Raw genomic sequence first — 144,179 nt, forward strand, 5'->3', positions numbered from 1 at the left:
ATTTAATATACTCATAAGAAATCACATCCCATAATATGATTTTTGGTTTACAAAATTGAAATTTAATATGCAAATCTTTATCATATGCTTAAATAGATGCATTTTGAACGGGGAAGAGAAAACGCGTAAAATATTTGAAACCTTTTGACCATGTGCATATAACATTATGACCTAGAAAATCATGAGGTTGAAAATGGTGACATGTTTGTTGCTGGCATGTTGCCACCTAATCAAGGTTGGTATGCAGTCCACGAACATGCATGTGGAAGGATGCTGAAATTTAAGAATAAATATGCAATTTTGCTGCTCCTGATAGGTTTTGGTCAAAATTTGAAGTTCTTAAATCGATATGCACCGTGAAAATTTTGTATACAAAATTTTAAATAACAAAATATTTCGACTTGTCATCTGTTATGTCCACACGTGTCCTTAATTTTTTGTAGTAAAAATAATATTCTGATTTATCTTAATTTTTTATTTTCAAAAAAAAAAATTGATTTTAAATTTATACATCGGTTAGAAATTAACATAGATATTTTCTAAATATTTGTTAATAATTTTCTATACTATGATGAGATGATTGTAATGTGAATTTTTAAAAAATAGACAAGACTTTAGTAGAAAATTTAAAAAGTTATAAGGGATTATTAGAGTGATTTACTCAATTTTGTTATAAATAATAATTTTTTTGGTGAATTTTTATAAATAATTTATTTAAGAGCCATTTGTTTGAATTGATTAAAAGGATGAAAACTGAAAAGCAAAGAAATGAAATGGAACGAAATTAATAGAAATAAATGAAATATGATAGAATTTATTCTAATTCATTTTTTCTAATATCTCTTATTTTTAATTTAGTAATAGGAGATGAAATTAATTTATTGATGTTCAATCTTCTTTCTTAAATAAATAAATATATTTTTATTCCATAATTTTATTATAATAGTTGGGTTAAAAGATGACCATCCAATAGTTATTGGTCTACTGACGTCCTAATTAAACTTCAAAATTTAATTTGTTTAATAAATTGTAGGCTCGAATCGTGAGAATCACAATTTTTAAAGAGGACAAAGAGATTCAAATTCAAAATCGAATTAGTGAGACTTTTCACATCCAAATTGGTATTTGAAAAAAAAAAAAAAAAAACCCTAGAAAATACACACAACCCATTAGAATTCGAGATTTTGATATTCTCCCAGTTCCATAAACTGTAATTAAAAATGTACAAAAAATAAAAATCTAAGCCACCAAAATGTGTGGCTGCTAATGCTTCCATGTTGTGAATCACACCACACAGTTCAATTGTGAACCACTGGCTCTCCAATTTACACCCAAATATCCCCTCTTTCACAAGCAAATATAAACCATTAGAACCATCTATCTCAAGTTCTAAGAAACTAAAACAAAGAACTTCTAGTTTTATGTTCACATATCAAGCCACGTATAGATAGATAGATAGATAGAGAGAGAGAGAGAGAGGAAAGCATAAACAAATGGCTACTTCAATTTCTGTTGGTTCATCCTTCTATGGAAGCTGGGGAACTTCCATGGTTGGTGAAGATTACACCATGTTGGCCAAGTCATCAGTGCCATCACAAGTTCGAATGGGAAGAGGAAAGCCAGTGAGATTGCAACCAATGATGAAGAATGTCAATGAAGGGAAAGGTGTGTTTGCACCTATTGTTGTGGTCACACGTAATATCATTGGCAAGAAGCGTTTCAATCAGCTTAGAGGCAAAGCCATTGCTTTACACTCCCAGGTGAAATTCAATTTTCTTGCCAAGACTTTTTTACTCTTACCCTTTTGCTTAATTTCAAGTCTTTTTCATTGCTCTAAGAATTTTATTTGAGGGGTTGGTGGAAATTTTGAGAATCCTGTTTCATATTGTATCATTCTCATAAACCAGGTTTATATGTGGGTTTATCTGTTTCAATCTTGGTTAGATTGAAGGATTTAAATTCTGTTGAACAGATGTTCAAGTATAATCTATGAAAGCGAGATTTGGATTTGAAATTTTAAAAATAAGTTAAATTTATGGGAGATGGACTACACTTCATAAACCTTAAAAAATGAGAAACCACTAATATGTTAAGGGGTTCTAAGACACACAACGGATTTGAAGTACCAAGAAAATAAATAAATAAATCATTCAAGATTGTAATTTGAAAAATGAAATTGAAAATTCTGCTCAAGCAACTGTTTGAAAATGTTGGTAGCAATTTGATGTGAATAAAATAGTATGTAAGCATGCTATATATTTTTTGTACTAAACTTTCATATTTGGAAATTTTAGGTAATTACAGAATTTTGCAAATCAATAGGAGCAGATGCAAAACAGAGACAAGGGCTGATCAGGTTGGCAAAGAAGAACGGAGAATGGCTTGGGTTTCTTGCATGATAGATTTCACAAAAATGTTCCACATTTTGTAATTACCATGTGAGAAAGTTTCAAGTTTAAACTTGATGGTTTTCAATTGACAGCACAATGTAAACTAGGAACTCATCTCAAGTTGTGATTTTTCATTAAGTAATTGCTGTCTTATTTTGTTCTTTAGATAAATGAAATATTATAAAACATAATGAGGTTGTCTATCAACAGGGTACCACAAATAGAGCAATGTTATTTATACAGGATACTCTTCAAAAAAAATTCATAGTCTTTTCTATGAACCACTTATAATAAATTGATCCCATTTTAAATTTCATCCTAAATTCTACTAAACCCTCACATCATTTCCCCAAAAAATGTGATGAGATGCAACTTGATATATTGTTAGCCAAAATTTATTATCATTTTAGGTATTTGTACCTTTGACTCTCTAAACAAGCAGCCTAAATCAGAATACCAAAACCCTTTAAGCTTAAAATCAAACTTGGCTGGGAAGTGCAGTCAAAATGCTAATTCACATCTCAAGTAGTTACTCTACCTAGAGTAACAGCCTACTACATATGAGATGCAGACAAATGCTTTTGCGATGGGTAGAGCCGTAGAGGTTATTCAGGGACGCACTCACATTTTATGGTCCCTAAGCTCTCTTTTATTTTTAGTTATTGTTAGATAGATATAATATAAAAAATTATTAATAGGCTTTTACTTCTTAGCTTAAACTTTTAGGTGAAATGTTTGCTTTACATAATCGGTGATTACGAAATCACGAGTTCGATTTTCATCACCCATTATTTTATAGTGGAATTAAGTCAGCACATGGTAGAAAAAATGTGCATATGCAATATTCACGTTTCAAACCCAAATGATTATTGCGTGAGGGATGTGTTAAAGAGATATAATATAAAAAATCATTGATGAACCTTCACTTCTCATTTTAAACTTTTGGGTTGAAATGACCATCTAGGTCATGAGAGGAAGACTTCAGGAGAAACATTGAAATCTACATAAAGAGAAATAAAAAAACATAGCAATGATGAGAAGTACATTTTGATCTCTCCTTTTTTTGCCGTTGATCTTGAACTGACGAGAGTTTATAAATGTGTCCCATGAAGGGTGAAGTCTATCAATTTTGGGGTACTATGTGTGGCAATGGTAGAGACAAAGGCTCAATGAGTTTCCCATGGTGCTGCGTAGGTATACTGCAATAGGGGATTGTGTGAGAGTGGCTAAAGTGACTTCACATTTTAGCAGAGTAACAGCTCTTCCGTTGTGTGGAGAAGAAGAAGATCGCCTTCTTACCTGGGTCAAGGGGGTATTAAGAGAGATGAAGTTCCTTTCAAACATAGGAGAGAGACCCCTCATAGCTATAACACCTAGCCAAGCCTAAACACTAAGTCTAGACATGTTGAACCCATTGTCAATGTACATGGACAACAGTATTGGAAGAAGAAGGGGATTTCATGTGTTGAGCCTCCATGACTCCTCAAAGAATGCCATCTAGAAAGTGTCTATATATAAGCTAGTAATATTAGGCCCATCTTACTGGGCTTGAAGGGACCGGTCAGAACAAATCTAATTATTGTTAATAGATATGCTAGCATGATTAGATCGCTCCAATTTTTACTTTATAATTGGTATTATAGTCATTGTGGCTTTGCCTTGCGTATTTATTTATTTATTTTGGGCTATATTGTGTAAAAGGTTTTTGATTTCAGAGATGTGATTTACAACTTTTGAAGAAAAATAAAATTAGAAATAAGAAAGAAATAAGATTTCTAACATGTCTATGACTTAAATAATCAATATTGGTGCAAAATTGGCTGACAAACTGTTGGGTTCCAATTTAGTTGCAACTGGGTTGGGTTGACCTGTGAAGAGGTTGAAGATGATACAAGACATATGTCGTTTTGAGCTTATCGTGAATAACGACGGGTTACTTAAAAGAGTTAAACTACCGATCGCAAGATTTGAGCCTACAGCCTCACAATAAGAGCCCAATGGTTGCAACCGTGTCAAGTGTCCATCAAGAGGTTGAAAATGATACATGTCGTTTTGGGCTTCTTGTGGAAACGTATAAGCTAGGAAATTGATTAAAGTTCAGCAATATGTAATTAATTAAAGTGTAGTCGCAACATCTTTATTTAGTTAAAAGTCATGTATGAAGTTTTAGGACCACATAAGGATATTAATTGCAATTAATCATATATAATAAAATAAATCTTATCCAACAAGAATTTTATTATATTTTGTATGATTAACTAGGATAGAATATTATATTATATTATATTATATTATGGGTTTCATTTTAAATGACATAAGTTATGTCATTTTAGGAGAGAGATAGACACAAAAAAACGGAAATCATGGGAGAGAGAAAGTGAGTGGTTTTTTTTAATTAAAATTCAAATTTTTTGTGTCTGTATCTCTCTTAAAATGACATAACTTTCTGTCATTTAAAATGACAAACACTTTTCCCTTATATTATATTATATTATATTCTAATCTGTAAAAAAATATAGTTTGATAATTCTATTATAAAGTTTTGCATAGATTTGTACATAATTGATTAATTTTATGTATTTTTTATTTACGGTTATATATGATGCATAATTTTTGTTTAATTTTTTATGCACAAAATTCAATTTCTAGTGATTTATTAAAGTAATTATTTATTTATTAATCATGGCATCTTTATAATTTAAGTTAAATACTCTAAAGATGGCTTTTTGACCCTTTTGCCCCTAATTAAATAATTAATAACCAATTTGCCCCTCCCCCAGAACTATCCACCATCCTGCCCCCATTTAGTCGATTAACTTTTAATCGACTAAATGGGCTAAACTCAGAAATTATGAAACGCGAATTTTAGTCGACTACAAACTCACCTTAATCGACTAAATTGTTTGCACTTTTAGTCGACTAAGAACATTATTTAGTCGACTAAATGTCGCAGATCAGGTTTTTTTAAAAAAAAAACCCATTTCGCAAAGGGGGTTATTTTCAAACCCTAATCGACTAAATCGCTCCATTCCGTCCCCTCTCTCCAAAAAATGGGCTTGGAGGAAGAGTCATCACTTTTCGACACTTCATCACAAATCTATGGTCATCACTTTTTGCCACCACAGCAGTACGATGAGACTTCATACAATATAATTTGACTGCATGTTGTATTTCAGATTTAGTTCGAAACTCCTGGTACAAATATAATGGATCTCCTAAATGCCAGCCACCGTGGATGTCATCGTCGCCATACAATATCTTCGTCTCATCATTAGGGTGAGCCCAATTAATGAACGAATAGTGTGTGGGCTGTCGTTCCAAAATGGCTCAATCTCAGACCCTACGTCCAAATTTAAACTTATCCGTCAGTACGAAAGAAAACACAAATATATATATATATGCAAAATTAAAACTTTAATTTACAATCTTACCACTGCTAACAGGGTCAACACGGAGCGGTGGCATAACCTGGGAACTCAAGTTTCCTAAACTAGTATCAGCGTCAAAATTCCCCTCTACGTCCGTATCTGAGGTGTCACCCAGCGGAATAACACTCTCGGGTTCACCATCGTCTTCACTATCCATATCCTTGTCATGCTCATCCTCATCCTCGTCTATTTCCCTCAGTGTTATCTGACTTAAGACAGGTGCAGGTGCAGATAAACCGACCACTCTGTCTTCTTGACTTTGACTTCTTCCATGCACAGGTGCAGATGAAGATTGACCACAGTCTATTTCAACATATATCTCAATAAAGTTTTGAAATTTTCGGTCCACAATTGCATCTATGACACAGTCCACATCTTCATCGTCACATATATAATTACCAATGTAGAATATAGCATCCTTACCAACTGTAGACTCTACCCTGGCGATCATCCGTTGAACGCCATGGCTACCGTGTAGCCCCAATTTTTGGTTAATCCTCCCTTTCAGCTCATTGTACGTAGTGCCCCGTTTGATTTTCAACATTTTCGTTTTTTCTTTAAATTGAACACCGTTGGGGTCTTCATAATGCTTTCCATCATAGTAAATCATGGTAACATACATGTTTGGACTTGAGCTCATCTTTCACACGAATTTTGGGGGTAGGAATCAGATTTTAGGGGTTAGGGTTCGGATTTGGGGGAAACAATTGAGAAATAAAGGAAAATGACAATGATTTCACAATTACTATGCCTTAGAGGTGGTGGGATGAAATGGAAGGGTGATTGGAAGGTTCACAGCTGACAAACCAGAGAAAGAGACCAAGAGAGGAGTTTTGATTTCGAATATAATGAAAATGAGGCCAAGAGAGGTCTGGATATAGGGTTTTTCGCGATCTTTAGTCGACTATGATGGGAAGAATGTTTGTCTTGTCTTAAAAGCTTGGTTAAAGTGTGATAAAAATATCGAAGTTAAAAAGTGAAAAAGTAATAAAAACTAAACCTTTAAACCTTTTAATTTCGAACCACTTTTTATCTTTCTTTTCTTTCTTCAAGACACATAAAATATCTCTTCTTCTTCTTCTCCATGACCGTAGCTTCCATGGTGTAAGAGAGTTTGAGAGAACTTGATTTCTAGCCATAATTTCAAGAAAGTTTCAACATGAAATAGATTTCTTGTGACACCTTCTAGCCTTGTATTGAGTGAGATATTCTATCCCAAAGGTTGGATATGGTTGTTGTCCTTTGGTAGTTTGGATGAGTTTTTACTTGGTTTTTATGTTGGAAAAGCTTAAGGTTACCTAAAGGAAGCTATACAAGGTAATTGATCAAACTTTGTTGATTGGATGATGATTTGTGAACATTTGTGTTCAACATGAATTTCTATGTACGTTAATGATGAATTTTGAAGTGATTTTGTTGTGGAAATTGATTGATTAATCATGTAAATCAAAGATAACATCTTGAATTTTTGAAAAATTGCAAGAAAGTAACCTCACCCTAACTTTCAAATTCGGCCATGAATAGTAAATTAGGGTTTGATATGGTTTGATGATGTTTACATGTTGGTTGATGTGGTGTGATTTTTAATAAATGATTGAATGCTTAATTAATGATTTGTATGTTAAGAAAAATGCATGCAAAGTATAACACCTCGTATATTTGAAATATATATTTGAAATATATACTTATAATTAAAATGAGGTTAAGGGGTATGATTAGTGAAAATCTTAAGTTTTGGGTCAAAATACGTACGAAGGGTAAAACGGTAAATCAACAAGTACGTAACACTAAATTATAAAATGATAGATTAGGCCTCAAATGATAAAAATAACACTGAAAATGGATTTAGGACGAAAAATTTAGTTGTTAGGCAAGTTTCTGAAAAATTTATGAATAATTTTTTTATCGGATGGAATATTGTAGTATAGTTGCATCGAAAAATGTGCTGAGTGATATTAGTGCTCTAGGATTGAATATATGTTGGTAATATTTGATGAATTTTAGAATTTTTGGGGAAACGTGCCAATGGTGTACAAATAAGGTTAAAACATTGATTTCACCGAATTACCAGGAAACTCAGGATTTATCTGTTAAAGTGTAATTAAAGGACTTTGGTGAATGTTAAATTTTGGATTTAACAGATAGCTCATGAATTAATTGGAGATTAGTAGGTTAAGTGGATGATTTGAAATAATTCGAATTGTGTGAGGTGGCATGTGGGATCCACCCCACTTAAACAACTTTTTTTTTTGGAAGTGTTATCATTATTTTTGGAAGTGCCACTTAAACAACTTAAGATACATGGTTTTATACTATTAATCATCTTCATCTCTCCCTCCTTGCACCCAAAAATCTGAGTTCTCACCATTGAAAAAAGCTTGTGCTTTCAATTTCCTGCACCAAAACCACACTTGTCCTACATGAAAATTCAAGTAAAACACCTAGTGAATCCAACTCACACCTCCATTCCTCTTGAAGTCCCTAGATTCTGAGATATCTCCCCATGAAGCAGCGAAAATATGAAGAGATTGGTGTCAATAGAGTTTGTTGCTTGGGAAACATTCATAGGAGTCTTGGATTTTGATTTGTGGTAAGTTACTATACCTATTGTTGGATTTTCATAGAGATCATAAAATTGTGACCTAAGCCTATGTGTGGTTGATTGGAGGTAGTTGGGGACCTTTAATGGTAGTGTCCCTTTGTAATTAAATGTTCACAATGATGATTAATGATGATTGAGCTCAAAAAATTTATTGTGAAAAAATTCAAGGTAGGAATCTTGTTGCGGAGCATTGGAACACTGAGAAACCAAGTCAACATCACACCAATGGAGGCTTGAAGTTCTCTTTTCTTTATTATTGCTTTTGAATTCAGTATGCTAGGCTAGACTTTTGTGTAGATAAGGGTAGATGGAACCCAATTGAATCGTATGTCTTGAATTAAATTGTTCCTGAATTCCTTTCTTTTTATAATTAAATAAATTTATCCATCTTTAATGATTTCTATGAGTTTTCTCCTTATAGATTGTTTTAGGGGAATTGTATGACAATAAGAATGTTGGTGCATGAATCCTGATTTGGTGAATTTATCATAATCCTTGTGATTTAGGGATAAACATAAGGTAATTGTGCAATATTTGAATTCTTGATCTTAATGCATGTTTTCTTGGGGAATAATCAGGGAACTAGAGTTCTTTCAAGATCACATAGATTTAGGGTAACAAGGAATTGAGCCCTAATTAACTTAGAAAGAAATGATTCAAAATATATTAAGAACAGATTCTTGACAGTTTAATTCATTGCATACTGAGGAGATTGGGGGAAGTCGAAACCTTAACTACGCTTGTTTTTAAATTCTTAATCTATAAATCATCTTTTCAATTGTCTTTTTAATTCTGAATTTTAATTTGCATGTTATTGATTGTTTTCTTTTCAAATTCAATTCTCTCAAATCTAATTTTTGATTGTCCAACTAAATAGCGATTAGCGAATTAGTGTTTGAAAATCCGATCCTCATGGGAACGATCTCGTACTCAGTACACTTTATTACTTTTACGACCGGTGCACTTGCCGAATCGTAACAAGTTTTTGGCGCCGTTGCTGGAGATCAGATCCTTCAACATTAAAAATAACTAAAACTGTTTAGATTGGTCGTTTAATTTTTTGCATCAATTTTTTTGCATATTTTGCATTCATTAATTTTCTTCATTCTTTTTCTGTTTTTATTTTTTGTTTTCTGTTTCTGCATTTTTCTTTTTTTTGCACTTCTTTTAATCTTAGTTTATGCGAGGTACTCTTAACCCATGAATCTTGCAGTTTGATCCTAAGATAGAAAAGACAGAAAGGAAACTCAGAAAAAGTGCAAAGGAAAGGAAAGCTAAGGAAGCAAAAGAAGCCTCAAGTTCAACGGAATCGAATGAAGAAACAATGTGTAAGAACCCGCACCGTTGATTAAGGAAGTTAATTAATTAATTATGTGAAATTAGGAAATAATTCCATAATTGACCCTAATAATTATGAGAAGGCTTAAATAATATTGGTAAGTGATTAATAATGCTGAAAGTCGTTTTTCAGACGAAAAGTGTAGATACCGGTTTTGTTACTCGGTATAAATGCGTACCGATGAAGTATCCCGGAAAGTTATAATAAGTGCATGAATATTTCTATAATAATATAAAGGACTGTGATTTCAAATTTCAAGTTAAAATAATGAGAACTGGTGCTAGAACTGATACTGGCTATGGAAAAGCGCGTACCGGAAAGGTACTGCGAAAAATAAAATAAAAATATGAAAATATTAGAAAAATGAGTAGGTTCAGAATCCTAAGTTTGAGATTAATATATTAAGCGTAACTATTATCACTAATACTGTGTGATTAATTTTAAGTGGTCTATAAATAGACCCTTCCACACAACCCTAGGCTGATTCTCCAGCCTTTGTGCGTGAGTTGGCTATTGAGTATGTGTCTCCATGCTGCCACCTTCATTCTTGATCACCTTTGCATGAAAGACTCTTAAAGTTACCTCTTTTCCTTGATTTCTTCATCTTTAAGCTTGTATATACTTGAGAGCTAGCATTGTAAGGAGGGCTGTGGGCGGCTGTGTTAGGTGTGGGGGGCTGTTACCTTTGGTTGTGGGGTTGGGAAACCATTTCCTTTGGCCGTTGAAGCTCCAAGGAGCTACCTTGGGAAGTAAAAAACCTACCTTGAAACTCTTTTTCGTACCCTTGTGGAATCAGAATCTTTGGAACTGATTGGTGAGCTCCAAGAGCATCATTTGCTCTTTTTTGAGCCTTGGGTAAGTTGTACAACCTTTGATCTTGAGTTTTAATGGGTACAAGTTGAGTCTTGGGATGTTTAAAGAGTTAAACAAGTAACTAACCTGTATATGAACCTATATGTGCCTAAAAATGGTGTCTTGAACGTGTGTATTTGGTAAAAGTTGAACCTTTGATGGATATCTTCGCGAAATGCAGAATCTGCATTCTGTCGCGAAATATCCGGATATGGATATCCGGATATGGGGTCTTAGATATCCGCATATGGATATCCGGATATTCTGGGGTTGCGTGAACAGTAACGATACTGTTCATGCAGAACTGAGTTATGGGTTTGTGGACCCTAGATTGATGAAGTTGGACATCTGTAATGACTTGTTAACTCAGAATCTAAGTGATTAAGGGCTTGTGGCTTTGTGAGAAGCCTAAAGACATGAAACGTAAAGGAAAGGCGTTGTCTTTATATCTTATGCTTGTATGTTTGAATATTGATATGATTGCTGGTCCAAAACATATTGTGATTCTGCTGTGTGTGGACCTTGAGCTTGTGTGGACTCTTGGCTTGGATAGCTAGCTTGCAAGGTAAGCTTTCGTGTCCTCGGTTTAGCCATTGTATGGTTCCACCATACCCTATGGGGGAATGGTTTATATGCATGATGTGTTTACATGCTTTGATAATTGAAAATGCTGTTGAGCTTTATGTGCAATTGCTTATAATATGTATGTGTTGTTCCACTTAGACGGTAAGCCTGAGTATGTGGCGTCATATAAGACGGTGACACTGTGGGTGGGTGCAAGTGGCGTCTTGCACTAGTGTGGGTAATAGACGTATTCCTGCATTTCTCTGGCCAGTAGATTAGTTATAACACACATGTCATGATTATCTGCTGCATTGCACTGTTCTGGAACTTATATTGTTTAACTATTTTTGGAACTTATATTGCACATGTAAGTGAGCTTGGGGTGGAAGATCCTTGAGGACCCCTTGTCTTACTGAGATTTCTGTTTAGAGATCTAACCCCACGTTTGGGGCGCTTATTTCAGGTTCAGGTCACCCAGGGGTTGAGACCTCTTGCGGCAAGAGGCCGGAGCTTAGCTGATATTTCTGCTTATGCTATTATGTTTGGGTGCTGGATGATATTTGTTGCTATTATGTTATGAGTTTCATGTTATGGTTCTTTGAGCTGAGACTCTGTTGATTATGTTGCTATTTGGTGAGCATTGGGATTGTCAATGCCACATTGACTTGACTTTATGTTTTTAGTTATGAGTTGTATTAATGTATCAGGATATTGTCCGGACTATGTGTTGTAGATCCGTGACTTAGATACTCACTTATTAATCTATTGAGGTATTTCAGTTAGATGTCTTTTGCAATTTACATACAGGCGAGGTTTTTATGAAATTGATTAAGTAATCAACTTGGCTAAGTTTAATGACGTCATAATTGAAAAGAAAAATATTTTCCGCATATTTAATTAAGCGTGACTTAATACGATGACATGTTAACAAACCGGGTATACACGGGATGTTACATTTTATGGTATCAGAGCACTTTCTAGGGGAAAGCCTGTATGTTTTGCAATAACATAGGATTGTTTGCTGCGAGTCTGTCTTGTGTGTTTCCTCTGTTTGGTTTTGCTATGATAATGCAAGCGTGACAACATTGCGTGGGCCTGATCAACTCATTATTTATGTAACTTGTGCAGAGTCATGGTAAATCCTAGGTGAAACCGCGAGACGAACGAGATTCATGGTAAATCCTATCCTGATTGCATTGGCTGAGATGCAGGTGGCTAGACTAGCCGATCAGGAGGCCACTAGATTGGCCAATGTGGCAATGATGGACGCCGTTGAGAGGCGAACCGGAAGGCCACCGAAGATGTCCTTGAGGCAAGCAGACTGGCGAACATGACCATGATGAGGGTCATGTTGGAAGAGATGCGGGCTGGCCGCAATGAGGGTCAGTTCCCACCACCACCACCTCTACCGCCACCACCGCCGCCTCAACCTAGTCTTCAGGATGACAGCCAGAGTCATGTTGAGGGCACTGGTCAACTCACTGGGGTGATGGAACCCTATGTGGAGCCTACTGAAGATCATGATGTGATTGATCGCCGGCTTAACGCTTTCCACAAGCATAAGCCACCTTCCTTTGATGGGTCTTATGATCTATTGTTGCGGCGAGATGGCTACAGGCGCTGGACAAGATCTTCCGGGTCATGAAGTGTACTGATCCGCAGAAGTTGATGTTCGCCACGTATATGCTAGAGGGCGATGCCCATGAGTGGTGGAGGAACACCTCTCACACTTTTGAGATGCAAGGTCATGTTATGACATGGCCATTCTTCGAGGATTGCTTTCTGGGTCGGTACTTCCCTTATGATGCGCAGTAGAGGAAGCAGGGGGAGTTCGACAGGTTGGTGCAGGGCTCGTTGTCTGCTGACGAGTACCTGGCAAAGTTTAATGAGCTGGTGAAATTTGCACACTTTCGGATGGCTATGCCTACTTCGACCTTTTTGGCTGCTAAGTTCCGTAGGGGACTTAGCGAGGAGGTAGCTGTTCCCCTTGCTGGAGCGGATTCGAGAGATTTTGGACACTAGTGCAGCAGTGTCGGGACATCGAGGATGTCTGTTTTACGAGTAAGGCCAAGAGGGCTAAGATTGCTGAGACGAAGGGAATGAGTAGTTCGACTTCCTGGAAAGACAGGAAGTTTGCTGGAAAGGGCAAAGGGAAGCAGTTTGCGGCTAGACAGGCGCTTGGTCAGTTCAAGAGGACTTCTTCGCAACAGGGAGGTTTTGCTAGGCCTCCTTCCACTCCTAGGTGTTCGGGGTGCGGAAAGGAGCATGCAGGACGTTGTGCTACGGGGCAGCTGATCTATTTTCACTGTGGCAAAGAGGGCCACTACTCTAGAGATTGTCCATCGTCGACGGTGAGAGCTGCAGCAGTTCAGGCAGTTCCACTTCAGATGGTTCCCCTTCCACCTACTTCGGCACCTGCAGTGCCACCTGCTACCGGGCGTGTGTATTCATTGGATCGCCAGCAGTCGTACTGAGCTTCGAACCTTGTCAGAGGTACTGTATCCATTGGTGGATCTTTTGTTGATGTCTTGTTTGACTCTGGGGCTACGCATTCCTTTATTGCGACCCCAATTGTTGTGGGGCTTGAGTTGCCTATGTCTGTGCTTTCTCCACCGTTACGGGTGACCACCGCCACCAGAGAGAAGTGTGATTCTACCACTGTACATCGAGATGTCGCGTTTCAGTGGGATGGCCGTGACTTCTCGGTAGATCTGATTGGATTGCCGATGGCTAATTTGGAGATAATTTTGGGCATGGATTGGTTGTCCAGAAATTGTGTGATGATTGACTGTTGTGCCAAACGTGTGGTGATGTCTCCGTGTGATTCCACAACCAGTTCGTCGCCATATATTTTGTTGCTGCAGGCTAGGAGAGCCTTGAGAGCAGGGGCATTCGGTTATGTCATGTTGGGAGGTTTGGTGAGTGGGACATAGGAGGATATCACTGGCATTCCTGTGGTGGGGAAATTTCTCGAGGTGTTTCCTGAGTTTCCGCCACAGCGGGAGATAGAGTTCTCCATAGACTTGTTGCCTGGTGTAGGGCCTATTTCATTAGCTCCGTATCGGATGTCGCCACCGGAGTTGGCGGAGCTGAAGAAGCACATTAAGGATCTTTCAGCGAAAGACTTCATTCGACCGAGTGTGTCTCTATGGGGAGCACCGGTCATTTTTGTGAAGTAGAAAATCGGGACTATGCGATTGTGCACCGACTACAGGCAGTTGAACAAGGTGACGATCAAGAACAAGTATCCCCTTCCGCGTATTGATGATTTGCTGGATCAGCTCAGGGGTGCTTATGTGTATTCGAAGATTGATCTCCGGTCCGGACACCATCAAATTTGGGTGAAGCCGAAGGATGTCCTTAAGACCGTGTTTCGTTCGAGATACGGTCACTTTGAGTATTTGGTGATTCCCTTTGGACTCACGAATGCACCCGCGGTGTTCATGGATTACATGAACAGGATTTTCCAGCTGTACCTGGATAAGTTTGTGATCGTCTTCATTGACGATATCTTGATTTACTCCAAGACGAAGGAGGAGCATGCTGAGCACTTGAAGATTGTGTTGCAAGTGTTGAAGGAGAAAAAGCTTTACGCTAAGCCTTCAAAATGAGAGTTTTGGCTCAAGTCTGTGAAGTTTCTTGGGCATGTGATTTCTGCGGAGGGAGTTGCAGTGGATCCCAACAAGATTGAAGCGGTGTTGGATTGGGAGATGCCCAAGACGGTTACCGAAGTGAGAAGTTTCTTGGGTTTGGCAGGTTACTACCGGAGGTTCATTAAGAGATTCTCCACGATGGTTCTACCACTTACTCACCTTACCCGGAAGGAGACTCTATTTGTGTGGACTCACGAGTGTGAGGAAAGCTTTCAAGAGTTGAAGGAGAGATTGACTATCGTTCTAGTGTTGATCCTTCCTGATCCTGATGAGCAGTTTGAGCTTTACTGTGATGCTTCTGGAAAGGGGTTGGGCTGTGTTTTGATGCAGACCAGTAGAGTAGTTGCTTATGCTTCGAGGCAGTTGAAGCCTCATGAGGAGAACTACCCGACTCATGATTTGGAGTTGACTGCGATTGTCTTTGCTTTCAAGATTTGGAGGCATTACCTGTTTGGTATGCAGTTTGCTGTGTTCAGTGGCTACAAGAGTTTGAAGTACTTGTTTTATCAGAAGGAGCTGAACATGAGGCAAAGGAGATGGATGGAGTTTCTGAAGGACTACGACTTTGAGTTGAAGTACCATCCTGGCAAGGCTAATGTGGTAGCTGATGCTCTGAGTCAAAAATTCGTAAGTCTATCCAGTTTGTCGATTGGTGACTTTGATGTTATCGAGAAGTTTCAAGATCTGACGGTGACTTCCTTGTTTGGAGGTGCACTTCTCGAGATAGAGACTGTAAGAGTCAGGAATGAGCTTATGAAGAAGATCCAAGATGCGCAAGTGCAGAGAGAGTGCCTGGATTACGTGAAGAACGAAGACGGTGTGTCTTGGAATTAGGATGGACTTTTGTTGTTCTAGAAGAGGATTGTGGTTCCTCGAGGTCCTTTGACCGAAGAGGTTATGGCAGAGGCCCATAAGGGCCAGTTCACAGTTCACCTTGGTGCTACAAAGATGTATCAGGACTTGAAGAGAAATTTCTGGTGGCCGGGTATGAAGAAGGACATCTTTGTGTATGTGTCCAAGTGTTTGATTTGCCAGAAGGTGAAGATAGAACACCAGAAGCCGTCTGGTAAGCTTCAACCTCTAGAGATTCCAGAATGGAAATGGAAGAGCATTTCCATGGACTTCGTGGTGGGTTTGCCGAAGACTCAGGTTGGCTGTGACTCTATCTGGGTCAATGTGGACAGACTGACGAAGTCTGCCCATTTTCTTCCAATAAAGGTGAGCTTCATTACTGAGCAGTTGGCCAAGTTATATGTTCGCGAGATTGTGAGGCTTCACGGGGTGCCCGAGAGTATCATCAGTGATAGGGACCCGAAGTTCACATCTCGGTTCTAGGAGGCGCTGCAGGAAACTTTTGGTACGCAGTTGAGATTGAGTACCGCCTATCACCCTCAGACTGACGGACAGATTGAGCGGACCATCCAGACCTTGGAGGACATGTGAGGGCTTGCACTTTGGAGCAGGGCTCAACATGGGATATGTACCTGCCATTGGTGGAGTTTTCGTATAACAACAGTTTCCATGCTAGCTTGGGCATGGCACCCTACGAGGCGTTGTATGGTAGGAGGTGTCGGACTCCTACCTGTTGGTCTGAGGTTGGAGATAAGGAGTTGTTTGGCTTGGACTTTGTCCAAGATACTATCCAGCAGATCCAAATGATCCTAGAGAAACTGAAGCAAGCGCAGAATCGCCAGAAGAGCTACTACGATGTCAAGCATCGTCCACTGGAGTTCGGTGAGGGTGAGCACGTGTTTGTGAGACTTTCACCTGTCATCGGTGTTGGTCGGGCACTCGGAGTAAGGAAGCTTAGCCCGAGATTCATTGGGCCATACCAGATCCTTGGTAGTCTCAGCTTCGAAAGTACGTAGCAGATCCTTCGCACGTGGTGCAACCGGATGATGTGGAAGTTTGAGAGAACTTGAAAACTCCCGTCGGACCACTCAAGATTCTCGATTGTGGCGAGAAGAAGCTGAGTAGCAACATCATTCTGATGATCAAAGTGCAGTGGACAAGAAGAACTCCTGAGGAGTGCACTTGGGAGCGAGAAGACGAGCTTCTCCGGCAGTATCCCGACTTCCGAGACACGTATGTTTCTGATTATTAGGACAAAATCCGAAAAAGGTGGGGAAAATGTAAGAACCCGCACCATTAATTAAGGAAGTTAATTAATTAATTATGTGAAATTAGGAAATAATTCCATAATTGACCCTAATAATTATGAGAAGACTTAAATAATATTGGTAAATGATTAATAATGCTGAAAGTCACTTTTCTGACGAAAAGTGCAGATATCGGTTCTGCTACTCGGTATAAATGTGTACCGATGAAGTATCTCGGAAAATTATAATAAGTGCATGAATATTCCTAGAATAATATATAGGACTGTAATTTCAAATTTCAAGTTAAAATAATGAGAACTGGTGCCAGAACTGATACTGGCTATGGAAAGTGCGTACTGGAAAGGTGCTGCGAAAAATAAAATAAAAATATAAAAAATCTTAGAAAAATGAGTAGGTTCAGAATCCTAAGTTTGGGATTAATATATTAAGCGTAGCTATTATCGATAATACAATGTGATTAATTTTAAGTGACCTATAAATAGACCCTTCCACACAACCCTAGGCTGATTGTCTAGCCTTTGTGCGTGAGTTGGCTGCTGAGTGTATGTCTCCATGCTTCCACCTTTATTCTTGATCACCTTTGCATGAAAAACTCTTCAAGTTACCTCTTTTCCTTGATTTCTTCATCTTTAAGCTTGTATACACTTGAGAGCTAGCATTGTAATGAGGTGAGGGTGCATATTATGAGTCTTCAGCGACTGTGTAAGGTGTGGGGGGCTGTTACCTTTGGTTGTGGGGTTGGGAAACCATTTCCTTTGGCCCTTGAAGATCCAAGGAGCTACCTTGGGAAGTAAAAGACCTACCTTGAAGCTCTTTTTCGTACCCTTGTGGAATCAGAATATTTGGAACTGATTGGTGAGCTCCAAGAGCATCCTTTGCTCTGTTTTGAGCCTTGAGTAAGTTGTACAACCTTTGATCTTGAGTGTTAATGGGTAAAAGTTGAGTCTTGGCATGTTTAATGAGTTAAACAAGTAACTAACCTGTATATGAACCTATATGTGCCTAAAAATGGAGTTTTGAACGTGTGTATTTGGTAAAAGTTGAACCTTTGATGGATATCTTCACGAAATGCAGAATCTGCATTTTGTCGCGAAATATCCGGATATGATATCCGGATATGGATATCCGGATATGGATATCTGGATATGATACCTGGATATGGATATCCGGATATGGGGTATTTGATATCCGAATATGGATATCCGAATATGCATATCCGGATATGTACCCGACATATATCCAGATATTATGGGTTTGCGTGAACAGTAACGATACTGTTCATACAAAACTGAGTTATGGGTTTGTGAACCCTAGATTGATGAAGTTGGACTTCTGTAATGACTTGATAAGTCAGAATCTAAGTGATTAAGGGCTTGTGGCTTTGTGAGAAGCCTAAAGACATGAAAAGTAAAGGAAAGATGTTGTCTTTATGTCTTATGCTTGTATGTTTGAATATTGATATGATTGCTGGTCCAAAACAGATTTTGATTCTGCTGTGTGTGGACCTTGAGCTTGTGTGGACTCTTGGCTTGGATAGCTAGCTTGCAAGGTAAGCTTTCATGTCCTCGATTTAGCCATTGTGTGGTTCCACCATACCCAATGGGGGAATGGTTTATATGCATGATGTGCTTACATGCTTTGATAATTGAAAATGCTGTTGAGATTTATGTGCAATTGCTTATAATATGTATGTGTTGTTCCACTTAGACGGTAAGCCTGAGTATGTGGCGTCATACAAGACGGTGAAACTGTGGGTGGGTGCAAGTGGCGTCTTGCACTAGTGTAGGTAATAGACGTATTTCTGCATTTCTCTGGCCAGTAGATTAGTTATAACACACATGTCATGATTATCTACTGCATTGCACTGTTCTGGAACTTATACTGTTTAACTGTTTTTGGAACTTATATTGCACATGTAAGTGAGCTTGGGGTGGAAGATCCTTGAGGACCCCTTGTCTTACTGAGATTTCTGTTTAGAGATCTCACCCCACGTTTGGGGCGCTTATTTCAGGTTCAAGTCACCCAGGGGTTGAGACCTCTTGCGGCAAGAGGCCGGAGCTTAGCTGATATTTCTGCTTATGCTGTTATGTTTGGGTGCTGGATGATATTTGTTGCTATTATGTTATGAGTTTCATGTTATGGTTCTTTGAGCTGAGACTCTGTTGATTATGTTGCTATTTGGTGAGCATGGGGATTGTCCATGCCACATTGACTTGACTTTATGTTTTTAGTTATGAGTTATATTAATGTATCAGGATATTGTCCGGACTATGTGTTGTAGATCCGTGACTTAGATACTCACTTATTTATCTATTGAGGTATTTCAGTTAGATGTCTTTTGCAATTTACATACAGGCGAGGTTTTTATGAAATTGATTAAGTAATCAACTTGGCTAAGTTTAATGACGTCATAATTGAAAAGAAAAATATTTTTCGCATATTTATTTAAGCGTGGCTTAATACGATGACATGTTAACAAACCGGGTATACACGAGGTGTTACACAATGGCTGACAACAATGCAATTCAGAACCCTCCGAGGACGTTGGGAGATTACATGACTTCAGCTCGAGTTTCACAGATGGCGAGCATTGTTAGACCAACCGTGGATGCTAACAACTTCGAGCTCAAGCCAACACTGCTGCAACTGATTCAAAAAGTTCAGTTTGCTGGAGGAAGCACGAAAGACCCCTACATTCATCTTGATAACTTCTTGCTCTACTGTGATACATTAAAGATGAATGGAGTCTCACATGATGCCATCTTGCTCAGACTATTTACATGCTCACTGAAGGATGACGCAAGAGCTTGACTGCAGTCACTGCCTGAAGGAAGCATCACCAACTGGGATGACTTAGCAATGGGAAATGTTTAAAGATGGAAAGGCTCAAATCAGAGATCACTGTATTTGAACAAAAAGAAAGTGAATCTTTGTACGAGGCATGGGAAAGGTTTAAAGGACTACTCCGAAAGTGTCTTTAACATGGCATTGAAGCTTGGGAGAAAGGACAAATTTTCTTCCAAGGAATGACGCCGAACACAAGAACCTTGGTGAATGCTGCATCAGGAGGATCCTTGAAAATGAAAACTCCTGAGGAGGCATTGGAGTTGCTGGAATCTCTAGCTTCCCAGTAATTTGATATTTCTTCAGTCACACAAAGGAGAGCAGGAATCATGAAGCTTGACGGCTATGATGCAATCTTGGCTCAGAATGAACAAATACTGCAAATTAACAAGAAACAACAAACACAATTAGATGCTCTTACAAAGCAATTTAATCTTTCTCAAGTTTCTTATGTTAGTAATTCTCAAGTTACTTGTGGTATTTGTGCAGGTGCTCATGCAACTGAAGAGTGCGACTACATGAGGACACCTGAAAAAGCTGAGGTCAACGGTATCTGGTACGATCAAAAGAACGAGAACAACCAGGGAGGAACCAATATGGGAATAACTATAATCAAGGGTGGAAAAATCCTAACCAATACCCTGGGTTTAGTTATAAATCAACCCATCAGTTAAATCCTCCTCTGCCACTGCAACAACAACCCCCACCACAAGGAAACACTTCAGAGTGGGAGAAAGCTTTTGCGCAGCTGTCCAAGACCACCTCAGACTATATTCAAAATGCAAACGCCTTCAGAGATGAAACAAGAGCTTCATTCCGGAATCAAGAAGCTTCTATCCGGAACCTGGAAACTCAAATTGGCCAGCTGTCAAAACATTTCGCTGAAAGAACCCATGGCTCCTTCCCAAGTAACACAGACACAAACCCTAATGGGAATGTTTGATAAAACTTTCGTTTACCATGTTTTTAGGCTAAATTATACAAGAATTATATAATCGACTGCATGGAATTCAAATTTTTATAACATATAAACCATAAGATAGGAATTTGAGCTGACGTTTTGATTTTCTTTGCATTTTGAAGATAAAACCACACTTATTGGTGCCAAGAAGTGAGGAAGAAATCATGACGAAGAGTTGTAGCTCAATATGTTCCAAAAGAAGCCAAGATAATACAAGTCAAGGGCCAGAAGAGCACGCTCAAGCATACAGAATGGACGCTCGAGCGCGTCAAGGCAAGAAAAACAACTAAATTGAGCAATTCAGGACGCTCAAGTGCCCAGTAGCACGCTCAAGCGCCCAAACCTACATGATTTCACCTTCGTGGAGCACGCTCGAGCGCGTGTGGGCAGGCAAAATTCCCAATTTAAGGCACAAGAGGACGCTCAAGCGCCCTGTAGCGCGCTTGAGCGCCCAAATACGAATCCAATCAGTCCAAGATTTGATTTGATTTGTCAGTTGATACCGATTTGTAATATTTAGAATGGAAGTGGAAACAAATTAATCTTGATTTATTAATTCATATAGGCTTTTGAGGAGAATGGATGGAGGATTAAAAAAGACATGGCTTCAATGGTTGTAAATAGGGAGCTGAGGATCAAGGAAACACACTTTGGAACCAATTCACCATTCCAGAGAATTACATAGAGACCCAAGGGAGGAATCCTATTGCGAAGCATTGGAACACTGAGGAACCAAGTCAACATCACACCAATGGAGGCTTGGGGTTATCTTTTCTTTATTATTGCTTTTGAATTCAGTATGCTAGGCTAGACTTTTATGTAGCTAAGGGTAGATGGAACCCAATTGAATTGTATGTCTTGAATTAAATTGTTCTTGAATTCTTTTCTTTTTATAATTGAATAAATTTATCCGTCTTTAATTCTTTCTATGAGTTTGCTCCTTATATTTTGATTTAGGAGAATTGTATGACAATAGAAATGTTGGTGCACGAACCCTGATTTGGTAAATTATCATAATCCTTGTGATCTAGGGATAAACATAAGGTAATTGTGTAATCTTTGAATTCTTGATCTTAATGCATGTTTTCTTGGGGAATAATCGGGGAACTAGAGTTCTTTCAAGATCACATAGATTTAGGGTAACAAGGAATTGTGCCCTAATTAACTTAGAAAGAATTGATTGGCAATATATTAAGAACGGATTCTTGACAGTTTAATTCATTGCATACTGAGGAGATTGGGAGAAGTCAAAATCTTAACTACGCTTGTTTTTAAATTCTTAATTTATCAATCATCTTTTCAACTGTCTTTTTAATTATGAATTTTAATTTGCATGTTATTGATTGTTTTCTTCTCAAATTCAATTCTCTCAAATCCAATTTTTGATTGTCTAATTAAATAGCGATTAGCGAATTAGTGTTTGAAAATCCGATCCTCGTGGGAATGATCTCGTACTCAGTACACTTTATTACTTTTACGACCGGTGCACTTGCCGAGTTGCAACAGTAACACCCTTAATGGCGACGATGAACAACCACACATCGATGTGCGACACACCATAATTGTAGCAATGACTGCTACAATGGCAGAACATGGTAGGCTAATTCAGGAGCTCGAACAACTGTTTTCCCAAACACAGTTGAACGAGTCAGATGAAGGAACAGAATCTGAAAGATCATCTCATGAGGAGGAAAGGAGGGAAAACTCATTCTGGAACTGGAACCAGAGCAACGAGGACGACGTCAACCTCGAAATCAATCCTTTTTTTGCTAATATTGGGGTGAAGATTGAGATCCCACAATTCGAGGGCACCACTCATATAGATGAGTTTATCGAAGGGTCACACACCATTGAAAGGGTCTTTGACATTAGAGACTTGACAGAAGACTAGAAGGTCCTGATCTATGTTGAATTTGATGAAGAGCAAGATGATGAGAATCTTGTGATGGATGCTCCAGTTTATAACGAGTTCCCTATCTATGATAAGTATGATTGGGAGAAAGACGACGAGTATCCAGAGATGGAAGAAATCTCTTATAGTGATTTCGGTGGAAAGGCAGTTATTAGAAATTCTAATATCTCTGACAAAGATGAAGTTCTACCTAAAGATATCATGCGGAATGATCCTTCATTCAAGAAGTCTTTAGTTTGCAAGAAGTATTATGAATTTGGAGACAACGGGCATAACAACCTCATGCTCCCTGGAGATAAAGATTTAACTTTTGGTAAAAGTTTAATTGGAGATCGTTAGGGGCAATGGGAATTGCTGTTACATCAGACGAAATTTTCCTCTGACGGATCACAAATGCGACCATTGATCCAAACTGCAGGCAATAGTCCTTTTGGAATAATTTATGGGTTTTGTCCATTTACTCCCTTAGAACTCGTAATATTTCTAGTTCCCAAGCAGTTTAATACGAATGCAGATGAATATACCAAGCATATCAAAGAATTGCATTCACAAGTCCTAATCTTAACTAGGAAATTTGGTGATATTGTACCAGAAGAGTTGCCACATGGGTTACCACCTGAAGAAGTTCATATCAATGAAGACGAAGCAGATTCGAGGGCGAATCTTTTTCAAGTGGGAGAGAATGATGCACCCTAGCTGACTGACTTGGATTGTGCTTTTTTATAATTTATTCTATAGTTTAGGGCTTTTCAATAATTGTTAATTATTTCCTTTTTTGTTATTTTTAGATTACATTTGAGTGTGCGTTGATTGTGCGTTATCTCCTTTGATTGCGCATGATTATAGTTCTTTACTTTTTTGTTATTTTTATTTTTCCTATTTAAGGCTCGGAGAACCCTATTGTTATCAAGTTGTTTTTGGTTAAATAAAAGTAAGAAAAGAGAAAAGTATTTTCTTGCAATCCTTGTGTTTGTATTTCTTTCTGTTTAGCCAATTAGTTACTGCTTCAGCATTAGATATATTCATAACGTGTTTTGGATATTTATGAATTTGTAGGTGATATGATATTTGGTTTTGTCCAGTTTTTAGAAGTTATGATGTCTGTATTTCTTTGGATAAAGTCCATAGGATTTACAGTAAGTTTTATTAAATTGTCAATTGTGAGCAGTAAAGGAATATAGGAAAAGTTTTAATTATCTCGTAATTTCATGGGAACTATTGAGATATCTACATGGAGTCTTCTGCAGCTTTGCTTGTTTTGATGTGCACTCTGTACCTTAAGGGGGTGTGACGTCTTGTTTGGAAACAAGGTGTTACACTTAATACCATTCTAATGTTAACAAATCGGGTGCACATTGAGTGTTATATATATATATATATATATATATATATATATATATATATATATATATATATATATATATATACTTCATTTTTTTGGTGAATACCTCAAGTACCCAAATTTCAAAAGCTATAATTACTCTCAATTAAAGCAATTTGCATTTTCCACGCCAATATTTATTGCGAAACGGTTTCAACGAGAGCGGTTTTGCGCATTTACAGTAATAAGGAAAATTTGGAAAGTACTCCCATAGTAAGATATTTAATAATTAAAATTAAATTAAAATTTATTAAATTGAGGCAATATTCTTAAAATATTTAAAAAATTCTCCATAATTAATACTGATAACTCTATTATAAATATCCCCTTTAGTGTATATTTGTTGTGCCATATTATAATATCTAGATGACTTTCTCTGCTCTCTTGTTTTACTCTGTCATGGATACTTATGTATTGTTCAACTTCCTTCAAAATAGCCTTGATGCTGCAGTTCCTTTTCCATGGGAACGAGTTCTAGATCTTTCGGTAACTCTTCCACTACCTTTATCATATAATAGTTATGAATTATATTTTTTTATTATAGTTGAAATAGAACAAATTGATGTATTTTTTATTCAATTTCTTGTGATTTTCCTGCTGACAGAGTAGGCTCATTTACTATGTCCACATTGAGACTGGGTTCACAATATTTGACTTTAGGCCATTGGTCAATTTCGGAGGAGGCATTTTCTTGGATAACTCTTATTGGTCTGGATTGAATGATGAGACAGAGCACCACCAAATGGCAAGGGGTTTTCAAAATTTACAGGATCGTCCGACACTTATTCTCTTTCACAGTATCACATACAACATCCTTTTTGGCGTTGTAGCATAACCTATGGTTGATGCCCATTTTGTGGGTTTATGATTAGCTGGCTTCCATGATTTTATTTTAATTTAATAAAGAAGAATTGATGGAAGCTAGTTTTAGTGGGTCATTATCATCTTCCAAACCTAAATAATATGAATTTATTTCACCAAAGTTGATGAATTTTTCAGATTCTAAGAACAAGTATTTATTTATGTGCATGTTTCTTTCATCTTTTACTAGAATTGACTCTAAATGAATGCTTAAGATTTTTCTTTCAAATTATAAAGGTATTTACGAAGTTATAACATTTGCGTTAATTGAATCATTATTTTTAAACAGTCTTAAAGGTGCATCTTCACATCAATCAATTGCATTATTGTGTCTAAGTGATCAAATTGTCTATATCTCCCTAACAAGGAGTGCATTAAAAAAAATTATAACCGTTGATTGAAAAATCAAGAATGTAGATTGCACACACACACATATATATATATATATATATATATATATATATATATATATATATATATATATATATATCATATAGGGTGGTGTAAGAATAATAAGTCTTACACTACATCTTAACCGTTGTTTTTCGTGCAACCAACGATTAAGATTTATTGGGTAATATAAATTAATTAATTATTATGACCTAATAAATCTTAACCGTTAAATGCACGAAAATCAACGGTTAAGATGTAGTGTAAGACTTGTTATGCTTATACCGGTGTAAGTTAATCCTATCCCATGTCATATATATATATATATATATATATATATATATATATATATATATATATGTGTGTGTGTGTGGCGTATATTAGGTTGCAACCAATGGATATATTGTCTCAGGCTTCCATATAGAATCAAGATCTCATTGGCTTTTCAGAGGTTGATGCAATATTTTATTTTGTCGTCAAATCCTTTGTGGAACTAGTAATGCATAGATATGTCTCATTGTCCTTTCTTTTAAATGGGGGTGTCTTGTTCACTCCTAGAAACTCAATATGGCTGACATCATATAGTATTAGAGATCTAGAGACATTCATAGTGGTTTATTTGTCATTTTTTCCTTAAATGACCTTCCTTCCTTGCTTCAATCTTTGTGATAAAAGGAGCCATCTGAAATTTTCTTTTTTGGTTAGGATGAAGACTCCTCGGGCCTATTCTTGGTTCTTTAAAAGTCCTCCAAGATGATGAATTTTCAAAACATCGCACACAACTCATCCATGGTTTGTGCTTTCTTTTTAGCCAAGGACGTATCCTGGTTCACTGTAAACTCACTAGAGAGATACATCTAGATTGAAGAAGAAACATTTGACTATCATCTCATAACACCAATTGGTGCCTGAGAACCACTATACATTAGATTTTTACAATAATCTTGATCACCCTTTTAACATATACACCTATATAGGATCACTCTGTTCAACTAGAAGTTTGTTCTAATCGCTTATCCATCACAAAAGTTGGTCAAACACTTCTTCATGGACCAAATTTAATGAAAGTCATGGAAATAATATAAAAGATCATAGGCGTAGTGAGGATTTCACTCAAAGTATGCAAAAAGGACTCTCAAGGATCAAAATCTAATTTCACTTGAAATTATGTTTTGTTGTATGTTTACATGCACAAGTTAGGTCCTTATATGTGTTTAGATGAAAAACTAATCATTGAAAGTCTTTAATAAGCACTCCTTACCCACAAAGAGCATTTCAAACCCTCTCATCCCTTCCTTCATTTCCTTATAAGTTAACACAGGGACCATCATCCCCTTCTCACACTCTATTCCCCTTCAAACTACAAAGACCAAACCTTTACTACTCACTCCATCTCCCTGACTCAGAGCTTTATACCATGACGTGCCAGAAAACCATTATACCTGTTGCCGCCTCCTCTCGCAAGAGAACTCGAGGAGGGCAAAAGCTCAAAGCTGTCCAAACGGCAAATGACCGTACGATCATGCCGGAAAGGGGCATCATTCTCAACAGCTTCAAGCATGGAGAGATCGAACGATGGCTGGAAGAGGACATAGCAACACTGGACTGGGAACTGTTCGTCGAACCTCCTACAAGAGCTCGCAATGAGTTTGTAAATGCATTTTTAGAGGAGGTGAGGAAGGAAGAGCTTCCCAAGCTCATTATTAGTGGAGTAGAGGTGGACTTCTCCCCTGAGGAGATTAATGGAGCATACAACACAGCTTCAGTCCCCATTGATCAGGACGAGTTTGAAAAATACTGTGTTGGCCGAGGAGATGAAGCCATAACTGGGGAAGTGCTTCAGGAAATAGGCTCAGAAGGAGCAACTTGGGGAGCCAAGGAGTCTGTCCTTAGGAGGTACCTCAAGTTCGAAGCAAATGTATGGATGCATTTTATAAACTCTCGTCTGATGCCTGTGAGCAATGACTCCAGAGTAAACTGGGAAAGAGCAGTGCTGGTTTTCTGCATCTTGACCAGGAAAAGGTTCGATGTTGGAAGAATAGTGTACAGACAATTGGTGGTGAATGCAGCAAAGAACTCTCCATTCTTTTTCCCTATCTCGTTACTGAAATGTGTAAAAGGGCTAGTCTGAAGCCCACTAGTCCGATTGAGGAAGAGATTATCCCAGAAGGATTGGACATTGACCAGTCCACACTGAGAAGAATCAGGGAAAACGAAGGAATGGAGAGTGAGAAAGAGGAAGAAAAAGAAGAGAAGGGAGAAGAGGAAGAAGAAGAAAGAATGGAGGTGTCGGGCAATGTGAAAAGTGAAGAACCCTGGAAAACTCAAAGAAGGGAGAAACTCCCCTTTAAGAGAGCTACTGCGAGCAAGGTAAGAAAACAGTTCTTGGTTGAAACAAATGACACGACTATGTGTCAAACTCTGTTCGGGCTCGGTGCAGACCTTCTAGCAGTTCAGGTGCAGGCCATAGAAGACACACTTGGAAAGGAGCTACAAGCTTTGAAAGAAGCCCACTTGCACACTGAAGCAGAAAAGAGAGGCCTGCAGAAAGAACTGGCCCAGATAAAAACTGTTGCACCGCTGCCACAGAAAAGAAAGCTCGAGGAAGGGGAGGGATCTTCAAGCTTACAAAAGACGATAATGGATTTGGTAAAAGCAGTGGACTCGCTGAAAAAAAAGATGGAAGAAAGAGAACATACCTATAACACCTCACGATTTTAAATCAAGTAATTAAAATATTAAGTGAGCAATCAAGTGATGGATTAGTGAAAATCCTAAAGATTTGGCAAAATACAAAGAAAGGGCAAAACGGTAATTAGCCAACACGCAACCCTAGGAAGATAAAAATTGAGTAGAAGGTCTCAGATGGTAAAAATAACCCTGGAAATGGGTTCAGAACGAAAAATTGAGTGGATGGGCAAGTTTCAGAAAAATCAGTGAATAGTGTTTTTCGCGGGTAAAAATATCGCGTTATGATTGCACCGTAAAACGTGCCAGTTGAATTTTGAGCTCTAGGTTTCAAATATGAGTTAAAAATGGTCTAATGAGTTAGGAAATATGATTTCTTATAATATTCGATGAAATTAAGACAGTTTGGGGAAGCGTGCCAATGGCGCGCGTAATAGCTTAAAACAGTGTTTTCTCCGAACGAATGGAGGACTCTTAATTCATCTGATCAAGCCTAATTAAAGGGGAATAGTTAATGTTAAAAATTTGAGTTTCTAAATAGGTTGTGAATTTACGGACGTTTAGTGGAATCGGAGGAAAATTCGGATTAGTTTTAAATCGCGTGAGGTGGCGGTGGGACCCACCCCACTTAAGTGACTTAAGCCACATGTGCTTGGCACTATTCATGCATCACTTTCCTCCCTTCTTCTTCATGAAACCCGCAGCCCCCTCCCCCAAAAACCCCATTTGCATTCAAATTTTCTTTTCACCATAACTTGATCATTTCTTAACCAAATCAAGTGATTTTTGTGTTGAAATTTGTTGGAAACAACCTTCTAAACACATTGGTACCACTCTTGAGCCTTGAAACCGTGTATTTGGGGAGATATTGGCCATTTACAGCCACGAAATTTTGGAGAAAAAATGGTTGTCCATGGAGCTTTTTGATCTTCCATTGCTTGGAGGAGTCTTGGGTTAGCTTCTAGCCTTTGTTGTGAGTATGTTTCCATCCCATTTACATGGTTTAATTGTGATTGAATTTTTGGAAACCTAAAGCTTGATTTGATGATGTGTTGTGTTAGAGAGCTCAATTTGAAAATGTGTATTAGATGATAATGTGTTAGAATGATGTATTAAAGCTAGAAATGCGATGAAATTTATTGATGAAAAATGTGAATTTTTAACTTAGAAAATTTTGAGGTTGTCATGACTTTGAGTTTTGAAAATGTGTTAGGATTGGATTGATGAGTTGTTGTATGATTGTATGTTGATATAATAGGATTGTATGAGGTGTGGAATGATTAAAGTTGTATGGAAATTCCTTGGAATGCCATAGGGTAAAATTCGATTCTTTTAAGAAAGATTGAAGAATTGATGTTGAAAAATGATTTGGATGATGATTTGAGTAGTTATATGGTGCTTAGATGGGTTGTGTTGTGCTTGGAGAGTGTTTGAATCAATGGAAAAAAATGAATTGTGTTAGAGACCTAAATGAGCCCAGAATGAAATATTTTGCAAAACGATGCGTAAATGTCGGAAAACGGAAAAACGACGATTGAACTAGCCTCTAAACAACCTAAGGGAGTGTTATAAAATGAGAAAGAAAATTTAGAAAAATAAATCTCACATTTACACTACAATGGCCGAACCATCAAGGGAGGATGGGGAGGATTTTTGTGTTTTTGCGTTTTGATACTATTTGACGAGTACTGATGGATGTACGTTATTGTATAGGTTGCCGTACGTCGACCTGAATCCCGAATCTTGAATCAGTGAATTGCCCTTGGTCCGGGACCAAGTGGATTGAGGTAAGAAATTGGTTCATTGCATGTGTAATTATAAATTAACATGTGTGGGTTGAACTGAGAGTGATTGGGAATGTCCTCTGTGTAGGCATTCCGCTGTGTACCGAGTTGAGGGATAAGCTGCGGCGAAGCTTGTGGAAACACGAATTAAGGTAACCTCTTGGTACTGGGGCTTGTTCCCCTTTTCTGTTCCACCTTGCCAGTTGATGGCAACGGTAGGAAGTGTGTATGAATAGTATAGAACACATGAGCATGCATGCATTATTGCTATGGGTACTTATGTACCGAGTCTCTGGCCAGTAGACAGTTTTATTAGCCTTCGGGCATTTTCGGACTTCCGCTGGATAGGTCTCCAGGAGGGAGTTCCAGTTGACTGCGGTCATGGTGTGTGATCCGGGTAGGAGCACACTAGGAATGTCTTTGGCGTTTTGGTTGGTTTGGGCATCATGGTTGTGGTTTCTGTGAACACACCTTGGATGATACCCATAGGCTTATATATGCCGAGGGCGTACGTGGAATTGGGGTTACCATCCCGTATCGTCGTATTTTGTTTTCTTTATATTCCCCCTTCTCTAAATCCCATGCTATATCCCGTTTTCAAAGTGGTTGTTGTATTCTATTGATATGCATCGAAGTGAACCATTGGGTGGAGTTTTCTCCAGAACCTCTTGGTTACTGAGATATATTCGTATATCTCACCCCGTCTCGGGGCATTTATTTCAGGAGGTAGCAGTGGAGCAGGAGCCTCGGGCAAGAGGCCCGCAGAGTGAGCGATGGAGCGTTTCTTATTTTGCATTTTGTTGGCCGTGTGGCCTAGGCTAGACTTAGGGCATGAACATGTCATTTGTATTTATTAGTAGCTTCATTAGCATCTTGTTCATGCCATTTTGCCTAAGTCTAGTAGTGATGTATTTGGTTATGTTGTCTTTTAAATTAAGTTGAAATTTTAGAAGAATGTAATTTGAAGTTTTAGTTTCAAGTTGTAATTTGTAAAGCCATATTGTAATAGTATTGATGCATGTCTAATTATGATGGAAGGGCCTTAGGCCTATTTTAGGTTATGATAATATGTATGATGGAAATATGCATGAAAAAGGTGTTAGTGATTGCAACTACTTAAGAATGATTAATATGGACTCTATGTTTAATAACTATACACTGGATTGGGTTGTAAGTGCCCCAAGGCGTTGTTGGTCCTTGTGTGTGCCACCCATTGGATTATTACTGTATTATCATGTGTTTATTAGGTACATTGAGGTTTTAAATGATCTTTTACAAATTTGGGATTATTGGAAAAACAAAGGAAACTCTGGCGAATTTTCTGTAGAATTGGCAGATTTTAGGCGAACTTCGGAAGAGCATATCTCCCTCTATAGAGGTCCCCTAGGGACGTGCCATACGTCATTTTGAAGGTTGAGATGTCCTCTACCTTGTGTCAAAATTTGAGGAAATTCTGGGTTGATCTTCGGCCTGAAATAAATAGAGAAACACGGACTGCCCATGTGCCCCTGCACCTGAGGCAGATTCTGGACCGGATTTGGGAAATTAATTCCCGCTTCGTTTCTCCGTCAAATTAAGCGTGTGATATATCAAAATGAAGTTTGAGATGTCTAGTTTGTAGGATAAAAATTTGAGAGCAAATGGTTGAGTCGATTGAGTGCAGTAATTCGGGCAAAGTGAGTGGTTTGGGCTGTTTTTGGGGTTGTTTGGGCTAATTGCTTATCCAACTTCAAACGGCGATAACCGGAGCAAATGAGCTCCGAATTGAGCGTATTTTAGCTTGTTAAAAAGGGAATTAAGTAATACAAAAATATAATCTAAGAAGAAGGGTTGGTTGCGATCTGTTTGGTCGCAGAAAAATTTAGAGTGAAACATGTTCGAATTGATAAAAATGTAAAGTTGGAAATAGGCTAAGTGAGTTTATGGGAACTCCTTAGTAACTCATAATAAATGATGTAAGTTATAAAAATAGTTGAAATAAGTCTTCCGCAAGAGTTTACGGTTACGGTCACAGCTTTTAATTATTACGCTTTTTATGATTTAAATGCTCGCGTAATAGTCGGAAAAAATTTATTCTCGTTTTTTTTAAATGAACTGCTGTGATTGTAACTGCGCTTAATATCATAATTAATGTTAACAATACCGGTACGTAACGGGCTGTTACAATACCCATGAAGAAGACAAAACTGGCAGGAAGGAAGAAATTAATCTCCTAAAAGATGAGTTAATGAAGAACAAAGAAGAAGAAATTCAACTCTGGATGTACTTCAAGGCTCGTGATCAAGTCTTCGCCAGTAACTGGGGCGAAAAATTCAAAGGTCAGACACAATATCCACCATTTCCAAACATCTTGCCTCCAGAAGCAGTGACAAATGCTCCCCACAGAGGAGCAGACCAAGGAGCTGGGAGCAATAAGGGTCACTACGGTGACCCCAGGTTCATTCGTTCTCTATTCTTTTAACTCGATTAAATCTTTTTGAATGAATGCCTGAATGTTTGAAGTGGAATATGTTTGACCAAACTGCTCCTAGATAACAACCTCTGCGGTGTATTAGGGATTCGCCACCCTGGTTTACTTGTTTTCCAAAAATGTTTTTCTGTCAAGTTTACTGTCCTGAGTATCCTGATTTACCCAATTGCTCTTGCTGTTTAGGTTTTTGCTCCTTGAGATGCTTTAAGGAATTTACAGTTTCTGACAAGCAACATAGAGTACCTATCTGATTTGGAGCAACACCAAGCACAAAAGCGCCACTCAAGAATCTGATACTCTATCATTCACTGGACTCACGAAGTTTCTAAGAGGAAGGAACTTAAGTTTATTTAAAGAACTTGCTCCACCCCTGTTTGGTTTATATAAAAAAAAAAGGGTCAGCTCCTCTGTTCCCAAATTGTGCCCAAAGGGCCCAAGTCATCAAAAGCTAGGAGCAAGAGCCGCTCAAAGAGCACACTGTTGAAGGTCAGCCCTATGCAAAGACAAGGGTAGTTGACTTCCAGCCAAAAGACCTGAGAAAAAAAGGGGGGAGCTAAGAAGCAAGAGAAGAAATTAAGCAAAGAGCTCATTCCTGAAGCAACTCAGTGAGAAACTGACTGAAAGAGTGGAAGAGGTCACACACACACTGAATAAAGCTGGTGAACCTTACAAGTCAGATGGGTGCTCCAATGAAGCAATGAAAGAAGTCATGTCTAACTTTTCATCAGTAGTCTCGAGGAACATTAACCTAAAACAAGAAGATTGTAAGTAGTGTGGGATTACTCGGGATGAGTAATGTTTAGTTTTGGGGTATTGATGGTCCTGAAAAGTTGAGGTCCATTAAGTATATATCACTCCACAAAACCCATGTTTTGGTCACAAATCACTCTCTTTAACCTTCTTTTTCCATGAAGAGAAATTGTCTTGAAAAGTGGACCATAGCAATACTTGAAATGGGAATTAGAGTAGGCCTGGAGCAAATTGACATTATTTTTTTCACATATGATTATTGGGTTGATTTGTTTTGATCAGGAAACCTTAGACCTAACAGAAGGGCCCACACATTAAGGAAAAGAAGGAAGAATGTTGCGCAGGTGGGAGCATAAAAGCCTGCTACAGTACAAAAGCAGTTAAAGGCAACAATCAGGAGCCTCCACGTCAGCCACAACAGAGAAGGTGGAGGTGTCTCCCTGATTATGAAATTCTCACCCGAGAAAAAGTACCAAAAGCAAGGGGGACCACTGCCATGCAGAGCTGAGCTGGCAGAGAGCAGACCAGCTATTGAACAGGATTTGAAGAATGCACAACCCTTGATGAAAGGGACGATGAGGATCTGACAGAAGAACTCTATAAAAGGAAGAATCAACCTTCATGAGAGAGAGACACCATTGGAGAGCTTGCCATTTTATTTTTCCTGATATTTTTCTTTTGTAATGCTCGCTAGGAGCTAACTTCCTCTAAGTAGGTGAGGGTTTCATAGAAGTAATCCCTTTTGTCTTAGGATAACTTTGTAAGGAACACATATTTTATGAATGAATTTTGAGCTGTTATTTGGTTTAATATATTGATTCTGTGAAACCCTTTGGGCTGGCAACCTCATCCCGGGACCACTCGGTCGATGAAACACTGACAAGGGCGTGCGGAGCAATCTCAAGATCTTGGGGTAGTTCAGCCTGAAGAAAGGAGGGAGGAACACCTGGAATGAAGAACACTGCCATGTGAATCCAGGCTCTTTTGAGAAGGCAGCATGGTTTCCTTGCATTTAACTCTAAGTTCTACGGAGTAATGTGGAGAGTAAGGCCTTGCTCTTTTACTTGCTTGTGGCAAAACGACGAAAGGAGCAGAATCCATTTTTAAAATATGCTACCAAGCAGGGTTAACCAAAGGGATGAAAATATGAAACCCGAAACACCTACTTGACTCTTTCTAAACTCAATCCCACATCAAACTTTTGTTATAACTTTCTTCACGACAACCAAAATGTGCTTATCTATTGTTGCTTTTATAATCGCTTCACGAATTTCTGTTGAGTTACTTCAGTTTACTGCCTTGATATTCGATGACTATGCTAAGTTATTCACTACTCTCATCTAGTTCAGAATGGTTAACATTGTTTAACTAGCTTGCCAGAGATTGCTCCTTGTGAAGCTTGGTTGAGAATAACTACTTTCCTTTTATTTTTCTAAGAATTAAGTTTCCCTGAACGATTCCTTCTTCACAACTGCTCCCTAAGGATGATAAATCCGGGGCTAACAACACCCTGTATTGCTTGACAGGTACGCTTGCGTATATTCGAAGAGGGTTGCTCTCCGTCAGAGTAGATTGCTCCTGTTTGCAATCTCGATTATCACTCTGTATTATTGCTCCTTAAAAATATCCCTGAGCAGCTCTCGGTTCGACCAAGCAATTGGCGCCGTTGCCGGGGATCATTTGGCCAGAAAGGGCGTTTTTAAGGAAACATTGTTGTTTGTGTTTTTAAAATCTTTTTTTTTATTGTGTTTGACTTCTTCCTATTGTATGAGCACAGAACCTACAGAACTTGGACTGGAAATAGTACATTTTGATCCAGAACCCGAGAGAACCTTCAGAAACAAAAGAAGAGTTCAAAGGTTAAGAAATAATACAATGGAGGAAGTTCTAAATAATGGTGAAAATGGTAACAATGAAAATAATAATCATGAGAATGAAGAAGGACAGAATGGAGGAAGAGGGCCATCGTTGAATGATATGGCTGCTCCCTTCAGAAATGGTCCAGAACGAGGCTATGTTCCTCCTCCTTTGGATGTCCCGAACTTTGAAATCAAACCTGCAATGTTCCAAATGATTATGAATGCTGGTCAATTCCATGGATTGCCTATGGAAGACCCCCACAGTCATTTGGACAACTTCACTGAGATAGTTGACAATTTCAAAGTTCATGGTATCTCAGAGGAAAATATACGAATGAGGCTGTTTCCATTTTCCCTAGCAGGAAAAGCCAAAGAATGGAGGAGAACATTGTCCCCAAATTCCATCACTAGTTGGGAGCAACTAGCTGAACAGTTTGTCACCCGATTTTTCTCCCAAGCAAAACAAGCCCAAGTAAGGGCTGATATAGCATCTTTCCAAATGTATGATGGAGAAAGTCTTTATGAAGCGTGGGAGCGCTTTAAGGAATTAATACGAATTTGCCCAAATCATGGAGTTTCTGATTGGGGCATTATTCACACGTTTTATCATGGCTTAACCCCACCATTGAAAGCTACTGTTGATGCGGCTGCAGGGGGAGATCTTTTGGATTTTACTTATCCGGAAACCTACCGGTTGTTGGAAAAACTTTCAAAAAAACATGTTCAATGACCTTCCACACGGAACAATGCTTCCAAGAAAGCAGGAGTTCTTGAGCTAAGCTCAACTGATGCTCTTTCAGCACAGATGGCTTCGCTCCAGAATACTATAAAAAATTGGAAGCCCATGGAACAAAAAAAACCAACCGAGCAACTTCTCTTGACTCAATCAAGTCAAAGTTGCTCCATTTGTGGAGGTCCTCATGAATATGAGGATTGTAACAATTTGGCTGATGTGTGTTATGCAGGTGGTTACGATAATAACAACAGGAGCAATGATAATTATCAAGGGAACAACAACCGGGGGTGGAAGAGTCAGAATAATGCTGGAGGTAGTGGAGGAAACTACCAGAACCGACCCCCATATCCTAGGCAGAACCATCAAAACTGGGATAAGGGTGAAGGGAAGTCCCAATCCTTTGAGACTTTTGTCAAGGAATACATGAATCAAAACAGTGCAGCCATGAGGAGCCTGGAGACCCAAATTGGTCAGTTGGCTGGAGCACTCAAACAGAGACAACCAGGGACACTCCCTAGTGACACAGAAAAGTCGTCCCAGGAAAACCAAGAGCGTTGTAATGCTATAAGCTTATGAGATGGAAAAACTCTGCCACCTCCAGATTTAGGGGCACGATCTCGTAAACGCGAACTACCAAGACAACCTATGAAAGAAGGAGTTGAGAAAGCTACTGACCATCAACCCCTTGAAGCTCAGACAGAATCAAGGGAGAAGGTCCAGAACGATGATCTCACTGAAGTCACACCAGTTGCCACAACATCTGGAGCAGATGTTGGAGCAATGAAAGACAATGAACCAGTTTCAGTCCCAACTTATGTTCCACCATGCAAAAGGAAAAGTGAACCAATTGAGCCTCCTTTTCCACAGAGGTTAAAATAACAACATGAAGATAGGCAGTTTAGCAAGTTTTTAGACTTGTTGAAACAGCTTCACATAAATGTCCCTCTGGTGGAGGCTCTGGAACAAATGCCTTCGTATGCAAAATTTATGAAGGACATTTTGTCAAAAAAAAGAAGGATTGAGGAATTTGAGACTGTAGCGCTCACTGAAGAATCATGCAAATACCTGACTAAGATTCCTCCCAAACTGAAGGACCTTGGAATATTCACCATCCCGTGTACAGTTGGGAAGAACTACCTTGGTCGAGCACTTTGTGATCTGGGCTCGAGTGTAAATTTAATGCCAGCTTCTATCTTCAAACAGCTTGACATAGGAGCAGCAAGACCAACCACAGTCACTCTTCAGCTTGCAGACCGATCCATAGCCAAGCCAGAAGGAAAAATCGAGAATGTCCTTGTCCAAGTAGACAAGTTCATTCTACCAGCTGACTTCATCATCTTGAATTTTGAAGCAGACCAAGAAGTTCCAATAATTCTGGGCAGACCATTCCTGGCCACTGGTGATGCTGTCATAAACGTCAGAAAAGGCGAACTATCCATGAGTGTAAATGGAGAGAAGGTGAAGTTCAATGTCATGAAAGCAATGAAGTTTGATGAAGATAGCACTGAGGAATGCTCTAGCATTTCAACTCTTGACTTGATCATAAGAGAAGAACAGCAGAAGCAGTTGCAGTCAGAAATAGGCATGAAGGACTTTGACGAATTGGAGGAATACCTTGCGTCCATTAATTCCATTCATACTGGGGACAAGAAAGAAAGGATCTTCGAATCCTTGAACCGATCGGAGCAAGAGCAAAGACCAAATTTTCCCTCAGTAGAGCAATCGCCTACCTTGGAGTTAAAGCCTTTACCTGAACACCTGAAGTATATTTATTTGGGTAAAGAAAACACTCTCCCTGTGATTATTTCTTCTTTACTAACCCATGAACGGGAACTTCAGCTCACACAGAAGCTTAACGACTACAGAGGAGCAATCGGTTGGACCATGGCTGATATAAAGGGAATTAGCCAACAATCTGCATGCATAAAATTTTGCTCCAAGATCCTGACAGCTCATCTGTGGAGCATCAAAGGAGGCTGAACCCCAATATGAAAGAGGTGGTAAGAATGGAAATCATCAAATGGCTTGATGCAGGTATAATCTATCCTATCTCTGACAACAAATGGGTTGCCCCTGTGCAATGTGTTCCAAAAAGGGTGGCATCACTGTAGTTGAAAATGAAAAACATGAATTAATAGCCACCAAAAAGATAACTGGGTGGAGGATTTGTCAAGACTATAGAAAGTTGAATAATGCGACCCGTAAGGATCATTTTACCCTCCCTTTTATTGACCAAATGCTGGATCATCTGGCTGGAAAAGAATTCTTTTGTTTCTTGGATGGGTATTCTGGATACAACCAAATCTCGGTTGCTCCTGAAGACCAACACAAAACCACTTTTACATGTCCATTTGGGACTTTTGCATTCAGAAGAATGCCATTTGGGCTGTGTAATGCCCCTGCAACTTTTCAAAGATGCATGTTTACTTTATTCACTGATTTAGTAGGAGAAGCAGTAGAGATTTTCATGGATGATTTTTCTGTTATTGGCTGCTCTTTTCCTACTTGTCTTAATAACCTTGAACAGGTATTGGAAAGATGTGTCAAAAGCAATTTAGTGCTGAACTGGGAAATAAAAAGGATCCTGGAAAAGGTGGTGAACCCAGGTAGACAGGATTGGTCCAACAAACCGGATGACTCCCTATGGGCGTATCGAACAGCTTACCGTACGCCTATTGGTTGCTCCCCCTACAAATTGGTATTCGGAAAGGCTTGCCATTTGCCTTTGGAACTCCAACACAAAGCATTCTTGGCGATCACTTTGCTGAACATGGACACCAGAATGGCTGGGGAAAAGAGGTTGCTTCAATTGGTTAAATTGGAAGAATTCCGAAGCGAGGCATATGAAAACGCCAACCTCTACAAGGAGCAGATGAAAAGGTGGCACGATAAAAAGCTGATCAAGAAGGAACTAGGAGTTGGGGACAAGGTGCTGTTATATCGATCCAGATTGAAATTGTTTCCTGGAAAGTTGAAATCAAGATGGGAAGGTCCTTATGAGATCACTGAAGCACTCCCAATGGAGCATTTACCATTGCTCATGAGACATCTGGAGCAACGTACAGAGTAAATGGACACAGACTAAAAAAATACAACAGGGGGACCAATGAGCATGAGGAGCTGACTTCTCATCTCACTGACCCAGTTGAAGTTTGAACAAGGGGGAAACAAGTCGAGCTAGGACTATAAACGAAGCGCTACTGGGAGACAACCCAGATTTATTTTTATGTTTATGTTATTCATGTTTAAGAAAAAAAAGTTTTATTGTGCTAACCATGGTAGGAAGCTAGTTTTGGGGTTGCTCTTGAGCAACCTGATCCCAAAGATAGAAGACAGGGAGCAACCATTACTTAGAATTTGATTCCTCTATTTGAGCCCAAATTCTAGTTGGGCTGCTCCTACTGGCCCCTTTGATCCAAGGGTCTGCAATGGGCTACACATAAAAAAAAGGTCAGCTCATTTGTTCCCAAATTTCGCCCAAAGGGCCCAAGTCATCAAAAGTTAGGAGCAAGAGCCGCTCAAAGAGCACACTGTTGAAGGTCAGCCCTATGCAAAGACAAGGGTAGTTGACTTCCAGCCAAAAGACCTGAGAAAAAAGGGGGGAGCTAAGAAGCAAGAGAAGAAATTAAGCAAAGAGCTCATTCCTGAAGCAACTCGGTGAGAAACTGACTGAAAGAGTGAAAGAGGACACACACACTGAATAAAGCTGGTGAACCTTACAAGTCAGATGGGTGCTCCAATGAAGCAATGGAAGAAGTCATGTCTAACTTTTCATCAGTAGTCTCGAGGAGCATTAACCTAACACAAGAAGGTTGTAAGTAGTGCGGGATTACTCGGGACGAGTAATGTTTAGTTTTGGGGTATTGATGGTACTCAAAAGTTGAGGTCCATTAAGTATATATCACTTCACAAAACCCCTGTTTTGGTCACAAATCACTCTCTTTAACCTTCTTTTTCCATGAAGAGCAATTGTCTTGAAAAGTGGACCAGAGCAATACTTGAAATGGGAATTAGAGTAGGCCTGGAGCAAATTGACATTATCTTTTTCACATATGATTATTAGGTTGATTTGTTTTGATCAGGAAACCTGAGACCTAACAGAAGGGCCCACACATTAAGGAAAAGAAGGAAGAATGCTGCGCAGGAGGGGGCATAAAAGCCTGCTACAGTACAAAAGCAGTAAAAGGCAGCAATCAGAAGCCTCAACGTCAGCCACAGCAGAGAAGGTGGAGGTGTCTCCCTGATTCCGAAATTCTCACCCGAGAAAAAGCACCAAAAGCAAGGGGGACCACTGCCATGCAGAGCTGAGCTGGCAGAAAGCAGACCGGCTATTGGAGAGGATTTGAAGAAGGCACAGCCCTTGATGAAAGGGACGATGAGGATCTGACAGAAGAACTTTATAAAAGGAAGAATCAACCTTCATGAGAAGGGATCGGGACACCATTCGAGGGCTTTCCATTTATTTATCCTGATATTTTTCTTTTGTAATGCTCGCTAGGAGCTAACTTCCTCTAAGTAGGTGAGGGTTCCATAGAAGTAATCCCTTTTGTCTTAGGATAACTTTGTAAGGAACACATATTTTATGAATGAATTTTGAGCTGTTCTTTGGTTTAATATTTTGATTCTGTGAAACCCTTTGGGCTGGCAACCTCATCCCGGGACCACTTGGTCGATGAAACACTGACAAGGGCGTGCAGAGTAGTCTTAAGATCTTGGGGTAGTTCAGCCTGAAGAAAGGAGGGAGGAACACCTGGAATGGAGAGCACTGCCATGTGAATCCAGGCTCTTTTGAGAAGGCAGCATGGTTTCCTTGCATTTAACCCTAAGTTCTACGGAGTAATGTGGAGAGTAAGGCCTTGCTCTTTTACTTACTTGTGGCAAAACGACGAAAGGAGCAGAATCCATTTTTAAAATATGCTACCAAGCAGGGTTAACCAAAGGGATGAAAATATGGAATCCGAAACACCTACTTAACTCTTTCTAAACTCAATCTCACATCAAACTTTTGTTATAACTTTCTTCACGACAACCAAATTGTGCTTATCTATTGCTGCTTTTATAATCACTTCACTAATTTCTTTTGAGTTACTTCAATTTGATGCCTTGATATTCGATGACTATGCTAAGTTATTCACTGCTCTCATCTAGTTCAGAATGGTTAACACTGTTTATCTAGCTGGCTAGAGATTGCTCCTTGTGAAGCTTGGTTGAGAATAACTACTTTCCTTTCATTTCTCTAAGAATTAAGTTTCCCTGAACGATTCCTTCTTCACAACTGCTCCCTGAGGACGATAAATCTGGGGCTAACAACACCCTGTATTGCTTGACACGTACGCTTGCGTATAGTTGAAGAGGGTTGCTCTCCGTCAGAGTAGATTGCTCCTGTTTGCAATCTCGATTATCACTCTGTATTATTGCTCCTTAAAAATATCCCTGAGCAGCTCTCGGTTCGAACAAGCAGATATGAGAGACTAACTTTCATGCGTAAAGATTGAATGAATATACAGTCTTTTAAAACTTTTTTGATATATTTTTCCATATTATTTAAGAGATAATTGCTTCATTCATCATCCTACTATTCTTACACACTCTTCTTGATGGATATGAGAGACTAACTTTCATGTGTAAAGATTGAATGAATATACAATCTTTTAAAACTTTTATGATATATTTTTCCATATTATTTATGAGATAATTACTCCATTCATCATCCTATAAGGCTATAACTTCTCCCATCAAGCAATTACATAACTTCACAACTTCTCATACCTTGGGGCATTGTGCTGCCTCCACAAAGTAAGATCTCCCATGAGGTTTAAATGTCACGAAAGGCGGCCCATTGGTTACTGGTGATTGAATATCGGAAAACTTGATAGTGTTTAAAATGGGGAGCCAGGACGTCCTCTCCACCTTAAAGCTCTTCGAACCCGGCTGCCACTTGAGGTTTTGAACGTAATAAAACAGTAGAAAAAGCAAAAAATAATATCGTGATGCCAGTGCACAGCCCACGATGATATCCATATCATAGGATCTCAGGATATGACCTACTGAGATTAAGAAAGTCGAGTGAAGCAAAAGTTTTCCGTTCCGATTAAATTGTGAGTATGGACCTTGATAAATCAGGACAGTTTCCTCGTCACCTTCGGATTCTCCTGCACTGCGAGGCCCATTAATAATCTTTTTATCTACCTCCATAGTTGGGCCTTCAGACACCCATCTTTTTCCAGGAAGATCACGTTTGGAGGAGGATGCAGCGTTAGCTTGCCGCCAACGAGTCAATGACGTAAAACAATGATAAGCTAAAGCATAGAAAAGAAGGTATACATTTAGAAAAAGAATGGTGAAGCATAGAAAAGAAGATATACATTCAGAAAAAAGAATGGAAGTGATCCTTCAAAGTTTAAAACTTTTTTGGGTAAAAAATCACACACAAAAAAGAGATGAGAAACCTGAGCTCTGTGATGGCCAACGAGTCAACGAAGAAGGTATACATTCAGAAAAAGAATGGAAGTGATCCTTCAAAGTTTAAAACTTTTTTCGGTAAAAATAAATAAAAGAGAGAGAGATGAAAAGTCTGAGCTCTGTGACGGCCAATAAGAAGTAAAACAATTATACGCTAAAGCATAGAAAAGAATGTATACATTCAAAAAATGAATGGAAGTGATCCTTCAAAGTTTAAAACTTTTTTGGGTAAAAACACACAGGAAAAAGAGAAATAATAGAATTAGTGAGAAACCGGATCTTTGTGACAACCAACGAGTCAAGGAGTTGGCAGCATGTTGAGAGGATGTAGCCCAACAATGATATGCTTAAGCATGGAAATGAAGATATATATTCAGAAAAAGAATCAAAGTTTGAAACTTTTTGGGTAAAAACCCACAAGAAAAAGAGAAAGAATAGAATGAGTGACAAACCCGAGTTAGTTAAATGATTTCTCTGTGACCGCAACAACTGGAGGAATGTCATTGCTATGGGTTAGAGGAAGCTACACCGAGAGAGTCAAAGAAACTAGAGAGAGCATAAGGGTGTTAGAAGACTCTAACTATTACAGAGAAAAAAGAAACAGAATTCGTTTTATGTCATACGTGAACAGTGTTGTAATCTTTTCTTTATTATATACAAAAGATCTCAGTATTAGTAATTATTTTCCTAATAAAACAAAAGGCCACTATGTTCTCAAATTTGGCGAATATGTTGCCATTTTTTACCATTTAAAACATCGTAAAATGAGTTTAAACATTTCCATATTTTCTAATTTATTAATAGATATATTGCTAATGTTAACATAAGTTGAGTCACCTTCCTTAGGGTTCATCATAAAAGAACACAAAGGATCTTGAGAATTCATATTCTTAAAAAATTAAATGATATATTTTTGATTAAGAAAAATGTTTCTTTGTCTTCTCCCTAGTGTTCTTTCACATTCTTCTTGATGGATATGAGAGACTAAGTTTCATGGGTAAAGATTGAATGAATATGCTGTCTTTTAAAACTTTTATGATATATTTTTTCATATTATTTAAGAGATAATTGCTCCATTTATCATCCCATAAGGCTATAACTTCTCCCATCAAGCAATTACATAACTTCACAACTTCCTATACCTTTAGCCAAATTACCTTCATGCCTTCTACTTATTACATCAAAATTAACATTAACGTTATACATGAGACACATGTAGGTCTTACATTCTCCCACTTGGCTTATGTCGTAAAGTGTCACTTCACAATTTGATAGAAATCAATATTAATGTGCATTCATAAGGCAGAAAGGTCTCGTACTTGACTTCATCATAAATCATGATTAGAAATAAAACCAATAAGAGTCATGAAGGTTCTATGCTATCAAGTTGGCATAGTTCCTTCTATGTACAATTATATTAGCTCTTCTTTCTATCATGGTACTTTCATGGAAGTATACATTATGTCCCAAAATAATACAATAATGTCTTCATTAAGAACAATCTTGTATTTCAATATAACTGTTCATACATGCATGTATACATAAATTTAAAAACATGATAATTTTAAAAAAAAACTTATACATTTATTGAATTCAAAGTGCCAATAGTCAATAATTACAACAATGATCAACATTCCTTAGTTGACATAATGCTTATACTATATAAATGACCAATAAACGTCTTGGGTGACAATCTCTTCGTCAAGAAATCAAGTAATATAGGATCCGATGCTAACATGCTCTATAAACACTATGTTTCTGAACCTCTTCTTTAACAACAAAGTATTTCAATACTATATGCTTAGCACCTTTTGAATAGTAACTGTTTTTAGAAAAGAAGATTGCAGCAGAATTATCATAATAAATTTCCAATAGCTTATCAATATTGTCGACCAATCTAAGTCCCAAAATAAAATTTTATGGCCATTTATCCTGAACCATGGCATCAAAGCATGCCACAAATTTTGGTTTCATAATGGATGCAACAATTACAGACTGCTTCAGACTTTTCCAAGATATAGCTCCTCCAGCTAAAAGATATAAGAAGTCAAAAGTGGTTTTTCTTGTATCCATACATCCGACAAAGTCAGAGTCTGTGTACCCAATCACTTCAAGGTTGTTAGACCTCCAATAAGTAAGCATGCGATCTTTAGTGCCTTACAATTATCTAGGAACTTTCTTTGTATCTTTTCAATGATTGATTCCACAATCATTCTAGTATCTCCCTAACATTCCAACTACAAAGTTTATATCTGAGCCTATACAAGTCTTAGCATACATTAAGCTCCAAACAAGTGATGCATATGGAATTTCTTTCCATTCCAATACATTCTTATGATATTGTATGAGACTAAATTTGTTTCCTTTCTGAATTAGAATTGAAGATTATGAGCAATTTTTCATTTTGAATCTCTCTAAAACTTTATCAATATATGCGTTCTAAGACAAACCCAACAATCCTTGTAATCTATCATGAAATATTTCTATCTCAATCATATAGGTTGTCTCACCTAGAGGTGGCAATTCGGGTCGACATGATCTGACATGATTTCGACACAAATATTACACTCAACACAAACACGATACAAATTTGAAATCGGGTTAAAACCTTTGACACAAACATGACTCACTTATTTTGCGGGTTGACACGACATAACATGACATGAATAACCTGTCAATCATAAATTATGTTAATCATTATGTAGGTTGACACTAGGAGTGTTCGCGGACTGAATAGGATCGGATTTGAAGCAAATATTATCTGATCAAATCCTTCGGTTTGATCATTTAATCGTCTATTCGGTTTATTTTTTTCAAATTTGATCCAATCCAATCAAATTTTATTCGGTTTGATTGGATCGGTTTTTAATTTTTCAAAAAGTCTAAAATTTTAGCCATACAAATCACTATCTATATCAAAATAAAAGTCATACAAAGTTATAAACCACTGAAAAATTCAAGTATTAAAATTCATGAAAAGTTAAAATAGAGTAATAGATAATAAAAAACTAAAACAAGGTAGTTTGCTATCAATAACAACCAAGATTCTAAGTCTGCAAAATAGCAAGATTTCAGGCATTCATTGGATCGGTTTGGATCGATTTTCACTAACCAAACCAAAAACCGATCCAATCCAATTAAAATATGCGTTTCAGTTTTCAGTTTTTTGATTTTTGATTAATTTGGTTATCGATTTTTCAGTTCGATTATCGCGGTTTGAATCGGTTTGGATCGAAAGATGAACACCCCTAGTTGACACAACATAATAAGACACAAATAAGCTGTTTAGGACACGTCACGAATAACCTGTAAGAAAATTAATACGGGTCAATTGGGTTTGCGGATCAACACATGACACAACACGAATATTTTCAGGTCAATTTTTGCCAACTCGAACATGAATTTTCATGTCGTGTTTGTGGGCCGTGTTAAAAATTGCCACCCCTAGCCTCACCCAAATCTTTCACTTCAAAGTTACTAGAGAGAAACTTCTTAGTCTAATTTAAAAGACCAAAATTATTTTTTGCAAGCAAGAAATCATCAACATATAAATAATATAAACTTGCTCCCACTAACCTTTAGATATATACATCGATCAATTGTGTTTTCTTTAAATACAAAGAAAACAATGGTATAATTTAACTTAAGGTACTATTGTCTTGAAACTTGTTTAAGTCCGTATATTGATTTCTTAAGTTTGCACACGTTGTGCTCTTTTCCCATGGTTGTGCCGAGATCTGCTCGAGGTTAAGTGAGAGAAAATATGAGGAGAAAGTTTTATGTATGAGGAGCAAGTGTATATCTAAAGAGAAAATCTACCTAAACTGTACAAGTGCATACATCAAGTAATACATGGATTTTATAAGCCCCAGATTATCGTCATCGGGGAAAAGTTGTAAAAGTTATGTTAAAAAGAAATATAGTCAAGAAAACAAGTTAGTTGAGAGCAAACAGAAAGTAAAGAACAATTTGCCTCAAGGAACCAATTTGTTCATAGCCTAAGGTTAGCTAATAAGTGCTTTCACCAACTCGATTGAACAAAGTCAACAATTCTGAAATGACTAAGAACTGGGTTTAACCCATAAACTTAGTTGAACTTTACCTTGGAAGAATTTGGAAAAACATTGGAGTCGAGAGTAAAGCAGAAAATAGAGAGAATAAAGTATGGGAAAAGATTGCAAGTTACGCATAGTAACAGAAAATAGAGAGCAAATAAAGAATAAATGCTTTTGGAAATTTTGATAATTGTCGAATAATAACAAGGAACAAATGAAAAATAAAAATAACTTTGACTCAAGATAAAAGACGTAGGCTCGGGTTGGTATTTTTGCCATCTTGGTCGTTTCTAAAACTCCATATACTCCCAAGAACGATATAAGCTCCTGGTACTCTTGATGGCCTTGGAGACTGATTCCTCCATCACCAAATTTTGCTGCCCAAAGTGGTCTATACAAAATGTTTTTGCTTCAAACTACATTAGGAGTTCTATTAAATTAAGACCCCGGGGAATTGTGCTACGTTCTTCTCCAAAGTTGGCTGAAGTGGCTGCTATTCAAAGCAATTTACACATAACAATGCTCCTTACTTTTAGATTTTTTTTCTCTGAAAGCGAATACCCTAAGATTTCCCTTGATTATACCATCACCAAGAACGTTAAAACAAGGAACAAGACAAATTCCATTAATAAGAATACATTTACATAATAAGTTCAACCTACGACTAAGAGAGATACTTCTACTTCCCATTTACCTACTAAACAGACTTAACTCATACTAAGGAGCATAATGAAAACCTATTTGCAAAAAGAAAATAAAAAACTTGAAAACAGAGGAGACACCAAGGAAGACTATGAGTCGTTTTCCAAAAGCTTCTAAAAGTAGTGTCTCATTCTATATTTATAGGTGATAAGTCCTCCTCAAACTAATCTTGGCCATTGATTGAATTCAATAGTCCAGATCATACTCAAAATAGAGGACGTGCTCCCTTCTTGCTCAACCCTACCTCGTCTGAGCTTCTTTTCCTCCTTCTTTTAGTGAAATTTGAGTATTTTTGTGCTGCAAAATGTGGTGCAATCTTCCTCTCTGCTTGTTATGTGCTTTTCCAGCTGTGATGTCACTTTTTCATACAAGGACAATGGTACAACAAACAATTTCTTCTCTCTCATGCTACTTTTTATGTAATTTTTCTTATTGTCTCCTTTTTATCTTTTCTTTCTTTTTTTTTCTTCCAAGTTTGCTTTATATCTGAATTGGGCTTCCTCAAATGGTCATTGGGCCCTTTGAAATGCAAAATAGTACATTAAGCCCGAAAGTAATTAAAATTATCCATTTTATAGCCAGTCAAGCCCTAGTTCTTAGAAATACAAATTGCTCCGGCGCAAATTACACTAAAGTGCTCCTGAAGGCAAACTTGGTTCTAAATGACAAAATAAACAACCAAAAGTGGGGAAATCAATAATAAAATACACAAGATAGCTCTCCAGTTTTGGGAGCTATAACCCATTTCTATGAACCCCATCAATTGATTCGTGTACACACCTTCTTATAAATTCTCATTTAGAAAGTAGTTTTCACATCCATTTAGTATAATTCTAAATTACAAGAGCCACCAATGCCACTATGATTCTTAGAGAGTTTTTCTTGGAAACTGGTGAGAATATTTCTTTATAATTAATGCCATATTTTTAAGTAAAACCCTTTGCAACTAACTTGGCTTTGTAGCGTTCTAAGTTACCATGAGAGTCATGTTTAGTCTTAAAAACTCACTTACAACCAACTTCTTATAGCCTTGTAGTAATTCATCAAGGTTTCAAATCTGATTTTGTTTCATAGATTTCAACTCATCTTTCATGACATCTAATCATTTGTCAACGTCATCACTATTCATGGCTTGTGAAAATGTAACCAGGTCATCTTGTATAGCCAACTCAGATTTAAACTGTTGTAGATATACCACATAATTAAAAATAACTCATCTCCTTTCTCTTTGAAATCTTCTTAATGCTATTTATTGTGATTTTTTTACTATGCGTTCATTCACAATAACTTCATACTCAATAGTGGGTTATTCATATGTTGTTTTTCATTATTGTTATTAACTGATTAACATTTCTCCTATAAATGGAGATAAAATTATCTCTTGTAACCCAAAAATGATATCATTTTGGGATTGAAAAAATGTTGCATATTTTAATAGAATTTATGAAATAAGGAAAAAAAAAATTAAATATCATGCATTTTTTTTTTCAAATCCCAAAATAACATGATTTTGAAGTTATAAGAAATAACTTAATTCATGTTACATAAAAATCATTCTTCCCTGACATCTTATATTGCTTTCCTCAATCTCTTTTGTTTTCATTAATTCAAAAATATAATATTAAAAAGTTATGCCCGTCATAGTATCCCAAAACCTGAACTTTGCATAGTTGATTCCACCTCTCTAATCTTAACCAGCTTAGTTGACTTACTATTTACCTATACATCACTGCTATGCCAATGCCAGTCAGCACACACCACACCACACCACTTCTTCACTCTCTAACCCAAAAAAGCCCAATTTTTACGCCCAAATGGTTCGGAGTTCGGACCCATAAAACACTTAAACCCAAGCCTCACCTGAACTCCGCCGCCGGCGTCGTATCACTGCCATGTTTTCCTCCACCACCACCACCCTCTTCCTCTTCCTATTGCTCCTCACCACCACCGTCGCCACCGCCACCCCAATCATAGGATTAGACTCATTCCTAACCCAGCAATCACGTTTAGACCCCATAGCTTCCAACGACTCCTTCCTCTCTCTCCCATCACCAATCAAGAAATCTCTCTCTCTTTCTCTCTCACTCTCTCTCTCTTCCCCAAACCCTCACCTCATTTCCTCCCTCACACTCCACCTCGTCGGCGACTTCCCACCTGACACCTCCACCCTCCTCTCCTCTTTCCTCTCCTCCGCCGCCGCCGCCGCCGCCGCCACCCACCACTTCCACGTCATCACACCCTTCGATTACCAATCCCACCAACTCTCAATCACACATAGCCTCCACCTTGACGTCACTCACAACCCTTCTTCTTCCTCACTCGCTACCACACTCTCACAAACCCTAAATTCCCAACTTCTCAACACACCTTCCTCTCTCCGATCCCCTCTTCTCTCAATTCCATTCTCCTCAATCGACCAAGTCATCCAAAACCACTTCGAAAAATCAAAACCCCTCCAAGGGGTTCATCTTTACCTCATCAATTTGCCTAATTCAAAATCCAATTCCAAACCCTATGCTTATTCATATGGCTCCGGCGACGACTCCGCCGGCTTCACCAAATGCTTGGGGACACTGTGGACGGCGAAAGAACGGTACTTTTGGATCGATTTGGGCGCCGGACCGGTGGATTACGGTCCGGCGATCTCCGGCGATGGCATGCTTCCCAGAGGGGAGTTTCACCCTCTGGCAGCACTCCATGGACGCCCCAAGTCACAGAAGGCTTTCGTTGCGGATTTGGCTTCCTTGGTTTGGAGTAGTTACCAGGTTTTTCTTGTGCCTTCTTTGAGAATTCCTGTGCCGTTTGAGAATTCTTTGGTTGTTCAGTTTATCCATGTGTATTCTGGTGAGAAGGGGAGTAAGGACACGAGTGGTTTGGATTGGGAGTTAATTGAGAAGAGTTTTAGGGATGAGAGTAATGGGGTGTTGTTGGGTGATCAGTCTTTGAGTTTTAAGGCTTATGAGATTAGTTATTCTGAATGCCCTGTGTGTTCTTTTGCGGTTTCGCGGTCGATTAATTCCTATACCTCGAGGTTTCTGTTTGATAACTATACTTTGATTGTGAGTGAGTATTTGGATTCGAAGAGGCTGCATCAGATATTGTCTGATTCGGCTGGCGAGTTGAGGAAAGTGGCTGGTGTGCCTGAGGAGGATTTTGGTAGGGTTGTTCCCGTGTATGTGTTTGACTTGGATTACAGCACGCTCCTGCAGCTGGATCGGTTTCATCAGTCTGTTGCTTTCAAGGATATGGTTATTGCGGTTAGGACTAAGAATACGCAGACTGTTAGTGATTATAGCTGCAACGGTCGGCATGTCTTCACGCACACGAGGGAACTTGTGCGGCCGCTTGTTGGATCAATTCTGCAGAGTATGTGGGGAGTGTCGCCCACCCATATGTCTTGGAGCCCCAGACACAATAGTACTTTGGTGGATTACACATGGAGTATAGGGCAGACTCCTTTCGGGCCTTTCTCAGAGATGTCAACTCTGTCTTTTGTGCAGAAAGATGCAGCAAGGAGAAATGTTCTGTTGACATCCTTGAATTACAGCATATCAAGTGCTATAGATGTTCTTCAGTCCATAGAAAGTCACGGTGGAGACAGAAATCTGCTCAAGCAAAAGCAGCATGTGGAGTTTGTCCAGAGATGGAACCTTTTCAAGTACAAGCTGAACAAAGCGGTGTCTGCTTTGTCACATCTGGATTTTGAGATGGCTTTGTTTTACTTGAGGTCTTCTGATCATGATCTGTATGCCATCCACTCCATTGTGTACCATGCCTCTCAAGAAATAGAGGCATCCCTTGTGTGCTTTAGGGACCCTTCCTTTCCTTGGGTTTCAGTCTCAATTTCTGCTGCAGCTTTCCTTGCTCTCTCTTATGTTTATGCAAAACGGGATAAACTTTTCAGAAACAAAAGGAAGCAATTTTGATGCTCTTACAGGAGGACAGAATTTTGTATGATTTTAAGAAAACACAAAACATGTATTATTGTACAAGAGGTATGCTGATGAGCTTGGTATTTAGATTGCTTGAGTTATTAACTCCAGTTCAACCTGCCATTTTCCTACTTTGTTCATACTCCGTTATCAGTTTGTTTTCTTGGGTTTATCTTACCTTTTCAGTATTATGACATGAGTTGATCATTAGTATGTGGCATATCAGTATTAGCAGAACACAAGCAGGGTAGAAATTCTAGAATTAAATCTGTTGTACTTTAGAGTAATAGGAGAGAAAAGGATAGACAAGGAGATCTAAAGCACAGCCAAAGAGGGCTGGCTTTCTGGTTAGCAACACGGTACAAAGGAGAAAAGCTTCTGTTATTAAGTAAATCTGAGCTATCATCTGTAACAGCCACTAAAAGCCCTTTATTATGAATAGAACTCTAATTAAAAGCAAATCTTTCCTGTGCATCCTCTGCCTAGGTTGTCCAACTACCTATTTGATATATCTATTCTAATCATAGTTGTCTAAAGTAATTTGAATAAAACGCAACTAACAGACATAATAGGACAATTGACAAATACAAAGAAAGTATTAGTCAACACTGCCACATTACTTGAGCGACATTAGATGGACGCTATTTGTGCTACAGTAGCACAACAGTACAGGCATTCCACTAGTGTGACTAAAAATACTAATCTACAATATCTATCCCAAAGAGCGACCCAAACATTTAATTATCAGTGACCCAGTTTGTCCTGCATTGTTTAGCTTCCACTTGGAAGAAAACTCATGCTCTAGCTTTTAGGTTGACCTTGAACTCCTCCACTCCATATGAAAAGTTACGTATCATGAATTTCTTTTCCAACTTGTTCTCCATGTTCTGGAATAACAATAACTTTACACTCTTGATCTAATATGACAAATTTCACCAATTGGCTGACCAATTGAAGATAATTGTCTTGACCATGATCTTGAAGAAGTAAAGCTGGATGAACTTGAAAATCTGTGGTTTCTTGCTCCTTAATGTTAATGAGTTCATGCTAAAGTAGCGCTAACAATCTTTATGCTACAAACATTATTCATCCTTAAGTTGCTCAAATAGTAATCCAACATTTAATTACAAATGATCATCCACCTGGCCTGCATCTTTTATGCTTTAAATTTCCAAATGTTTTATGGTTCATCGATTTTGATGCTTTAGTGAAGGACAAGTTTGGCTTGCATTTGCTTAGGAAGTAACTAGTTCAGTGTTCTAGTGAATAATGACCTGAATTTTGCACCTTCAAGCTCGGTGCTTGATGTTTGATTCAGATTAAATGATTGAATTTTGTTCTGCTAGTGCAGAATTGTTGAGTGGTCCAATTCAATGCTTCAGATTTTCATGCTTAAGGCTTTCAGGCGTTTGGACCTCTTCAAGTCTAAAGTGATAGAAAGATGTAATAGGTTTATGGCCAAAGGTGGAAAAAATACAGAAAGTTGCTTTCTTGTGAATTCCTTTCATGTTATGAATAAACTTCATTGTATCTGTTAACATTTGAGCCTCGGTCCCCTGCATAGCAACTTGTTCTCCTTGTCACTAATCTTGTTTGTTTTTATCATCGGAAACATTGAACTTGTGCTTAATCATTCACTAAAACTAAAAACAATGCCTTTTTTTATTTCTGGATGCAAAAACAACATATTTTATTAGTCGTCCCCATTACACTTCAAATGCAGTTATGCAAACGTTAGGAATTTATAACATTATTTGAGGGGCAACTTTCTGGGAATCAGAGAAAGCCCCCCATCTAATTTCTCATCTCTCTCTTCCATGCCCCAATCTTTTTTTTTTCCTCTGCCTACTTTGTTCCTCGTAGAACACTATACAGTTTAGCTTGTTAATATAGAATGATTAATAAAAATAATGAATTTCAAAGCCAAATAAAAACCATACTATATGTTACTGGTTCAAAATATGTCATACACGAGATGTTGTTAGCTCTAAAACATATCATTAAGGGATTTAGGTGAGCGGCCAGGGATTTCTTGTCAGGCTAGATCTTGTTAACTATGGCTTCCATGTACATATTCCGGGGCAATCAAGCTTATTATTTTAACAACTAAGTGGATCATTATTTTCAAGTCCAAAACTGAAAGTAATTCAGATCTGCGCATAGAAGAAATTCAATGTTTCATAGGAATTCACTATTATTGATGTACATGTTTGCCTCGACTCTAGTACTGTGGATCCTCTGGCACTTGTGTACCTTGATTTCCAGGGATGACGTTTCTCTTTTAAAGTCTAGCAATGTTCAAAAAATTGTGTGCATGTCCCTTGCATTTCTAAGTTATCTTGGGATCACAGGAAGGGGATATCCCAATTCCATCTTAAAAGATCCCAGCCAACTCATCTTCCCTAGCTATCTGTGGCTGTTGTTCTGTTGTGTCTTCACCATCAGTTTCATCTCCAGATATGTTCAAATTCTTTTCAACTAATTCTCTGAATATTGAAGACCGGAGAAGGAGGCCAAGTGCAGTTGGAGAAGATGACTTAGTGTTGGAGATTTGGTATGTTTTGTTTTCAAAGACTTCATGCTTTTGGGGATAATTCAGATAATCTGAATTGAAAGTACTACTGTGAAGGGCCAAGGATTTGGACACCTCTATTGGAGAATAGTTAGATTGGGATGCCGCTGTCTGAGTCTCTGGTACTACCTCTGATTCAAGTTTTACTTCTGAGATAGTTCCTCTTGATGGATTTAACCATCTTATGTAAGTACTCAAATCGAAGTTGGTTACAGCATGGATCCCTCTGTACTCAATGGCCGCTATGTCATAAGCACGAGCAGCTTCCTCTTGGGTGCCTATGTTGGGGAAGATACATAGATTTGGTCAACTAGATTTTTGAGAGGTTAGTGAATGAAAGAAGCATATATATGTTTTTGTGTGTGTGCATATTTTTGTTTAGTTTTGTATTCCAATTATAGGCTATGGAGATTTAATTTACTGTAGGTGCCAAGGTAGAGATATTTGTTTCCGAAAACCCTCCCAATCCTTGCTTCCCATCTACCATTGTGGTGGTGCCTGCAATATATTAACCAAGTATTAGTGACTCATCTTTATCAACCACAATTTAGAATACACATAGCATCCAGTCACCATCAGGAGTATCACCTTGCGACACCCCTATACTTTGATAAGCCTCTTGAAAAGCCACTACTCTTTCTGTAAGAAAGAAAAAAAAATAGTCATATATGGGTGAAGTGACCATGGCAGTGCTCCTAAACCTGTCTTATGGACATCTATCTTATTTTATATATTGCAAACCATACTAACAGGAATAAACCTTCAGTTACTTCCCTGGACCTGGAGAAGAGGGGAAGTAACTGCACCATCGGGATCAAAGTCAAGATCACCAGTCTTACTCTTACCTCCTTAAAGTGGCCAAGTACTCCTCTTTTGTCATAGTCTGCATTATCTCTATCTCTTTTTCATAATCAGTGATCTGTTGGAAGTATAAGGAGCATTAGATGATCTGCATTTAAGCATTAAGTAAAGATACAGATCATTATTATTTCATAGGCAATAACTATCATCATACCGGAAAATTGGTTAAAGTTGATGTTCCCCAGTACTTAAGTGCAGCTAAGTCATATGCTCTAGCTGCTGATTCTTCTTCACCATAAGCGCCTGTGGTATTTGAAAGATAATTTGTCTTCTTATAATTGATTTACACAGTCATCAAAGCAAAATCTTGGCTTAATTACACTCACCAAGGTAAACTGTTAGTCCAATAACCAATTCCAATCCACGTTCCAAAGGCAAAGTTTGAACATGAAAGCACATTTATGTGTTAAGATATAGAAAAGATAAACAAATAAGAAAAAGTTAGCAACAAAGCAGTGGATGTTAAAGCCAAAAAAGAGAGGAGGAAACCAACCTTGCTTCCCTTTCTTCTTTTGGGTTATGTTCCAAGAGAGCTTGTCCCATAAGTGAGCTTCAAATCGACCCGTCCATCTATGTCTATTAATCCACAGTTCAACTTAGATTAGCAAATGAAGCAGAACAATTGAAATTGATGATTTGCTCCTATTTGAAACTATAGAACAATCTTTACAACCTGCTGACACCCCGAAATTTTGAACTTCTCTTTTTTGGGCTTGTAGTAGAATTTTGATCAACTTGTTGCTGTGGCAGTAACTGTTGCTTCTGATCTTGGTTATCCTCATATTTAAGTGCAGCTGCTGCAGGCTCTCTTCTTTGTCTCTTGGCACACCGAGATAGTTGAAACTCACCTTCTGCCATGGACATGCACCTCCTGCTCGTGTTATCTTCATTCTTTATCACCATTTCCATTTCTTTTATTGTTATATTCTGCTTTATCTTCTTAGATAAACTTTTTTCCTTCTCACTTTCCCTTGACATAGTGTGTGTAATTTATGTATGCTTATGGATACGTACTTGTTTTAACCTTATTATGTTTTTGTTTTTACTAATCATATGATTGAAGTCAAAAACAAGGGGACGATGATTACGGGGAAGTTTGAGGATAAACTTATCCTGTGTGCCAGCCAAAATCCAAGATTAACGTAATGCTGCCATTTCAAAATATGAGGTCTCAAGGCAACCCCAGGAAGCAAATCTAGAAAATTATGCATGTTTTTAAAGTGGGCTTTTTAAGCTTGAAATCTACTTTTTATTTCAATACAAAAAATAGATCAAAATTCGTTTTTTATTGTTGTTAAAGATATAGAAAAAAAAAAAAAATTATATGTAGTGTTAACAATAAAATTAAAAAAAAAATTGTGTGAAGCAGAAACACAAGTGCTCAAGTGTTGTGTTTGTCCATATGTTTAATAAAGTTAGAAGAAAATCTACCATGATAATATATAAATAAATGAAGTAAAAAATGTTTCTCCTGCCATGAAATAAAGTTATCTCAACAATCCCAAAATTACGTCGTTTTGGGGATTGAGAAAATTAAGGAAGGATATTTTAAAAAATTTACTTGTTTTTGTTATTTAAATTTTATCAAAACACCTTTCATTAATTCTTCAACCTTCAAAATAACATAGTTTAGAGATTGTTAGTTTAGAAGTTGTTGAAGATAAATTTATCTCCTCGGATGGGAGAAACCATGAACCCATAAATAAATGATGTGTTTAAATTCACATCACAATTAACTCTTCTAAAATATAATAATTGAAGCGTGCGCATATTAGCTTATTGGTAGCCCTATAATGTTATTCATCATAGTGCCACAGAATAAATGCAAAGTAGTCAAAATTATCATAATTTAAATATAGCTGAATATTTCTCATTTACGCCATGTCTCCTGGATAGTAGTCTTGAAGTAAAAAAATTACTTAAAAAAATTTCGTTGTCATAGTGATCTTCGCATAGGGATTTCACCATGTTGATTTCTTTACTTAATGTACTATATAATCTCTCTTTTAAAAGGGGAATACAAAGTTCTAAAATTGATGTTAAAGGTTGACCGAGTCAAACGAATTTGTTATTAAAAAAAAAAAAGTGTTTGATTCGTTGCAGACAGGAATGATCCACATTGATTTTTTGCATTTTGTTTGTGAGCAAAAAGGCCCGAGAGAAGATGGGTTTTGTTTTGAGAGAACTTTACTAAAAAGCATATGCTTTTGTGCATTAATGTTTTCTTGGATTCATCATTGGCCAAGATATAATCTTATCTTGGGAAAGAAATGGACGGCATTTCCAAATTTTTAAAAGCACATATGATGATATTCATTCATCTTGTTTATATATTACTTAATAGCTGGGAACTTGTCATTGTTATGTACATGTCCTTATTTGCATTTAGATCAATCCTATGTCTATTGACTAGTTTATTTTAAAGTAATCAAAAGCCAATTTTCTGTTGAAGTCTTATACTTCAAGACCTGATTTTTGAGCCTAAAATATTGATGAAGTAATTGCTTCACTTATATTAATATATCTGCTGTGGTAATAAACTAGCTCTGATCTTATTCTCCTTCTAAAAATGCGGATCTTATAGAGGTCGTTTGTGGTTCTGAATTGTGTACATTAGTTGAAGAAAACCAATCCCCACCCGTATATAATGTAATATGCATGCATTGTGTCAAGCAGCAATATGAATTACTACTTAGTGCTGCAATATTTCATTGGGTGTAAATAGGTCAATGATTTTATCTGCCCCACTCTAGAGTGAAGACATAATATCATAATATGTAACCCAGATATTTCAAATTTAAAAATTTTCAAACTAAATGCACAGATGCTCTTTAGGGGGGGTGATATGTAAATTATCAAACTTAATATTTATCATGAAAATTTCTTTTATTTTATTCGAAACACTACATCAATTCTAAAATTATGATTGATTATTATATGGATTTTATATATATACTTTTTCGGTAACAATATAGATTTTATATTTAAATTACGGGTTTATTGTTTCTCCTTCCACAAGACATCAAATTATCTCTAGTAACACCAAAACTACATCATTTTGCAAGTTGGGGGAATTAATGAAGCATGTTCTAATAAAATTCATATAACAACAAACAAATAATTCCTAAAATATCTTTTATTAATTTTCTCAATCCCAAAATAACGTAATTTTAAAGATACTGAATATAACTATAGCTCCTACGACGGAAGAAACATTTCCCCTTAAATTATTGTATAAATTTATATTTAACATATTTATAAAGGGATATATTTTTCTTATGTTGTAAGAAAAAAATTACCTTATGTTGTAGAAATAAAAGTATAAGTGGGACCCACAGGTAAGAGGAGAGAGAAAAAAGAGTAATGAAATCCAACCTCTTTTTGTGTGTGTAAGAGTTGTTTATCCCATGTAAAATGAGATAAACATAACCCATATATAAATACATCATATAAATACTCTTTAGGTTTTGATCTGAGGGTACGGGGCAGGGTTGGGTTAAGCAAAATATCCACCCTCACTGCCCCAACAATATATGCATTTTAGGATAGGCCTTAAATATAAGGATCTCATAGAAAACCAACCTTCTAACCAATCAACTGAAAAAAAACAAAATGATCTATACAATTTTGGGAGCCATCAAGATCATCAGTCATTGCTGTTACCATCAGACAGAGAATCCCAAAATTTTGAAGATGGTTCACTTTCTAGTTTCGTAAGAGGATTTTTAGCATTGTGGTAGTCCCTAAAGCGCAAAACAGTCAGATCTTGAGAATAAGTAGCAGTGGTGACTCTAGATCCATCTACAGCCATGGCATTACAGCCAGATAAGCCATTAAAGCAAGGCAAGGAATTTGTTTGTACACCAGTGTCAACTTCCCATACATTAACGCATTCATCATCAGGGCCCCCAGTAACTATTTTGTATGGATCCATGTGCAATAATGTTACTGGTCCACAATGTCCATCCAACTCAGCTATCGGTTTTGGTGTTAATGATTCTTGATTTTTCCTAATATCCCACAACATTGCTCTGCAGCATTGTAGTTTTGGTCAGTGCTCATCCATTCTAAAAGAACAACTAAAGATAACATGATATTTCACTAAGATTTAGCCATTTCTTACCCAGTAAAAAAACCAATGGACAAGAGTAATTCATTAATTTAGATGATTAGGAAAAATATCTTTAGTTTCTTTTCTCATAGTCATACCTGTCATCACCGCCGGTGCAGATTAAAGACTTTGAAGGGACAACATCAAATGAATACAGCTTTGATTGATGCACAGCGGCAGTGATAACTTTCTGCATTGTCCTTAGATCAACTGCAGTGACAGAGGAACCAGCTGCCACATACAATAGCGATTCATAGCATTTCATGTTTACAGGTGCACCAGGAAAAGAAGTCATTCCCACACAAAAGGACGAACGAACAGCAGATGATGTAGTCGTACTTGTATCCCAAACCCTCACCTATTAGAAGCTCCATAATTGTAAAAGAGTAACCCAAGTTTTGAGATAATTATTAGATTTAACTTCTATTGTCAGTGTAAAAAATTTTACACTATTAGTGAACAACATCATCTAGTGAAAAAAATGTGCACTTTAAAAAAAAAAAAAAAAAAAAAGCTGCAAAAAACTTACATTGTATGTTAAAAACCTAACCTTAGTTACTATAATGATGCGTCACTTTTTTGTTAACTGCTAGTGTAAACTGTAAAAAATCTCACGGTGAAGATGGACCAAATTAAAACTGAAATTGTTAACAGACATAACATTTTAGCAAAGCCTGATCAGTAACCAATAGCTAAAACAGCATTGAACAACATTTGGATGAACTTTGTCGTTTTTCTGAAATGGTTACGGCAGAATTTAAAGTTTCTAAATATAGGACTTCACCGAAGCATTGAAGCGGAAGAAATATATTCCTGTGGGAATAATTTGAAGCCAAAAATTATATTGCATGTAAATAATGCTTCAATACTGGACAGGAAAAAATGTTCAAAGAGTTTAGATAGTAATTAGCACCTAAGGATGAAAATACTCTAGATCTCGGTTGGCTTATGAAATTCACGGAAACTCAATTTTCCTTTCTAGTTTTTACAGAATATAACATTGCACCTATAATTGCATACAACTTGTTGACTATTACCGTATACACTATGTAGTAAATACTCAACAAATTTAAGAAACTATTAAAGCATGTTAGGGTCATCCTTTAGGAAACCAAGGTACTTGAGAAAGAATAAGTGAAAATATTCAAAAATCAAGTCGATAGACAATTAAATTAACGTGACAGCAAAAAAGACAGGAATACAAGGAGAACCTTAGAATCTCTAGACATGGTCACCAAAAGCGAAGTTTTGTGCCTGAAAAATGAGGACACAAAGGATCTATCATTATAATTGAAGATGACTGCTGCGGACACCTGTACTTCATTATCCTAACATAACAGTGGTGAAAGGACAGTCAAGTAATAGTGAATATTTCAACAGAGCAACTCATACCCAGCAACTGACATCAAATTTACAGGTTTTTCATGCCCATAGAGTGTAGCCTTTAAAGCATGCCGTCCCCGCTTGCCACTTGAGCTAAGAGACCATAGTCGTACAGTACAATCTTCTCCTCCACTTGCCAATACTTTGCAGCTATCCTCTCCCAATAATTTGTTTGATAGTGACAACACTGGACCATTGTGACCTCTCCAGCATCGCAGGCAAGAACCCTACAAGGCAAGGATGAAAACAAACTCAGCATAAGAGATATAGACATGATATACACAATGTCATGCCTCAATAATGTCAAAGGTACACCTTGCAAAAGTGCTTCCAAGAGAAAATTGTCAAAAGTAAATAGAGCTTTCAAGGAGCAAGCGCATATGAATGAGCACACCAATCTTCTTTTCTTCTTTGTTTTTTTTGCAGGGTAGAATCCTTAACATACTAGAAATACCACAAAAGCAATAGAAAATTGAATAGTAACATGAAAAAACTTCGGATATTTATTTTTATTTACTTTTAATCCCACAAAGAAAGAGGGATAAACATGCTGGTGAAAAACAGGATTAAGAATGTGTATGTAGACATGGTGGCCTCATATAATGTTGCTTAAAGCAATACCTTCCACCACAGACGTATGGAGTGATCACAGCTTGAGGTAACCAAAACTTCTGCTGTGTTGCCTCGAAGTAAAGAGAATCCATTAAGGGAAAATAATCTGCAGTTTGATTATTTTAGTTCAGATTACGTCAATTTACCCTAAAATCCATGGAATTTTACTTTATAGGTGGAAAAGATGTTTGACTTATGAAACTAAAAACAACAGACAATAATTCCAGGAATGTTGGTACTAGCCAACAAGCAACCGAAGAGCAGGGCCTTATACTATTAATCTTTCGCTCCAACCTTACAAAATAAATGTAATTTCTAATTATTAGGCCAGAAATCATAATTTCTTATGGATATTGAAAAAACTTGAATTTTTAGTTTACACATATGTATGCCTGTAGAGCCATTTACTTCCTTGACAAAAGGACCCTTTTCATGAATCAAAACAATTGATCAAACTTATTACCATTAGCTGTAAACCAATGATCATATAATAGGAAAACATCATCAGTAGGTTTTGTTAAACTATGTGTATTGTTAAACTTCAAAGCTTTGTCTAATTGGTCCGCAGTTATTAATTTTGGGGTATGATGGGTTCTTTTATCTATTGGCACTTAAAATAAAATAAAAATTGAACTACTTTAATGCATATGACAGCATCCGTGGCATCAAATTTAAAAGAATGAAAGCAAGGAGAGATAACCGATGCAATAAAAATGAGAATTTGAATTTGTAATGAGCAAATGAAAAAAATAAAATACAAAAAATGGGACATGGATTACCTCATAGAGGTGATTCTTGCTCTATGATCACTTAACGTGTGGACAAAATGATCTGTCCCCTTCTGATAGCCATCCAAATTTATCATTCCTACAAGTGAACCCTGGTCAACACCAATCAGCAGAGCGAAAATGTGAAGAAGTAAGTATTAGAAAAACGTTCAAGTGGCTACAACCTAGACACTTCGAAAACCTGACGTGTACCGACACTTCGACACTCCAACATGCATGGTAGAGACTCAAAATAAGGTTCAAAGGATGTGTTAGTTCTAACTATTAGATTTGTTGGATTAGGATTATTATTTTATTGAATTTAATTAAAATATTTAAGATATCTTATGTTTCTTTGCAAAATTGATGGCTATTATAAGTTTAGCTTCATTTTTTGGTTAAATTATTGAATGTTAAATATAATATACACTACATAAATAAAAAATATTATTTAATATTAAAACGTGTCGAAATTTAACATTTTATAGAATTAACGGTGTCCGCATAGGCTACAACTACAAAATTTTCAACCCACTTGAAATAATCACAGAAGAAAAAGATATAAAAAAAGGCGGTAACTTTGCATCATTATAATAATATATATATACCTGTGCGAAGAAAATCCGATTTTTGTGAAGGAGCAAATGGTTTATAGGTTCAACGTGTGGAAAAAAGTCAAGAGAAAATGGGTCAAGGAACTTGAACTGTTGCAACTCGGTGTGCCTGGTCAGATACAGTTCCCTCGCTTTTCTACTAGTTCCACTCGAATGTGAAGAAGGTATTTGTTGATGCCAATGCTCCCTAAGAGATTTTGAATTTCAATTCGATTATTAGAGGAAGAAGAAGAAAAATGATTTGTCGAGAATAGAATAGAAAAGGAACCTGAAGAAGTGTTGCCAAATGGAATCGGAATATGCGAGGCGTTTGAGAGAGGTGGATGTCATCGCCAAATTGCAAACGTCGCGGAGGTTCATGTAGGCGGCGCAGTGAGCTATGGTGTCCTCGTCCAGATCGGATATGGTGGTTTCCTTCGTCGCCGGCGACTGCGACGGTGATGAACCGGCCATTATTTACAAACCCTAAAAGTGAAATTTGGGACTGAAGCTTAAACTAAGGTGCATTCTTTTGATGGGTGAAGAAAAGTAAACCGGAACATTGACACGATAATGACATTTTTTTATTTTTTTTGTAGACAACACGATAATGACATTAGGGTGCGGATAAATTTTTTCGTGCCAGAAAATTATAATTTGTAGGGATAAGTGAAAAAGTTAGGACCCTTACGATCCTTAATTAATAATTAATTATCAAATTGCCCTTCATTCAAAATTATTTCGAAAATTTACCCTCCCCAACAAACATAACACCAATCTGTCCATGTTTGACCGTTGACCACGAAGCCTACCCGGGTACACCATTACCTACCCGGGTAATTTTTTGAAAATTTTTTATCTACCCGAGTATGTAGGAGTGTACCCGGGTAGAGTTCTTGAATCTGGGAAAATGGTTGAATTATTTACCCGGGTATGGATCAGTGTACCCGGGTAAATCGCGTCCAGAAACCCCAATATGTATGGGTTTCGGCCATTGTTGCGAGGTATAGGGTTTTTGAAACCCCAAATCTCTCTCTTACCCTCTCTAATCCGAAACATCACACATATTTCATCTCATCATTTCAGAAAGCTGAATCTTGGTGGGACATTGAGATTACATCTCCACACTCCCATTTTGTGCTCAAAAGTCCGAACCAACCTCCAAACCCAAAACCTAGATCTAATTTTTGTGTGAAAGATGAGTTCAAGTCCAAACATGGTTCCTATAGTTATTTACTACAATGGGAGGCATTTTGAAGGTCCGAACGGTGTCCGATTTGAAGGAAAAACAAAAACGATGAAAATCAAAGTGGGCACTACATGCAATGAACTGAAGGAGAGAATTCTTCAAAAAAATGGGGTCAGGAGGCATACATTCCATCCACCGCATGATAGCCAAGTTAGAGACTGTAGTGGATATGGATACAATATACTACATTGGAAACGATATAAATGATGATGAAGATGTGGAGTTCGTAACAGATGCGTTTGTTGAATGGAAAGTATTAAAATATATTGAGATATATGTTGAAGTTGATGTTGGACAATCTTCATCTTTACCGGTGCATACAACCACTACTGCACACTGTACCGGTCAAGAAGATACAGTTGTACGATCTTCTGCACCTCCTCAGGTAGCATTGGATGAGGATGAAAAGGATGAAGAGGATGAAGACGAGGACTATGTGGACAGCGAAGATGAGGGAGAACCTGAAAGTGCTATTCCAGAAGGTGATTCGTCAGACACTGACGTGAACGGTAATTTTGAGGCTGACATGAGCGCCGTAAGTCTCGGTACCCCAGCCTTGTCACCACTTCATGTCGACCCAGTCAGTAGTGGTAAGTTATTAAATTTGAACATTTGCTTTAGACAATTTATTATTTGTGGTGGTATTCATTCAGACAAATGAGAGTTGATCATGTTTTCAAAATTCCAACCATTGCTAAAGTATATGCTGCACACTGGTTTCCTATTGGCAATGAATTGTTGATTCCATCCGTTGTTGGGCCTACTGTAATTCCGGATGCTCAGTTGGTACGTGCAAAAGGAAGACCAAAGTCTTCAAGGATTCAGAATGAGATGGATTGAGTTGAGTCTCAACCCTCTAGCAGTCAGAGCAGATGTAAGCATTGCAAGCAAGTTGGACATAACATTCGTACATGTCCATTGAGACTAAGACAAGCATGATTACGTATTGTTTTTGTGTAGTACTTTGTTTTGTAATGACAATCACTTTACGTATTGTTTTGTTTCCTTGTACCCTAAACTTTATCTTGTATTAGTTATGTATTGTGTTGTTGAAATGTATTGTTGAACTGTATTCTTGTGTTGTTGAAATGTATTGTTGAAATGTATCCGTTAAGTTTAGTGAGTCACTCGTTCCGTATTGTGCAATCCGAATGTCTACCATACCCATTTACCCCTTCCCCGAGTCAGTTAAGGTTATTGTATTACACATCAATTACCAAGATGCAAAAAAAATGGATTGAACAGCACCTGCTGCTGCATCTGCAACTGGTCTACCCGGGTAACTCGTAATGATATACCCGAGTACATACCCGGGTAGACCAGTTCGTGGTACCCGGGTAGACCAGTTGCAGATGCTGTTTTGGCCATTTTTTTTGAATTTTGGTAATTGTTGTGTAATACCTACATACAATATGACTTGGGGGTGGATTGATTTCGTAGAAATAGGATGCAGTAATCAAGATGTGCGCCAATGAAAGTTGAACATGGATATTAAAGTACTTTGGGTTGAATTGATTTCCAAATTAATTATGACAATATTAATGCAAGGTCCCATACTAATGCATAGAACCAACAAGTCTGAACGTGCGCAAAACGAAAATTTCATTCATTCAAATTTTGAACATTCAGTACAAAAACATCCATGCAATATAGGTAAAGTTCCTAAATGTACCAAAATGACTACATTACATCAAACTAAATCAATGATATGAAACCCTATGGACACACTAATCCGATGGCGTGTCCTCCCCATTCTCTTCATCCGATTGTGTGTCATCCCCATTGTCATCATCCTCCTCCTCCTCCTGAGTATGGGCACCCTCGCCAATTAAACCCTCCAAGCGTGAAACCCTTGTGTCCAACCGTGCAACCCTTGTGTCCATTGCTTCAGGAGCCTCTCACCAAATATAGCATTCCAGCCTCTGGCGGTCTTCAAGGTCTCTGTTGCCATAGGCACTCCAAATCTATGCAGAATCTTCTGCACCAGAAATGCAAAAGGCAATTCAGCCTTCTTTGACTTGGCTGCCTTCCACATCAGTATGCATATGTAATGCCTCCAGTTCACCTGCTGACTGTGAAGGAGGGCCCACAGGATGACAAAGTCCCCTTCCAGCACCTTTGAGTGATTATGCGGGCGCTGGAAAATAATATGTGTCACCACATAATGAAGAATGCGAGTAGAAACTGACAAGTTGCTAACAGGATAATGAGCAAAATGACCGGGCTCAGCGTCTGCCCTCCTAGTCTCTGTAACAATGGTCTCCCGGTTATAATCACCAAATATATGATGGCTGTCTCCATCATATAGTTCTGCTCCTGTGACACCATCAAAATCGAACCCCAGTAGCTCCGTCCAGATAGGAGCAGTCATGATGATATCAATCCCGCAGACACGGGAAGTCAGCTCGCCTTGCGAGTAGCCAAGGTTCTGGTAGAAGGCTCTTACCATAACCTCCGAGTATGGGCACCGCATCTCCGCCAGGTGAAGTAAATGTGTCTGCTCAAGAAGCGGCACAATGTCAAAACGCTCTAGGTTGAAGAATGCCGAATCCAGTGATTTCGGTTCGCAGATCTTCCGGGTCATGAAAAACTTCACGAACTTCTCGTGTGAAGGTATGTCATCCTCAAACAAATATCCGAACGTCAAGTCCGGAGCCTGACTCGAAGCAGCCTGGGGCTGAGAGGATGACGACCCATCGTGACGACTCTTGGTTCTTCTCTCGGAATGGGTCACTGGCAGCTTTGAAACGCGTCGAGAGGTCATTGTGTCACACTATTAAACTGAAAAAATAACCAAAATCAGAAATTAGATACATGTTAGGGTTAGGGTTAGGGTTAGATTCAGGGTTAGGGTTAGGGTTAGGGTAAGCGTATGACATACAAATTGATAAAATAATTCGGACAGAATCAAATGATATAAACGAAAATACAATGAATCAGAACAGAAATCATAACATAATTGAAAAAACTGAAAAAAAAATGCACCTTTGATCGATTTCAATCGGTAGAAGGCAGAGAGGTTGCAAGGTCCGCGAATGATGATCAGAAACAAGACGAATTGGTGCAAGATTATGCCTAAAATCACTCCTCCAGCAGCTCTACTCGGGTACCCCTTTTGTGGGTTTTCGAAATGGGGCTGCTGGGGTATTTTAAAACCCTACCGTCGATGTTTACCCGGGTAAATAATTCAACCATTTTCCCAGATTCAAGAACTCTACCCGGGTACACCCCTACATACTCGGGTAGATAAAAAGTTTCAAAAATTACCCGGGTAGGTAATGGTGTACCCGGGTAGGCTTCGTGGTCAACGGTCAAACAGGGGCAGATTGGTGTTATGTTTGTTGGGGAGGGTAAATTTTCGAAATAGTTTTGAATGAAGGGCAATTTGGTAATTAGTTATTAATTAAAGGTCATAAGGGTCAAAAAAACCTGAAAAAGTTAGTTTCATTTGTTATAAAAAAAGTTATCTCTTGACAATAAAGATAGAGGCACACTAAGAAGAGTTTGGTCCATACCTTCAAGAGCGTGGGTTCAAACTCTCTCGGAAATTTTTTAAGAGATTGAGAATCTTCTTTGACCTTAGTGGAATACTAGAGTCTAATCTCGCTTAAAATTTTTTGTATTAAAAAAAAAAGTTATCTATTAGGTTAAAATATTGGATAAGCATTTCTTGAGTAAGTTATATTCACTTAGCATAAAATGATATTTTTTTTTGGCAAAAATTAGATATTTTTATCATTATAATTTATTTCAGGGTTATATTAATAGTTATTATTATAATTTTTAATCTTATAATTTCAAAATAATATCATTTTGGACTCACCTATATAACTTTATCTCGGTTATCTTATCTGTAGAAATATTTTTTCCTAAGATATTACTGAAATTTTGTCTCTAAAAAGTGTAAATATTTCCAACACATGGGGTTTCAAGAATATCATCCTTTTCATGATATTGGATGATATTTTGAAAGAAATATTGTACATAAAATAAAATTTCAAAAAAATTAAATTTTCAGAAAATTTTTTAAGAGAAAATAAAATTACTGCTATTACTTTCTCGGAAATCTCGAAAAACCTCTCCTTACCAAACCCTGCCTAATTGTAAGAGAAAAGAAGGTGCGAGTATTAAATCATTGTGTTATGTTTATGTTGTTGTAACATGATATAAGCTTTTTTTTTTACTCAAACAAATAGACATAGGGTTCACAATTTTTTATTTTTTCTTTCCTCAACTCATTTTCTCTCTCTTCTTTTATGTTTGTGTAGGATCAAATAGTTTTTTTTATGTAACATTATATAAGTATAACCCAAAAAAAAAACTATGTAACGCTTTTTTTTTTTTTTCTCTTCCTCAGACAAAGAAGAGGAGAGAAAAATCAATTTTATTATTATAATTATATATTATTGTAGTACATAGGTATTTTTTTTTGGAAAGTTATATTTACAAATTTTTTATTTGAGTTCACTTTTCTGCAGTTACTGCAGATAAGTTATCTGCAGTTACTGCAGATAAGTTATCTGCAGTAAGTCAATATGACGTCATTTTGGAGCGAAAATTATGGTATTTTTGTAATTTTAATTTATTTCAGGGTTATAATAGTCTTTATATTTATAATTTTTTAAGATTTCAATACCAAAACGGCGTCGTTTTAAGAATAAATGCAGATAACTTATCTGCATTAACTGCAGAAACATTTTTCCCTTTTTATTTATAAACTCTTATAAACTACATTATGTCTGACCGGTAAGACATTTTTGAGTGAAGTCTGACCGGTCAGACATAATGTAATTTATAAGTTTGTAAAAAAAAAAGTTTGTCAATATAATTCTTCTCATTTTTTTTTTTGCAAGAAATAATTCTCTTCCATAACAAAAAAAAAAAAAAATGAAACCCAATTTTAAAAGAGTCTAAATATAACACCTCTTTCTTTCGAACGAGTGTTTGTTGGATATAAAAATGCATCGTTTTGGAGATCAGGGAAAATAATGAATCATATTTTAGAAATTTTGTTTGCTTTTTTATTATTATTATGTAAATTTTATCAAAACATCCTTTATTAATTTATAAATTTCTTATTTTTAGAACTTGTTTAGTTTTCGTTGGATCAATTTAAAATGAACGGTTAAAAAAGATGAAAGAAAATATAAATGTGGTTGATTTTGAATTGATCAAAGACAACCAAACATATTATAAGAGTGGTAAGTCTAAGTCTGTTTGGATTCTTTTTTTTTTTTAATTAAAAGTTACTTTTAAGCTAAAGTTAAAAATAAAAGTTTTTTGTTATCAAAAAAAAAAAAAAAAAAGTTTTTAAAATAAAATTACAAGTTACTTTTTTTTATTATAAGAGTTTTTGTATAAACCTGTTTGGCCTAGCTTCTGTACCAGATAAAATTATTGAAGTTATGTCTATCAAGCGATAAAATGTAAATAGAAAACATAAAAAAAAAAAATACATGATAATATATATTTTTTAATGCAACAAATATAATTTATCACTAATAAAAAAGGAGAATGTTATATTTACAAACTTTTTATTTACAAATTACTATATCTGACCAGTAAGATACTCTTAAATAAAATCTGATCGGTCAAATATAATATAATTTATAAGTTTGTAAAACAAAATTTTGTGAATAAAACCCTTGTCAATAAGAAATACATATTATACTTTTAAGCTTGGTTAAAACGTTTGGGAATGATCACGAGTAAGTTTCCGAAAAATAAGCATTACTAAATGACAAGCGTGTAGCGTAGCAACGTGGAGTTTAGAAAGTACTAGCATATATAATTGGTCAATCACTTTACATGCACTAATATTTAATAATCACAGCTTCAAATCCAAAACCCTACTCCAACCTCAAAGCATTTCATACATAGGTAAATACTTTGTACTTTTTTTTTTTTTTTGAAATAGATAAATACAATATATGATCCTTATCCATGCTTCTAAAAATCCACCAAAAAAATTTAAACAAACCTGCGTACTAATATTTGTACTATGGAATTCATTCGATATTCATTTCCTAATAATTCTCATAATTATTACGGTGCACATGGATCAATGGTAATCAGAGATAAAAAAAAAATTGGAACGGGCAAGATTCTAAAGTATATATTCTCTTTAAAATTTAAATTATTTATGTGACAAAAAATAAAAAGGATACTTACAATTAAAGATTTCTCTAAGTTTTGAAGGGGATGAATTCCAAATATATATATGAGCAAAAAATCAAAAATGATATGCAACTCTGAAGGTTTAAAATTGAGAGGCTGATCACCCTTGTTGGTAGGGGTGTTCATCAACCGATTCAAACCACAGTAACCGAACCGAAAAACCGAAAACCGAATAAATCGAAAATCGAAAAATTAAAAACCGAAAAAAAACCACAAATTTTAATTGGATTGGATCGGTTTTCGGATTGGTAGATAAAAATCGATCCAATCCAAACCGATCCAATATATTAATTTTCCTCTATCTACTTGGGTCTTTCCTCCATCATAGCCCAAAAATTTGTAAACCCAAAATCCATTAACCCATCAACTAAACTCAAGAAAAAATCTAGTCACATCTCATCAACAAAATTTCATATATGTAGAGCTTCATATCTTATTGTCCAAAAAAAATCTATATTATCGTTTATTGATACTTTTGTATTTAAAAAAAATAAAATTACAAAGCTAATATATACAAAAGATGTTATTTGAGCAATAATCAAGAAACAAATTTTAAGATTTTCAAAAAACTGAAAACCAAACCAATCCAAACCGAAAAAAATTGGATTGGATCGGATCGGATTTGAAAAAAAGTCCAAAACCGATCCAATCCAGACCGCGAACACCCCTACTTGCTGGCTGCTAGCCTCTCCCTCACTCAGCCTCTCCCTCACTCAACCACTGGGGTAAGTGCTCTTAATCTTTAAATTTGTGTTAAAGAGATATAATGCAAAATTATTAGTATGGCTTTTTTTTTTTTTTTTTTGATAACAATTAGTATGACTTTCACTAGTAAGTTTAATTGATTTTTTATATGGTAATGGTTATGAGTTCGATTTTATCGCCTTTTATTTTATTAATAAATAATTAAATATTATAAAATTTATTAACATAAAATCTCTATAATCTTACTTTTCTAAAATCGAATTAACTGTTAGAAAGCCTATCAATTTCTTCAATCTAAATTACGAAATGCGTTCCACTTCAAACACAAGAGAGAAAGAAATTAATCATTGAATAATGGTTTCAAAATATTCTTATATGAATTGATAAGCTCATCCTTGCTGAGAATCTTGACCATGGTGGCAGGAGATCTTTAACTGCTACTGCTCCTTCTTCGTTTCTGCTTTGTCTTGCTGTTTATGTTTTTTTTTTCTTTCTAATTTTTCTAATTTTTCCTTTTGTTGGGGGCTCTGTCCCTCTAATGTAAAAAATTAAAAAAAACGAAAAACCTATGAGTAAACAATTTTTAATTAATTTTCTGTAAGCTTGACTTGACACTTTCTTTAAGTGTCAAAATTCTTTTTGTGAATATAACCCTCGTCGGCACCAACTCCTGAAAACTCGGTGAAATCAATATTCGGAGACCGTGCTACTTTGTCATATATGGTACCAAGAGAAACTTGGCATAACATATTCCAACAACCAAATCGTGGACAGAATCAAATCTTTGTGTAAAAAGTGTGTCTCTCCTTCAAACAGGCGTAAACATATAACTATATATATAAGTGGGAGCTGATGAGAAATATCATATAATTAATAAAAACTACTCACTTGCTTCCACATGGTAGTGCTGAATCTAGGCTTCTCTTTGCAAAAGGCTATCTATATTTTTTGGTTGGACTAAACTAATTGAATCAAAACACCATAATGGACTAGACAGTAGACAATAATAATAATGAGAAAGATTCATAAGGGCTTTGAAAAAAGAGCTTCTTTGTTAATTCCTTAAACAAAGCATCTTTGTTTGCTGTAAAAGGGGCAAGTTTCTTGTCCACATGCGTGGCTAACAAGTGTGTTTTAGGAACCAGGATCCATCAACTTTCATGTGTTGTGCCAATTATGGTACCTTGGAGATGAGTTACGTATAAGCAAAAGGGCTAGCTGGGAAGTCAACTGATACTGTTCAGGTTTTTAAGATTGAGTATATGTGGCTATGTCATATGTGTAATATATGTATAACTTTTTAATAATTGTATATTATAAAAAATAATTATATATAATATATATTACATTAATTAAGAAATTAAAAAAATAATTAGAATATTTAACATATTTGAATTAATATTTATTATGAATATTGATTGATATTTTTATTTTTTATTTCATTTTTTAATTTAATATTTAAAAATACCAAATTGATTTAAATGGAATTCAAAAAGTATAAATTGCAAAAAATAAAATCATAAAAAATGAATCATTAATTAAAAAATAAATTTAATAACATTTTTCATTATTTAAAAAAAATTACTAAAAAATTGAACTTTTAAAAAAAAAATTAATATATAGAAACAGATAACACTAACAAGAAATTTCCTCAAAAAAGAATGACTAGCAAGCAAAATCACTGACAAAAATTGGATACACGTGTATGCACTTAAAGCAACACTAAAGGTCCTGCTAATTATTAAGACCATGGACTTGATCCAAAACTGTGTTCTTTAGGATGTCCACGGTGTTCATATATACTATTTCCTGTGCCATAAGATTTTTTAATATCAGTGTCAAATTTTAAAATTTGACATTAAATTCTAGTTATTGATTTCTGTCAATTAATGGTTATCATTTAGTGAAAATTAATGATTAATTAATAAATTTAATTCTCAATAAATTATAACCGTTGATTGGCAGAAATCAACGTTACTATTTGGTGTCAAGATATCAAAATTTAATATTGGTATCAAAGGATCTACCCAAAATTAATATTTAATAGTTTTTATTCATTATTTTTTATTATGGAAAAATTATTTTTCCTAAAAAGATAGTCATTTTCTGCCATCTCAAAACATTTATATTTTGGAATTGGAGGATATATAACTTTGAAAAACATTAAATCTTTTATTTATTTAAAGAAACAAACTAATTAAATTTTTTTTTTAGTTCCTAATATATAAAATGTTTTTATTAAAATTTTGTTTTAATTTATTAATGTAGGAAATCTTAGATTTATGCGGAAGCGGTTTAGGACCTAGTACATTGGTATGCTTACCGAATCATCCTTGTTTCACAATTACCTCTCGGTGCGCAGGTCTCGTGTAGAATCTTCCCTTGTAGGGTTCCTCTTCACGAACAGCTCACCTCAGCGCCGCAGCACGAACAACCTCCTTGAAGGAGGACTGTGGCAGATCTTCCAAACTATATCTCGAGGAGGAAGGGGAAGTGTGTGGACACTGATTAGATTCTGAGCTTGCCTCTTTCTCACAAAAGAGACCTTAGAAGGCTGATGACTTAAGAAGTACTATTTATATGGGTTCCAAGAAACTCTAGCTCATTGGGCTCTAGGTTCTTTGGGCTCTTCTCATACTAATAACCCATTTGGGCTTTAGTAAAAGAGCAAACCCAACAATTAATCAATGCCCGTTTGGTGTACCTGAAAAGGGAAATATGATACGATATCATGTATGTATCAGTTGTTTGGTGTACTAAATGAATAAGATAAAGTTATCAAAGGCTAATATTAACCAAAGTAATTTTTATTTTTCCCAATAAACCCTGGCAATGTCACAAATTCTTTTGATTCAATATAGATGCTTCCTCCGTATACCCAGATCAAAGTTACCCTTATCACCATCGTCTTTTAAATAAAGATGGAACTCAAAACAAGAAAATTTATGCTATCACTGAATTTCGATAACAGGGTTTTGCTGTCAGATTTTTTATAAAACCATATCACATTGTGCACCTACCCTTTTAACCCTTTCTCATTGAATTCCCATAACATAGTTTTACTGTTAAGACCAGAAAATTTCTTTGCATCTTCTCAATCATGATGCCCAAAATTTCCTCATTATATTGTCTGCTCCAAAACCTAAACTCTTATTCTAAAACTACCATTACATCCTTAGATTTCTCATTTTGAGATACCCTAGCATGAGGCTCACTCACTGGAGCTCACTGCAGGGGCAGACCCAGGGGGTGCTAGGGTGGGCGGCCACCCTCTCTCAAAATTTGAAGAAATTTTTTAACATAAGTATAATGCAAGAAACTTCTATTTTTTTTCTTCATTAATGTGAAGTAGTTTTCTCCCTCCAAGAGAGTTTATAGAGCTTCTTTATATTCTCAGGTCCTATATCTATTGAAACCCCTCTAACTCTGATTGTATTTTTTCTCCCTCCAAGAAAGTTAACGAAATGAACAAAACATAAAAAGAATGAGAAAGAGTGTAGTACCATGATTAGATCTTGTCGAATTGAAAAGTAAGCTAAGGGTTTAGTTTGGGGGTTTTAGAGAGAGTTAAGAGATAGAAAAAAGAAAGTCACCATTATCAAATCCAAGATTTAATGTTTTGTCTTTTTTTGCTTTAACAAAAAATAGGTTTATTTAATATTACTTCACGGTGTTGGGAGTATCATTGACCACCAATAGAGCTACATGGTTTATCTTAGTTCAAATTCTTTTAGCTATGTGGCGCTTGTTTGTTGCCATAGACCTGCTGGTAACAATTAGCATATGGAATTAGCATTAAATTATGGGAAAAATGTGTATCCTTTTAAAGGGTACACATTTATATCCTTTTAGGAGAGATAAAGAAATAAATTTGGGGAAGAGAGAGTGGAGGGAAAAATTTATAATTTGAATTTTGAAAAAACACACCTCCTCATTTATCTAAAAGAACCATCCTTTTAAGGACAAACAATAAACCCTTAAATTATAGGGAAATATATGTTTACAATTTTTTTTTTACAAATTACACTAAGTATAACCAGTCATACACTCTTGATAAAAGTATGACGGTCAAACACTATAGTTTATAAAAAAAAGTTCGTAAATATAACATTCCCCTTAAATTATAGTTTAAACCTAGACTTGAAACTTACAATTTCAACTTTTATTATGCTTAGATGTTAGCACAATTCTTCCAATCCATGAATAAAAATAAGAAGTCTGAGAGTCTTATGAAAGAATGAACCTTGTTCTTTCGATCCCTCTCCTTTTTTGATGATTCATGATAGAGAGGGGAGTGAGAGACAAAATGGTTTTGGTGATTGTTCTTCTTGGCAATCTGTCTCTTCTGATTTATCTTTGGCTTTTTTTTTTCTTGTTGGGCTAACATTGAGTACATAGAAAAAGAGGTTAAGAAATGAGAGGGTTCTGCTTTAAATTATCTATTTTTTTTTTTTGATAACATTAAATTATCTATTTAGATTATAATAATTAGTACATATTTTTTGTAAAATCTAAACCTTTGATGTCTTCTCTTTTTCTTTGTTTTCTTTGCATAAAAAATGTTCATTTTAGGGGTTGAAAAGGTGTAATTCTTTTTCAAATTGATAGTAAATTTTACTGTGACATCTTTCACCTCTCTCTCTGTCTCTCTCTCTCTCTCCTTCTTTCTCTCTATAACAAGTTAAAAAAGATATTTATGAGTTATGTTCTCTGGATTGGTGTTTCGGCCTCTCACATATTATGGTTGAAAAGAGGAACAAATATTTAATTTTTCATATTTTGACCTTTCATATATTATTTTTGAAGAGGGAAACAAATATTTAATTTTTAGCCCCCCACAGGAAAAATTCCTGGGTCCGCCAGCTCCTGAACCATGCTCCAAAGAAGAATCGCTAGCTTCATGGTTCCACTTGCAATGTAGGAAGCATGTCATTTCTATGCTCTCGTGAGAGAGAGAGAGAGAAAGAGAAGTGCAAATTCTAGATGAGTTTATTTTCTTCTATTTTAATTTTGTTTTTCATTTTTTTATGGGCAATAAAATTAAAATAAATTTATCTGTTACAGGAATATTGTTAATCAATTTAATTTTTTTTGAATTAGTTGATAAAGATATAATTTTTTTTTGAAATTTTGTAATTGTATTTTACGATGAAGGTCATACTTACAACCTATTTTCGTTTACAACCTCTTATAACCATATCTTAACTATTGATTATCGTCAATCAACAGTTGTCATTAATTGCGAATTAATAATGAATTAATGAGTTTGATTTGCAAAATTAATAACTGTTAATTGATGAAAATCAACAATTAATATATGGTTGTAAGAGGTTATATATGAAAATAGGTTGTAAGTATAACCTTTCTCGTATTATTACTTTTAAAATTTTTAACAACTTAACTAATTTACAAAGTAAAAAATGTTTAAAAAATAATTTTATAAAATTATATTGTAAAAAATATTTTTGTCTATATATCATATAATGACTTTGTCTGTTTTACCTCAAACACAATATAAGACAACATAATTTTATTAGATTCTTTATCTAGTGCACAACAAATATAAGATAGGATATGAGCTTATTAGCCCCATATTCTTTCATACTCTTATCCAACCCTCTTATTCTATACATTTTTATCCTATTATGTTCATCTACTAGGTAACAAATTTCTTAAAGAACAAAATAAAATAGCACAAAAGGACAGCTAATTAAGACCACGGGTTTAAACTAAAACTGTGTGTTCTTTTTAGCATGCCGTTCATAATATTGTTTTTTTAATATTTTGCAGAAGAACCGCAACGGGAATAATGCGTTGTGTTGCTTTTCGTTTAACATCCTTTGTGATAACAACAAATTAAAAGTTAATCACACGAGACACGATTCTCAGTTTCTCACCAACCCCGTCTCCTTTTCACCAACTTGTGATTACAGGTTGGCAAATAATTTTGTACACTTCAGAGCTAGCTAGTGGACAACGAAATAAGTATTTAAAATGCGAATCATTATTTTAGCATGATAACACGATATCTTATAAAAGGGAGCTCCAAAATTTCTTACAATTTGTATCCAAAAGACAACATTATTGTGTTTATTTCTCTTGATAAAATGAAAGAGACTATAAATTGACATTTTGCCTATTTTCAACTGGTTATGTCGCAGTGTAATATGGATGCATCATGCATGGTTGTTTGTGACCAATACCCTACCATATATATATATATATATATATATATATATATATATATATATATATATATATATATATATATATATATATCGAAAATTCGAGTGGCTGAAGCTGAAGCGGTTATATATATCAAAGGATCCTACCTATATATATATATATATATATATATATATATATATATATATATATATATATCAAACAATAGCGGTTATATATATGGAATCAAACAATAGAGAAAGAAGAAAGCAAGTATAGAAGAGAACTTCATACTTTGAATGTTTAAGAAACTGAATCAATGAGAATACAGAACTCAAAGGTCCATATCAGTATATATACAGCAACTAATAAACGAGTAAGAAACAAAAGAACTCTAACTAACTACATGACACGTGGACAATGTAACTAACTGTAAGACACGTAGCTTCAATGGTGACACGACGTAGATAACAAAACTGAGTCTCATCACCCCCCCTCAAGTTGGAAGGTGAATATCATGAAACCCCAACTTGACCAGAAAGTCATGGAAAGATGCAGGGTGTAAAGCCTTCGTAAATACATCAGCCAGCTGCTGTGTGGTCGAGACAGGTAGAAGATGTATCAAGCCAGCAGCAATCTTCTCCCTTGTAACATGACAATCCAATTCAATATGCTTGCTGCGCTCATGGAATGAGGGATTGTGTGCTAAGTGGATGGCTGCTTGGTTGTCACAATATACCATGGCAGGTTGTGTAATTGGAACTTGCAAGTCATGAAGTAAATACGTGAGCCATTGGATTTCACATGTAGCAGCAGCAAGGGCTCGATATTCTGACTCAGCAGATGAACGACTCACAGTTGTCTGTTTCTTGGACTTCCAAGACACAAGAGAAGAACCAAGAAAAACGCAAAAACCTGTGATGGATCGTCTATCAGGGCATGTTGCCCAATCTGCATCAGAGAATGCAGAAACAACTAGCTGATTAACAGAGGAAAAGAACAATCCTTTACCTGGGGAACCCTTCAAGTATCTAAGAACTCTACAAGCTGCATCAAAGTGTGTTTGCATGGGGTTTGCCACAAATTGGCTTAATTGTTGAACAGCAAAGGCAATATCAGGCCTTGTATTAGTGAGATAAAGAAGTCTCCCTACTAGTCTTCGATACTTTGCTGGTTCAGAAAAGACTGATCCTTGATTTTGGCTGAGGCGAAGACCAGGTTGCATGGGAGTGGAGACTGGTTTTGTGCCAAGTAATCCACTGTCTTGCAATAGTTCTAGAATATACTTTCGTTGATTGAGAACTAGACCTTTACTGGAACGGGCTATTTCAAGGCCAAGGAAAAATTTTAATGGCCCAAGATCTTTGATCTGAAACAAAAGATGTAAATGACTTTTAACCATACTTATTTCATCAAAATCATTTCCTCCCAGAACCATATCGTCCACATAAACCAGAAGAACAGTAAATGATTTCCCATTGGCTTTGGTGAAAAGAGAGTGGTCAGAGGAAGATTGTGAGTACCCAAGAGAGCAAAGTTCCATTGTTAAGCGAGCATTCCACTGCCTACTTGCTTGCTTAAGCCCATATAAGGACTTTCTTAATCTGCATACTTTCTGTTTGCCATCAACTGCAACACCTTGTGGAATGGACATGTAGACTTCCTCGGATAGATCCCCATGTAAGAATGCATTGTTTATGTCTAGCTGCTCCAAGTGCCACTGACGAGCCACAGCTACTGAAAGCAGTAATCGAATTGTAGTAAGCTTTGCAACGGGTGAAAAAGTCTCAAAGTAATCCACTCCTTCCATTTGGTTGTATCCCTTTGCCACTAGACGAGCCTTATAGCGGGCAATGGTTCCATCTTGGTTGTGTTTTATTTTATAAACCCATTTGGAACCAATAGGACGTTTCCCTTTGGGCAAATCAACAATATCCCAGGTCTTGTTGCGATTGAGTGCTTCTAGCTCTTCATTCATGGAAGTTATCCATTCAGGAAATTGAGTTGCCTGCTTGTAAGTTGTTGGCTCAATAAAAGAGCTAATGTTGTGACAGAATGAGGAATACTCCATTGAGCATTTTGCATATGAGACAACAGATGATAATGGATGATTAGTAGATGATAGACTAGGTAACACATCAGCAGAAGAATAATTGCAATGAAAATTAGATAAGTACTTGGGTGGACATCTTACCCGTGTGGAGCGTCTGATATGTGAATTATCTGGTACAGAAATATTGGCAGTATTCTCAGTCTGTGAAGAAACAAACTGAGTCTCATCATTTGAGCTTTCAATGAAAGTTGTAGTTTCGGATGTGTCTAGCCCCTGTGTGACAGGTGGAGACTGTACAGTGGGAATATCATAAAAAGAAGATGCACATTGATCAGTGGGCCATGGATCAACATTATCTGATGGTGATGTATCCATGAAAGGAAAGTGATCCTCATAGAAAATTACATTTCGAGAAACAAAAATCTGTTTAGAGGATATATCATACAAAACATATCCTTTGGTTCCATCCTTGTGACCAATATAAACACATTTTCTTGCCCTGGGATCAAATTTCAAACGTCCTGCCATAATTGTGGAAGCAAAAGCAAGACAACCAAAAGCCTTAAGATGTATGATGACTGGTGGAGTATTATGCAATAGCTCATATGGTGACTTATTGTTCAGTTTTGGTGTACTAACTCGATTGATCAAGTGTATGGCATGAATAATACAATAACTCCATAAGCTGATAGGAAGTTTTCCTTGGAAGAGAAGAGCCCTGGCAGTGTTGAGCAAGTGTTGATGTTTTCTCTCAACAATTCCATTTTGTTGAGGTGTCTCTATGCAAGAAGTTTGATGAACAATGCCCTTTTGTCTAAAAAATTCTGTCATTAGAAATTCATGCCCATTATCACTTCGTAAGACTTTAATGGTTTTATGAAATTGATTTTCAATTAGAGCAACAAAAGATGAAATATGATTTCTGACTTCAGACTTTGACTTCAGAAGAATACCCCATGTATATCTTGTGCAATCATCAACAATAGTTAGAAGAAATCGATGACCATGAATAGAGGGTACAGAATAAGGCCCCCAAATATCAATATGTATGAGATCAAAAGCATTTTTGGAAACAGTGGAGCTTAAAGCAAAAGGAAGTTTCTTTTGTTTAGCCATGTGGCAGATATCACATGGAGTATCTAGATGTTTACAAGTAATAAATGGGTACTGTAACATCATGGTCTTTATTACAGGTTTGGAGCAATGGCCCAAACGAAAATGCCATATATCATTGGCATGAGACTGTAAATTGAAACTACTGTTATCAGAAAAATTCAATTGTTTTGTTGTGTCAGCATTCTTCACAGCATTGATTGGTCCATCTTGGTGCATCACATACAATCCTTTCACCAGATTAGCAGAACCAATCATCTCCATGGATTGTTGATGTTGAATGAGGCAATTTTGAAGCTGAAATGTCACATGACAATCAGTCTCAGAAATCAGTTTATGCACTGATATTAAGTTGACGCCAAATTCCCTTACATACAGAACATCTGTCAACGTAAGTGTTTTAGAAATATCTACTGTGCCAGACATATTAGAGTAGACCCGTGTTCCATTGGGCAAGGATATGGCAATTGGCTCAATATACTTGATAGAAGATAAATTGGCAGAGTTAAAAGTGATATGATCAGTGGCTCCTGTGTCTAGGACCCACTGATTTGATGACTTACTTGCTTCAGAAGATTGACTATCGACATTTAGTACATTAGTATGAACCATATTGCTGACATGAGGAGAGGATGGAGGCAAAGCATGTTGCACTTTCATTGTTTGTTGTATCATCTCCATAATGGTGTGATACTGACTTTTAGTGAAATTTTCTTTTGTGTCAGCTTCCCTTGAGTTGTCAACCTGATTGAACTCTTCACTTACAACTGCATTGATCTTATGCATAGGGTTCCTTTGCTTAAACCCAGGAGGATAGCCATGCCTCTCGAAACATGTCTCCACTGTGTGGCTAGTCTTCCCACAATAAGTACAGAGTCTAGATCCTCTTCCACGTGCAGGATTGAATCCCCTTCCCCTTCCACGAGTCTGTCCACGTCCTCTTTCTGGAACTTGTTCAGCAGAATTAAAGAAAATTCTTGAATTGTCATGATGAATTGGACCAGAACTTTCAATCTGCAACTGTCGTTCCTGTTGTGCAACTAAGGAAAAAACTCGGTTAACTGAAGGAAGAGGATCCATGAGCATAATTTGGGACCTCACATGAGAAAATTGATCATTGAGTCCCTTGAGAAAACGAATTGAATAGTCTCTTTCCTTACTGTTCTTAACCTCCACTGCAATTGAACAGCATGGACGAACACATTTACAAGTAGGAGTGGGTTGGAGTGCTTCCAATTCATCCCAAAGAATCTTGAGTCTAGTAAAATAATCAGAGATTGAGCTATCTCCTTGATGTGAACGATAAATGTCATCCTGTAAATCTGATATTCTGAAAATATCAGATTGAGAAAATCTCTCCTTGAGATCTCTCCATACATCATATGCCTTATCCATCCACAAAATGGATTGAGATATAGAACTTGTAATTGAACGATGCAGCCACGAAAGGACCATAGTATTGCATCTCTCCCAAACTGGAAAACGTGGATCTGTTGTGTCTGGTGTCAAAATTGTACCATTGACAAATGATACCTTATTCTTTGAAATTAGAGCCATGGTCATAGCCCTCGCCCATCCATGGTAGTTCTTCCCGTTCATCAGATTTGATACAAGAACAAGTGAAGGATTTTCACTTGGATGAAGGAAATAGGGACTACCTGGATCTAACAGATCAAGAAGACTAGTTTTCATAGGATTACCTTCCCTATGTGAAGGAGTGCTTTCTGCTTCTTTCTCCATTGCAAGTGCAGAACTCTGAATCACCTTCTTGCTTACAGAAAGAGGAAAACGAACAGATCTATCAGCAACAGAATCGATTCGATTTGCATGTGAAGAAAAGAAAAACACAAGAAATCAAATAGATCTAACAGCAGCAAAGTCAAATCGATATGCATGCGGAGTAGAAGAGAAAGAATCGAATTGAAGGCGCATATCAGAGCTCTGCGAAGTGCTCTGATACCATCAAACAATAGAGAAAGAAGAAAGCAAGTATAGAAGAGAACTTCATACTTTGAATGTTTAAGAAACTGAATCAATGAGAATACAGAACTCAAAGGTCCATATCAGTATATATACAGCAACTAATAAACGAGTAAGAAACAAAAGAACTCTAACTAACTACATGACACGTGGACAATGTAACTAACTGTAAGACACGTAGCTTCAATGGTGACACGACGTAGATAACAAAACTGAGTCTCATCAAAAGTGTTTGTCCTTTTAAACGATACAATTCATATCCTTTTACTCTCACAACGAGGTGGGACCCACACTTTTATATTTTTTTGTCCACTCTCTCTCCTCCTTTATCTATCTCTTTCTCTCACTTAAAATGACACAACTTTATATCTTTTAAAATGATACACATTTTTCCCTATATATATATATATATATATATATATATATATATATATATATATATATATATATATATATATATATATATCGATAGTTTTCAATGTTTTTGGTTTGATTATGATTAATAATTAATTAATTTAAATAATTATGCCAATTGAATCGTAATCTACAAGTTTTGTCGATTTAAACCTTTGGTTTTTAAAATACTTATTCATATAAAATACTTATTATAATAATATAATTTTTCAAAATCATAAATTTATTAGTTCATTTAAAAGTTTAGGTCGACTAACATAAATGAATAATTGTTTTATTAGCTTTTTCTAGAAATAGATCTTTTGGTCAAATGTAAAGACTTTATTACAAAATATGCCTTGACTTTAAAAAAAAAGTTAGTGGAAACCTTCAAAAAAAGTGTGTGTAAAAATAAATAGGCCAGATCCAACACTTTGCCTGACCTAATTAACTCGATCCGGTTTCACTCTCATATATCTCTATAATTAAACAAAAATTTGGGTGACATTATTTAGACATATTTTTTAATCCATCTCTTAGTTAACGACATCTGCTTGTTTAAATCTATTTAATTTGTAATATGCAAATTGGGAAACTCTTAAGAGCTAGAAATTGTATATCACTCCATTACAATATCAGTATTTACATGAAATTATGAAACATAGCGTTAAACATAGCCATACGGTGACCAGGTTCTTCTTCATCCTTTTATGATAATTAAAGGTTAATTCCTGGGTCAATATCTTTTGAAAATACTTAATTGACAAAAACCGTCCTATGTTAAAGGTTAATTTGCGGGTAAATGAAGTGCGCATATTTTCTATAGCTCCTTACGTGGTTTTTTTTTTTTTTTTTTTTTTTTTTTTTTTTTTTTTTTTTTTTTTTTTGAAATTTACGTGTTCATTAAGTAATTTTTCAATATATAACTGTAAGGTAAAGGAAGGGAAGATTGAAAAAAAAAAAACAATGATGCTTGCCCATATTTATATTTACTGAAATTCATGAAAATTTAATTTTGGGCTAAAGTAAGGTTTATACTTGTAGCTTCAAATAATACAACTAATATATATATATATATATATATATATATATATATATATATATATATATAGGAGAGAGATATATTTACAAATTTTTTGTTTACAAACTATATTATATATTTCCGGAAATACACTAGCTTAGACTATGTACTTCTGAGAGTACACAATATAATTTGCAAAAATTTAATTTTTTTTTTGTAAACGGATGATTCCATATATATATATATATATATATATATATATATTGGCAAACCTGTATATGTGCAGCTGTGTGTAAGACCCCGCACCGTTAATTAAGGAATCTAATTAAATAATTATGAATTTTAATGAGATAATTCCATAATTGACCCTAATAATTATGATAAGGCTTAAATAATTATGGTAAGTGATTAAAAATGTTGAAAATCGCTTTTCTGACGAAAAGTACAGATATCAGTTCTGCTCCTCGGTATAAATGTGTACCGCTGAAGTAACCCGGGAAATTATAATAAATGCATGAATATTCCTAGAATAATATATAGGACTGTGATTTCAAGTTTCAAGTTAAAATAATGAGAACTGGTGTCATAACCGATCCTGGCTATGTAAAAGCGCCTACTGAAAAGGTGCTGCGAAAAATAATATAAAAATATGAAAATCTTAGAAAAATGAGTACGTTCAGGATCCTAAGTTTGGGATTAAAATGTTAAGCGTAGCTATTAGTAAAAATACTATGTGTTTAAGACTTAAACCACTATAAATACTCACTTTTAGACCTGTCAAAACGAGCCAGAGTCCAAGGGTCAGCCCTTCACCCCCTTTTTTTAGCCCCATTTTTTTTTCAGCCGACATTTAATAGGGCTATTTTTGACCCTAGCCCCACTAACTCTCATCTCTTTTGAGTTAATCCAATAACCCTACGGGTCAGCCTCATCCTTTTTTCTCTGAACCCTAATTATCTGATTTCTTTTTCTAGTGGAGGTTATCTTCCTCAATTAATCATTATTGCTCGGTTTGAACTCCATTTAGGTTTGATGCTTCCTCAAATCTGCGCTTGTCTTTGCTTCCCCAAATCTGAATTTTGATGCTTCGTGCCTTCTTATATTTTGTTTCACCTTCGTTGTTTTTTTGTGTGTAGGTTTTTTCCTTTTCTTTTGGTTACCATAGGGGATCTCTATTTTCTCTTGGAATTCATTCTTAATTTCGTTTTCAAATGATCTTTTTAACTGTGTCTGAAGATCGAGATTTGGGGATTTTTTTTTGTTCACTTGCGATATGATTTTGTTGATTCTGTTGCAAATCGATTTCATCATATTCTGATAGTTGTGATTCTAACAAGTGTCTTCAGGGTTATCTGATATGGTTGTCCATGTTTGACCACCGGAGGTACTCATGTTAAGGATGAACGTTTTTATCATTCTTTGGGCTAGTTTCGTCAAGTTCTTTCGTGCTTCTGGTGAAGGTATTACTGCAATACACAAGAAACATGTCATATAACAGTTAACACTTTATTTGTTTTGGATGAAAAAAAATTTCGTCTTTCTTTGAGTTCATTTGTTAATTAATGAGTGAATGTGGCTTGATAGAAGTTAATGTACTTAAAAATGACCAGTTTAAGGCATAATTTTTGTTTTCTAATGGGTTTTGGCAGGAAGAAATTATTAAATTAATAAAGTATGCTGAGCAATCTTGTGGTAATGCCTCTTGTCTTTTTTTTGGCATGCATATTGCCCCTGAAAACTGGAAAATCCAGTTTGTTCAATCTGAATTTCTTCACTTGTTACAGGCAAGAATACAGAGTCAGCAGAGGCAGGAACAATTGATCTTTTGCAGGTAAATTACCAGCCTTACTTTATGCTTAGCAGCTTTAAAAATCTCTTATATTATGCTACAAAAAATGTTTCTCTAATCATAATTTTGCTTCAATGATGAGATGCATAAATTGTTGTAATTTGTAAATGTCTCGGATCATTCCTATGGATGTAGTAACATAATAATGTTATTGTTGCTTGATGTTAATGATATGATAATAACAAACATGTAAGCACATCCTATATCTGGTTATTGAGTTTGGATGCAACTTCTTACAACCATAGTTCAAGTGGCACCAAGTCCCTTTGGGGACTGCTTGATCTCTGGAATAAATTTCAGCCAGGTTGCTTTACATGAAACTTTAGGCTACCACCCCCTTCCTTAAACCAGGTCATCCTTTGCAACCACACAATATAAAAAGGAAAAAAATTATGTTGATTTATCATTCCCTCAAGTGAGTAGACAAGTAAGAAAATTAAATATTAACTGGTGATCGATAATAAAACTCTCTCAGGTATGCATGCTTGACATGTGATTCTTAGAGAGAAAAGGCAGTGAAATAATATATGGGATTATATATGCCATTCCACTGCATATATAATCCAGAACATCTAAGGTCGTGGACAACTTTACCATAAAAAAGGCTTACCCTTGAATACCCATTTGGCATATCTTGAATCAAACAGCCAGAGCACCTCCTGCAGTATCTGGGATAAGATGGGTGCAAATTTTCACCCTTCTTTGAATTAATGAGTTCCTATTTTTAATTCAATAAAGTGGGCTAAGATTAAAAAAAAGACTAGAATTATATTGTTTTGGATTGAAGTACCGATCTTGTTTTGGGCATGATAAAACCACAAAGCACAAATTTCCTTCTCTTCTTGTAGGAGAATCCTGAGACCACTTTAATTATTATTAGCTAATTATCAATGACAATGTATTTGTTTGTATATGGTTAGTTTAGTTTGGATTGATGGCGAATGTGGAACCTTTCATTTCTCTTATTAATTTATAATTTTGAATTTATAGTTGATTTTCTAGCTCACATCTGAAAACTGGTGATAGGTAAAATATTATAATTTCTTTAATTTGTGATAAAAAATAGGAGACATCGTATATACTCCATTCAAAATTATCCCAGGCATAATTGCGGTAGCCATTATTTCTAACTAGGCTGGTTGTTTGTTTTATTTTATTTGGTATAGTTCTCGTTTTTTATGCAGAAACAGAGTTTTTTACTATGAACACGCAAACACACTCACCCATGTACATATGTCATATTCCTTATTTAGAATTCCTATATAACTAGGAGATTCAAATGTATAATTATTTGGTTTGATATTTCTATATTCTGCATGCGTTCAACTACACTTTGTTCTATGCCAGAGGAGGAACTTCATTGTTAAGAATATGAGTTAATGGGTTATCCTAATGTACAAAATATATTTGTAAGCATGAAAAAGATTCCTAATTCCTATGGAGAAGTAATTCAATAAGCTATTCATACTAAAGATGTTTCTTTGATGAAGAATATATGTTCAACACGTATCTGTTTTGTTCATGGTTCATATTTTAAACTACACGCAATTTAATTTGAAGGATTTCATGTCTGATCTTATATTTTATCATGCTACACACTCAATTTAATTTGGTTTCATTAATTGTTTGCTCACTTTGCTGTTTTAACTCAGTTCTTCTGCTACTGCATTGGCGTCCTGTGTTTATAAAGTATGATAAACTATCATTTTCCATGTTTTAATTAACTATAGAGTTATTATTTAGCTACCACTAACATTTTAGCATTTTGTTTCAGCATAATTTTCTTGTTTGGATCTTAACAAGCCTGTGCAGGTTCTTGACAGGTTTTAATTTTTTTCCTTCCCACGTGAGTTATGGGATTGAAGTCATTGAAACCTCTTTTCAAGTGTCAAGACGTTCTGTAATTATGTATCAACTACCCAGATAGAAAAAACTTTGGCACAAGATTCTTGTCAATACCCTGATTATGTATTAATGTGCATTTTGCATAAACCTCAAGGACATAAATTGTAAAAATCAAATGTTCTTAATTCAATACTGTAATTATTTTTTCTTAATTGATTTTTGGCCCGCGGGCTGGCCCTAACCCGCAGGGTTATATAATTTTTTGGCTCGCGCGGGCTGTTTAATATGCGGACTTTTTGGCCCTGGCCCACGCGGGTTAGGGCCTAACGGGCCGGGCTGGCCCGTTTTGATGGCTCTACTCACTTTGGCACTAAACCCTAGGCCATACACTGTTGCTACGTGAAAACTTGGTGGCTGGTCAGATTGTGCACTGTTCCATTGCTTTCTCCCCTCCTTGTGTGAGCCAAGAGGCCATTCCTTCTTGAAACCTTCTCCGAAACACTTGGTGTGAGTGATGGTTATCATTGTGGGTTAGTTGTTGACCTTGTTTCTGGGTTGTGACCACTGTTTTGGTGGAGTCTAGGTGCTGACTTCTTGTTTGGGTTGAGAGAGAGCCTTTGTCCTAGCTTCTTGAGCTTCAAGAAGTGATTGTTGAAGAGAAATGACCAACCTTTTGGGCACATTTTCGTGCACTGTAGGAAGATAGAACTTAGAGGCTATTGTAGAGAGCTCCAAGAGCATCCTTTCTCTGTTTTGATGTGTGGTAAGTTTCACTAACCTTGATCATGAGTTTCCTTAGTTAAAAATGAAACCTTGATGCATGTAATAAGTCAAAGTTCATAACTTACGGTTGGGTAAGGTTAAACACACCTAGAAATGCATGTTTAAGCTTTTGGAATCGTTAAAAGAGCAACCTTTGGGAATGATATCTCGCGAAGTGCAGAACTGTATTCTGTCGCGAAATATCCGGATATGGTATCCGGATATTGATATCCGGATATGATATCTGGATATGTCCCCGACATATATCCGGATATTCTGGGTTTTCGAAGACAGTAACTATACTGTTCATACAGAACAGAGTTATGGGTTAGTGGACCCTAGATTGGTTAAGTTAAACCTTTGTAATGATTATTAAAGTCAGAATCTAAGTGATTAAGAGCTTGGGGCTTTGTGAGAAGCCTAAAGACATGAAACGTAAAGGAAAGACGTTGTCTTTATATCGTATGCTTGTAGAGTATGAATATTGTTATGATTGTTGGTCTAAAACAGATTGTGATCTGGTTGTTTGTGGACTTTGAGCTTGTGTGGACTCTTGGCTTGGATAGTTAGCTTGCAAGGTAAGCTTTCGTGTCTTCGGTTTAGCCATTGTTGGTTCCACCATGTCCCATGGGGGATGGTTTATATGCATGATGTGTTTTCATGTATTGATTTATCGAAATGCTGTTAAGTTGTTAAGTGCAAATGCCTATGATATGTATGTGGTGTTCACCTAGACGAGATGTGATCCTGTAGGCAAGTACGGCATAGGCGCGTACTGTGTGGGTAATAGACGTTTTCCTGCATTTCTCTGGCCAGTAGATTAGCTATAACACACATGACATGATTATCTGCTGCATTGCACAGGTTTTGGAACTTATATTGTTAAACTGCTTTTGGAACTTTTATTGCACATGTATGAGAGCTTGGGGTGGAAGATGCTTGATGACTCCTTGTCTTGCTGAGATTTCTGTTTAGAGATCTCACCTCACGTTTGGGGAACTTATTTCAGGTTCAGGTAACCCAGGGGTTGAGACCTCTGGCGGCAGGAGGCCGGAGCTTAGTTGATTGATATATGCTGTATGCTGACATGGCTGAATATTGGATGCTGTTTATGTTTACTGTACTTTTGATGATTTTTGAGTTGAGACGTTGTTGGGCTTTGTTGCCTTATTGGATGAGCATGAGGTTTGTCCATGCCACATTGATGTTAGTATGTTTTGGTTTGAGTTGTATAAACTATTAGGGTTTGTTCGGTCTACGTGTTGTAGTTCCGTGACTAGAGAAACATTTATGTTATTTATTTCATGAGGTATTTCAGTTAGATGTTTAATTGCAATTTACATACAGGCGATGTTTTGAAAATGATTAAGTAATCAAGTTGGTAAATGATAATGACGTCATAATTGAAAAGTAAAAGTATTCTGCAATTTTAATTAAGCGTAGCTTAATACGATGACATGATAACAAACCGGGTATACACGGGGTGTTACAAAGTGCATACACAATTTTTTGGAAAAAAGAGTAAAGTATATTTTGGGTCCTCAACAAAAATTGCGGAGCCTAATTTAATTCCATAGAAGAAAAAAAAAGTCGATTCATAGTCCGTCTGAATTCCAAAAATAGACCCATGTTAGTTATTTTGAGGGACTAATGTGGTCTTTTTTGAATTTAAGAGGGATCGCGATTTTGACTAACTAGGTCTATTTTGTAATTCAGAGGGACAACACGAGTCTAATTTTTTTTAAAAGGGATTAAATTGGGCCCCGTGATTTTTTTTTTAGGACTCAAAATATTCTATTGTAACAGCTTAGTTGACTTTTGATTACTATTTTTTTTATGTTATGTTGAAGTTTTTTTTTCTTGTTTATATTCTTTTGTATTTTAATACATTTAAAACTTTTTTTTAAAAAAATCGGGGTGTCACCCCTCGCCTTTAAGTGTACAAACATAAATAAATATTTTTGAATTCGCCGTTATATATATATATATATATATATATATATATATATATATATATATATATATGAGTTTGATGTTTATCCTTTTAAAGGACATATGTTATGTCATTTCAGGAGAGAGATAGACACTAAGAATGAAAATCATGGGAGAGAAAGTGAGTGATTTTTTTTTTTGCTTTAAATTTTAAATAAAAAATTTATTATTTTGTGTCTATATCTCTTTTAAAATGACATAACTTCATATCATTTAAAATAACAAACACTTTAGGGCCGTACTCCGAGGACAAGGTGACCGGAGGAGGTTGAATAGAGATACCTCCAGGTTATACAAAAAAAAAAAATAACAAACACTTTTCTCATATATATATGATCAGTAAGGATATTCTAAATACCAAAAATTCTCACTACTAACTTACTACCCATCATATCACCATTGGATCAAAAAAAGAGAATGTAAAAAGTTTTTGAAGAAAGAGAAAATGTTAATCTAATGGTGATTAGATAGATAGTAAGTTGGTAGTTGAAAATTTTGGTAGTTAGAATATCCCTCCTATATATATATATATATAGATATATATATATATATATATATATATATATATATATATATATATATTGGAAATCAACTACACACAAATCGAAAACGAAAAGAAAAGAGAGAGAATAGACACAGCGATTTACCCTGGTTCACCCAATTTAGGCTACGTCCAGCTTGTCTGTACTATATTCACCTCACCGCCACTCGTTACAAGTCACTCAGTTTACAAAACAAATATACATAGGATTAGAAAATCCTAACAGCAGTTATTCATTGGCCCAAGCCCAAACTGCTAAGAAAATTATAATAAAACAGAGGCCGACAACTAGGGTCTTCATCAACATGCGAAGTATGAGTCATACCCAACAATATATGGGGTTTGTTTTTCTCATGTTGCATGAGAAAACAAACCCTTCCTACACTCACCATAAAAAGGTGTGCCACTCATTTTTTTATTTTTTTAAATAGGTGGATCTCACACTTGATGTATATATGACATGAGATTTGAATTCTCCTACAACATAAGATTTATTTTTTCATATATATATATATATATATATATATATATATATATATATATATATATATATATAGGTAGGATCCTTTGACACCGGTGTCAAATATTAGATTCAAAAAGATCAATGGTGTCACATGCTTACAAATCCGAGTCGTTGATCTTTTTGGATCTAACGGCTCTCAGATAAGGTGTCAAATTTATAATTTGACACTGGTGTCAAAGGATCCTACCTATATATATATATATATATATATATATATATATATATATATATATATATATATATATATATATATATGATCTTTCATAAAAAGTAACAAGATATATAAGTTGTACACGCCCAAATTTTTAATATATGGCCAGTTTTTCCACAACTTCCTCCATATTTACATAGCTTATGGGGTTGATTTTGTACTTTCGAGTTTGTAAGGTAGTCCACTCGTCACCCCCGCCGGCGCGGCGCCGGCGCACGCCCCTTTTTTTTAGCATGATTCATATACATGTTATAGATATTTGAATTGACCATTATTATATCACGTCTCGATTTCATTGTTAATAGTTGTCATCCACTCATCCTAGACTAGATATGCACAAACAAAGCGCAAAATTCTTATTGAGTCAAACAATGATGTATAGATACGTTAAAAAATCTACACTACGTGTATCATACGCATGTTTAATACATTTAAGTGTATACGGCATCTTGCATAATTTCATTATATTTTTCATAGTTTTTCTGAGTGTGTGAGGAGCCATTTAAGGACTTTGTGCAAAGGAAGAATTGAACCATTAGGTCTAATGAATGAACGATACACACCAAGATGGGTTATATCTAAAAAATATTAAAAAAACAATCTTAGTAACACACATACACTCATAGGTCAAAAAGCAATTTTCTATTTCAATTTAAGATGCATAAATCAGACACCTTAATTGATGCTCAAGTTTATGGAAATTTCAATCAGTTAACAAGCATTTCAGGATTATCCAAACTAATGCTTTTATTGTCAATGTGAATTAGGAAATTTCCAAATCCTGCCGTATTGGCTATTGCGATTAATTAGACCAATCGATGGTAGGAATGTGAAAAGGAAAAATATATATACTTTTAAACATTAGAATGATAAAAATTTAAAGATTTTTATTGTGCTTTTTGCTATGATACATGTATATCTCATTTATTCTAATCATTACACTTTTTATTGTTTTTCAGAGGGAATATGTTATATACGTTTTCTATCAAAAATTTATGATAATAGTGGCATTAAAAATATCATAACCATTAAATAATAATCCAAATTACCATACATATGATCTTAAGCCTAAATAATTATAAATTTAACAATAAAAAAATTTATAAATGAAGGGATATGTTATACTTATTATCGTTTTTTCTTGCCACTTCTTACTATTAATTTTGTTATTATTGGATCAAAATTAAATCAACGGTTACAAAATAATATCAAGTGAGAACCATTAATTTGATTTTGATACAATAATAATAAAATTGATAATAAAAAATGGTAAGAAAAAGAAGTGATAAGTATAAGTGTATAACCTTCCCCATATTTGAAAGTCTATTTTGAATTATCCAAAATAAAATATTCAAAATAGGTTACAAAAATAGTATGTAATTAATTCTCCCAAAAAAAGTTGTATATAAATTTGAGTATAACGGTAATGATTCTATGAAATGTCAAGTATTTGAACTTAAAAAAATAATTTCATTGCGCAAAGTTAGGTTCAATTCCATATAAAAAATACGAAAAAAAAAATCATGTATGATCAATAGGCTCTTTGACCAATTGAGGTTTTTTGTGATTTTAATTTATCAATTTAGTATTTGGTTCAAGGTATTTACGAATAGGGGTCATTTAGTGACGTGAGGGGAACCCAGCGTCACTGAGTGCCGCTACCAACCCCCTGCGTCACTCACAGAATTGTGCCAAATGGCACAATCTGGTTACTCTTATTACCATAAAATTTCGGAAAGTCATAACTTTTGATTCGGGTATCTAAATCAGATAATTTTTTTTTACTTCACATAACTTTTCGAGATCTACGCAATGACATCTCATTTAACATATTTTATCTCTCACAAACATAATTCAAATCTGTAAAAAAGTGTAATTAGTGTTGCAAATTTGAACTATATTAATGAAAGGTAAAATATATCAAATAAGGTGTCATTGGGTAGATCTCGAAAAGTTATGTGAAATAAAAAAAAAAATTTGATTTGAATACCCGAGTCAAAAGTTATGGCTTTCCGAAGTTTTACGGTAATAGGAGTAACCAGATTGTGCCACTTGGCACAATTCTGTGAGTGCCTCAGGGGAGGGGGCGCCACTCAATAGAAAAAAAGTAAAAATAAAAATAAAAAAGTGTGAGTGATGCGGGGGGTTGGTAGCGGCACTCAGTGACGCTGAGTCCCCCTCACATCACTAAATGACCCCGTTCGTAAATATCTTGAACCATATACCAAATTGGTAAATTAAAGGAATAAAAATCCCTAATGGGTGAAAGAGCCATGATCAATATCCAATATATTTAAAGGGTTTAACTTTTCTTATGTTAGTGCTGGTAAGATTTACTTCCTGTTATTACAAAAAAAAAAAAGATTTACTTCCTGTGGACACAAATTTAAGCGAAGTCCACCATTTAAAAAAAAAGTAGCATATTTCTTCATAAGTGTGCCAAAAAGAAAATTTAAATCTTATAAATAATTTAAACTGGAGAGAATCCTCTTAGGAGGTGTTTGATTGAAGAGAAATTTTTTGAATAATAGGAAAATGTAATTGATAGGGAAGTGGTTGGAAAGTGAGTTTGGTAGGAAAATGTAAAAAAAGTTGTTTGGTTAAGTAAAAATTTACCAGGAAAATTATGTGAAATTCTTGATTGTGTATTTGGTTGAAGATAAAATATTGATGGGTAAATTTAGTGAAATTACAAAATAACCCTTTTATTTTACAAACTTATTGACCCAACGGCAACATCCACAACGTCTTTCTCTGTCTATGTTTGCCATCTCTGTCTCTCTCCCACTCCGTCTCCGTCTTTGTTTATGTTCGCCATCTCTCCCACTCCCACGCTAGTTGCGCCAAGTTGACGCCATTAGCATCAACTTCAAGCTAATGGCCCTAACTTTGATGTTAAAAGCTAAGAATTTCACGCAAGGTTGCGCCAAATGAAGGAGAGTCACTGCAATCCCACGTGAATGGCGTAGAAATGAAGCTAACAGCGTCAGTGATTTGAAACAGCATTTTGTGTTTGCACATCATTTCAACTCCATTCTTACTTTCATAATCACAAGCACAACCCAAACAAAGTTAAAGGTGTGTGGACACATCCATTTTGTGTTTGCAACAAATGACCGAACTCTTAAAAATAGAGCATGAGTCCAACCACTTTGAATAATCTTACCGGAACAGTGTTACCAAGGCAGTGACAAAATAACTGCAACCTTATTTCGGTGGTAGACGGACGAGATCTTCACTTCGATTATGGCTGTCGCGATGACTGATGAATGTTGCAACCCTTGCTCGTGTAAGTCAATATGTGGTTTTGGATATCACTTGCGAACGTGTGGTTAAGAAGGAGGGGTATATTTGTCACCCCATTCTCCACCTTTTTCACATATCCGATTTCTTAAACCAATACCACATGTTGAAACGACTTCTTCAACAGTGCTCAAATCCAATTTTTACACTTCTTCTTGCATTGCAGGGCAAGTGGGTTTGATGGACATATTTTTCAAAAATCCCTAACCAAACGTGGTTTACTCAGATTCTCACACGCACTTAGCCAGCAAAGTTTTAACTTCTCCCCAACCAAACACTACCTTAGGCATTCGTAATCAGCCCGTAATCTTATACTCAAACATTAGCAGTCAGAATGACATGTGGCGAATTTAAATTGGTTTTGGATCCAAGTCTTTTCATCAGTAATGGCTTCCATTGATTTCATTTTCTTTTTGAAATTTATAAGATTAGTATTGTTGATTTTCTTTTCCTGATAGGTCATGTGTTTTTTGTTTCCTGATAGTTCATTTCAGTCACAACTGTTCTCTCCTTAGCCACAATGTGCTTACCAATTGTGTGACCCCTTAAGTTAAGGATAAGTTTGGTATTTTTTTTAGGCTAAAAATTTCTTTTAAGTTAAAGTTTTAAAAAAGAGCTTTAAAAATAAAACTATAAGTTGTCTAATTATTATATAAATTTTTTACCTTAAAAATTATTTAAAAGCCAATCATTTAAAAAAAAAATACACATTTCAAAAAAAAAATTATACAACTTAAAAAAAACTTCTTCTTGAAGCTTTTGACTTTTTTTTTTAATTATAAAAAAAGTTCTTTTTATTATAAGAGTTTTTGTAAAAACCTGTTTGACCTAACTTCTATTTGGGATAGGTTATATTTACCATCATTTTTTTTTATCACTTCTTACCTCCAAATCTTAACACTAGTTGATTTTCGTCAATCTAATGATTATAATTTATTTGAAATTAATAACTAATTAATAAGTGTAACTTAATAAACTATACCCGTTAAATTGATGAAAATCAACAATTAAAATTTGATGGTAAGAAGTGATAAGAAAGAATAGTAATAAATATAACATTCCTCCTTCTATTTATAAGGAAAAGAAAAGTTAAGAAAAATACCTATACGATAATCCACAAAGGCATGAAGTGATAACCAAGTTTTTTTTTGTTTTGGGGAAAAACTACTCTCATGCCATTCGAGAGTAGTTTTCTTTCCTATATATTCATTAATTTTTGTGTTGCTTTATTTTTTTTAGTGGTGTTCATCAACCGATCCAAATCGATTCAAATCGCGGTGACCGAATTGAAAAATCGATAATCGTATTAACCGAAAACTGAAAAACCAAAAACCAAAAAACCAAAAACAAAAAAAAACCCGCATATTTTAATTGGGTTGTATTGATTTTCGATTTTATTGGTGAAAATCGATCAAATGTATTATATATTTATTATTTTTGAAAGATGGTGTCTTGGAATCTTGGATGTTATTGATAGCAAACTATCTAATCTTAGTTTTTTATTGTCTATTAATGTATTTTAACTCTTCATGAGTTTTAAGACTTATTTTAATTTGAAGACTTGAATTTTTTTAGTGATTTATAACTTTGAAGGGCTTTATTTTGATATACCTACTAGGGGTGTTCATCAACCGATCCAAACCGATTCAAACCGAACCGAAAAACCAATAACCGAATAAATCGAAAATCGAAAAACCGAAAATAAAATCATAAATTTTAATTGGATTGGATCGGTTTTCGAATGGGTTGATGAAAACCGATCTAATCCAAACCGATCCAATCCAAACTGATCCAATATATTAATTCTCCTCTACCTACTTGGTCCTTTCCCTAATTATATCTCAAAAATTTCTAAACCCATGACCCATAAACTCATGAACTAAACCCAAGAAAAAATTTAGTCACGTCTCATCAACTATAGTATTGTTTACTGATATTTTTGTATTTCGAATTTTTTTTTACAAAGCCAATATATACAAAAGATGTTATTTGCACAATAATCATGAAACTAATTTTAGGATATTCAAAAAACCGAAAATTGATCCAATCCAAACCGAAAAAAATTGGATTGGATCGGATCGGATTTGAAAAAAAAATCTAAACCGAATGGATGATTAAATGATCAAACCGAAGGGACTGGATCAGATGAATTTTGCTTCCAAAATCGATCCAATCCAGACCGCGAACACCCCTAATAGCTAGTGATTTGTATGACTGAAATTTAGGGCTTTTCAAAAAAATGAAAAATCGAATCTAATCTAAACTGAATAAAATTGGATTGGATTTAAAAAAAACTCCAAACCAAATGAACAATTAAATGATTAAACCAAAGAGATTGGATTAGATTGGATTGAATCATTAAATGATAAAATCGATCCATTCCAGACCGCACACACCCCCACTTTTTTTCTTTAATAAGTGAGTCGGCCCCTAGGGGTGTAAATGGGCCAGGCTGGGCTAGGCTTTGACCTTCCTGGCCTAAGCCTACATAAAAAAATATTCAGCCTATCTAGCCTATTGGCTTACCAAAGACTTTATTTATAAGCCAAGTCTGGCCTATTTTAAAAAATTAGAGAGCCTTATATGGCCTATAGGCCTTGTAGGCCTCCATAGTGAAATATTTTTAACAATTTTTAAAACATTCGCTTGACATTACAAATCATTAACGTGTTTATAAATTGCTGAATTTTTTTACACGAGATATAAATTGCACTAGTGAGCATTAAAATTTTCACAATAGTAAAAAAATAACTATAAAAATATACTGAGCAAAGTTCCATTCATGTATGCACTAGTACTTATCATAATTCATAAAAAATGACAAAAAAGAAAGAGTCAACATAATACCCCAGCTCTATAATGTATAACCCTAAATTAAATATATTATTTAATTTTATTTTAAAAAATTAAATAGGCCAGCCTACAAGGCTTTAGGCCAGACTTGACAAAATTGGCCTATGACCTACTTGTTAAAAAAGCTTTCTTATAAGCCTAAGCCTACTCTACTTTCCAACGTAGGCCGGGCTAGGCCAGACTCAACGCAAGCTGAGCTGTAGGTTAGGCCAGGCCAGCCTGACCCATTTACACCCCTAGGCCCCACCATATGGTTGTGTCTATGATAGGAGAGAAATATCTTATGTAAAATGAGATTAATAAACTTTTTTTTAACGGTTTAAATTTTATAAATATTAAGAGTTTAAATCTACTCAATGTACTTATACAAAAAATAAAATTAATTTCCAAAGGTAACTCAGTTGGCAACTGAGTGTCCAAGAATTTGCTTTGGTCAAGGTTCAAATTCTTCAATGACAATGGTTCAATGCATTTTTGTTTTAATAAGTTAATTTTAGGGGCCGTACTTGAAGAACAAGATGATTAGAGGAGATTGTGTTGGGATACCTCTAGGTTATAAAAAAAAAACTTCACATTTAATAAGTAAATTCACGTAAAAAAAATATGTAAAAAAACATAACAAGATAAAAAATGACTATATTATACCCTTAAACCGCCGAAGGTGCTCTTTGGTAGGCTTTGTGTTCATTATGATATAATTCACATCTCACATATTTATTTAATAATAATAAAAAAACCTCATTATATAGTATAACTCTTTAGACGAATTAGACAATTTATATTTTGGAGTGTTGTTTTCTTTTGCGGGTGATCCTTTGATTGCAACAACTTTTTTTTAGATGTAGGTCTTATTTAAGATGTGTATGCAACACAAGATAATAATTTTTTTTTTTTTGATATATTGATGGAAATTAAGATATAACCTAATACAAATTACCCAAATCACTTACCATTAAACCAATTTTAGTAATAGAGAAAATCGAAACCCATTATTATATAGCTGGTGAGTTCAAACTCTAAACTGCCCTATTGTGAGATAAGGTGGGTGCAAGTTTACAGCGGATTCAAGTTGCCCTACTTGCATTCTTCACGTAAATAAACGTTATGCTTAACTTATTAATACTAACATTAATTATATAAACTATTTTTATTAGTTTATTATATATCAACATATTTTTTATTTATACAAGAAGATAAATTAATTAATTGAATATTATATTAATTTAATTTAAAATATTGAAACGGATGGATGTTTATCTTAATTTTCAGAATGAATACAGATTCCTTGTATTTTCTCAAAATTTCGTTCTGTAAAATATATTATTAGGTCACTAAAAATAAATCACATAACATTGATTTAATTTAAAATACTTTGTAATATATTTTTTACCTTCCATTTGCTTTAAAAAATTAATAAACTATTACCTTTTTGAATTTATCTTTAATTTTAACGAAGGAGAAAAAATATTAACAACATGATAAAAATATCTTAAGTATTTCCGTGAAGTATAATTTCGTAATAATAATAATTTAATCATTATAATTAACTTAAATAATAAATTTCAAAATATTTTTTAAATTAAATCTGAATTATTAAAGATATTACTCTTAAAGTGTGTATATATATATATATAGAAAAAATATTTCTCCGGCAACTTTAGATATGTTTATCTCCGGCCATCCCAAAATTATGTCGTTTTGTTATTCATTTCCTTATATTAATTGATTCACCTCCCTCTGAATGGTTATGATTCCTTTTTTCTCTCCCTTCCTTTATTACCGTTATGATTTAGTATCCGAAGATAAAATTATCTTAAGCAGCTTGTGGGAATGATAAGTCCTATATATATATATATATATAGGGGAAAAAGTATCTAATGTTACTTTAGATAATTTTGTCTAATGTTCGCTGAAACGACGTCGTTTTGAGGTTGAAAATTTAAAAATTTAGAATGATAGAGACTATTATAACCCTGAAATAAATTAAAATTACAAATACGCCATGATTTTCGCCCCAAAACAACGTTGTTTTGACGAATATTAGATAAAGTTGTCTAAAGTAACTTTAGAAAAAACGAACCCATATATATATATATAGGGATTGCTTTTTCTTATGTCATTGTAGACAAGACTATCTCCTATAGAGACATCTTCAAGTGGGTCCTACACTATAACAAAAAGAAAAAAGAAAAATTGATGGCTCAAATTTCGAAGGGTCTATGGCATGAGGTAAGCTCTCTCCAATGACATAAGAAAAACATTACCCATATATATATATATATATATGGTTTTATTTTTCTCATGTTGCATGAGTCTCATACAACACACAAAAAATGGGTGGGATCCACAGAAAAAATAAAAAAGTGGATCCCACCCAATTTTATTTGTTATATAAGACAATTTATCTGATGCAACATGAGAAAAATAAAACTCGTGTCTCAAACATAAAGTAATAGAGAATATCTCTCACTTGATAAGATTACTCAATATATATATATATATATATATATATATATATATATATATAAGTGTTTGACATAAATTACTTAGTGCTATAAATTATCCAAAATTGGATGCGCAATCTTTTCAAACCACATGGTACGAATTTCGGAGCCTAACACGTATCCTGATTTATTATTAATAAAAAATAAAAAGCAAGGCAACAAATATTTTATAAGCGTCCCACTTCTTGAATTGAAAATTCAAAATCGAAACCCACATATTGAGAATTTTTTTTTTCAGACACGTGGAAATGGCACGAGCGAACGAGGCTTCATACGAAAAATAAAATAAAAATAAAAACAAAGCAGTATAAACCACCAAATCAAAAAAAGTATATACTAAATACCATGTAGATATTGAAATCATATTATAAAATAAGATATATATATATATATATATATAAAATAAAAAGAATCCGCTGTTGAAACAGCCCACTGGAATAGCAAGCATGGCCCCTGGTTTTGTGATCTCTCTTGTAAAAACCAACTATGTTTCTCTCTCTCTCAACTAACTCTGCCACTGCTTCTTCTACCTCTTTTATATCAATGTCAATACACAACTTTCACCTACAAATAATTCCAGCACAATTTTCCGTACCAATTTTCACATCTATCAGCTCCTCTTTTTACCCTTCACCCTTAACAACAACAAACACCTGTGTAAAAAAAAAGAAAAAAAAGAAAAATACAAAGATACTCTTATTTTTACCTTGTTATACTCCTTCCCCTGTTTCCTCTGCTTTTTTTTCTGGGGTCCCTTAATTTTGCATTTTTAAGTGATTTTTTGGATACCCATTTTCCTGAATTTGAGTTTCGGGGGTTGTGTTTTTATTGCATTTTTCAATTGGTCATCAAAGTTGAGGCCTTTTTTTTTTTTGGGGTGTTTTGAATGGGAATTGAGAGGACCTTGGCTGATAGAAAAGGCAGAGACTTTTGTGAATTGCCAAGAGAAACGACTACAAGCAGCAAGTCAAGGAAGAACCGCCGGCGTCAGAAGAAGATGCCGCCGCCGCTGGTTCAGAAGCTCTACGATACTTGCAAAGATGTCTTTGCCTCTGCTGCTATAGGGTTTGTCCCTCCCATTCAAGACATTGAGAAGCTTCGCTCTGTTCTAGGTACGAGGTTTTTTTTTGGTTTCAGGTTCTTTTATGTCGTGTGTTGTTATTGGTTGTTTTCCCTCCAACTAGGTTTCGATGGGAAGATTTTGATCAGGAATGAATTGGGTTGAATTTTTCCGGTTTTCTTGGAATTATAATCATTTGGTTGTGTACTTGGAAGGATCAAGTCAGACATTTCATTTGTTTCATACCTTTATTTTATGTATCATTTTAATTAAATAATATTAATTTATACATATTCTTTTGGTATTTATTCAATTTCACAAATTGCACCAATTTCAGTTTTTATCTATCTCTCGTCCTGCTTGTACTTTAGATTGTTTGGGTGGTGGGGTTTGTGCTCTTTTATACGCTAATTCTTAACATGCATGCATGTAATTGATGTATTCTTAGGTTTTTCTTTGACTGTCAAATAAAAAAAAAAATGCTTGTTATCATGTGCTTGTTGTTTCCCACGAGATATATTTACATGCAAGTTTTCAGTTTACAATGTAATGCCAAGTGTATGTATCAGGCATAGATAAAGACGTTTTCTTCTCTCTGTCCCTCACTCTCACCACTTGTGTCTCATCTGTTCATTTGACAGCTTATGTGGATAATTTGGACTCAGTAGACCCTAAATTAGGCCTCTTTTAGTGATAATGAGCTATATGATTGGTTATTAAAGGTTTGCATGCAATCCTTATTATTGTAATAGCTAGAGGGCTTGACAGCTAGATGAATGTTTTTGGCAAAATATTTTTTCTATGGTGATGATTGTCAAAGAGGGAAAAAGTAAATTGTTCATTGGCTGAAGGCATAGGAGTCTAGGACCAAAAACACATTGTTTAGTTGGAGTTGTTAAACACATGAAACCTATAGTGAACTTTTGTCTAATAGTCCTTTGGAATCCACTAACTTAACAGTTTCTTGGACCACTTGGTTATCTATGCAGTAATGCCAAGAATTATTTACCAATTGTTGTTTAACAGTTTTCGTAAGTATTTTATGTGCCATGCAATGCATGAAACTCTTGCCTCTCTTTGTGCAGATGGAATAAAACCAGAAGATGTTGGCTTGAAACCTGATATGCCATATTTTCGGACAAACGCAGGTCAAAGAATGCCAAGAATTACATATCTTCACATTTATGAGTGTGAAAAATTCTCGGTATTTAAGCTATAACTTGAACTCTTTTTATGATGTATGAGCGGAGCGCTGTTTTTGTTTATGGTGACCTTATTTTATTATAAATTGCAGATGGGAATATTTTGTTTGCCACCTTCTGGGGTTATTCCTCTTCATAATCACCCTGGAATGACGGTTTTTAGTAAGCTTCTTTTTGGAACTATGCACATCAAATCATATGATTGGGTCGTTGACTTGCCTCCTGAATCTTCTACCATTGTCAAACCGTCAGAAAGTGAGTACTTTTCCGATTTTGTAATCTTTCCATGTTGTACTATTCACTATTTCTTATTTATGATGATGTAGAAGCAATGCAATAATATTGTCAACTAGCATCATCGTTGGACAACCCTATGATGTGTGTATTAGCAACTTCCTCTAGTTGCAAAGATAGATATAATGAATGGTCATGTCTTTGTTTTCTTTGTTTTAGCTGAGTTCAAGATGCTCATTAAAACTTCTTTTAAATTTAGAAAGAACACTTTTACATTTAAATTACTCTTCGTTAAAACCCAACTAATGTGGGTAGGGGTGAGGGAGGACAATTCTTGTACATAGTTTTACTCTTGCATATTTGCAAAGAGGCTATTTTTCATATGAACCCGTGACCGAAAAGTCACAAAGTAGCAGATTTACTAGTATTCCATGCTTGCCCTCTTTTAAATTACATTCTTACATTAGCATTAAAAAAAAAAAAATCGTTTTTGTAGACTCTCCTCCACTTAGGAAAGAATATTAAAGCAAATAATTTTCATATTCTAATTATGCAGGCCAGACTCCTGAGATGCGGTTAGCCAAAGTTAAGGTTGATGCTGATTTTACTGCACCTTGCAACCCCTCTATCCTTTATCCCGAGGATGGGGGAAACATGCATTGTTTCACAGCAGTGACAGCGTGCGCAGTTCTAGATGTGCTTGGTCCTCCATATTCCGATGCTGAGGGCAGACACTGCACATACTACCTTAATTACCTCTTTTCCAACTTTTCAGGTTTCTTGCCACTAAAATCTTTGTCACTATTCAACTTTATACCTTCTAATAGATATGCTCTTTACATGACATATGCAAGTGGGTGGATCCCACTTTTTTCCTTTTGTTTATCTTCTTTTCATAGGGCCCCTCTCACTTGTATTGCATGTGTACATAAGAGATAAAATTATCTTTTATTGGAGAAACATTAAACCCTATATATGCTGCTCCATTTATGTTTCTATTAACTAATGGATTGCACCTTTTCTGAAATTTCAGTGGATGGAATTTCCATACCAGAAGAGGAAAGGAATGCATATGAATGGCTTCAAGAGAGGGAGCAACTTGAAGACTTAAAAGTAGGAGGAGGAAAGTACAGCGGTCCACAGATTGTGGAGAGTTAAATCTTATCCTGTGACCCATATACTCCATCTATTGTTGCTGTCAAATATCCCTACAGAAATTTTTTCTATCAATCTTGAAGATTTGATGCCGCCAATGCTGTCCAATAGGGAAACGATGCATCTGTGTTCTTTTACTTCTTTTCTTTTTGTTAATTTTTTTTTTTTTTTTGTTAATGTTTTTTTTTCTTTCTTTATGGAACATGAGGCACTTTTCACTTGGTACTATTTTTCTGTCTATAGTTCTGTTGTACATACCAAGAAACAGATGATAATGACGAAGATGATGCTGCACCTGAAAATGAAATTAAAACGAAGGTGTAATGCAATGAGCTAGTCGTCTGAAATTGAGCCTAGTTTTGTAGGCTGGCGGGTTATTTCATTTATTTTACTTTCGGATGATTTGAAGTTTACTATTTGTTTGTGATAGGCAAATAGTAAGCTTCAAATTATCCGAAAGTAAATTGAAATAATATGGTATACTATACAATTCATGTATTTAGTAAATTGGTATAATATGGTTCAGCTTCTATTATGATGGGAAATTGAGATAGTGTGCAATGCTTATGATTTATCTCACTCTTTCCTTCTTTGTGTTTGGATGTTCATCCAACCACAGCAAACATATATATTTTCTTACGGAATTACCAATCTTTTAGCTGTTATTAGTCATATCTATTACCGTGGATTTCCCAGAAAAAAAAGTGGAAAATAGTGTCATCTGACTTGAATTTTGGTCTTAATTTGTATCAAATTAAAAAAAAAGAAAAAATACTGTTGATGGTGCGGCATTAATTTTCAGTAAAGAACATTTTTTCTTGCACTTAACCTATCATATGTACACGACCGATAAAGAAGGAAACCAACTAGAGCTGAAATTATGTACTATCAAACACTATTACAAGATTGCATTGATATTATTATCACATGTGATGTAATATTGGTGTCATCGTCTCCCCATGTGAAACCATGTATATAGCACCTAAGGAAACCAATTTAGGGTTACAATAAGCAAGTTTCTCATTGTATTTTTTTTTTCTCAATCCACTTAATTATAAGAGTAAATATCCTTTTCGGTCCTCAGCAAATTTCACGATACCCGTTTTAATCCCTAGCAAATAAAAAGACTATTTGTGGTGCCTAATAAATTCAAAATGGATCCATTTTAGTCTTTTTGAGGGATTAATGTGGGTTTTTTTTTGAATTTGTGAGTGATCACGATTTCAACTAAATGGATCCATTTTGAATTTTTTAGGAACCACGAATAGTTTTTTTATTTGCTAGGACTAAATCGAGTATCGCGAAATTTGCTGAGGATCAAAAAAAATATTTACTCTAATTACAATAGAATATAAATAAATTTAGAAAACCCTAAGCCGGAAGTTGCAATTGCTATTCATACCTCCTAGTCCAAATTATTAAATAAAAAATATTACAAAATAATATGAGACTCACAACGGTACTAGATCTCTATGAGCAAGACAAGATCCTCGTTGAATTTATCTGCGTCAAGGGTATGAGTCATAGTCTAAATTCAAAAGTAGAACCATCCTGTCACCTTTTGGTTCCGTTCTTGGATTATCTCATAATTTTTTTTGGGTTGGTAGTCCCTGTTACATAGCTTTTTGAATTACCAGTTTTTTGCTACTAGTGTTTTTTAGGAAAACGTTACGAAGTTATATGAAGAATGCTATATATGTTTGTTGGGTCTTGTTCTGGATTGCAGTCTGTAACTCATGTCTCTTTAGCTTCGGAGCATAAACCATGTAAAGTAGGGTGGTGAAGATATAATAGGTTCATGGAATTAAGATTAACCGTATAATGTTTTTATCTGCACATAGTATATGATAAATGATGCAGACTAAGTAAAAGCAAGCACGATGCATATATAAGCCTAGGCATGCAACTATATACAAGTGCATGATCGCATCGTAGAATTGGTGACCTTCTGAATTGCTTAGCCTTATATGCAGGAATCTATATAAAGAATGCAGTTATGCATATAGTAGTGGAGGATCAGCAAGACTGAGTTATTTTTCATTTATCAGAAATAAGTCTCAGGTTAAAATAGCATGTTGGATGCATGCATGCATGACGGTGACCCACATAATTTATCAGAGAAATATAATATAAAATCATAGCAACATTATTTTTACAACTTGTTTTTACTTATAACCTCTTGCAATCTATTTTTTCACTGTTGATTTCTATCAATCCAATGGTTATAATTTATCATGTCACATTTATTGATTAATTATTAATTTCAATAAATCATAACCGTTAGATTAACAGGAATCAACGGTTAAAAATAAGTTGTAAGAGATTATAAGCAAAAAAAGTTGTAAGAATAACGCTCCTCGTAAATTATTAACATAGTTTTATCTAATAGTATTAAAGTTTTAGATGGGTTCTATAATACAATATAAAGAATAAAGTTTTGACGGTTAAGTGAAGCTCGCGTTAATATATATATATATATATATATATATATATATATATATATCATATTTTTGTAACATAATTCATGTGAGATAAGTGAAATTAATTACGAGCACAGATATTGCAATTGGTATCAATCAACATATGCTTGAAAGTTTTCCTTATATGCTTTGCTTTTCTAACTAGAATCTTGACCTTAAAGGGACAAGGAAAGGTGAGAGAAAAGAAAGAAGCATAAGAATGTATGATTGAACCACATGATTGAGACTTGAAGAAGCATTATATGGAAGATAGAGGTGTCTAACGTAACCGTGACTCTTCCTGCAACAACGGGGTATGAGTTTATTTATATATTAATTAAGAGAAAAATATTTTTCGTTTTAAATGACATAATTTTATGTTATTTTTAATGAAATTACGTTATTTTAGTGTGCTTTTGTAATCTCTATCCTACACTCTTTTTTTTAATTTATAAAAATGAAAAAATGAAAAAAAATAAATACCAAAAATACAAGTTGTGTCACTTAGTTTTTGGATCTGATCGAGTTTGAAGCCCGAGCTCGTGACAAAACTGCACTTTCTCGGCCCAACTATGTGCTTCAGAGAGCAAAGCAGCAAACTTGAAACGATTTATGAACCAGCCCTTTAGGTTTCTAGAGAATGATTTAATTAATTAATTTATTTATTTATTTTTTCCCCGTGAAGATGTCAGGTAAAATTAGATCCTTAATAATACAAGTTTTTTAAAACACTTTTTTTTTCTTCAAAAGATTTTCAGGTGTCTTGTTTGTATAGGTCTTATCTTAAATCGACCTGATTTATTTTCTACACGAGTTTTAGTGTGACCTATTTACACGACATGTCTTTTATTAAGGCTCGACTTAACCTTTTTAAAACTCTAATTTGACCTTAAAACTTATTTAAAAGCTTATTTTGTTATAAAATCTTTGTATAGGTCACCATCCCTATTTCTAATAGACTAATAGGCCCAATATGCAGGTTATTGGGCTAAGCCTTTTTTGGTACATAGAGGCCTAAGCCTTCAAATAGGCTAACATATATGTCTTCAATTCATTATTGTAAAAATCTAATACTAATAATAAATAATAATAATAATAAATACTATTATTGCTATTACTATTATTTAATAGGTCATCCCGTTCAGTATTTGTGCTATCCATGATTTGAGAACTTCCTCTCCTACTCACCTCATATAATATCATTACTATCTTTACCCTTTCTTTGGAAGAAATTCGAAGAGTTTCCTTAAAGCTGCTTTCATCAGGCAGGGAGCCTGTCATCAAGAATGACATAGTGTTTGGCTTTGATACCAAGTGGTCGGGAGCCTCACAATCCTCAAGAAACCATGGACTAGTCCTCCTTTTATCTGAGTATTTCACGACACCCCTTAGCCTCTTAGCTCTTTCATTGGAGACTATCATCCATGATTCCTTAATGATGAAAGGACCGTAAGATTGGATCATTGCAGAGTCCGTTTTCTGATACACAGGATCCCTTTGCAGGGCAAATGTAGAGCATACTAACTTCCTCATCCAGAGATTAGCAATGATAGTAAACACATTATATTTAGTTTTCGGAGAGAAGAGAGAACTCTTTTAGAAACTCATAATGAAATAACACACAAACTTTTATTTTATGCAAACTTGTTCTGCCAATACTAGCACTCAAGGTTTCCTTTTATAGGCAAGGAAACGATAATAACAACAAGCATAGTAATTACACCTCATCAGACATAATTATACAGCTGGCAATCAACTTTATAGAAAGTTGAATTATTTGGCACACTTTATATTATAACCATACACGTGTCTTTTAACTTTAGAAATCATCAGTAGTGTTGATACTAATGGACAAATTCAGAGCTCTTCTTAAAAAAAAATCTTTTTAATTAAATAATTTTTTTTTTAAATCTTAAAATTTATTTCAAACCTTAATTAAACAGTCTTTGCTAAATATCTTCACCCAGTTAAGCTAGGTTTCTTTGGAAACAAGAGTACTTTTTATTATTCTATTCCATTACTACGTCAATATTGGTTGTATCTGAACATAGCAGTACAGTACCTTTGTAAAGACAAAATACGGATGAAAAATAAGCAGTGCCTCTGCCATTTCTTTTATAACATAGGAGTTTCAACCAATCTTAATTTTTCATGATTAAATATGCAGAAATCTTGTCAAATATAAAAGCATGTAACTTAAGCTTCCTAAAATCAATACTCTTGTCAAATATATATCACACTGTATTTATTAATACAGATGGATATCGTCATAGTTGATTAACAAAGATATAAGTTTGTGTATTTCAAATATGAAGTCATTAACCCAAGTGTGGTGGCTCAGTTGGTAGCATGAGGATTGAGTGGTGGGAGAGGATCTCGGTTCGAATCCTACCAACACCATCTGAGGAGGGGCATAAGTACCGTAATCCTTGGACTCGCACGCGAACTCTGGATTAGTCCCATAGGCGACTCAGAGAGTCGAACCCGTGAAAATACCAAAGATGCTGATTAATTATCAGTTTCAAAAAAATATATGAAGTCGTTATAAATAATAAGAATTTAATGGGGTCATGCATAAAAACCAAATCACATTTTCAGCTAACCACTGGATTCAAAGGCTAATTCAAACCATTGACCTATTTCGCTAAAATATAAACTCAAGTTGCATCAGAAGTCGCTGGCTAGCCAATTAACAAGGAAAGTTAAATCTTGAGGTCTCTATAGACTGACGCAATTGGACCACCATTCCCTCTTCCCTCTCTCTCTTCAAATAGATAATTGTTTTATGAGTATTCATGTATCAGCTAATTGATTAGGTAAGGCAGGCAATATCAAATGATATAGATGGTAATTCAGTGATGCACGAGAGCTCAACAGATGAGATGGGAGCATGTATTTGAGTACTTTTCATTATCATATTTAGAAGATGTTTAAAATTTTAATCTCGGACTCACTTTGAACAAAATTATCTCCCATAAATGATACTCGTGACATGTTGACGCCTTCTAGAAGTCTTAGAACATACCTCAGATTATAAATACGGATGATAAAAAATCAAATGAATTGAATGAAACATTGAACAAAAATGAATTACATTATAAATAGTTATATTTTTTTTAACTCGTTTAAGAACTAGATTATTATTTTTAAATCAGTTTAGTTGTTCGGTTCCTAGAATAAAATTACTTTATATTTAGTTTTACATAGAGAATTGAACCAAGCCGAACCATGTCTATTTTAAAAATGTGAAATTTTTTTATATGAATCATACCGAATCATAAATTCAATCGAAATGCATCATACATAATCATATTTTTTTTAAAAAAAAATTTCTTTAAGAACTGAATATTTTTTTAATCAAATTAAGATCCAAATTATTATTATTATTACTATTATTTTTTAAATAGTTCAATTCACTGAACAATTTTACTGATTTAATTCGATTTCACATATATAAAAAACCGAAACTTAAACAAACTATGTACACCCCTAATTATACACCTATAGAAGCAATAATTATTTATTGAACCATTTGAAAGGTGTAAAAATAGATGATAGTTAACCATTTGACCAGTAATATTTGTTGAAGGTTTTGAATAAGACTGTTTCTGTAAAACTTTAATAGTGTTGCATATAACGGAAAGGGTAAAACCAGTTGATGACTGAATAAGTAAATATAACTTGACCTCCAATCTAGAAAAGCCTACAGGGACCCAAGAGGCACCTCCAATAATTTCCTATGCTTATAGTTGATATATTTAAGGGTTACTATGACTCTTACCTACTTACAAAAATAAAAATAAAAATATGTCTCTTACCATGGTTCAATATTTGACACACAAGATTCCAACGCCAAAGGCCAGCCCATAGTAAATAATTGTATATGGTTGGTAGCAAATTAGGAATTTAGGAGTGGGATCTAATATTTTACTTTCGTCAAGCTTAAAAACTCTTGAGTTTCTTAATAGCTAAGTGATTCAAAGATAGGTCTTCAGAATCATATATTATACATGTATGCATATACACAACATTGACTAATTAACTACCGTAGTGACACCAACATTTGTATTATAATCCAAAAACAGCCATCATCAAGTTTTAGAAAGAGGTTTTAAATAAGCTAAGTTTCAAATGGATGAAATTGGTAATGATATTTCTACATTAAAAAATTTATATCACTTTTAAACTCTTTCTAATTTAAAATAATAAATATAAAATAAGCGTTGAAAAATGTATTTTTCTTATTTTATTATCTAAAAAAATATAAAAATAAAATAATAAAAGTACACTGCAAATATCAGGATTGGTTTAAGTATGTATAGTAGTCAGATCCCAAGACAAACAGTTTGGGGCAGCTCGAGGCATATATTTTAAACAAGATTGAGTTAACCATAGACTCCTTTAAATATCTTATGTTACATTGACGGAAAGACCTACCACGTTTAATTGGAATCTACAATTTGCAAATGTATTTGTGACAATAATGACTCTAAGGGGGTGTTTGGTTCAAGTTTTTGACGATGATTACCGGTAATCCTTCTTTGGTAAATGTAATTACCACGTTTGGTAGAAGGAATAAATTACGATTCCCGGCTATCCAAGGATTACCGGTAATTTGATTTATAAAGAAAAGTCACTATTCAGATTACCAAAAATAATATGGTAATTCGGAATACCAATCAGAATACCAAGTAAAGAGAAAGCACAACAATAAATTTTGAGACAAAAATACCCCAATACACATAAAAATCTAGACCCAATCTATCAATTACAAAAGTAAAAATAGTTTGGGGTTATTTTTGTAAAATAACCTCATATTCCAAGTCATATTTCGTTCTAAACCAAATATGGAATCAGTAATTTTTACTCAATATTCCCAGTAATATTTTGGCGAACCAAACACCTCTTTCGTAAGATTCCAAGTAAACTCAATTTCTACTGAATTCCCATTAATCATGATTCCCGGTCACCAAAAAATTTCTCTTGTACCAAACACACCCTAAAGTGTATCAAATGATGAAGTGGGAATTCATAAACTCACACTTGACAATCATGTTAGAATGCGGAAAGACCTACCTTGTTTTTGGTGACTTTTGAGCTTGAGTGATTTCTAAGTGTGTGTGTGTGTATATATATATATATATATATATATATATATATGAGGCAGGATCTTTTGACACCGGTGTCAAATTTGAAGTTTGACACCTCATCTGAGAGTCGTTAGATCAAAAAAGATCAATGGTGTCACATGCTTGCAAATCAGAGTCGTTGATCTTTTTTGATCTAACGGCTCTCAGATAAGGTGTCAAACTTCAAAGTTGACACTGGTGTCAAAGGATCCTGCCTAGGGGTGTAAATGGGCTGGGCTGGGCTGGGCTTTGGCCATCCTGACCCAAGCCTACGACAAAAAAAATTCAGCCTATATGGCCTATTGGCCTATTAAAGGCTTTATTTGTAGGCCAAGCCCGGCCCATTTTCAAAAATAAGAAAGCCTAACATGGCCTACAGGCCTTGTAGGCCTCCCACTATATATACTAAGCAAAAATAATAATTATATAGAGCAAAGAAAGTTTCATTCATGCATGCACTAGTACTTCTCGTAAGAAAAAATAACAACAAGGAAGAGTCAACATAATACCTCACCTCTAGAATATATATCATAGAGGAATAGAGTCAAAGAAATGGGAAAAATAAGAAAAATACAATTACTAGATGCTGAAATAAAGTCTACAAGAGAATGTCATTCATCTAAAAATCTTTAAACCACCATCAAGACAAGGGAAAGAAGAGTAATATTGAAAGATCTTCATCAGTAACATCATAATCCAGCAAGGTACCCATTGCTCCATGGTATTAAGCTGCAACAACATGTAAAATTTGGAGACATTAGACAAGTTTTCCTTTCATAAAATAAAATAGCACAAAAAGTAATAGATATTGGTATTTGGTACTTTGTATCTTTGCCACATAAAATAAATATTATTTTATTAATTTATTTTAATAAATTAAATAGGCCAGCCTACAAGGCTGCAGGCCGGGCTTGACAAAATTGGCCTATGGCCTATTTATTAAAAAAGCTTTTTTATAAGCCTAAGCCTAAGCCTACTCTATTTTTCTAAAAGGCTGGGCCTGGGCTGGGCTCAATGTAGGCCGGGCTGGGCCAGCCTGGCCCATTTACACCCCTATGCCTGTATATATATATATATATATATATATATATATATATATATATATATATATATATATATATATAAGAAACATATTTCTCAAATTGCTTGAGATATATCTATCTCCCGTCAACCCAAAACTACGTTGTTTTATTTATTTATTTATTTATATTAATTGATTCATCTTTCATGGTTATTACTCCAATTTTATCTCTCTTCCTTTACTATCATTGATCCATCTTTGTACGGTTATGATTTAGTAGTCAGAGATAAAATTATCTCAAAGAGCTTGAGAAACGATAAGCCCAGAGAGAAAAAGAGAATTATAACCATTCAAAGGTGAATAAAATAATATAAGAAAAAAATAAATAAAACGACGTAGTTTTGGGGAAGCCGGAGATAAACTTATTTCAAGTTGCCGGAGAAATATTTTTCCCATATATATACATATATATTGTTTCTCAAGCTAAGATAAACAAAACATCGTAGTTTTGTGATGACCAGAGATAAATATATCTCAAGCAACTTGAGAAATATTTTTCTCATATATATATAAAAATGCTTCTGCAGTTAATGGAGATAAATTATCTGCATTTATTTTCAAAACGACGTTGTTTTGGTATTGAAATCTTAAAAAATTATAAATATAAAGACTATTATAATCCTGAAATAAATTAAAATTACAAAAATACCATGATTTTCGCGCCAAAACAACGTCGTATTGGACTTACTGCAGAAAAAGCGAACCCATATATATATATATATATATATATATATATATATATATATTCCAAGGGAAAAAAAAGTATCTTTTAAAAAGACACAAGCTTGTGTCCTTTTAGGTGATTTACACAAAGTTTGACCGGTCAGATTTCATGTAAATATGAAAAGTTATTTTTTTTTCTCTATCTCCAGTCATATCGTTGACGTATAACACAAAGTCTGTCCGGTCATACATATATAAATAACTAAAAGTACACCACACTTAACCCATATTCCAATACAATCTACATCATGCAGTAAATTAATCCCATTAAATAAAGAGTGAAACATATCATTTAGTGAAAATTACAATAAAAAATTAAGGGCCTCTTTGATTGAGTTTTGCTTATTTTTTTAAACTGTTATATAAAATAGTTAATGAAATGAGTACTTTCTGTATTTTTTATTTATTTTAAAATTAAAAATTAAAAATCAAAAAATAAAATAAAAAAACTGAAATATATTATCTAAATTTAATTCTAAAAATTAAAAATAGTTATAATTTTCAGAACTATATTTATTATCAAAACAAGTTTTTTTTTTTTTTTTTAATTAAAAAACTTTTTTTAAAAACAGAATTCAAACCCCGCAACCTGCTAGCATTTGTTTTCCTCCAAAGCAGTTGGATGTCAGTGAACAAGCAGTGCAATCATGTAGAACCAACACACTCTTTTTATGGACCGCGTGGTTGAAAGTGAATGAAGGATACACCAAAGACAAAGACTCTTAGCCCAATCGGTTACATTTAACAACTTTGACCGCTTAGCCATGTGACGTCCTTTGATGTGTACAAAACTTCAACCTTTGAACGCGTGGTTGAGATACTGGGTCAATGGTTCAATTGGTGGGTCACTGGTTGAATTACATGAACTGGATATATATATATATATAAATTTATATTTTATACTTAATTATATAATAAATATTTTAAATTGTGCCATCTAAATAATAACCTGATGTAATTTAGTGGTATTTGCTATGTTGAACAACCTTAATGGAAGGGGATCGAACTCCGTTAGGTGCAATTTTTGAAATAATTCTCTTAACTTAATAGTTATATAATAAATATATTAAATGGTGTATTTTATTTAACCAGTAATGGTGGCTTAGTGGTATGAGAAGGCGCTCCTCACTCTAATGAGCAGGGTTCGGGCCAACCAGTAGAACCGGCCGAGTCGGTCCGGTTTTTATTACACTGGAACCAAGTCCTATTGTGTGCTGAAATTCAGTTTTCTTCTCCTTCTAAAACTCAATTGATGACTTAGATTTCCGAGACCATATTATTAAATTTAATCATTTCAATAATAAAATCTCATAAGTGAGCTTAGCATTGGTGTTGACATTATAGGGGTGGCTGCGTAGTAGGAGGTGGATAAGCACTGGAATCTGAATTTGTTTATATATCAAAGTCTAGCATAGATTTGATTGGTTCATAAGAGGGTATGTGTTATTAATAGCATATATATATATATACATATGGATTTATTTGAGTTTGAAGTAGGTCTAGTGGAGAATAGTAATGGAGGCTAATATGTCTAGTTTTTGTGGTCAAGAGATAGATGAGAGTAAAGTTACTTCTATTTGCTCAGAAAAGGTTTGCTTTACTGAAGAGGGTAGTAAGGTATGCCAATTCTTTGCAGCTCCAATTCCTTCTTCTTTTGAAACTTTTTTCTTTTTTTTTAGAATGATTATGCTTTTATTATTCTTAAGGGTTCTTGAAATGGATGCAATAAATCAAACAGCAGTGCACAACCTTAGCTTTTGTCACAAATTAAACCATAGAAGTAACAAATTGGCTTTCCCTCTTTAATTGAATAGTTCTTTCAGTATGCTATTTCTCAGGATGTCTTGGCATCATACCATGATATGGATACCACGGCTATAAGTATTGGTATAATGATGCCCAATTAAACTTTTATTTAAAGAATTGGCTAATATACATACAAAGAATGCTATTCAGGTAATGCAAACTTATAAATCAAGTATCTGATTAGAGAATTTGATTAGAAATCATATAATAATATTTAATCATGTAATAACTTAAATCCAGAAGTTGAGTTTTGGTCTCCTCTGAATCCATAATATATTTTTGTTGTATTCAAACATATGCTTTGTTACAAGTAAAGTCATAAAGCATAAAAATTCAGCCTTTCTTAATTAAGGTGGAACAACAATACCTGCATAATAGAATACTGTAAGAGATCTAAATGTTTATGCCTTCAATTTGCTTGATGGAACTTGATGTTTCATCAATATTACCTCTACACCATATCTATTAAATTTAGATCTACCTTTCTATAAATAATTGAAGGAAGATGCAAAAGGAATAGGCCATATTTTACTATAGTTTGGCTTTGGCATAAAATATGACAAACAAATAAGAATTAAAAAGGAAGCTTTTATTCTAATTTCATACCTACTTGTTAGCCCTGAAATATACATAATGTCTTTTGCTATTGAACTTGTGATTCATAAATTCAGGAAGAATTTGTACTGACTAATTGTACATAATGCATTTGTTTTTTGAAAAATAGGAAGATAAACTGAAATCTGCTAAAGCTGAGATGGGTGAGGTGAAAGAAGAAAATGAAAGATTGAAGATGATGCTGGAGCAAGTTGAAAAGGATTACCACTCTCTTCAATTGTGTTTCTTTGACATCCTTCAGAGAGAAACTTCAAAGAAAAGTGTAAAAGATTCAGCTCCTTCCCATGATGAAGTGGAAGAACCTATGCTTGTGTCACTTTCTCTCGGAAGAAGTCCAAGGGAGCCAAAAAAGGATGCAATAATTGGTAACTCAAGCAAACCTAAAGAAAAAGAAGATTTGGAAGCCAACCTTACCCTTGGTTTGGACTCCAAAACTCTGTCATCAATGGAACTGGTATCTGATCTCAGCCCCATGAACAACTCAGAAGAACTAAAGGAAGCAGAAGCAGGTGGAACATGTTCAACAAACAAGTCAGCAAGGACTAAAGATGGTGATGACGAAATTTCAGAGCTAACACCCACCAAGAGAGCTAGAGTTTGTGTAAGAACTAGATGTGATACTCCCACGGTTAGTGTTGTTAAAAAAATCTATTACCATTACTTGTCACCACCAATCATTCTAGTGTTTTCTTGAAGGCTTTTTATCAAAATATAGTTTCAATAGCTTTTGTAGTATTTTCTTGTGTAATAGTAAGAGTTATATATTTCAAGCAGATGATTGATGGATGCCAGTGGAGGAAATATGGACAGAAGATAGCAAAAGGAAATCCATGTCCAAGGGCTTACTATCGTTGCACAGTTGCTCCAGCATGCCCAGTCAGGAAACAGGTAAGCATTAGCATTATATATTTAATTAGGTGCAAAATCATTTTACACGTGTGAAAGAATAAGAAGTCTTATACTTAATCTTAAGCGTTGATTTACTTGCATCTAATGGTTTCAAGATATTAGTTATGTAAGCTGTTATATGCAAGTGAAATTAATGATTAAGATTGATAATGTAATTCATACCGGTGTAAAATGATTATGCTCCGGTTAATTATGTACAAATTGAAGAAGTTGATTAAGATATAATTAATGCATGACTACAGGTGCAAAGATGTTCTGAGGACATGTCCATCTTAATCACAACATATGAAGGAACACACAACCACCCACTTCCAGTTTCAGCCACAGCCATGGCTTCAACCACTTCTGCTGCTGTATCCATGCTGTTGTCAGGTTCTTCAATATCTCATCCTACAGGTCACAATTCTGCATCTTTTGGAAATGCTCCTACATTGTTCAATGGTCTGAATTTCAGTCATTTTGGTCAATCAAGAGCAAAACAGTCCTTCTTTCCAACCCCTACCTCTAATTTGTTCCCAACAATCACTCTAGACATGACTTCCTCATCAACTCATGTCCATTGTTTACCTTCAAGTTTTGCTTCAAGCCCAAGATTCCCTCCATCAAATCTAAGCTTTTGCTACCCAGAACCCAACATCCCACCATCCTTTTGGGGCCAGGGACCTCCTAACAATGGCACTATGCCTATAGAGAAAACCCACATGAGGCCAGTTAATCTAGGAAACCAATTTCAAGAACATATCTACCAACACTGCATCAAGAACCAAACTCCTTTCAGGGATGTTTTGGAAGAAACACTAACCAAAGCAATTAGCACAGACCCAAGTCTTCAGTCTGTAATAGCTGCTGCAGTTTCATCTTTAGGGGGACAAGGATCTACCAATGGGAACCAGGGTGGAGGAATGAGTTTAGGTTCTGGCTTGAGCTTGAAACTTGGGGAGCATACTCAAAATGCTTCTTCCAATCTCTTGAACCAAAATGGGAAAGGATGCCTAACAAGCTACTTCAACAGATCATCATCTTCAAGTTCTCAGGGTGGAAACTTCATGCTTCTCCAACCTTCAAGGCCATTTTCACTCTCTGAGACAAACACACCTCCTTCCACAATTGATCACATCAACCACTGGGTTCCAGAAATCAATTCACATCATTAGCACCTCTTCTCCTTCTTCTTCAATGTGGACAATGTTCATGAGCAATTCAGCTCTACTGAAATAGGCTAGCTGTACTCCAAAACTACCTTGTAAATTGTTCTATCACTTCACAAGATGTCAAAACAGGATATAAAAGATAAGATGCAAGTTACAACAAAATGAACAGCCAGAAATCAATTGTCACTCTTGACATGGTTAACCACAATCATGTCATTCCTTTTCTTTTTTGTGACACTCAAACACAGCTTCAAGCGATGACAAATTTACATGAAGGAATATAAAAGCAATGTAAAATTCATCTTCCTATTTTGTTTTGCTCTAAAATCAATGAAACTTATGCATAGCAGATAACACTGTGTCCTTTTGCAAATAGGAGATGAGTAATCCATTTATAAAACAATGTGAGCTATAAAATTTACATATCTTATTTACCAAATAATAATAATAATTACCATACATTAAAATTTTGTTCACATTTCTATCGATAGTTGAGCTTTCTTTTCTTTTCTTTTAAGGGGCGATTATATTTATCACCAATTTTTTTTTTCTTTTAGTATAACAACCTTAATTATTTCTTTGTGGCGGGTCAGTCTTACTTATTATTTTTATTATCAATTTGATTATCATTGGATCAATTTGAAATCAATGATTGAGTAAACCTTTTTCTATTTTATTTTTTTTCAAAATCTTTTTTCTTTTTGTGAAGTGAAAATGGTTTTTACTATGAAGATAAATTAAGCGCGATATACATAAACTAATTCAAAATATCATTTAATCATAATTTCCTTCAAATCCCAATACTTTACCTCTTTTAGAAAAGATGTTAGTACTACCGTAGTACCAAACCAAAGAAGCTCCCCAGTTCATGGATCAAGCTTAAATGAAAATTATTATTATTATTTATATTATCATTCAGTGTCTGGTTATTAATTACTAGATTAGTCTGATTCGAGCTGAATACAACAATATGGACGACAAAGCTCTCACTGTTAGGTTTTAACACAAATGTGTTGGTTTTTTGACCCTTATAACCCTTTACTAATAATTAATTACCAAATTGACCTTCATTATAAACTATTTCAAAAATTTAACCCCCACAAAAAACATAACACCAATCTGCCCCTGTTTGACCGTTGACCACGAAGCCTACCCGGGTACACTCCTACCTACCCGTGTATCTTTTGAAATTTTTTGTTTACCCGGGTAGAAAGGTGTGTACCCGAGTATTGTTCTTGATTGCTTGAATTATTTACCCGGGTACAGATGAGTGTACCCGGGTAGATCTTGTAAAGTAAACAACCCTTCAATTATTGATAGCAGTGAAAAGTCATTACCTAATATCTGGGAAGCCACGCAAAAAAGAATAAAAAATTGTGTTCACGTGATTCTCCTGCCTCCATCTATAAAAGGGAGGCTTTAGCAACAAAGGCACCCAAAACACAAATATCAGATCCAATTCTAGGTCACCGTGTCTGGCACCATTGGCAACATTGTGGACACTGGTAAGCAACAAAGGAAACAATATATGAAAGCATCTTGTGTTTTCACTCCCATTTCACAAGGTTCGAAGATGTTGCTTTAGCTAAATGGATTTCACTCATTTCACTTCCACTTCACTTCCATTTCACATTTCATATCATTTTGAATAGTGAATGAGCTTAAAATCTGAGGATTTCAGGGATCCTGGAACCACATTGACCCATTACACATTATCCAATTCATAGCCATACTGCTTGTCTGGCATGCTATCACACTGATTTGTTACTTTGTACTTGTGACTTGTGCTTTATTACCAAGTTTGTTACTCTGTACTTGTGACTTGTGCTTTATTACCAAGTTTGTGCTTGTCAATTTCATACAAGATCTACCCGGGTACACTCATCCATACCCGGGTAAATAATTCAAACAATCAAGAACAATACTCGGGTACACACCTTTCTACCCGGGTAAACAAAAAATTTCAAAAGATACCCGGGTAGGTAGGGGTGTACCCGGGTAGGCTTCGTGGTCAACGGTTAAACAGGGGCAGATTGATGTTATGTTTTTTGAGTGGGTTAAATTTTTGAAATAGTTTATAATGAAGGTCAATTTGGTAATTAATTATTAGTAAAGGGTTATAAGGGTCAAAAAGCCCAAATGTGTTCCTATGAAGTCAAACTTGAAACTACTAATTAAGTTAAAATAATACCCTACCAGTTGAACGTTGATACACATACTTGATAGTTAAACAGAAACCATTTGATGGTAATTGTGGAATCGAAACCAAATGTGGGTTAATTTTTGGGCCTATTAGCAGCTCTGGCTGGCCCGATCAAATATCTCATCCCACTTTGTAGAGAATATATTTGGAGTTCTAGAGCACTGCTTTTCTTGGGCCAAGATCATGGACCCAGCACTGCTTTTCTTGGGCCAAGATCATGGACCCATGGACAAAACAACTGGCCTTATTGGAACATATAGTACAATATCAATGATGTTTATAGCTGAAGCCAGATGAGTGTACTTGAATTAAACACTAAATAAATAAAAGGTACTCAACGAATGAAGATCATTGTAGTTGATGGGGATGATTATCATGTTAGTACAAAATAATGACCAAGAGATGGAAATTGACATACACTGTCAACATGCCATGAGTTTGGTGACTCAAATCGATCAGTGACTTCAATTGTGATTTGAGAGGATTATATGGATCACGAAAAAATTAAGGACCAAACCCACGTTATATTATTGCTTCTCAACAACAAAAGTCTAGAACGTGATGTTGGTGGATTTGTTTCAAACTTCAAAGTTAGTTTGGTTGAAATTTTTTAGCAAAACTCGTTCCAACTTAACTCAAATTTAATCTAAGTTCAGTTTATAAATAGAAAATTAAAATTTTATTTGGGTTATGTTTAACTTTAAAATAAATGAATTCAATCAATCATTATTTATTAATTTAAATTCGACCATAGTCAATTTGATCCCCACGCAAGTTGTGATCCTTTTGTCTCCTTTTATCCATCACATATCCATCTAAATTGTCTGTCCTCTAACACAATCCAATGGAGTTCTTCATCGATCTGCAATTTTAAATTTAGTTAGCCCAATTTCAATCCACGCACTATATTAACCTTGCAACGGCTGAAATTTCAATTTAGTTAGCCCAATTTTCTTTCTTAGCTTTTACCGTTGCCAAAGCTTCTCTCTTTATTCTAACTTGGAAGTTATTCTGCAATTGGGTACGTGTTCCGTAGAGCACCTTAGCGACTTGCTTGAAATGGCTATCAGTTGCATTCCGTTGAATACTGACAATGTTATCATAACATTCAAAGGTTGGATAGTTGAATCAATCCCTATGGTGTAAAAAGCGGCGAGACAATCATAGCAATCACAATTTTTGCTAAACCAGTCATACTGGCCCAATTCAATGGACAGGCCACCAAAGTTTATTTAAGGGATCACTCCCTTAATTTCATAAATGACACATTTAGAATCTCCTATCTTATCTGAAAATATTTAATATGATTCAGGACCACTGAATTTTTTGGTACTCCTTCTTACATCATTACTTTTTTCTTTCTATTTTTTATCCTTGTTATTTTTTTTCTTTTTCAATTTTACCCTCTTATTTACACTAAAAAACCACCTAAAAAATGGTGGTCACTTTCACTATAAATAATCTCCTCTTATCCATGCATTAGCTCACCTCATTTCTTGTTCAATAGGGGCTACCTTATGCTCATAGTGGGCCCATTTGACAAAACAATTATGACTATCTCGTGATTAGGATCCACCTATAAATATCCCATTTTTACCCGTTGAAGGGGCATCATGAATCCATCATTTTACGAGCTATCATTTTGCTAAAATACATGGTCACCGTGTCATTTACACTATTCCATTCTATGAGCCTTCGCCTAAGATGCTTTCAGTGACTCCATCATAGAGTTTTGTTCCATATTACTGCCTCTAAGAGCATTATTACTTCGAGATTCTTCACCGTATTAAAGGAAAAAATATATAATCTCACCGCCAAACAATTTATTAGCATTGTTTGTGAGAAATGATAAACTTGAGCCTCATTTCTCTGCTTGCAAAGCTAAACTACTCACCAAAAAATCTAGATTCCTCAACGAAAGTGATTCAGACATGGAGAACCCAATAATTTAGAGCACCCACCCCAGATGGTCAAGTATTAGCTCTCTACGAGAACAAACTTTGTTCCCTATCCCCGTCAACACTTATCGGACAACAGATTCCCTCTTACCCTGTCCCAACCAACGACACTAACACCATCATCAATTCTAGCAACAAATTCGTCACCATTAAGCTCAAGTGCATTTGGGAACTCCAAGTGCACTCTCCAGGCGAAACAAGCCATTGAATGATGCAGTGCACTTGGCCCCATTCCCTTGGAGTTTAAAGGCCCCACTAATAGCTCCACTTATGAAGGTGACACATATCCCTTGGACTTATGACGCTGCATAGGGAAGGTGTTTTAATGTGTAGAACCTTCCCAACTTTGTTGGGAGGAACAACATTAAACTGTTACACCAATCTGCCAACTGGTTCAATTGTCACTAGGGGTTAGCATGAAAATTTCAAAACCAATTTACGGCACCGTCTCCTGTATGCTATATAGCACCGACACGCTCTTTTTATTTTTTTATTTTATTTTGAGTGTCGGACACGTGTCTGAGGACACGTTCCGACACGCAGTCAATATTTGGGGACACACGATCATTTCTTCGACACATTTTTTTGACACGCAATCAATTTTTTTTGACACGCGGTCAACGCTCGGACACATTTTTCTTTTGTTTTTAAATCTTAATTTTATTTTGTTAACTAAATATAAAAGAAATAATTTATAAATAACTTTTTTCTGTTATGAAATTTGACATGAAAAATTAACAAAGTACAAAAAATTATTTATATTTATATTTATGTTATGAAATTTAAATATTTGATTAGTTATATGACTTATTATGGACTCTTATATGTATTAAATAAAAATTATATTATATATATTAAAAATTTTACTTAATATCAAAATGTATCCCAATGTGTCGAAATATGATATTTTTTAAAATTAATGTGTCGACGTGTTGTGTGTCGTGTCCCGTGTCCGTGCATCATAGCCTATAAGTCAATCCATGCTATCGCTAGAATAAAGTAACAGCCAGGCCGAGTCTCTATGCTAATAGATCAAACATTTTGAAAAGAGGTTGTCTTTGTCGAAGGCTTAGACCCTAATCTCCAAGTTCATATTTTAATTTCTGGACTTCGAGTTGGACCATTCGCTTATGAATTAGCCCACCATGAGGTCACAAAAATGGAGGAAATGACACACTAAGCTTAGGGCCTTATGCGAATAGAAGAATTCAAAAGGAGCGGGAACAAAGAAAGAGCTGATTGGGAAGGCACTTCCAATAAAAATCACAACCTAGTCAGCAATGACAACCTATGATGCACGGACACGGACACGAGATACTACACGATACGACACGCCGATACGTTAATTTAAAAAAATGTTAATTTTCGACACGTTAGGACACGTTTTGATATTAAATAATAATTTTAATATATGTGATATAGTTTTTTATGTAATACACTCATCAAATACACAAGAAAATATAAAAACATAAAAGTCGAACAATCTCTCTTGTGGCTGACATTTTACCTTCATTATTTTTTGTTTTTTTTAATATCCCAATCTCTCCTGTGGCTGACATTTTACCTCTATTATTTTAATATCCAATTTTTTTGGTTTTAGACACAGAGATAGAAGCTACACTACACGTATAGCCCAGCTCAAATTTCTCCTTTTGTCTTCCACTTTACTGAGTTACTCTTTCACTCTGCCATTTTCTTTGTTGAACAACTTCTCTCTCTTTCATAGTTATACTCACATCCACCCTTCTCATTTCTCTTCTCAATCACACTAAATGGACTCTAGTCACCACATATCTTGAATTAATGGGTTTAAAAGCTAGCAAAAAACCACCACCCTCTTCAACAAGAACGACGAAGAACAACGGGAGGAAGAAGGTTGAAGCAGACGGCTATGGAGACGGAGCTGTGTTTGTGTCATTCTGTTTTTTTTTTTTAGAATTATTTTAATTTTATAAAAATTTCAAAAAATTTACATTTTTGCCCTTTGACTGTGTCCGATTCGGTCAAATTCGTGTGTCCAAATAGTCAACGTGTCCTGAAATATTGACCGCGTGTCGGAGCGTGTCGAAGCGTGTCGAAGCGTGTCCGTGTCGGACACATATTTTTTTAAAAAATTGCCGAGTCCGTGCTTCAGAGATGACAACAATAAGAAGAAAATAACCCTTCTTTTAAGAGGGACAAAGATTACATACCCTTGAATACCCTACATCCCGAGGTCTATGCCTTACACCATCATTTAAGTAGCTTGATGTCGTGCTAGTCTAATTGAGACAACCAATGCCCTTTCTCAATTACTCTAGACTAGAAACAAGTTTAGCGAAAAAACAAATAGTGCATTCCAGGCCTTATGATCTTGATCTTATCATGGATTTTCAAAGGTAAACCTTGTTTATCTCAAAGGCCTTTATCATTTCAAAGATATAAAAAAGAGAGAAAATAATATTAAATAGATAAAGTAGTTCTCTACTATTATTCATGAATATGACAAAGTACATAATATCATCCAACCACTCAGATTGTCTTTAGGTCACCTATCCTAACATGTTATTCCCTTCACCAACTTGTGTCCCTCCTAGAACAACTGATTTCCATTGAAAGCATTCCTTAGACGTTTCTTTAATCTTACATGGTCCCCAAATAAATATTTGCCAGTCACATATCTTACCACAATTATCTCGTTGTTCAACATAAATGTCAAACCAATGAATTATATTGCTCCAAGCAAACTTGCAAAAGTATAACGTATTATTCATGAAGGGATTAGGCAAAAATTTGAAACTATATGATTCTCCAACTTGCAATTCATGATACCCAAGATCATGGTTCCTGTCTTTGCAATGAAGATCGAGTTGCATCCCAAATAATTTGTTGGTGATTTGAACGGTCACTTTGGAAGGAATGAGTCCAGTCTCACTAGTCTCGCCAACCTTCAACTTCAAAGCAACAAGTATGGTTAAAAACATAGACAATGGTAACACAATTTTGGAAACTGAAATCATCATTGCAAAATGAATTGGTACAATAATTTCAGAGAAGAAAAGTTTCTAAAGTGGCTGATTAAAAGTACAAAGAGTTTCTTGTTATATATAGCTGGAGACAATGAAACGTTGAGATCCTCTCTTCCACTATTACACACATAATTATGTGAAAGAACAGGTGTCTTGAATATATTTGTAGAATCATTTATCACAATTGTTTTATTGTGCTTAATGTAATATTAAATGACTTCCGCTAATTATGCACAAAAACAATAAATTTATTTTATAATTTATTTCTTTTAATTAATTAAGTTTATTATTGTGGCTGAAGTCAAAATTAGTCTTTATAACTCCCTTGTTTGTTTCTGTTTTTTCTTCCATTTTTTAATATAAAATTAATTTATAATAAAGTATTTTGGAACAGAGAGGTTATATATAGGAAAATAATTTAAACTAATACAAAATATGCACACATTTAATGTTTATTGAGTTTATCGTATTTTAAGGTTTTAATAAATTAATTGCTTATACAACTACAAATTAAGACCAATGAAGGGACTCAAATTATAACATACATGTTGCTAGGTTCGAGAAAAGAAGGAAGAACACAAAAGTAAAAGGAAGAACACAAAGAGAAATAAAGAAATTAACGAGCAAATCAAGGAAAAATATTGGGGTATAAAAAGATGAGGGGACATATTTTGATTACCAAAAGTGTCTACTACTATCTTATTACCTATCAAATCACCATTGGATCAAAGAAAAAGAATGTTAAAAAGCTTTTGAAGAGAGAGAAAATGTTAATCCAATGGTGATTAGATAGATAGTAAGGTGATAGTAGAAATTTTTGGTAATCAAAATATCCTTCCTCTACAAATATAAGTATGAAATAGTTCTTCTCATGTTTTCCCATTACTGAACTACTTAGTAAGGATTGTTGCAACACAGTAATGACTGATTGAAAATAAAAGATATTAAGAAATCACAATTATTGAAAATATTATAAAATTCTATAGGTGCTTAATACGGTTGTTCATTCTTAAGGTTGATGTATAGCACAATCGGCCAACTTCATATTGATCCTTGTCGGGGATGATATGTTTATCAAGAAATATGTTGCGGACCATTAGAGAGCTTTTTTTAAGATACTAATTGTCTTTATTCGCATTTGTGTGAAAGTTATTGATTGTTTGGTCGCATTCAATGTCCTTAATGCACATATTGATGAGACGTTCACTTGTTATCTGACAGGAATTAATGTCATTAATGTGACCACAATTAATGCGATTAATTCATTTAGGAACAAAAAGTGGCTGAGTAAGTATCATTAGGCTACGTAGCATCCTTCCATTGCTGGTGCTATTTACCATTGAAGTGGTGCTGAATGAACAAATTTGGAGGTTGTTGATGATGTGTTGTGGTCTCCTGCTCCCCGACTGCAAACATGGGGAGAATTTATTGTGTGCCAAAATTTCCGAAAAAATAAGTATAATCGAAATTGTATTCTCTTTTAACCTCATTGAGTTTAGATTTACTTAGGAGGTAGTTAAAATCGAGATTTTAAGTAAAATCAAGAAGGAGATAAAAAATTATAAAATGTAAAATCGTTTGAAATATTAATAAAATCGTTTTGATGAAAAAAAATCATAAAAACATAAAATCGAAGTGATAAATCGAGATTTTAACTACCATACTTAGGAGTTTGCATTCTCTTTTAATTTTTTTCTTCGTGGGTTTTTCTTCTCTTACAATCATGTTAAATATAAAATTATTTCATGATAAAATATTATTTATTTGAGATGTTACATCTAGAATTGTAGTTCAAATGAACAGGTAAAAATTCACATATTGTCATCATATTGATAATATTATTTCTTGATCGACTATTGATAATATTATTACTTTATATTAAATTTATCCATTTTTATGTTTTAAAAATTTTCATTATGTATACAAATTATAATTTAAAATTAAACTTTGATAGGGCTATTAATACCATTAATTATTGGTTTTTATTATTTTTATTATCACTTAATTATAGCTGTTGATGTCACATTTTTAATTGTTTGTGGATAGTAATTTTGATGGGCCAAGTTCTTGATAATGTTGTTGAGGAGATTTTTTTTTTTTTTTTGTGTGTGCGGCAATTTCTCCACCAATTCATCTATAGCTCGACTAATTCAATCAAGTCAAACAAGATCATAAGTTTCTAACATAGTTGTGTATCTATGTTTCGAACTCAAAATCACTAGTCAAGCTATTTGTCAAAGTTATTTTAATATATTGTTGCACCATTTTGAACCCATGTTTCGAACCCTAATCAAATAGTGCATCCAAGTCTTTATAATCATGATCTCATAATAGATTCTCGAATATATATACCTTGATTATCCCAATAGCCTTTATCATTTTAAACATATAAAACGAAAGAAAATAATATTAAATAGATAAAATAATTCTCTAATATTATTCATTAAAATGACAAAGTACATAATGTCATCCAACCACTCATATTGTTCTTAGGCCACCTATACTAACATGTTATTCCCTTCACTAAGTTGTTTCCCTTCTAGAACAACTGATTCAATTCCACTGAAAGCATTCCTTAGACGTTTCTCTAATCTTACAAGGTCCAGATACAAATATTTCCCAGTCACATATCTTACCACAATTATCTCGTTCTTGAACATAAATGTCAAACCAGTGAAATACATTGCTCCAAGTAAACTTGCAAAAGTATAATGTATTATTCATGAAGGGATTAGGCAAAAATTTGAAACTGTATGATTCTCCGGTTTGCAATGAATGATACCCAAGATCACGGTTCTTGTCTTTGCAATGAAGACCGAGTTGCCTGCCATATAATATTCTGTTGGTCATTTCAATAGTCACTTTGGAAGGAAAGATTCCAGTCTCATTAGACTCACCACCCTTCAAATTCAAAGCAACAAGTATGGTTAAAAACATAGAGAATGGTAACACAATTTTGGAAACTGAAATCATCATTGTACAATGAGTTGGTACAATAATTTCAGACGAGAATAGTTTCTAAAGTGGATGGTTCAAAGTATAAAGAGTTTCTTGTTATATATAGATAGAGATGATAAAGCACCGGAATACTCTCTTCCATTATTATACACATAATTATGGGAAACAACAGGTGTCTTGAATATATTTATAGAATCATTTATTATAATTATTTTGTTGTGTTTAATGTAATATTAAATGATTTCCAGTAATTAAGCACAAAAGCAAAAAATTAATTTTATAATTTTTCTTTTAATTAATTCAATTTATTGTTGTGGTTAAAGTCAAAATAAGACTTTATAACTCCGTTATTTGTTTTTGTCTTTTCTTCCATTTGTATAAAAATATTTTATAATAAAGTATTTTCGAACAGGGAGGTTATGTATAGAAAAATAATTTAAACTAAAACAAAATAAGCACACATTTAATGTTTATTGAGTTTATTGTATTTTTCAGTTTTAATAAATTTATTTCTTATACAATTACAATTCTAGACCAATGAAGGGACTTAAATTAAAATATACATGTTGCTAGGTTCAACAAAAGAAGGTGTTCTATCCCGTGTGGATCAAGATGTCCAATCTAAAGATTGATTAATTTCTATAGGATCTCTGTGTCATTTCTTAAGTATCTATGAGAGAGATATCTTAGAGACTAGAGAATTACTATGCATAATTATATAGCAGCATAGTCAAGACATGAGATGTATACACAATGATAAATAATAAGAGAGGGAGAGTAAGTGTCATACTTGTTAGCTTTACTTCTTATTTGTAGAGTATATCTGTCGGTAGTGGAACTTTGGACATTTGATGTATTTTGGGGGTCCAATGCTTGATCTGCCGAAGATATATTAGAATTGATATCTTTAGGGAATCTTTTCTTATTTCTTTTTTAGTTGTTTGCCCTTATTAGACCTTATAGAATATAGACCCTTAAGTTGGACCCATAACAAAGGAAAAATTTAAAAGTAAAAGGAAGAACACAAAGAGAAATAAAGAATTTAAGGAGATAATCAAGGAAGAATATTAGGGTATAAAAATAAAAGTATAAAATAGTTTTTTTTTATGTTTTCCCGTTACTACGACTACTTAGTAAGGGTTGTTGCAACACAATAATTACTAATTGAAAATAAAAGATATTAAGAAATTACAATTATTGAAAATATTATAAAATTTTCGGTCCTTAATATGGTTGTTCATTCTTAATTAAAGTTGAGGTACAGCTCGATCGGCCAACATCAAATTGATACTTCTCGTGGATGATATGTTTATCAAGAAATATGTTGCCGGCAATTAAAGAGCTTCTTTTATGATAATAATTGTCTTCATTCGCATTTGTGTGAAAGTGATTGACTATTTGGTCGCATTCAATATCCTTAATTCACATATTGATGAGACATTCAATTGCTATCTGACAGTAATTAATGTCATTAATGTGACCATAATTAATGCCATTAATGCATTTAGGAAACAAAAGTGGTTGAATGAGTATCATTATGCTGTGTAGTGTCCTTCCATTGCTGGTGCCATTTACCATTGAAGCGGTGTTGAATAAACAAATTTGGAGACTGTTGACGATGTGTTGTGTGGCCTACGGCTCCCAGACCGCAAACATGTTGGGCAAATTCCTTCCAAGCAAAGAAGGATGGAACAACTCTACATGGGGTGAATAGAGTTGTACGCTAAATTTTCCCAAAATAATTATAATCGAATTGTATTTTCTTTGAACCTTATTGGGTTTAGATTTACTTAGGAGTTTTCATTCTCCTTTACTTTTTTTTTCTTGGGTTTTTCTTCTCTTGCAATTATGTTAAATATAAAATTATTTTCTGTTATCAAAAAAAAAAAAAAATTTATTTTCTGATAAAATATTATCTATTTGAGACGTTATATCTAGAATTGTAGTTCAAATGAACAGGAAAAAATTCACATACTGTCATCATCATATTGACTATATATGATTAATGTATATTAAGTTTATTCATTTTTTATGTTTTCAAAAATTTCATTATGTAAACAAATTATGATTTAAAACTAAACTATGATAGAGCTATTAATATCCTTAATTATTGCTTTTCATTATTTTTATAACTTAATTACTTGAAAAAAAACCTTAATCTATACTCATTTTGACTTAGTACTATAACACCTAATCTTAATTTGTCTTTAGTTTGGGGGGAAATTAAATTTTCTTCTTAATGCTGGGTAACTTTATAGATTTGAAGAAGTTATGGGTTGGATAAAATATTTTGTAAGTTTTAATTAAAAACGTAATTAAGTGTGCATTGGTATAGGTCACTAAAATACACCCAACCATTCCGAGCCACCAGATCTTAATCAAATGGATGCATGGGTGGGATGCATCACCCATGATGTATGGCTGCCCACACTAGATTACAGAAGGATTTAATCGTCTGTTTATGAGAATGCTTAATTGATGATTTAAGGTTAAATTAGGAGTGTTTTGCTCTTATTTTATTTTCAAAATCATATGAATTGAAATCATGACACTCTTGAGTTGAGATTGGCCGTATTTTTTTAGTTCTATTTTCCTTTTTGATTAATTATAAAAGAGCAAGCTAAAATCTAGTCGTGTATGTGTTTGTATGATTAGCTTGAACCTAGTGACTGACACTTTATGGGTTCGGCCATAACCTTGTGTTGGGCTGATGTCGCAGTTTCAATTGTATGTGGTTTGTAACTTTGATGGGCCAAGTTCTTGGTATTGTTGTTGAGGTGAATTTCTTTTGGAGATTTCTCCACTAATTCATCGATTACCTGACTAATCCAATCGAGTCAGGTGGAATTACAAGTTTTTAACATAATTTTGTACCCATGATTCGAATTCAAAATCACTGGTTAAGCTATTTGTTGAAGTTATTTTAATATATAGTTGTACCATTTTGACATGTTATACATTGCTTTTACTAGGTAATTTGGCCCTAATGTTGAATTTAAGGACTACTCAATTTTTGAATTAGTGATACATTTCAAATTATTTAATAATCTTGGATTCCTAACACAATGAGGTTAGTCATTCACAAAGGACTCTTCACCGTGAACCATGTTTACTTGAATGATTTTCTGACACACAAAGACATGTAAATGATGGAAGCTATAGAGTATTACTTTATGATTACTGCTTAATAATTGTTAAATCATTGTTAAAGAAGGGATTACATGTCATGATTTTTCTTTCTATCACCTAATCCGAAAATTGCAGTCTCAGTGCAATGGGAGCATGACGACTCATGGGGCTTAACCCCAGTATAAATAGCCTAGAGATTAGAGTTTGTATCCATTGGGTCCACCCATCATGAAAAACCAGGGTGATATAAGTGGATAATTAGGATGTTGTTAGACAAGTGAGGAAAATTAAGGAGTTTGTTATTTTATTATTTAATATTTTGTTATTTGCTTGGATGATTCTAGATCCTCTCTCATGTACTTAAATAGGTATTTTGCCAGTAAATGGGTATGCAAAGATCAATTCAGTGAGAGCTTGTCTCTTGTAGGAGGTCCCTTCCCTCGAAGAAGGTATAAGAGGTGCATTCCCTCGAAGAAGGTATAAGAGGTGCATTCCCTCGAAGAGCGATTATCCCGTTTCATATCACAAGATCATACTAAAGTCTACATTATTGCCCAACTAGGCCCAATACTAACAGATGTCATAAGCTCAACTCAATATGATCACAATGTGCTAGTCAAAATAATACAATTGAATATCCATTAACCCGATTAATTTTAAAACACAAAACTAATTAATTAATAAATATTGCCCACATAAATAAATTTTTTCAACATTCTCCCACTTGGGCTATATTAATTTTTGATATTATTTTGAAAATAACTTTATTTTGAAAATGACTCTATAGGGTTAATAACTTCAAATCATTTTACATGGCCACAATTTGAAAAAGTAATATTAATTTCAATTCCAGCATTTTAATACAATTCAATCCAACATAACCCTATCATAGGAATATGCAGTCCATATATCGAAAATATCATAGCATAGGACCTTCCATACTCACATACAATAAATATTAAATCTTCATGAATCATGGGCCTAGTAGTGTAGCAAGAATTAGTGCCAATATGTGATCACTGATCAATAATATAACACACTAATTCTTATCAGTGCTCAATACAATTTCTCAACAACATTAAATTACATTACCGTAATTTCTAAACAACATGAAATTTCCTTTTTTCGATCCGATTTCTTAACAATATGAAATTTCACTCCTCACAATTTGAAAGAACACCCAAACTAATTCTTCTCTTTTTACTTCAGATCGAAAACTCCTCCTTTAATTTTGCCACCTCCTCTTCTGTAATTTCTCTGCCCTTTTATAGAAGAAACCATAAGAAGTATTTTCTCCTTGAGTCCAACGGATCCAAGTAAGACTTGGGGACTTTTGGTGAATTGCCAAATATTCAGACCTGGATCTTTCATCAATCTTCTCTGATTTCCTCTTTAGGCATTGCTTTTAGACTTTGGTTCCTGATGATTTCTACATTCATGCTCTGTCCTTCGCCAATTTGCAGAGGGGCAGTGCCGTGCGTGGGTAGGAGAGTTTGCAGAGAGCTCTAAGGAATGAGGATGAGATGTCTTCAACAGTGATGGGAGCGTTGCATTGAGTCGTACACAATTTGGGAAGAAAACTAACTAAAGGAACTAAAATGATTTCTTAGGATATCTAAAGAAAAAGATTTTTTTTTTTTAATTCAAAATTTACTTTAGAAAGAAATTTATTTAATTTTTTACAATTAGAAGTTAGCTGATAAAGTAAAACTAGAATTAAGTTTGTGAATTATGGTAAATCTGAATTTGTTGGAGAATAAAATTAAATTAGATAAAAAGGAATGATTTTCTTATTTTTTTTAATTTATATATATATATTTGTATTTCATATATTTTTCTTAAATAAAAATATAGTGGGTTCACACTTACAGAACAATAACAATAGCTAACAATGCAATAAATCATGTGTAGTAATGCATATGGAAGACACAATATATATATGCATTAAAAGTGTGTTTTCTTTTCGATCATATGATAGATATGCATTAAAAGATATATACATGTCTAGTAGGAATCGGAACAGCAACAGAGGCGAATATGTTATTTTATGAACCCTAAAATTTGAGAATAGAAATTCTGCTTTATTATTACACCAAAATACCCATAATGCAACATAAAGAGTGTAGGTTTATATGCATATTGTAGATAATTTATACATTTCTCTCTCTTGGCATAATCTTCGTTCTTGGCATATTATATATGCATTGAAGATAAAAAAAATTGTCTCATTTTTTTTATACTATATGCACCACAAAGTGCAGGCTTTCAATGTTCAAATATGCAGGTTTTCAAATGGTTGATCATGAAGGCATATAGAACAAGCCAAAAGGGATTATATGTTCATGAAACTATGACATATAAGACAACATGAAAATTGAAAACACAAAAATGACATTTTAATCAAGTCTTTTTTTTTTTTGAATTTATCTAAAACATAAACAACTTTTTCAATTTTTGGAACTTAGTTTGCCCACTAGAGGTGAGTACTGGCTAGCGTCGAACATCTCTTACCCAGACGGGGAATTTAGTGGAACTTAGTTTGCTCACTAGAGGTGAGTATTTGCTTACCGAAGCCCAATTCCTTCTGAAAGAAAAGGAACCATAATATGTGCACTGAGTGTCTAAGTTTGCAGAGGGAATATCTTTGGTCCATTATTTCTCAGTGTTTCGTGATCCTCATGAAACATTGTTTAGTCCATTTTAATTTTAAATCCAATGTTGTACATTTAGAGATCATATTCAATTGGGTAGAAGTTAAAATATGGAATGGGTCACCAAAAAAATGCCGAGCCCATGAAATTAGGGTAAGAGAGTGAGTCTTGGGCTGTTATGTATTAGTTTGGGCCCAATGAAAAAAATCAATTAAAAATTAAATATGCATTTGACTAAGTGGGCCATTTGTTGGTGTAATAATTTTAGCCCAATTGTGTTTTAACTTAGTATACCTTGACCCATTTGAATTTTCAAATTTGACAAGTCAAATTTGATTTTCTTTATCTATCTCTCTTACCTTTCTTCCTACCAATCATTTCTGCACAAATCAATCTCATCTTGTTGGTCCAGATGTAAAAATTTCTGATAAGAGTGGTGTCCCACTAACATACACGGACACGCTGATTTTTTAAAAATGTAAGTGTCGGACATCGACACGCTCCAACATGTTCTGACACGCGGTCTACATTTTAGGACACATAATCAACTCTCTGATACGCTCTGACATGTTTTTTGAACATGCAGTCAACTTTTTCCGACACGCGGTCAATGTTCCGACACATTTTTTTTAGTCTTAATTTTTTTTATTAACTAAAAATAAAAAATCATTTATAAATTAATTTTTTTTCTGTTATGAAATTTGACATGAAAAATTAACAAGATACGAAAAATTATTATTTTTTATATTTATGTTATAAAATTTGAATATTTGATTGATTATATGATTTATTATGGACTGTTATATGTATTAAATATAAATTATACTATATATATTAAAAATATTATTTAATATCAAAACGTGTTCCAACATGTCAAAATATGTCATTTTTTAAAATTAACGTGTCAACGTATCGTATCGTATCCCGTGTTCCGTGTCAGTGTCCGCACGTCGTAGGTGTCCCATATATTGCAGAGCCATTTTGAACTGTGGTTTTCAACCATTATTGCATCTATGAGATAGTCTAGTAACTTGTAAAAAGCATTCCACAACATTTATGTGACTTATCCCTGCATAAGTCTTATCTCACTTACTACACCCAAGAAATAGGGTACTCTTCCTTTTCTCTCTCCATAGTTACTTGACCCATCTTTACCACACTATACCTTAGTTCACATTTCAATCTTATCTTATTCCTTCATCTGAACCTTAATCACGAACACACTGAGCAATCCCCCCTTTTTGTTGCATGAATGATTTTTGTAAAAAAATAAATTTGCACTTTATCCATAAGCCCATATCCTCCGTCGCACCCTTGAAGCGTGAAACTAGTTGTGGGTAGCCGTTCACCGCCCTGTTAGCTACTGGTTAGGTGTTAGCTTCAGGTCCATACTTGCGCTCTTGGATCCATTTGGAATTTTTATTCCTTTAATTTATGAATTTGGTATTTGATTTATGATATTTACGAACGGAGGTCATTTAGTGACGCGAGGGGGTCCAGTGTCACTGAGTGCCGCAACCCACCCCTCACGTCACTTACACATCTTTTATTTATTTTTTATTTTATTTCAATTGAGTGACGCCCCCTCCCCTGGGGAACTCACAGGATTATGCCAAGTGGCACAATCTCGTTAATCCTGTTATCGTAAAACTTCGGAAGACCATAATTTTTAACTCGGGTATTCAAATCAGATAATTTTTTTTTGATTTCACATAACTTTTTGAGATCTACGCAATGATATCTTATTTGACATATTTTATCTTTCATTAACATAGTTCAAATTTGCAAAAATAATTCCATATTTTTACAAATTTGAACTATATTTGTGAGAGACAAAATATGTCAAATGAGGTGTCATTGCGTAGATCTCGAAAAGTTACGTAAAATAAAAAAAAGCATCTGATTTGGATACCTGAGTCAAAAGTTATAACCTTCTGAAGTTTTACGGTAACGAGACTAATGAGATTGTGCTATTTGGCACAATCATGTGAGCCCCCGGGGGAGCAGGGCGCCATTCAATTAAAAAAATAAAAATAAAATAAAAGAAATGTAAGTGACGTGGGGGTAGGTTGTGGCACTCAGTGACGTCAGACCTACTCGCATCACTAAATGACCTCCATTCGTAGATACCATAAACCAAATACCAAATTCGTAAATTAAAACCCAAGAAAACCCCAATGTCTCTATAGTTGTTCAAGCATCAGGTTCGAAACCCTAACTTTTTACTCTGATTCTACTATCTCTCAGCACCGAGCCACACACATTTTTGGTTGTTTCTCTCATCTCGTTGCCATCTCGTTGAAACCTTCTTGGTAGAACAACTCCAATTTCGACTCTCTATCTCATCGTACAAGTCCGGAATTCTTATCCTTTTCACTTGACTGAACCATTCTTCCTCATCGCAATACCATAACCCCATCTTATTTTTCTTTACTTCCAAAAAGACCCATTCTCCTTTTATGCATTTTGTGCTTATTTTAATTTGGTAAATATTTGAGCTTAGGAGGGTGTTTATCTCTGGCAGGTTACCTTTTATTAATAAGATTATTGGGTGGCTGAGGCTATTTTCTTTGGATTGTTTAACTCATTCAGGATTATTCTAATGGGGTAGATGTAATTGATACGTACCCACCTTTGAATAATCAATTAAGCTGTAGTGTTTGGCTATAATGGTTTCTAATATCCGATTTTCACTATTGTTCATACAAGTAATTGGTGGAATATGTTTGTATGATGGTTGTGTGATGTATTTCTAAAGTTCTTGATTTATTAGTGATAAGGTTCGGACAACAAGTGGATTTAAGGAATTTGTTATATTGCTATGCATTTGAACACCTCTAAAAGCTTACTCTTTGTTCATTCTTTGATATACTCTTGTGGATTGCTCCCTCAGGTCAATTTTTCTGTGTGGAGATGCTTGTTATTATCATGTGAATTTTGACACAAGAGATTGTGGATAGTAAAATATGCTTAGAGCCAGTGATCTTGAAATTTACTGTCATATATTTCTATTATGGGTATATCACTTGGCTGCATTGTTTGAGCAAACTATTTGATCATGAGCTAAATTTTGTTTAGGGATATCAAATACTGCTTACCGTTGTCTCTTGTTATGGGTATATCACTTGGCTTTCTTTCTTTGCTAATAACAACTTTCCTTTCTATTTGCTCACTAATCCATGTTTCAGTGAGCAATGGCACCTAATAAAAAAAAATCAAGCATAGTGTTGTCAAGGGTAAGGGAGCACAAACTTCCACCAGAAAATCTGCAGCTATTATTGAAAAGAAGTTTCTGTATATTGATATTGAATAATTTACATGAGTGAGTATTTATACAAGAAAAAATCGCTAAGAATGACTAAGCGATGACTAATCAATCCTAATCACAATCAATTCTAATCAATCACAATCAATCCTAATCAATCAAAATCAATCCTAATTAATAGGAAATAAAAATGGAAACATGTTTGGATTCTGATTTTCTACACTCCCCTCAAGTTGGGAGGTAAATATTGATCATTCCCAACTTGCCAATCAAGTCTTCGAATGCTGGACGGTGTAGGCCCTTGGTAAGGATATCTGCCGTTTGCTCTTTGGTTGGAACATATATCAAACGCACACTTCCATCATCTAATTTTTCTTTGATGAAGTGACGATCAACTTCCACGTGCTTTGTTCGATCATGATGCACAGGATTTTGAGCAATGCTAACAGCTGCCTTGTTGTCACAATATAGTTTTATTGGTAGGGAATATGAAATCTTCAACTCTTGAAGAAGTCTTCTCAACCAGATTCCTTCACAAACTCCATGAGATAAAGCTCGAAATTCTGCTTCAGCAATACTTCTTGCAACCACTGTTTGTTTTTTGCTTCTCCAAGTAACAAGATTTCCCCACACATAGGTGCAATAGCCTGAGGTAGATCTCCTGTCTACTGATGAGCCTGCCCAATCTGCATCAGTGTAGATTTCAATTGTCCTTTTATACCCCTTTTTAAAGAATAATTCTCTTCCTGGAGTATTCTTGAGGTATCTAAGCACCCTATAGACTGCACTAAGATGCTTCTCCTTGGGTGAGTGCATGAATTGACTAATCATACTCACCGCAAAGGCAATGTCAGGACGCGTATGAGATAAGTAGATTAGTTTACCAACCAATCGCTGATATTGTTCTTTATCCACCTCATTCCCATCTTCAATACCTAACTTGGTATTAGGTTCCACAGGTGTCTCAGCAGGTTTACACCCTAACATTCCTGTTTCCAACAAAAGATCTAGAACATATTTTTTGTGTATTAGAGTGATGCCTGTTTTGCTCCTAGCAACTTCCATACCAAGGAAATATTTGAGAGTGCCAAGGTCTTTGAGTTCAAATTGAGCTGCTAGAAATTTCTTCAAGGTGTTCAATTCCTCAATATCATCACCTGTAAGAATTATATCATCTACGTATACAATAAGAATAGCAATTTTACCATCCTTAGAGTGTTTGTGGAAGAGAGTATGATCAGTCTGTGCTTGAATGAAGCCTCTTCTTTTGACTGCTTGTGTGAATTTGTCGAACCATTCTCTGGGAGACTGTTTCAATCCATATAGAGACTTTTTTAGTTTACACACTGATCCATTTCCCTTTTCAAAACCAGGTGAAGGATCCATATAGACTTCTTCATGTAAGTCACCATTTAGGAATGCATTCTTCACATCTAACTGTTGCAGAGGCCAATCTAGATTGGCAGCAAGAGATAAGAGAACTCGGATGGTATTGACTTTAGCAACCGGAGCAAAAGTCTCATGATAATCTATCCCATGAGTCTGAGTGAAACCCTTTGCAACCAATCTTGCCTTGTATCTGTTGATGCTATTATTTGCATTGAATTTTATTGTAAACACCCATTTGCATCCTACTGCCTGTTTTCCTTTGGGTAGGGTCACTATCTCCCAAGTTCCATTTCTTTTTAAAGCATTCATTTCTTCAAACACAGCATCCCTCCATTTTTGATCATTGAGAGCCTCATGTATATTTCTCGGTATCTTTGTACTATCCAACATAGTATTGAAAGTACGAAACCCTGGGGACAACTTTCCATATGAAATATGATTAGAAATAGGATGAGTAGTACAAGATCGAGTACCTTTTCTGAGAGCAATGGGCAAGTGTAGATCATTTTCACCATGACACTCAAGTATTGGGGTGCTGGAACTAGAACATGGTTCAGAATCCTGGCAGTGTAGAGGCTCTGGGTTATTCACACTTTGAGGAGTCTTTCGCCTGCTATAAACTTGTCCCCATTTTGAGGAGGCTCCTGATGGTGAGGATTCTGTAGCTCCCCCTGTTTCCAAAATTAGAGGTAATACCGTGGCATCAGTAGGTTCCCATGACTGATCTTCATCTACTCCTATCTCCCCCTGAAGAGAAGTCGAGGGGAAGAAAGGGTCATTTTCAGAAAAGTGACATCCATAGAGACAAAGACCTTACGAAGAGAGGGTGAATAACATTTATAGCCACGTTGAGTAGGAGAATAACCAATAAAGACACACTGGAGAGACTTAGGATCAAGCTTAGACCGTTGATGGGAGGGAATATGGACAAATGCAACGCAACCAAATAACTTGAGAGGTAAGGAGGAGACACCTCGGAAGGAAGGGAAGATACGAACAAGACTAGAAAGAGGAGACTGAAATTTCAGAATGCGAGATGGCATTCGATTTATCAGATACGAGGAAGTGAGAACTGCCTCTCCCCAAAGATATTTAGGAACACTCGTGGTAAACATAAGAGCCCGAGCAACTTCAAGGAGATGTCGGTTTTTTCTTTCCGCAACTCCGTTTTGTTGGGGTGTGTCAGGACACGAGCTTTGGTGAAGGATGCCATGATGGGAAAGATATTCTCCAAGAATAGAGTTAAAATACTCTTTGCCATTATCTGTACGAAGAATTTGTATAGCAACTTGGAATTGAGTTTGAACCATGGCATGAAATTTTTTAAACACAGATGCAGCATCAGACTTATCCTTCAGAAGATACACCCAACAGACTCGAGAATGGTCATCAATGAAGGTAATGAACTATCGAGTACCTGAAATATTTTTAACACGGGCTGGACCCCATATGTCACTATGAATTAAGGAAAATGGGGAAGAGTCATGGTGAACTTTAGAAGGATAATGAGCACGAGTATGCTTGGCAAGTTGACAAATATCACAAGAAAACAAACTTGGACTTTTATGAATAAATAAGTTTGGCAACAACTTCTGAAGATAAATAAAATTTGGATGGCCTAGCCTACGATGCCACATCATAACATCATTACATGAATCAAAAGGAAACATAGAGTTTTTTCTACGAAAACAGCTTCATGAGTCACATCCTCCTCAAAGTAGTAAAGTCCACCATCCTCTCTAGTACTGCCAATCATCCTCTCCGAGTCCTGTTCCTGAAAAACACAACCATGTGGAAAGAATTTAGCAAAGCAATGCAACTCAGAGGTGAGCTTGCTAATAGAAATGAGATTACAAGCCAGAGAAGGAACATAAAGAACTGATGTCAAAGTAATCAGCTCAGAAAGTTTAATGGTTCCGTGTCCCGCAATCTGGGAAAAACTGCCATCGGCGATCTTGACCCGAGAAGGTTCAGAATATGGAGTGTATGAACAAAACAAGCCAAGATTACCTGTCATATGATCAGAGGCTCCAGAATCAAGGATCCAATGATTTTGACTATCAACATGGAAAGTTGTACCTTGCTGGACCACATGACTAGTGGCCTTAGGAGGTTGAGTCAAAAGTCTCTGAAGTTGTTCAAACTTAGTCTTGCTAAGAAAGACACCATCAGAGTAAGAGGAAGAGTGTTTTGAGGAAGCCATGAATAGAAAGAGAAGGGTTGACCGTTGATGAAAAATCAAGTTTGTTAAATTTTTGATCTGACCTCTGGAACAGGAAGGGGAGAAGCCGGCGAGAAGGTCTGTGCAAGTCGCGGCAGAAAAAGACGTTGGGAAGGCGGCGCGTGGAGCTCACGCGCCGGAAACTGGCCGCGCGTGTGACGGCGCGTGCGGCGGTTGACGGCGATGGGTCCAGCGGCGGTCGACTCGTCGGATCCTTCCGAGTCGAATGGTCACCTCACTTTCTTGATCGGAGGTCAGTAGACTAGGTTTCTGTGTTGGACAGATTCAAGGAGGTGTTTAGGAGGTGTTTGACGGTGATGGAAGTGTTGGATGGTTATTTCAGATTTGAATTAGGGTAGGAACGAACCCGCTCTTGATACCATATTGAAAAGAAGTTTCTGTATATTGATATTGAATAATTTACATGAGTGAGTATTTATACAAGAAAAAATCGCTAAGAATGACTAAGCGATGACTAATCAATCCTAATCACAATCAATTCTAATCAATCACAATCAATCCTAATCAATCAAAATCAATCCTAATTAATAGGAAATAAAAACGGAAACATGTTTAGATTCTGATTTTCTACAGCTATCACTATTCCTCCACCTCGCAGCCAGCAGGACATGAAGAGAATGATCCAGATGAAGTGGAGGATTATTCTTCTGAAGACTAAGACTCCTCTTTCTCGACTGACTATTTCATGGTCATTCAGGTTTTATTATCATGTTTTCTGCAATACATGTCTCTTTTGCTTATATCACTCCTTACTATATAAAGTTTTGTAATTTCTGTGAGGACATAGTTGCATTTTAAGTTTGGGGTGGTATACAGGGTATACATGTTGTGTTGATTAATTTTGCATGCTAAGTTTGAGAAAAAGGTGAATTTTTGATTTTTTTTTGAACTTGAACAGTAATAATTCTTTGATTTATCTGTGCATGGTAGCTATAAATATGTAGTCAGTCATGATTGTCTTTAATTATCTTATCAAATATGTGTGCTCAATTTCATTATGAGTTATAAATTAATCACAACATCTGTGAGAGCAGTTATATCATTGAATAAAAACATTGGTGAGAATTTGGACCAAAATATATATACTTTCTTTTTGAGTGGTCACTTTACTTTGTTGTCCTTAACCTACATTACACCTAGGCGACTAGTGTGATCATTTCCATATGATAAGGGCAGTTCTTTCTAATTGTTTAACCTAGAGCCAAAAAGCTAACCATTCCATTGAATTAATCCCTTAATCCCTTATTTGAGCCCGAGCCTTTTTTCTTTTCTGTTTATATAACCGTTATATCAAGAGCCAATTCTAGCAATCCATCCTTATAGGGAAGCCTAAGTACTTGGTTAATTCTCACTAGGCTAAAATTAAAGAAAGTAGGCATGGCAGAGAGAGCATAGCTTAAAAAAAAGTTCAAAAATAAAATAAAATGCGATCAGGAGTTGATTGTATAAATATATATAAAAAAAGAAGATCAAGTAAGTAAAAAAAAAGGAGAAAAAGGGGAAAAATAAAATATAAGAAAAAAATAAAAAATAAAACTCTTGCATATACAAAAAATAAATATAGAAAGGTGGAAAGATAAGTGAATATGAAAAGTTGAGGTAATTAATGAATAAAAAAAGAGAAAATCAAGCAAGCTTCTCACTGTCTTGCCTAGGAAATATTCAACAAGGCTAAATGAGGAATAATCAGACACTTAAGGTCAACCTAAAGTAGCCAAGTTACCTGAAAAACAAATGTCCAAACTTAACCTCATTATAAGCCTAAAAGACCCTTTGATGGAAATAGAACACTAGGCATCAAGTGTCTAGTGACATTGAACTGATATGAGTATGTATAGTGACAACTTGATATGCATTGTAACATAGTGTGCTGTTTGTTTAATTGAACATTTAGTTTGGACTGGATTGCTGATTGGTATTGATACTAAAGATAATTTCGTTGATTGATGTTAATGGTTGACATGTAATGTGGTAAATGGAGAATTGATCTGTAAGAAAAACCATTACATTGCTTGAATGATGATTTGAATGCTAAAAAAGAAAAATGCTAACCATGTGCTTTTTGAATTAATATTTTCTTGATTGCTTGAAGAAAAGCAAATGCTTAAGTTTGGGGTATTTTGTTAGCTTTGAAATAAACGTGAATCACTAACTTGTCTTCAAGGTAATTGGGCTGATATAACTCAGGTTATAGGTGAAAAGCAGACAAAAGTATAAGAAAATAGTCTGGTAAGATAAAATGGTTAAAAAAATAGGAATTTGGTAATTTACTTACATGTTTTACCAATTCCTTGCAGATTTTAAAGAAAGAGAAAGAGAGAACACGTGACCAAGTTTGCAAAAGCTGAAGTGTTATGGACCGTTGGATGAACCATTAGCATTGATGGAAACAATGAATTTTAGGAGCTGTGTTTGTTTTTAGTTAAATAGAGGAGTTTCTTTTTGAATAAGACTTAAGTCAGTTTAGTTTTGCAGTGGCAAAAAGTTAAGAGTTTTATTTTTTCTCTTTTGGTACGCGGAATTTTGAGGGATTCCCGGGAAACTGAATTTTTTTAAATTTTAAATTTTCAGATATTATCGTAAACTGAATGCAAAAATCATATTTTTGAAAATCGAGATTCCCGGACAAATAAAAATTTCTCTTGTACCAAACGCCCCCGAAGGTGTTCCTTAGCTTTAGTTTTTAACTTTTTGAAGCTACAAGCACAAGAAAGAGTCATCATTGAAGGTATTCAAGAAGACTTATTCGAGTGCATTGTGTGAAGTCATTATTCTGTTGTTAATATTTCAGTTTTAAACAATTCCAATTTGAAGAACAAGGGGTCTGTAACTTTTTCAATCTTTTCTTTCGAAGAAGTGTAATGCATGTCTCTTTTAAATTTCAGTACCTTTAGTTTTGTTCTTGATAATATGGCTAGCTAAATTTCTTTTTTCTTTTTTTTCTGGAATTTGAGATGATGGGATAAACCCATAATTTTCTGGCGATGTTTTTTTATCTCATTTGATTAGCAATTTTTTTGGTTTTAAGAAATCTTGGGAAAGATTCTTGAACATTCTTGCATGGGCTGTGATTGGAAAATCAAGTGAATGCATTCTTTCTAATTGAATCCTTGAGGTTAGGGATAACTAGAGGAGGAATTTGACATTTTTGTATAAAGAATCATAAGGCCTTGGGAAAGGATTCTTTTGGGGATTAAAATTAGGATTGGGAAATTCCAGTTAACATGCTTTAATAGTTCAAATTCTATGAGAAACGTGCTTTAGTAGTGGTAAAACGCAGAGATGCGAATTTCTTTAGGGAAGTCCATGAATTGAGAATTTTAGGATTTTATAATTGCTGTTCTTAGTTGAATAAATATTTTAGTTACCTTTGTTAATACAAATCTGAATACAATTTCAATTCATTTAGTCTTTTTGTAGTTTGAAAGTTTGATTACTTAAAATTCAAGAATTTAGGAATAGAATACAAAAGAAAACTAAACAAACTGTTCCTTGATGACGATCTTGATCTTCGGATCCAAACTACTAACACTAGCCCCGAATAACCAAGCCATAGCTATGGAACAGCCTATACAATATGTATGGGCTGAGAGGAATGATAGAAATCAAACCCCAAGCCCAGTAGAAGGAGGAGTTTTAGGTTTTGCTTTCCAAGCACTAGCCGAGTTTATAAAACCCCAGCCATTAACTTTTCAAGGAGAATATAACAGTATGCCAGCAATTACATGGTTGCAGACCTTGACAAAAATTACTCACATTGCATGAACCTTGCTAAAAAGTTTGATTCTAAAAACTTGGGCCCATTCTGAGTTGGTCACCTGATCAGGTGCGTTAAAACAAGCTATTTCAAAGTTAATTTGTTGGTTATTTGAGAAGTTACCTTGGAAGGAAGCAATCCACTCTCACCGGCCTTGAAATTCAAAGAAACAAGTATGGTTAAAAATATAGAGAATGATAACACAATTTTGGAGGCTAAAATCATCATTGCACAACCAGTTATATACACTAAATTAAAAGCATATGGGTTTTTTTTTGTCTTGAATACAATAATTTTAACCAGATGGTTAAAAAAATAAGGAGTTTCTCATTATATACAAGCCAACATAATGAAATGCCGAGTTACTCCATTCAATGATGTTTACGACTTTTTCCCCCCTTTTGTGCATTACGGCTAAATATAAAATTATTTCATAACAAAACATATATTTTTTAATCAAGAGGTTATATACAGAATTGCAATGACAAAAGATGCAAACATTCACTACGTTAATGTATATTAAGTTTATTATATTTTTATATATTGATAAAATATAGATATATAGAATTGCAATTCACATAAAAAGACAAAAGATGCACACATTTTTTACGTTGATTATATAATTAATGTATATTAAGTTTGTCATATTTTTAGCCTTTAGGTATTGATAGGTGTAACACCTCATGTGTACCCGGTGTATTAAACATGCATTTGGCAATAGCGCAGCTAATTAAATGTGGAAGCTAACATTTTCTTTCCAATTATGAACTATTCATTATTAACCAAGTGGATTACTTATTCTTTTTCAAAATATCGCTTGTATGTAAATTGCAATAAATACCTAACTGAATAGCCTCATAATATATATATATATATATATATATATATATATATATATATATATATATATATAGTCACGGAACTATAACACGTAGACCGAACAATATCCAGATACACTTATACAATTCAAGCATAAACAAACATGTCTGATAGCAATATGGCATGGACAACCCCTATGCTCACCAAATAAAATGGCATAATCATCATGTCTCAAATACAATAGCCATAAAATGAGAACCAGGCATAATCATGTAATACAAATAAAATAGTAAGCATGCATCAGTCAACTCAACGCCGGCCTCTTGTCGCCAGAAGGTCTCAACCCCAGAGGTACCTGTACCTGAAAATGTGCCCCAACACGGGGTGAGATCTTTAAAAAGAA

The 144,179-nt window shown here is 35.0% G+C and overlaps 6 protein-coding genes and 2 non-coding genes across 8 annotated transcripts; 4 read left to right on the top strand and 4 right to left on the bottom strand.

The window, feature by feature from the left end:
- Window positions 1–1,367: 1,367 nt before the first annotated feature.
- LOC133304782 (protein PROTON GRADIENT REGULATION 5, chloroplastic) lies at window positions 1,368–2,528 on the top strand. Its single transcript, XM_061504843.1, has 2 exons — window positions 1,368–1,760; window positions 2,295–2,528. Exons 1-2 carry the CDS (start codon window positions 1,494–1,496, stop codon window positions 2,397–2,399), a joined length of 372 nt encoding a protein of 123 aa, XP_061360827.1. The 5' UTR covers window positions 1,368–1,493; the 3' UTR covers window positions 2,400–2,528.
- Window positions 2,529–19,830: 17,302 nt separating this feature from the next.
- LOC133304792 (small nucleolar RNA R71) lies at window positions 19,831–19,937 on the bottom strand. The gene has a single exon (XR_009750665.1). It is a non-coding gene; the product is annotated as a small nucleolar RNA R71 (small nucleolar RNA).
- Window positions 19,938–35,319: 15,382 nt separating this feature from the next.
- On the bottom strand, window positions 35,320–35,424 carry LOC133304793 (small nucleolar RNA R71). The gene has a single exon (XR_009750666.1). It is a non-coding gene; the product is annotated as a small nucleolar RNA R71 (small nucleolar RNA).
- Window positions 35,425–48,577: 13,153 nt separating this feature from the next.
- Window positions 48,578–50,851, top strand: LOC133304786 (uncharacterized). Its single transcript, XM_061504848.1, has one exon. The coding sequence runs from the start codon at window positions 48,696–48,698 to the stop codon at window positions 50,727–50,729; it is 2,034 nt and encodes a 677-aa protein (XP_061360832.1). The 5' UTR covers window positions 48,578–48,695; the 3' UTR covers window positions 50,730–50,851.
- Window positions 50,852–53,109: 2,258 nt separating this feature from the next.
- On the bottom strand, window positions 53,110–55,146 carry LOC133304780 (AP2-like ethylene-responsive transcription factor BBM1). The gene is made up of 8 exons (XM_061504842.1): window positions 54,842–55,146; window positions 54,662–54,744; window positions 54,495–54,503; window positions 54,323–54,411; window positions 54,153–54,226; window positions 53,896–53,946; window positions 53,729–53,805; window positions 53,110–53,585 (listed from the first exon to the last, which is right to left on the bottom strand). The coding sequence occupies exons 1-8, from the start codon at window positions 55,144–55,146 to the stop codon at window positions 53,110–53,112; spliced, it is 1,164 nt and encodes a 387-aa protein (XP_061360826.1).
- A 2,403-nt stretch (window positions 55,147–57,549) lies between these two features.
- On the bottom strand, window positions 57,550–62,150 carry LOC133304785 (uncharacterized). The gene is made up of 8 exons (XM_061504847.1): window positions 61,924–62,150; window positions 61,650–61,842; window positions 61,054–61,154; window positions 60,284–60,380; window positions 59,672–59,889; window positions 59,491–59,533; window positions 58,378–58,637; window positions 57,550–58,199 (listed from the first exon to the last, which is right to left on the bottom strand). The coding sequence occupies exons 1-8, from the start codon at window positions 62,106–62,108 to the stop codon at window positions 57,815–57,817; spliced, it is 1,482 nt and encodes a 493-aa protein (XP_061360831.1). The 5' UTR covers window positions 62,109–62,150; the 3' UTR covers window positions 57,550–57,814.
- A 37,609-nt stretch (window positions 62,151–99,759) lies between these two features.
- Window positions 99,760–102,791, top strand: LOC133304788 (plant cysteine oxidase 2-like). The gene is made up of 5 exons (XM_061504851.1): window positions 99,760–99,985; window positions 101,019–101,137; window positions 101,228–101,390; window positions 101,926–102,144; window positions 102,403–102,791. The coding sequence occupies exons 1-5, from the start codon at window positions 99,760–99,762 to the stop codon at window positions 102,525–102,527; spliced, it is 852 nt and encodes a 283-aa protein (XP_061360835.1). The 3' UTR covers window positions 102,528–102,791.
- A 10,640-nt stretch (window positions 102,792–113,431) lies between these two features.
- LOC133304790 (WRKY transcription factor 72A-like) lies at window positions 113,432–116,400 on the top strand. The gene is made up of 4 exons (XM_061504852.1): window positions 113,432–113,533; window positions 114,447–114,965; window positions 115,112–115,225; window positions 115,489–116,400. Exons 1-4 carry the CDS (start codon window positions 113,432–113,434, stop codon window positions 116,398–116,400), a joined length of 1,647 nt encoding a protein of 548 aa, XP_061360836.1.
- The last annotated feature ends 27,779 nt before the right edge of the window (window positions 116,401–144,179 follow it).

The sequence above is a fragment of the Gastrolobium bilobum genome, unplaced genomic scaffold (assembly GCF_033153095.1).
Source record: "Gastrolobium bilobum isolate Gb01-03AN ecotype WA unplaced genomic scaffold, APGP_CSIRO_Gbil_v1 utg34229, whole genome shotgun sequence".
Taxonomy (NCBI): Eukaryota; Viridiplantae; Streptophyta; class Magnoliopsida; order Fabales; family Fabaceae; genus Gastrolobium; species Gastrolobium bilobum.

What these genes read in the sequence shown, in the direction of transcription:
- LOC133304782 (XM_061504843.1), top strand. Translation starts at nt 1,494, where the DNA reads ATGGCTACTTCAATTTCTGTTGGTTCATCCTTCTATGGAAGCTGGGGA. An exon ending in CCATTGCTTTACACTCCCAG is followed by an intron (nt 1,761 to 2,294) that starts GTGAAATTCAAT and finishes TGGAAATTTTAG; the next exon opens with GTAATTACAGAATTTTGCAA.
- LOC133304786 (XM_061504848.1), top strand. Translation starts at nt 48,696, where the DNA reads ATGTTTTCCTCCACCACCACCACCCTCTTCCTCTTCCTATTGCTCCTC.
- LOC133304780 (XM_061504842.1), bottom strand. Translation starts at nt 55,146, where the DNA reads ATGTCAAGGGAAAGTGAGAAGGAAAAAAGTTTATCTAAGAAGATAAAG. An exon ending in TACTTGGCCACTTTAAGGAG is followed by an intron (nt 53,947 to 54,152) that starts GTAAGAGTAAGA and finishes TCTTTCTTACAG; the next exon opens with AAAGAGTAGTGGCTTTTCAA. An exon ending in AAGTATAGGGGTGTCGCAAG is followed by an intron (nt 53,806 to 53,895) that starts GTGATACTCCTG and finishes AATATATTGCAG; the next exon opens with GCACCACCACAATGGTAGAT.
- LOC133304785 (XM_061504847.1), bottom strand. Translation starts at nt 62,108, where the DNA reads ATGGCCGGTTCATCACCGTCGCAGTCGCCGGCGACGAAGGAAACCACC. An exon ending in ATCGGATTTTCTTCGCACAG is followed by an intron (nt 61,155 to 61,649) that starts GTATATATATAT and finishes GGTGTTGACCAG; the next exon opens with GGTTCACTTGTAGGAATGAT. An exon ending in CCATACGTCTGTGGTGGAAG is followed by an intron (nt 59,890 to 60,283) that starts GTATTGCTTTAA and finishes CTTGCCTTGTAG; the next exon opens with GGTTCTTGCCTGCGATGCTG.
- LOC133304788 (XM_061504851.1), top strand. Translation starts at nt 99,760, where the DNA reads ATGGGAATTGAGAGGACCTTGGCTGATAGAAAAGGCAGAGACTTTTGT. An exon ending in ATGAGTGTGAAAAATTCTCG is followed by an intron (nt 101,138 to 101,227) that starts GTATTTAAGCTA and finishes TATAAATTGCAG; the next exon opens with ATGGGAATATTTTGTTTGCC. An exon ending in CCTCTTTTCCAACTTTTCAG is followed by an intron (nt 102,145 to 102,402) that starts GTTTCTTGCCAC and finishes CTGAAATTTCAG; the next exon opens with TGGATGGAATTTCCATACCA.
- LOC133304790 (XM_061504852.1), top strand. Translation starts at nt 113,432, where the DNA reads ATGGAGGCTAATATGTCTAGTTTTTGTGGTCAAGAGATAGATGAGAGT. An exon ending in TTACTGAAGAGGGTAGTAAG is followed by an intron (nt 113,534 to 114,446) that starts GTATGCCAATTC and finishes TTTGAAAAATAG; the next exon opens with GAAGATAAACTGAAATCTGC. An exon ending in CTAGATGTGATACTCCCACG is followed by an intron (nt 114,966 to 115,111) that starts GTTAGTGTTGTT and finishes TATTTCAAGCAG; the next exon opens with ATGATTGATGGATGCCAGTG.